The sequence below is a fragment of the Mustelus asterias genome, chromosome 8, assembly GCF_964213995.1.
Source record: "Mustelus asterias chromosome 8, sMusAst1.hap1.1, whole genome shotgun sequence".
In the NCBI taxonomy this organism is placed as follows: Eukaryota; Metazoa; Chordata; class Chondrichthyes; order Carcharhiniformes; family Triakidae; genus Mustelus; species Mustelus asterias.
The window spans coordinates 35,684,437-35,804,778 of NC_135808.1; the positions used below are offsets into that span (position 1 = coordinate 35,684,437).

Below are 120,342 nucleotides of genomic sequence, written 5' to 3' on the forward strand. Positions count from 1 at the left end.
GTGTTTGCTGACATCACCCCTGAATAGTCTAGCTCTAATTTTAATGCTCTGTCCCATTGTTCTGGACTCTCCCACCAGTTTCTCTCCAACTAATCTTATCAGCTCTTATCTATCTTGAATGTCTCAATTAGCTTACCCCTTAATTTTCTACATTCAAGGGAACGCAAGCTCCATCTATACAACCTGTCCTCATAATTTAACCCTTTTAGCCTCAGCAACATTCTGGTGAATCTACGCTGCACTCCCTCCAAGGCCAATATATCCTTCCTGAGGTGCTGAGCCCAGAACTGAACATAATTCTCCAGAAAGGGTCTATATAGAGTATAACTTCCACAAGGACATAATTGTTTTTTTGGGGGGGAGAAGTTGTGGGTTATCTTTTCTCTTCTGGATTTTCCTGGAGTAATGAGCAGTTTGACAGAGGAAAGCAGGACCACTAGTGCTTGATGTGGTCCAGTCAGATCTAGCGATGGATGGATAAACCAGCTGTGTACCAGATATACTTAAATCTTCACCCCGAAGGAGATTTACCGGAATGGAAGAGAATAAAGGGAAATTTGGGGACAAGAATGTAGAAGGTGAATATGAGAGAATGGTTAAACCAGATTGATGGCTACAGAAGCATTGTGCTGAATGGAGGGTCAAAGGGCAGAGAGTTGGGAATTAGAAAGTGCTGTCCAACTCACCTGTGGGAAGAGTGTCTTCCAGGAGTGGAAACTGATTGGTCCATGGACTCATGTGACCACTGGCTCTCTGTAACCATTGGTGGGTTTGTATGATGGAACCAAGCTCCATCCTCTGTCACTAAAGTTCAGTGCCATTTCTGACCATTGGAATTGGGAGCCTGACTAAAGCACAGAGAATTTAAAGAAATTTCCGTCTGTCATATTCGAGAAAGTTTCCCCTGATTTGTGTGTGTTAGTAAAGTGAGCCAGCTCTCAGGAGTGGGTATGGGATAGAATCAGACCCTGCTTTAGTTGGTGATTATAGAATTATAGACAGATCGTCTTCAGGTGACGGGTGTTTGACTGATACTATGGGTAATGTTTGTACTCTCCTGTCTGGGAGGACTACTATCCTGAGTATGGTGAGGGAGTGGGGGTGAGTCTCTACAGACATGAGTTCCCTCAGCCCATCATACCTCAATATAATAACTGTGATATGTTCACCTTACACTCTTCTAAGATTCATTTCATGTTCTGGGAAAGATCTTGAATCATTTTCACATGGTTTGTTATTTTGGTTGATTCAAATTTTGGAGTAAGCTCAATATTGTGTTGTTGTTTTCATCAATCTTCTGTATAGATTTATAACTCACAACAAACTCACATTGTAGGTTGAATCCAGCTACCTAAGTCAGCTTGGTGTCTCCCTAATCACTGAAACAATCAGCAGTGATTATTATTAATATTCTATTTGACCCGGAGATGGGTTTCCAATTGCAAATCCGTACCATCACAAACACTGCCATCACCGTTACATTCCAGACTCTTCCTCTGTCTCTGTTAATTTGCTGCTGAAATCCTCATCAAAACCTTTATTACTTCTGGTATTGGCAATTCAAACCACTCCTCACTGGATCCCCACATTCTATCCTCCATAAACATGGGGCCATCTCTCTTACCCCTCTGCTCGCTGTCCACATTACCTCCCAGTCAACCAAAAACTCCATGTTAAAACTTTCATCTGTGTTTTCAAATCCCTCAATGGCCTTGTCGCTCTCTATCTCTAGAATCTCCTCTAGCCCCACAGCACTCTGAGATATCTACGCTCCTCTTCAGCATCCCCAATTTTAATATCTCCACCAATGGTGACTGTGCCTCAGCTGCAGAAGTGATATGTTCTGACATTCTCACTGCAAACCTGTCCCTCTCTCCCTCATCCTTCAGCTACAGAGGTTATAAGATCAGGAATTCTCTCCATTAACCTCCTGCCTCCCTCTCACCCTTCAGCTGCAGAGGTAATAAGTTCAGGAAGTCTCTGTAATCCTCTCTGTGTCATCCTCCTCCTTTCAGACAATCCTTAAAACCCACATCTTTGAACAACTTTTATTATCTGGCCAAGTACCATCCAAGATTATGGAGTAAATATCCCCGATAAACTTTGGAACATTGGAAGAGGAGGAAGCCATTCAGCCCCTCAAACCTGTTCAATTAAAGAACAAAGAACAAAGAACAGTACAGCACAGGAAACAGGCCCTTCGGCCCTCCAAGCCTGTGCCGCTCCTTGGTCCAACTAGACCAATCGTTTGTATCCCTCCATTCCCAGGCTGCTCATGTGACTATCCAGGTAAGTCTTAAACGATGTCAGCGTGCCTGCCTCCACCACCCTACTTGGCAGCGCATTCCAGGCCCCCACCACCCTCTGTGTAAAAAACGTCCCTCTGATGTCTGAGTTATACTTCGCCCCTCTCAGCTTGAGCTCGTGACCCCTCATGATCGTCACCTCCGACCTGGGAAAAAGCTTCCCACTGTTCACCCTATCTATCCCCTTCATAATCTTGTACACCTCTATCAGATCTCCCCTCATTCTCCGTCTTTCCAAGGAGAACAACCCCAGTCTACCCAATCTCTCCTCATAGCTAAGACCCTCCATACCAGGCAACATCCTGGTAAACCTTCTCTGCACTCTCTCCAATGCCTCCATGTCCTTCTGGTAGTGCGGCGACCAGAACTGGACGCAGTACTCCAAATGCGGCCTAACCAGCGTTCTATACAGCTGCATCATCAGACTCCAGCTTTTATACTCTATACCCCGTCCTATAAAGGCAAGCATACCATATGCCTTCTTCACCACCTTCTCCACCTGTGTTGCCACCTTCAAGGATTTGTGGACTTGCACACCTAGGTCCCTCTGTGTTTCTATACTCCTGATGACTCTGCCATTTATTGCATAACTCCTCCCTACATTATTTCTTCCAAAATGCATCACTTCGCATTTATCCGGATTAAATTCCATCTGCCACCTCTCCGCCCAATTTTCCAGCCTATCTATATCCTGCTGTATTGCCCGACAATGCTCTTCGCTATCCGCAATTCCAGCCATCTTTGTGTCATCCGCAAACTTGCTGATTACACCAGTTACACCTTCTTCCAAATCATTTATATATATCACAAATAGCAGAGGTCCCAGTACAGAGCCCTGCGGAACACCACTGGTCACAGACCTCCAGCCGGAAAAAGACCCTTCGACCACTACCCTCTGTCTCCTATGGCCAAGCCAGTTCTCCACCCATCGAGCCACTTCTCCTTGTATCCCATGAGCCTTAACCTTCTTAACCAACCTGCCATGTGGGACTTTGTCAAATGCCTTACTGAAATCCATATAGACGACATCCACGGCCCTTCCTTCATCAACCGTTTTTGTCACTTCCTCAAAAAACTCCACCAAATTTGTAAGGCACGACCTCCCTCTTACAAAACCATGCTGTCTGTCACTAATGAGATTGTTCCGTTCTAAATGCACATACATCCTGTCTCTAAGAATCCTCTCCAACAACTTCCCTACCACGGACGTCAAGCTCACCGGCCTATAATTTCCTGGGTTATCCCTGCTACCCTTCTTAAACAACGGGACCACATTCGCTATCCTCCAATCCTCAGGGACCTCACCCGTGTCCAAAGAAGCGACAAAGATTTCCGTCAGAGGCCCAGCAATTTCCTCTCTCGTCTCCCTGAGCAGTCGAGGATAGATGCCATCAGGCCCTGGGGCTTTGTCAGTTTTAATGTTCCCTAAAAAACCTAACACTTCCTCTCTCGTAATGGAGATTTTCTCTAACGGGTCAACACCTCCCTCCGAGACACTCCCGGTTAACACGCCCCTCTCCTTCGTGAATACCGATGCAAATTAGATTATGTCTGATTTGTGTATTAACCTGATCCACCCCACTTGGTTTCCATTTTCCTCAATCCCCTTCCTCACATAAATCTCAATCTAATTTTACATATTATCAGTTGACGTTTCAAAGTAGTGACTGTGTTGGGGTGTTGGATAAACTGAAGACGGGAGATAAAGGGACTGTATTTGCCTGGAAAGTGGAGGTGATATTGTTCCCTGAGTGTTGGGATGGTGCATAGCTTGAGAGAAACATTGCATTGTTTTGTGTCAGTGGAAAGCCAGTGACAGAGTAAGAACGGGACTGAACAGGAACTGCCCAGATTGGCTGAGAAGTTATACAGAAAGTTCCCTGATTGTCACAGAATGTGACAATGTCTAGAGAAGGAGATTTGATCATTGTCACTGGACCAAACTTTACTCCAGCCCAGATGGGACTTCAACCCATACTCCCTGGCTTAGGAGGCCAGTGCCTTATCCATTAGGCCACTGGGGCTGTAAAAGATGGGAGGTTTGGTGATTGGAACTTTGAACCTCTGTCTTGATGTTAACACTGCCAAATTTGATGCCATTTTGTGGGCCAGCCCTTTCTTTTCATCAACAACTAGATTGGATCAATTCCAAACATTCCAGGAATGAACTGATAGGGTCAGGATTTGGTTTATGTCTGTCAGCAATTAATGCTGGGTAAATATAGATTGTATGTGAGAAGCAACTGTCTTTCCAGAAGTTTCCTTGTTTGTCCTGACTCAAAGTTTCCCAGTGATTTCCCAACCCAGATTCCCAGCCACCTCCTTGATCTCGCTGCCTTACCTAGTCTCACTACTCTCATCATATCAATCACAGAGGAGACCATCTCTGATCACGTCATATATTACTCAGCAGCCACACCCCCTCCCATATTACAGCTCCACCTCCTTCTGTATCTGTCTCCAGAATAAACTATCCACTAACAACTGCACTTTCCAAATCCCAACAGTCTCGGCCTTTGGGCCTCTGTTCATCACAACATTTCTGCAGCTACTGATTTACTCACCCTCACCTGAGATGTCTGAGTCCCCAATAAAACCATTCCCAGTCTCACACTGGCCCTTTCCCCAGGATGTGGAGATGCCGGCGTTGGACTGGGGTAAACACAGTAAAAAGTCTCACAACACCAGGTTAAAGTCCAACAGGTTTATTTGGTAGCAAAAGCCACTAGCTTTCGGAGCGCTGCTCCTTCGTCAGGTGAGTGGGAGTTCTATTCACAAACAGCAAACAGGGCATATAAAGGGCATAAAGATGTGTGCAGAACTTGGCTATCAGTTTCTGCTCAGCAACTCCGCGCTGTCGTGTGGTGTGAAGGCCGCCTTGGAGAACGCTTACCCGAAGATCACAGGTCGAATGCCCGTGACCGCTGAAGTGTTCCCCAACAGGAAGAGAACACTCTTGCCTGGTGATTGTCGAGTGGTGTTCATTCATCCGTTGTTGTAGCGTCTGCATGGTCTCCCCAATGTACCATGCACACACATGAGGACGGCCTCAACCAGGATCTTGGGTTCATGTCACACTATCTGTAACCCCCACGACTTGCCTGGACTTGCAAAATCTCACTAACTGTCCTGTCTGGAGACAATACACATCTCTTTAACCTGTGCTTAATGCTCTCTCCACTCACATTGTCTGTACCTTGAAGACTTGATTACCTCTAGAGACTCGCATTCCAATCATTATTTTGTAAATTGAGTTTGTGTCTTTAAATGCCCTGTCTGTGAATAGAACTCCCACTCAGCTGACGAAGGGGCAGCGCTCCGAAAGCTAGTGGCTTTTGCTACCAAATAAACCTGTTGGACTTTAACCTGGTGTTGTGAGACTTCTTACTGCCTTTCCCTAGGTGCAGACTTCATATCATAGAACATAGAACAGTACAGCACAGAACAGGCCCTTCGGCCCACGATGTTGTGCCGAGCTTTATCTGAAACCAAGATCAAGCTATCCCACTCCCTATCATCCTGGTGTGCTCCATGTGCCTATCCAATAACTGCTTAAATGTTCCTAAAGTATCTGACTCCACTATCACTGCAGGCAGTCCATTCCACACCCCAACCACTCTCTGCGTAAAGAACCTACCTCTGATATCCTTCCTATATCTCCCACCACGAACCCTATAGTTATGCCCCCTTGTAATAGCTCCATCCACCCGAGGAAATAGTCTTTGAACGTTCACTCTATCTATCCCCTTCATCATTTTATAAACCTCTATTAAGTCTCCCCTCAGCCTCCTCCGCTCCAGAGAGAACAGCCCTAGCTCCCTCAACCTTTCCTCATAAGACCTACCCTCCAAACCAGGCAGCATCCTGGTAAATCTCCTTTGCACTCTTTCCAGCGCTTCCACATCCTTCTTATAGTGAGGTGACCAGAACTGCACACAATATTCCAAATGTGGTCTCACCAAGATCCTGTACAGTTGCAGCATAACCCCACGACTCTTAAAACTCCAACCCCCTGTTAATAAAAGCTAACACACTATCGGCCTTCTTCACAGTTCTATCCACTTGAGTGGCAACATTTAGAGATCTGTGGATATGGACCCCAAGATCTCTCTGTTCCTCCACAGTCTTCAGAACCCTACCTTTGACCCTGTAATCCACATTTAAATTAGTCCTACCAAAATGAATCACCTCACATTTATCAGGGTTAAACTCCATTTGCCATTTTTCAGCCCAGCTTTGCATCCTATCTATGTCTCTTTACAGCCTACAACAGCCCTCCACCTCGTCCACTACTCCACCAATCTTGGTGTCATCAGCAAATTTACTGATCCACCCTTCAGCCCCCTCCTCTAAGTCATTAATAAAAATCACAAAGAGCAGAGGACCAAGCACTGATCCCTGCGGCACTCCGCTAGCAACCTGCCTCCAATCTGAAAATTTTCCATCCACCACCACCCTCTGTCTTCGATCCGACAGCCAGTTACCTATCCAATCGGCCAACTTTCCCTCTATCCCACACCTCCTCACTTTCATCATAAGCCGACCATGGGGGACGTTATCAAACGCCTTACTAAAATCCATGTATATGACATCAACTGCCCTACCTTCATCAACACACTTAGTTACCTCCTCAAAAAATTCAATCAAATTTGTGAGGCACGACTTGCCCTTCATGAATCCGTGCTGACTATCCCGGATTAATCCGCATCTTTCTAAACGGTCGTAAATCCCATCCCCAAGGACCTTTTCCATCAATTTACCAACCACCGAAGTAAGACTAACCGGTCTATAATTACCAGGGTCATTCCTATTCCCTTTCTTAAACAGAGGAACAACATTCGCCACTCTCCAGTCCTCTGGCATCATCCCCGTGGACAGTGAGGACTCCGTTAAGTCCCTTAAGACCAAGAGAGGCAGATTTGAACGTTTCTGGCGTACAACTGGTTTACCATCCACTGCCAGTGGATATCCGGGGACAGTTTAGATGGACTTGACTCTGTATCTAACCCATGCTGGACCTTCTCTGAGAGTATTTGATGGGGCAGTGTCAACATGGAGAAGTTATTCCATCCTCATTTTGAATATGGAGAAGTTATTCCTTCACATTCATATCCCAGTGTTTTTTAAATGTGATGAGGGTTCCTGCCTCTATCAGCCTTTCAGACAGTAAGTTCCAGACCTCCACCGTCCTCTGGGTGAAAAGTTACTCAACTCCTCTCTCCTTCCATCAATGATTTTAAATCTCTGCTCCCTGGTTATTGACTGCTCTGCTCAGGGAAATAAGATTGAAACAATCCCATCAGCTGCCTCTACCACTTCCCTCCCTTTCACTAGCCCACCTGGACAAACTTCTATTAATGCCCCCATCTGCCCATGCCCTGTACTAACATCTTTCTCTAGTTTCTCTCCTATCTCCCCATATGCCCTCTCTGAGCTCATCTTGTCCATGAGACCTACCACCTGTTCTCTCGATCCTATTCTCACCAAACTGCTGATCACCCAACTTCTCCTCCTCGTCCCCATGATAGCTGATGCCGATCATGGTTCTCTCTCTTCAGATGTTGTCTCTTTCAAATCTGCTGTTCTCACCCTCTTACAGTTGTAAAGTCTCCAAGGATGAAGAATACTATTCCCACACTAGAAATCTGTCAAACATTTACCAGGGGAACTGAGAGAGCAGCTGGAATAAGTGAGGTTGTATTCAGATGGGACAATGACAAGTTTAAATCCCCACCTGATCTGCTGCTCAAAGTCACCTCTGTTTCACCGGTCAGTTTCCCAAGCTTCAGAAAACATGTGTTGCTCCAGATGCCAGGGAAACAGAACTTGGAGCAACCCTCATGCAGCAAGGACAACCAGTTGTTTGTATCCAGAGCATCAACACAAATTGAACGATGCTATGCACAGATTGGGAAAAAATGTCTGGATGCTGTCTTTACTTGTGGTCATTTCAACAAATTTGGAGAGAGGGAAAGTGATGTGATGTTACAGTCTGACTACAAAACACTTCAAAGCATCTTTCTCAAACTGCTTCTATCTGCTCCAATGCGTTTATAATTTACAGAGATATTATTCGGAAGTGAAGAACTGAACATTTTACAGATTATAGTGGGTATTCTCCAGCCTCCCAGCCATGTGTTTCTTGGTGGCGGGAGGAGGTATGCTGTTCGCTCGCGTCAGGATTCTCTGGTCCTGCCATTGTCAATGGGATTTCCCAATCACTCCATGATGTTGCAAAACCCGCAGGAGACGGTGCGCTGCTAGCGGAACCAGAGAATCCCGCCAGAGTGAATGGCCAAATATTCCCTCCAGCATGTGTATGTAGGAAGAGACAAAATAAAAAGGTAAAGTCGCCATAGTCCCAGATGACCATAGGCAGCTCTCCTGTTTGAGGGGAAGAGCTGACTGGTGGAGATTTAACCTGAGGGTCACCACATCTCAGGCGAGGGACAAGGTTAAGATGTTATGGCCTTCATGAGTAACATCAGATAAAATAGGAACACTAAAAAGAACAGTTTTTGTTTGTGTGATAATTTTCTTTCTGAACTATTTATGTGGAGTAACTTGTAAACACGAAGAAGTTTGGTTAAATCCCTTTGTACACTGTGGATCCCATATTAACGTGACCTCTGATGTTGTCATATGTAAATAAAGTTTGAGGGCAGCAACCATTTTACACATTACATGGAACGTTGTTTATAATTCAAATTGCCCCAAATATTTCTTGATTAACCCGTGTTTCCTGAAGCTTGGGAAACTGACCGGTGAAACAGAGGTGACTTTGAGCAGCAGATCAGGAGGGGATTTAAACTTGTCATTGCCCCATCTGAATAAAACCTCTCTTACTGCAGCGGCTGTCTCCATTCCCCTGGTAAATGTTTGACAGTGATTCCATGTGGGAAGAGCATTCTTCATCCTCAGAGGCTTTCAAGCTGACATCAGTGTGGGATGTGTAGCCTGGGATGTGTTTGACAGCAGATCAGAAGAGGACGATCCACAGCATCCAAGACAGTGATGATGTGCAGTGGTAGGATCCGCACATGCACAGAAGAGAGAGGAGCTGAGGACAGCACAAGTGCAAAGGAGAGGGGGTGCAGGAGAGAGGAGCACAGGAAGGATAGGAAGACAGAGACGAGACACAGAAGGGAGGGGATAAAGAAGAGAGGGTACACAGTTCCGGTGTCCTGCTGTGACTCCAGGAGTGATTTGGGGAGCAACTGTGACTTAGAGATTGACTCTGTGTCTGTGGGAGTGTCTGTGACTGGGAGATGGACTCTGTGATTGTGGGAGTGTAACTCTGAAACTGTGGATTTTCAGACAGTAGATGATTGTTGAAAGGAGATCTTGTCGTGCAGTGGGTAGACTCTCTGCCTCTGAGCCAAAGCTCTGGGTTCAAGTCCCACTTGAAGCCCTCTTGGCCAAGGAAGGTGTGTTCATAACAGGGCAAAATAAGTTGTAAATGAACTTGTAAATCCTTCCAACACACACTAAAGACAAGCGGTAAGAATGGAAGAGAAAGAAATTTGAGCCGCTACTATCACCATTCATAGCTCCAGGCTCTAACATGCTATAAAAGTGTATGTTGCCACAGCAACTCGGACTCCCTGGGAGGCCTGTTGACTCAGTTGGCTGGACAGCTGGACTGGATCACATTGGTGCCAATGGCACGGGGTTCAATCCCCGTTCCAGCTGAGGTGGATTTGGAATCTGCCCCCTTGCTATTCCTGTGATGAGAGCTCGTGGCAATGTGGGTCAGAGCTGCCTCTGGCAGAGAACTCAAGAAGAAGATGGTTGCTCTGGAGCGTGGTTCTATTTGAGTCAGTGGGATTTAGGGTGTTTGTGTTTTTGATCGATGTGGGGATCCTCTATCAGTACCAAGTCTGCAGGTTGTTCCTCACCCCTGGAGTTTACCCACTTTTCTCCGTCAGTTTCACTTCTCCTGACACTCGGGACCTTAGTGTCTTTCACAACTTCAGGAACCCAGACACAAAGACAACACGGACATCTGCAGCTCCAACTAGTTACCACTAAGTCAAATCAAACTTTCAGGCTGCTAGTTTGCAGGGAGGAAAGCATTCTGTACACAGCCTTGAAATTTAACCCTTAGAAACTGAATCTAACACAACAGAAATATTACAAGTCAGCCGTTGTTTACTTCGCACACTCAGAGTCAGAAGGTTCTGGATTCAAGTGACATATTACAACACTGACTACACTTTAAAAATATCATTGTTGACTATAAAGTGATTTCGGATGATTTCAGTTCTTCTTCAGGGAAATGTTCTGCTACCTGTGAATTGGAAATTTAAAGCCAATTGATGGAAGAAGTATACCAGCCCACAGTGACATTGACCACTATACTATGTACAGTGTAGTGTATAGTGGACTCTTACCGTTGGCTCCTGAGCGTTTCAAGGAATAGGTATACACCATGCTGACAAATCAGGTAGTTTGGGTTCAGCTTCAAAACATTACTGTATTATGAGATGTAAATCTATACAGAAGATTCATAAAATAGCAGAAAAACAGCAACACAATATTCAGTCAAAACAACTACCTGAAGAAGATCTGTCTATAATTCACATCACAAACTAAAGCAGGGTCTGATACCCACTCCTGAGAGCTGGCTTACTTTATGAACAAACACAACCACTTACATCAGGAGAAAGTCTCTCAGAATATCACAGACAGACGTTTCTTTAAAATCTCCGTTATTTTGTCAGGTTCCCAATTCTGATGGTCAGAAATTATACCAAATTGAGCTTGTTTCCATCACATAACCCCATGGACTGATCCATTTCCATTTCTGGAAGACACTTCCCCCAGGTGAGTTGGACAGTGCTTTCTAATTTCCAACTCTCTGCCCCTTTAACCCTTCATTCACCCACAATGCACCTGTAGCCGTCAATGTAGTTTAACCACTCCCTCATATCCACCTTCTACACCCTTGTTCCAAAAATTACCTTTACTTCCTTCCTGGTTGATGTCCCTGCTTCTCAAATTCAAGAGGTTGAAGAAATGAGTGTGATTGGTGCACAACTGGTTTAGCCATTCATCACCAGATCTGACTGGACCACATCAAGCACTCATGGTCCTGCTTTCCACTGTCAAAGCTGCTCATTACTCCAGGACCATCCTAAAGAGAAAAGATAACCCACAACTTCTCCACCCCAAAACCAGCTGTGTCCTTGTGAAAGTTATGTTCCAGCTGCACAGAACTCAGGAAGGATATATTGTCCTTGGAGGGAGTGCAGCGCAGATTCACCAGAGCGTCACAGTGCTTAGCACTGCCACCTCACAGCACCACGGACGCAGGTTCAATTCCTGGCTTGGGTCACTGTCTGTGCGGAGTCTGCACGTTCTCCCCGTGTCTGCGTGGGTTTCCTCCGGTTGCCTACCACAGTCCAAAAGACTTGCTGCTAGGGTGCATTGGCCATGCTAAATTCTCCATCAGTGTACCCGAACAGGTGCCGAAGTGTGGAGACAAGGGGATTTTCACAACAACTTCATTACAGTCTTATCGTAAGCCAACTTGTGACACTAATAAATAAACTTTAAACAGAATGTTCCTGGGGCTAAAAGAGTTAAACTATGAGGACAGGTTGTACAGACAGAGCTTGCGTTCCCTTGAATGTTAAGGGTTAATCTAATTGAGGTGTTTAAAATGATTAAACAAGTTGCAAGAGTAGTTCGAGAGAAACTATTCCTCTGGTGGGAGAGTCCAGAACAAGAGGACAGAGCATTTAAATTAGAGCGAGGCTGTTCAGAGGTGATGTTAGCAAACACTTCTTCACAAAAAAGGAATTGGAAATCTGGAACTCTCTCCCCACAAAAATCTGCTAAGTCTGGGGGTAAATTGAAAATTTCAAAACTGAGATTGATAGATTTATTGTTAGACAAGGGGATTAAGGGTTACAGAGCTAAGGAAGGTAGGAAAGAGTCAAGATACGGATCAGCCATGATCTAACAGCTCAAGGGATGACTCCAGTTCCTACATTCCTTAAATTTCTCTCGATTGCCCTCTCCAGTCTCATCTCAAACAACAATTGGTCAGTGTCATTCTCTTCAACTTCCAGCTGAGCTTCCGACTTCATACCTTCTCCATCACAAAGATCACCTACTTCCCCCTCTGTAACATCGTCCATTTCCAACACCCCTGCATTAGTCTATCTGCTGTAGGAATCGTCATCCATGCTGATGTGTGAAGTCTTTATCAGACACCTTGCACTGAAAGATCCTTTCCTCAGTGTGGATGTTAGTGTTTCATAAGCATTGCTGACTGCGTGAGGTTATCACATGCCTCAATTGGATTCCCCACTGTTTGCTGAATGAATACGATGCTGGTCCAACATGTGAGATGATTGTTCAAAGTCCTTAGTATGCATCTCCCCTGTATGAATGCGCCGATGACTCATCAGGCCTGATATCCGCGTAAAGTCCTTATTACACACCTCACACTTGAACGGCTTCTCCCCAGTGTGAAGGCGTTGGTGTTCACGGAGGTTTGATGACTGGGAGAATGATTTCTTACACACTTCACAGGTGAATGGCTTCTCCCCAGTGTGAGTGCGTTGGTGAACACGAAAGTGAGATGAGCGAGAGAATGATTTGTTGCAGACTTCACACTTGAATGGTTTCTCCCCGGTGTGAATACGTCGGTGTTGTGCGAGCGCTGATGAACAAGTGAAGTCTCGATCACACAACTCACACCTGAAGGGATTTCCCCCTGTGTGAACGCTCTGGTGTATCAGGAACCTCGTAGATGTTGGGAAAGCTTTATCACAAAATTCACATTTGAAGGGTTTCTCCCCTGTGTGGATTGTCTGATGGACCTGGAGGTTCGATAACTGTGTAAAAGCTTTCGCGCACACATCACAACGGAACAGCTTCTCCCCTGTGTGAGTGCGTTGGTGCACACGAAAGTGCGATGAGCGAGAGAATGATTTATCACACAACTTGCAGGTGAATGGTTTCTCCCCAGTGTGAGTGCGTCGGTGTTGCATGAGCGCTGATGACTGTGTGAAGGCTCGGTCACACAATTCACACCTGAAAGGTTTCTCCCCTGTGTGAACACTCTGGTGCATCAGGAATCCTGTCGATGTTGGGAAAGCTTTATCACAAAACTCACACTTGAAGGGTTTCTCCCCTGTGTGGATTGTCTGATGGACCTGGAGGTTCAATAACTGTCTGAAAGCTTTCTCACACACGTCACAACGAAACAGCTTCTCCCCTGTGTGAATGCGTTTGTGTCTGTGAAGATGCGATGACTGCGAGAATGATTTATCACACACCGTACACGTAAATGGTTTCTCTCCAGTGTGAGTGCGTTGGTGGATTCGAAAGTGGGATGAGCGCGAGAATGATTTGTCACACAACTCACACTTCAATAGTTTCTCTTCCATTTTGCTGGCTTTGTGTTACAGATGATACAGCTGATCCTGTTGAGCACACCTCACACATTAACAGCCTCTCACCTGTAGGAATGAGTCACTGGTTCATGAGTCTCGATGAATGATTGAAGCTCTCATCACACTTGGAGTTCACTCACGCTTCTTCCCAGCCTCACCCTGACTGATCACCCACAGCCGAAACTTTGAAAAGGTTGGTTCTGATTGGTTGCTTCCACACCACTGATCAGTTTCAGATTTGATGATATGTCAAAGCTCCCCTGGCCCGACCGATTTCCTGATGATGGTTTCACTGCCCAACTTCAGCGTTGAGCAATGCTGTTTAGGAACTGGATGTCTCCCCACAGTTGTGCAGTTGTTTCTTGGGTGATGGTCAGGATCTATCTGCGGTGTCTATTCTCTCTGTATTCTCTGGTGCTATCCTTCTGTAAAACAGGAAAAGGAAACATGATTTCATCCAACTCCCTCTTCTCCTTTGCTGAAGAGGCTGACTCCTCAGTTAAAGACTGTTCCACAGTGAGTGCCAGTCTGCTATTCCCCCATGTGGGGATCAGATACAAGTCCTTTCTTTTTCTTCACTTGATTGTCACACACCCTCTGTTTCTAGCAGGGACCCTGGATAGTGACCAGGAGCAGACGACGTGGTTACTTTCCATCCTCCATCCAGAACCCCATCTGCCAGGCGCTGTGATGTCAATGGAAAAGACAGTCAGGAGGAGTATAAAATGGGCTAACATTTCACTATGAATCCACGTCACAGAATGTTTCAACCTGAACACTTCCCAGTCTACTCCCTCACCATTCCTGGGAATGTCCCATCCCACTGGTAGATGGGGAAGTTCTCAATATTGACTCAATGGAGTCTCATGGCTTCATGTCAAACACATTCAAGGAAAACTACCACTTCCCTCCCAGCTGATGAGTGAATACTTCACCCTGTTAATCATCACTGGGGAAGTAGACAAAGGTCAGATCCCAAAACTGGGTATCCATGCAGTGAGCCATCAGCAACAGCAGGATTGTATTCACCACAATCTCAGTCCGAACGGAGCACAGCCCTCATTCCATGATTGTCAGCAAACCAGTAGAGAGACATGTCAGGAGCAGCACTGGGTATACTTTAGAGTAGTCATGATGTGGAGATGCCGGCGTTGGACTGGGGTAAACACAGTAAGAAGTTTAACAACACCAGGTTAAAGTCCAACAGGTTTATTTGGTAGCAAAAGCCACACAAGCTTTCGGAGCTGCAAGCCCCTTCTTCAGGTGAAGAAGCCCCTTCTTCACCTGAAGAAGGGGCTTGCAGCTCCGAAAGCTTGTGTGGCTTTTGCTACCAAATAAACCTGTTGGACTTTAACCTGGTGTTGTTAAACTTCTTACTGTGTATACTTTAGAGTCCAGGTTTGAACCTCGTGAAGATTATTATTGAATCTGCATCTACCACCCTATCACACAGTGCATTCCAAATCCTAAACACTTGTCACTGTCTAAAAAGTTTTTTAAAGTTTATTTTAAAAGTAAAGTTTATTCATTAGTCACAAGTAAGGCTTACATTAACACTGCAATGAAGTTACTGTGAAATCCCCCTAGTCACCACACGCCGACGCCTGTTCGGGTCAATGTACCTAACCAGCATGTATTTCAGACTGTGGGAGGAAACCGGAGCACTTGGAGGAAACCCACGGAAACACAGGGAGAACATGCAAACTCCACACAGACTGTGACCCAAGCTGGGAATCGAACCCAGGTCCCTGACACTGTGAAGCAGCAGTGCTAACCACTATGCTACTGTGCCACCCTCAAATCACCTCTGATTTGTGTTGCCAATCATCTTTTATGTATAAACTCTAGTTATGAACTATCTGCCAATGGGAACAGTATCTATTTACTCTTGTACTTCATGATTTTAAGTATTTCTAACAAATCACCTCCTCGCCTTCTCTGCTCTCAGGGAAACAATTCCAGCTTCTCTAGTCTATCCACGTAACCGTAATCCTTCAATCCTGGACCATTCTTGTAAAACTCTTGTACTCTCTCAAAAATTCAAAGAAAGGGCAGTGAAACATCTTGGAGAAATTTGAAAAGACAGAAAGCAGCAATAAATGACATTAATGGTCCACGGGATAATAACCTGATCCCAACACACACATAGAATTCAACAATAGGAAATCAGTAAGAATCCTCAGACACTCTGCCCTCCCAGATAATTACACCTCACCTTCTCATATTCGTTAATGACCCAGCAACAAAACTCATCCTGTAAATCAGAAGGGAAATGCTTCCAATAAACACACTCAATATCCAACACACAGCTCCAATCAAACAGCTCAGCACAAAGTACCAGGTAAACAGGCCTCTCAGCTGGATCTTCTCACACAGCATAAGAGGCATTTCCACACCTGATTCCCCACAGGATAGTCAGACTGCCTGAACATTAGTGTGGATATTATGCAATGTAATTATTATAAATTCTGCTCCTTCACTCACCATCTCCTCACTTGGTTTTCAGTCCCTACAGGAAGTGAAGCAGCTGTGAAAGAGGAAGAGGAGGGAATGGGCAGAGTGGGTGGGCTCTCTGATTGACGTCTCTCACAGCCAATCCAAATATTTCTGGAGTAACGTGAGTTTCCTGAAGCTTGGGGAACTGACCGGTGAAACGGAGGCGACTTTGAGCAGCAGATCAGGTGGGGATTTAAACTCGTCATTGTCCCATCTGAATAAAATCTCACTTATTCCAGCTGTTGTCTCAGTTCCCCTGGTAAATGTTTGACAGAGATTTCCAGTGTGGGGATAGCATTCTTCATCTCGGAGGCTTTCAAACTGACAACATCAGTGTGGGATGTGTAGCCTGGGATGTGTTTGACAGCAGATCAGAAGAGGAAGGCCCACAGCATCCAAGGCAGTGATGATGTGCAGTGGTGGGATCAGCACATGGACAGGAGAGAGTGACATGGGAGGGTGGAACTCAAAAGAGAGCGAGGAATCTGAGCCAGTGTTTGGGGAGTGATTCCTCCTGCAACTCTTCTGTGTGCAACTCTGTTCAGTCAGTGGGACTGCTGCAACAAAATAGAAAAACGCTGGAAAGTCTCAGTCAGTCTGACAGCATCTGTGGAGAGAGTTTTAAAATTTTTTTAAATTCCAATTCAATCAAATCAAGTCCAATTCAGACTCTCAACAAGTTGCGACATTCCCGATCCAAGCTGACAAGACAGGGCTCTCACCTCCTGTCTTGGGCTTGATCTACATGATCCAAGCTGATTAGAATAGGAATAGCTCCTCCTCCAAGGCTTGATCTAATTTGCATCTTAGCCAAAAGGCCGAAATGCCACTTTTAAAAATTGCTTCAAATGAAGCCAAAATGTAACCGAATGACTTCACCAAGCACAGCATGTCGACAGCCTTTTGGCTAAGATCAAGTGTAGTATCGACATGCTGTGCTTGGTTGAAGTCATTCGGTTACATCTTAGCTTCATTTGAAGCAATTTTTAAAAGCGGCATCTCGGCCTTTTGGCTAAGATGCAAATGAGATCAAGCCTTGGAGGAGGTGCAATGCCTACTCCAATCAGCTTGGATCGTGTAGATCAGGCCCACGACAGGAGGTGAGAGCCCTGTCTTGTCAGCTTGGATCGGGAATATCTCAACTTGTTGAGACTCTGAATTGGACTTGATTTGATTGAATTGGAATAAAAACAAAAAAAAGAGTAGAGTAGAGTGGACTTTTTCCTCTTCAGTTGTATACAGAGAATCTCCAGCAATGGTGAATCTTCCCACCGGAAGAGTTTTAACAACACCAGGTTAAAGTCCAACAGGTTTATTTGGTAGCAAATGCCATTAGCTTTTGGAGCGCTGCTCCTTCGTCAGATGGAGTGGATATCTGCTCTCAAACAGGGCACAGAGACACAAAATCAAGTTACAGAATACTGGTTAGAATGCGAATCTCGACAACCAACCAGGTCTTAAAGATACAATGTGAGTGGAAGAGGAGAACTATGTGTTCCACTCACATTGTCTGTATCTTTAAGACTTGGTTGGCTGTAGAGATTCACATCCTAATCAGTATTCTGTAACTTGATTTTGTGTCTCTGTGCCCTGTTTGAGAGCAGATTTCCACTCCATCTGACGAAGGAGCAGCGCTCCGAAAGCTAATGGCATTTGCTACCAAATAAACCTGTTGGACTTTAACCTGGTGTTGTTAAAACTCTTACTGTGTTTACCCCAGTCCAACGCCGGCATCTCCACATCAGAATCTTCCCACCGCCATCGCTCTGGTTCCTACCAAGGGTCAATCTCTGCTTTTCAATTCGATTCAGCCGCTCGGGGCTCGCGCTTCCTCACATTCCAACTCCCGAACGCTGGGAGACAACCGCCGCTGCGCGCGGCAGAACTACAACTCCCATCAGGCACCGCGGGCTGGCTCTCTCTCTCTCTCCCTGATTCCATAGTGCCGCTCCTCACTGCGCAAGCCCGGGAAATAAAAGGCTTTTGCGACCAAAGAACCCTGTTGGACTTTAACCTGGTGTTGTTGAATTTCTTACTGTGTTTACCCCAGTCCAACACCGGCATCTCTACATCAAGCCCGGGACCACAATGCAGCATGGGTGATGTTGTTCCGACCGGGTGAGAGTCTGCCTGGAAAGCGGCTGCGCAGAACTGGGCGGAGCGCAGGATCTCATGTGACTGGCCCCCAGGAATGATTGGCATGTCCCCTGTGGGCGGGACTATTCTCGCTGCACAAGTGGCTGTGAGAGCCGTCAATCAGAGCGCTGAGCTGTTTGATTGGAGCTGTGTGTTGGGTATTGAGTGTGTTTATTGGAAGCATTTCCCTTCTGATTTACAGGCTGAGTTTTGTTGATGGTTCATTACTGAATATGAGAAGGTGAGGTGTAATTATCTGGAAGGGGCAGAGACACATTTATTGAAATGTTTTTTAATGTCTTCTTTAAAGATTTTACCTGAAGGCCTCGGCTTTTCCCAAAAGCCTGGGCTTGGATTTGATACTTTTGCCCAGTGCTGTGTCTGATAGCTGAATTTGGGATGTGCAGTCTGAGTGAGTGCAGTGTATCTAATTTCCCAGGATAAACCAGAATCCTTCAATCAGCTGCACTGAAGCAATATTTTCCTTAGCTTCTAGCATTTCTCGCCTAGTTTATTTTAGTTGTGCAGTAATCACCAAGCCAGTTAATAGTTTCCGCAGTGGTTAAATGGAGCTTTCTGAGCCTTTGGCTGAATTTTGTCAGGGGGCAGTCTTCAGTGATGTGGGTCATTGATTGGGGTGCACCACAGCTGTCCTGGTCCCCTGCAAGGGCCCATTTGTGCTGATTTGCTGCTCAAAGGCCTTGGTCTGGTAGAAACGGTTGCGGAGTGCCCAATGTTGGCGTGGCAGATTGAAATTCTGGGTGGGTGGACTGAGGCATATGTGATGAATTTTTAATCGTGGCCTGTTGGTTCCATTTCTGCTGCCATAGGGTTTCTGCTGTTATTCCTTGGCACTGTGGTCTTAGCCATACAGAATTGAGAGATGTGGGACAAGCAGCAGGTGGTTTGATAACATCCTTGTGCAGTGGCAGGCTGATGTTGATGTAGACCTTCTGCTGGAGCTTTCGTGTTGCACCCTCCCTCCTTGTAAGGGGTGGGATGTTGCTCAGTACAGGGAGTGAGGGGAGGTGATTAGAGGGTACCTGAGATGATACACATTTTTGTGTTGAGCTGAGTATCTACGAGACTGGTGTGAGATGAGTTGCATCAAACTGGTGCACAGTACTCTGCAGTCGAGTAGACTGTGAAAAGAGCTGATGTCCTTAACGTTTGAACATCTACACTCTATGAAGAACCAGCGAGTTTGTCAAGGAGGTTGTTTCACGTTTTGATTTTTGCTGGAGTCTTGCTCAGATATTTTTTGTCTGTAAGTGTTCAGTCAAGGGAAACACCAATATAAACGGGATGTTGTTGGTGGTTCAGTCTCTTACCATTCAAGGAGATGTTGAATTTCCTCTTGGGGCTGGCATTGTGGAGGTGGAATATACCTGAATCTGTCTTGTTGCTGCTTTTCCTGTCCAGTGTTTTTTCTTCAAATAAATTTGGAAAACCAGGGGAGAAATTTCAAATTTTCAATTGAATTAACATTTCTCCTGACATCCAGGAGATCATAGAAACCCTACAGTACAGAAAGAGGCCATTCGGCCCATCGAGTCTGCACCGACCACAATCCCACCCAGACCCTACCCCCATATCCCTACATATTTACCCACCAATCCCTCTAACCTACACATCCTAGGACACTATGGGCAATTTTAGCATGGCCAATCAACCTAACCCGCACATCTTTGGACTGTGGGAGGAAACCGGAGCACCCGGAGGAAACCCACGCAGACACGAGGAGAACGTGCAAACTCCACGCACACAGTGACCCAAGCCAGGAATCGAACCCAGGTCCCTGGAGCTGTGAAGCAGCAGTGCTAACCACTGTGCTACCGTGCCGCCCCCTCCAAGGGTAAAACTGCTCTTTGCCAGTATTGCTGCCGCTCATAGTGAATGGATAGCCTGTTTTACACTCCGCTGACTGTCTTTTCTATTGACCTCACAGTGCCCGGGAAGATGGGGTTTTGGGTGGAGGAAAGAAAGTAGCCATGTTTTCTGCTCCTGGTCACTGTCAAGTGTCCTTGCTGGAAACAGAGGGTGAGTGACAGTTACGTGAGGAAAAAGAAAGGATTTGTATCTGATCCCCCACACAAGGGAATACTGACATAGTGGAATCATCTACAACGGAGGTGTCAGACCTTTCAGTAAAGGAAACACGGGAGTTGGAGGAAATCATGTTTCCTTTCCTGTTTTACAGAAGGATTTCACTCTACTGCACGAGAGAATACAAAGAGGATAGACACTGCAGATAAATCCTGACCATCGCCCAGTGAACAACTGCACAACTGAGAAGATATCCAGTCCCTTCACTGCATTGCTCAACACAGAGAAGGTTGGGCAGTGAAACCATCATCTGGAAATCCATCAGAACAAATCTTTCAGAAGGTTCAGCTGTGGGTGATCAGTCAGGGTGAGGTTGGGAAGAATTGGCCTCCAAGTGTGCTGAGAAGTTCAATCATTCATCAAGCCTCATGAACCACTGACTCATTCAGATGAGAGGCTATCCAAGTGTGTGGACTTCTCCACAGGATCATGCAATCTCCTAACACACAAGGTGTACATGTTGCATAACTGGCAACACAAAGACAGCCACATGGAAGACAAACCATTCAAGTGCGAAGTGTGTGACAGAGCTTTCACACAGTCATCGACGCTTGTGAATCACCGACGCATTCACACTGGGGAAAAACCATTTAAATGTGAGGTGTGTAACAAGGATTTTACACAGTTATCAGGTCTGGTGAATCACCAGCCCATTCACACAGGAGAGAAGCCATTCACCTGTGAGGTGTGCAACAAATCATTCTCGCAGTCATCGACCCTCCTCGTGCACCAACGCATTCACACAGGCGAGAAACCATTCCGGTGCAAAGTGTGTATGAAATCATTCTCACGATCATCGCACTTGCGCAGACATGAACGCACTCACACTGGAGAGAAACCATTTACATGTGAGGTGTGTGATAAACCATTCTCATCATCATCAGATCTCCACAGGCACCAACGTATTCACACAGGGGAGAAACGATACACATGTGAGGTGTGTAACAAATCATTCTTATCATCATCGGATCTCCGCACACACCAACGCATTCACACAGGGGAGAAGCCGTTCACATGCGAGGTGTGTGAGAAATCATTCTCTGACTCATCAAATCTCCGCATACACCAACGCATTCACACAGGGGAGAAACCATTCAAGTGCAATGTGTGTGTGAAATCATTCTCTGACTCGTCAAGACTCCTGCTCCATCAGAGAATTCACACAGGGGAGAAACCATTCATGTGTGAGGTGTGCAACAAATCATTCTCTGTGTCATCGAGCCTCCGTGTGCATCAACGTGTTCACACAGGGGAGAAACCATTCATGTGTGATGTGTGCAACAAATCATTCTCTCAATCATGGAACCTCCACGTCCATCAGAGGACCCACAAAGTCAAGTAACCATTGAATGTTGAGGTTTGTGATGAACCTTTTGTGACATCTTTGACGCTCCTGGGACACTAGAAGATTCACAGCTGCGATGTTTGTGGTTGGCCGTTACCTAGTGCTCTGGTTTTCTGAAGCAGCAGTGGGTACACATGGGTGAGAAACCATTCAGCTGTTGGGGTGTGACAAGACTGTCTCATAGTCAGTGTATCTCCTGCTCCATCAACACAGGGGAGAAACCCCATTGGTGTGAATTCTGTGGCCCTGAATTCAGACACATGACAAATGATTGGGAAATTCAGCGCGACACATCATTTCCACACTGCTGCCTTTGCATTTGACTGGCGACAATGAAAATTTACAAAAGACTCATTAAAAAGTCAAGTGGATCCATCACAGACTTTTAAAAATATTTCATTCACAAGATGTGGGAGTCGCTGGCTTGGCCAGAATTTATTTCACATCCCTAATCGCACTTGAGAAAGTGTTGGTAAGCTGCCGCCTTGAACCGCTACACCCATGGTGCTGTTAGGTGGGAGTTTCAGGATTTTGACCCAGTGACATGAGGGAACGGCGATATATTTACAGGTGCTGGTGTTCTCGTGTATTAGTTGCTTTTGAGTATTGGTCATGGATTTGGAAGGTGCAATCTAAGGAACCTTGGTGAGTCCATACAGTGGAGTGCAGTGTGTCCATACAGTGGAGTGCAGTGTGTCCATACAGTGGAGTGCAGTGTGTCCATACAGTGGAGTGCAGTGTGTCCATACAGTGGAGTGCAGTGTGTCCATACAGTGGAGTGCAGTGTATCTAATTCCCCAGGATAAACCAGAGCACTTCAATCAGCTACACTGAAGCAATATTTTTCTTGACTTCTAGCACTTCCTGCCCAGTGTGTTTTCTTCAAATAATTCTGGAAACAAGAGAAGAAATTTCAAAATCTCCATTGAATTAACATTTTTTCCTGATTGTTTTTTATATTAAACACATTCTCAAAGGGTAAAACTGGTCTTCGCCAGCAAGACTCGAGCTCATAGTGAATTGATAGCCCTTTTTACACTCTGCCTGACTGTCTTTTCCATTGCTCTCAGAGTACCAGGGAAGATGGCGATCTAGAAAGTAGCCATGTTGTCTGCTCCTGGTCACTATCTGGTGTTCCTGTTGAAAAAAGAGGGTATGACAGTCAAGTGAGGAACAGGAAAGGACTTTCCCTCGGGAATAGCCTTAGCTTAATAATAAACTTAAAAATAAACCTAAAAAAAAAAACAGCATCTGCTCGCAGTGGTGAATGTCCTCTATGCAGACCACAGGAGAGAGGTGCGCAGGAGCAGTACCGTCCAGCATTGGAGCATACGCAGTGATAGTGATGCTGAGTCTCTTGTCTCTGAGTCTTGATTGGCACTCACTGTGGAACTGAGGAGTCAGCCCCTTCCACAAAGGAGGAGAGGAAATTGAAGAAAGTTAAATTTCCTTTTCCCGTTTTGCACTACTACACTGAAGAATAGAGAGAGGATAGATACTGCAGATAGATCCTGACCATCACCCAGTGAACAATTGCACAACTGTGGGAAGACATCCAGTCCCTTCACAGCATTGCTCAGCACAGAGAAGGTTGGGCAGTGAAACCATGATCTGGAAATCGATTGGGTCGGGGAGCTTCAGATCTGAAACTGGTTAGTGGTATGGAACCTTCCATCAGAACCAACTTTTCTGAAGGTTTGGGTGTGAGTGCTCGGTCAGGGTGAGGCTGGGAAGAAGTGTGAATGAACACGAAGTGTGGTGAGAGCTTCAATCATTTATCGAGTCTCATGAACCACTGATGGATAGAAAACTGGCTTGGCCACAGGAGACAGAGGGTAACAGTCGAAGGGTCTTTTTCCGGCTGGAGGTCTGTGACCAGTGGTGTTCCGCAGGGCTCTGTACTGGAACCTCTGCTATTTGTGATATATATATATGATTTGGAAGAAGGTATAACTGGTGTTATCAGCAAGTTTGCGGATGACACAAAGATAGCTGGACTTGCGGATAGCGATGAACATTGTCGGACAATACAGCAGGATATAGATAGGCTGGAAAATTGGGCGGAGAAATGGCAGATGGAATTTAATCCAGATAAATGCGAAGTGATGCATTTTGGAAGAACTAATGTAGGGGGAGTTATACAATAAATGGCAGAGCCATCAAGAGTATAGAAACACAGAGGGACCTCGGTGTGCAAGTCCACAAATCCTTGAAGGTGGCAGCACAGGTGAAGAAGGCATATGGTATGCTTGCCTTTATAGGACGGGGTATAGAGTATAAAAGCTGGAGTCTGATGTTGCAGCTGTATAGAACGCTGGTTAGGCAACATTTGGAGTACTGCATCCAGTTCTGGTCGCCGCACTACCAGAAGGATGTGGAGGCTTTAGAGAGAGTGCAGAGAGGTTTACCAGGATGTTGCCTGGTATGGAGGGTCTTAGCTTTGAGGAGAGATTGGGTAAACTGAGCTTGTTCTCCCTGGAAAGACGGAGAATGAGGGGAGACCTAATAGAGGTGTCCAAAATTATGAAGGGTATAGATAGGGTGAACAGTGGGAAGCTTTTTCCCAGGTCGGAGGTGACGATCACGGGGGGTCACGGGCTCAAAGTGAGAGGGGCGAGGTATAACTCAGATATCAGAGGGATGTTTTTTACACAGAGTGGTGGGGGCCTGGAATGCGCTGACAATTAGGGTGGTGGAGGCAGACACGCTGGCATCATTTAAGACTTACCTGGATAGTCACATGAGCAGTCTGGGAATACAAGGAGGGATACAAACGAATGGTCTAGTTGGACCAATGAGCGGCACAGGCTTGGAGGGCCGAAGGGCCTGTTTCCTGTGCTGTACTGTTCTTTGTTCTTTGACTCATTCCTACAGGTGAGAGACTGTTCAAGTGTGAGGTGGTCTCCGCAGACTCGTATGAACTTGTAACACACAAAGTGTACCTGTCATTTCAGGAGAGCAGCCACATGGAAGGGAAATAATCAAACTTTTAGATTTACTGACACATTCACACTGTGGAGAAGCCATTCAGGAGTGAGGTGTGTGACAAGTCATTCTCGCAGTCATCAAAGCTTTGTGTATATCACCACATTTACGCAGGAGAGAAACCATTCGAGTGTAAACTGCGAGACACGTCATTCTCGCAGTCATTGAACCTCTGTGAACACCAATGTTTTCATACAGGACAGAAACAGGATGTGTAAACTACCTGCAGATCCACACTGGGGAGAAACTATTCGGGGTGAGTGTGTGACAAGACTATCACAGTCAGCCTATCGCCTGATCCATCAACACACTTGCACAGGAGAGAAACCCTATCAGTGTGAGTTCTGTAAAAGAGTTGTTGAACCTCCTGGAACATCAGTGAACCCACGTGGGAGATGAAATATTCCAGTATGATGTGTGTTGGGATTTTTCCACCTTCTCCTCTCTTGCTAAATATCAGCATCTCTACACGGAACTGGAGCAGAGTCATCTTGCAAGGTGTGCAAATCATTCTGACTTCTGGACAGACACCAATGCATAAAACACGGGTGAAACCAGTCGTGTGACAAATCATTCTCAGGCTAATCAAACCTGCATTACACTGAGAGTTGTCTGTGTCGTTTACCCTCCAGTGCTCACACAGGGGAGCTGTCCTTCCAAAGCACTGTCTGTTTCCAACCTCTCCCACAATCAGTTCCATCGTTTCAAGAAGGCTAACTTAACCTTTGACCAGATCTCCAAACATCACCATGTATTAGCAGACAGTGAAAAGTATTCAGACAGAGTATACCATTCATAGAGCAGGAAACAAGAGAGTGCAGAATGTAGTGTTACAGTTATAGCTAGGGTATAGAGAAAGATCAACTTAATGCAGGGTAGGTCCATTCAAAAGTCTGATGGCAGCAGGGAAGAAGCTGTTCTTGAGTTGGTTGGTACGGGACCTCAGACGTTTGTATCTTTTTCCTGATGGAAGAAGGTAGAAGAGAGAATGATTCTCAACCTTTTCCTTTATGTGGACCTTCATTGTCATCAAAAGCTTTTGCGGACCACAATGTATGCAAGCCATTTTAAAGATTTTTTTACATAACCTATGGCTGATGGGAATCAAATGTGTGTATCAACGGGTATGAAAAATGCAGCAGTTTCTAATAGTTTATGATACACACTCTCAAATACATTGCACCATCACAGCACATTTACCTGCAGTAGGCCTACCAGTGGAAACAGATAACACTTACCTAATGAGAAGGCCAATGTTGTTTCACAGACATCAAACACTGGATGTCAGATTCCAGGGATGACCATCTCAATCAGAGATCTGGTTCAATGTTAAGTTTATTCTGATATTTGGCCTTCAATGCAACAAGTCTTGAAAATTCAGTTTTGTAAAGGTAGGTTGTAGGAAAAAACGTCAAACTTTACTGCCTTGTCGGACAGTTCCGGGTATTCTGAGGCAACTTTAAGCAAGGAGTAAGTCTGATAGTTCTGAGAAAAATCCAACTTTAAAGCACTGTCACAGGACAGTTCCACAAGGCTGTCTTGTTCTCTCAAGGTCAGCTTGCGAGGATGTTATCATCAAGGCTCCCAAAGGGATTTTGTATCCAGTTGAACTTTGTGTCAGGAACAGGGAAGTTCTTGCGAAGCTGTGTTTTCAAACTTTGCAGTGCTCTCTGATGTCATGTTTTACCCTGTATGGAAACTGCATGTCCTGCATGGCCAAAATATCTGACAGATTCGCAAATGAGCCACAATTTGATTTACCAATTTGTTTGGCCCACATCTCTCTTGATCATCACTTCTATTTTGCCCTGCACATAAAAAATTGTCACTAATTCTGCAATAAAATCATTGCTTACGGTTATCCGCAGATTAGGAATCGCTGTTTGACTGCTCGGGGTTGATAATTTTGCAAAAGATTTTGATGACAATCTAATGGTCCACATAAAGGTTGAGAACCACTGGTCTATTTGCTGTTGATATCCTCATTCATGCTGTTGTTGCTTCCAGACCAGACTGGCCCATTCCAATGTTCTCCTATCCAGCTTCTCATCTCCCACCCTCCAGAAACTTCAGGTCAGCTAAAACTCTGCAGTCCCTATTCTGACTCACACACATTTCACCCCTGGGGTCCCTGACCTACACTGGTTCCCAGTCCCCCAGTTTAAAATTCTCATGCTTCAGTACAAATTGTTCCATGGCCTCACGCCATCTCCCTCACGTCTCTACACTCTCCCAATTCTGGCTTTTAGTAACTCACTAATTCTGTAATAAAATTATTGCTTAAGGTTATCTGCAGATTGGGAATCGCTGTTTGACTGCCCGGGGTTGATAATTTTGCATGGATTGACGCTGAACTCTATTGGGTCCTTTCATCAATATCTGCAAACTCTGAAAATGATGAGTCAATTGACCAGATTTAGTTTCTGTTGGAGGTGGAATTTGTGGCCCAAAGCTCTTGGGAATTGTGGCTGCTGTGGCCAGTTCTGGACGTTGCTTTTAGCTCATTCTCTTTTGACCTTTTGAACGGATTTTCCCATTGAATCCAAGCCACTAAGAATTCGAGCAAAGGGTCCACGTTGGGTGGTTTGCCATGAGATTTATCTATTTACTTGAGGTGACTTTCTCCAGCTGAAATTTGGAAATCAATCTGTCATTTAATCCAACATTTCTTTTGCCCTCAGAGATTTCCATTAGCATAGGCACCTCATGCCCTTATGCAATCTTCACATTTGATCCGATGAGTGATCAACAGTGCTGAGGAAGTTGAGCTGTGACTCATTGCTTACCTGTTGGAGGTAATAAACTAGAAGTCTATCTGCCTCGGGGACTTGGTGGCCACTGATGCATCTTCAGCCATGCTCGTTTCTTTATCACCAAAAGAGCTGTGCAGTTCTTGCCTCTATTCTCCAACGTTATTGCCAATTTCAGGAACAATTTCTTCAGTCAGGTCAAATCTCTTTGTAGTTACATCCTCTGCGCTGTGCAACATCCCACCGGCAGCACAACTCAAGTCACATAACCTGTTGTCTGGCACTGCAGTGAAGCTGTGCACACCTCCCCATCCATTTATCATTCATCCCTTTTGAATCCGATAGCGTGGTTTAGTTTTCTCATGTCCCTTAGTCCCAAGAGACAGTTAGCAGTGCCACTAAAGGCCGGCTCAGTGCTGCAGCCAGAGGAGCAACCTCCATCTGTGGGAACACAAGAGCAGGGCTTTGTAGCTCCTCCTGCAGAACTAGATGTGTACGGATAAGCAACGGCATGATATCTGGGCATGATGGTGTCTCAGCACTTGTCAGGGCCAAGCTTATTCTGGTATCTTTCATAATACTTATCGTATTTCTTAAGCCTGTAGTAGAAATCTTTTCTATCTGTCCTGCTGAACTTCTTCAGTAACAGAATCTTTTAGACAGTCTCTCCTTGTCACACAGCACCAAGTATGCTGAATGCGTTAGCAACCTTTTTATTCACCTCACTTTCATGTAACTTTATTTCTTCAAAAAAGTAGTTATCAATACAAGATCCCACCGGCAGCAAAACTCAAATCACATAACGGGTTGTCTGGTGCTGCAATGAAGCTCTGCGCACCTCCTCTCCATTTATCATTCATTCCTTATGAATTAGATAGTGTGGTTTCAGTTTGCTTGTGTCCCTTGGACTCCGAGAGGCAGCCAGCAGTGGCACTAAAGACTGGCTAAAGAGGACACGACTACAAAGAGATCTGACGTGACCAAAGAAGTTGTTCCTGAAATTGGCAACACTATTGAATAGAAGCGGGAGCTGCAAATTATACATAATTGCATTTTTTCCCCTCCGGACCACCTTTAGTATCTTTCATTCACTCATGAAAGAGCTGTGCCTAAACAATAAAACTAACAGTCTGTCAGGAACAAAAGTTGAGGAATAACCCAGTCTTTCCAGGAAAGCTCAATGTTGATTTTAGTGATGTTTATAAGTTTGTTTTCAAATCCCTCCATGGCCTTTTCCCTCCCTATCTCTATAACCTCTTCCACCCCTCAGTGGAATGTCAGCCAGGATTTTGTGTGCTCAAGTCCTGGAGTGGGACTTGAACCCACAACCCTCTGACTCAAGAGTCCAAAGCTGTGGGTTCAAGTTCAACTCCAGATGGATTATTCCATGAACATGGATTAAAGTTGTTGTCAGGGTCACACAGGGTCAGACTCTGGGCACTCTGGACAAACCCCACCCACCATTTATTAAAAAACGTTAAAATGAGTGAAGAAACATTAAAATGAGTGGATGTTTACACATGTATCGATCATGAAGTCAATCAGATCACACTTAAATAAAATTGTTTCCACTGGTCACCGACTTTGTTTCAATGTTTGTATGAAAAAAACTCTGACAAAGATACAACAACCACAAATGCAAAAGTTGAGATCAAGTTTACACTCATTAATGTCAGTTTTGTCAGTGTAATTGGCTGAAATTGACTATCTGGAATTTTAAATGTAAGTAAAACTAAATATTCCTGATCTTAAACAACACTCAGGGAGCTGGTACCAACCACAGAAATGACCACGGCCCCAGATAGGAATAATGAGAGTGGTGAGTGCCGATTGCACCTGTTTGAGGCGGCTCTTCAAACTACACTCCGGGTCTTTGGGCGTTCAGGCACCAACAGTCTGTCATAGCCATGTTTCCGGTCTACATGCTGTGACCAGCAATTATTTTAGCAAAATACAGGTCAACAGATAATAGATTATTTCTATTGTGTCATGTGAGCAGGAGAAAAAGTTAACATGGTTTAATATAATCATAATTACATTACCTCAATTATTACCTGGAGTTTCTGCTTTTTTTCATTTATGATATAGACCAGAATTTTACCGTCCCACCTGCCAGAAGAATCGGAGCAGCTGAGGGGTGGACAATGGAAAGGTCCATTGACCTTGGGTAGGATTTTACAGTTTCGGGACGAGTGAGGCCATAAAATCCCACCCATAGAATTCAAAGTGGTGAACTTTCTCTCTGTTCCTCTCATCTTTATGAGGAGAGAGAGAGATGAGGGAAAGCAGGTTAGTCACAGGAGGGAGAAGGGGATAGGACAGAGGATGAGGGCAAAAGTGCAGAGTTGGGAACAGGAGAGTGCAGAGTTGGCGCAGAAGAGATGATAGAGTAAATCACACCGCAGAATATATGACTTCATTAAATTGATTACAACACTCAGAGCTCAGCAACAGAGGTCACTGGAGTTTTATGGAATAGCTGCTTCCTCAAGATTCTGGAGATAACACATGACATTGAAATTCACCTGAGGAGACTCCTACAACTCCCTGAACAGAAAACAATTCCCCTCCTTCATGTAATGTGTAATGACTGATTGAGATTTCTCCATGTGAACTTCACTCACACCGAATCATCCTACATTGCTTTTAGTGCCAGGAACTCGGATATCACATCCATATTCAGGGAAGCTGTGACCTGATGGTCAGCTGATTAGGGACAAGGTTCATCCCTTCTGTGGCTGGCGTCACCATTTCATGTACAACACACTGAGGAGGGGGTGTTGTTTATTGAATGTAATTTATCATTTCATCTTTGCTCTGATGAAGTAAATGGGTTTTACAGACTTTCAGGGTTCACGGTGCTTTCATACTAATTTATCTCCAGCTCCCAAAACAAAACAATCTCTCTGGATTGTCATTACTGCAAGGAGTGCAGACATCATGGACCCTGTTTTACCATTTTGATTCTAAGTGTGAGGTGGACTTGAAACTGGGAGTGTTTCAGATCTGACTTTTAGACCCGTTCTCAGGCACTCTGCCTGCAAAAATATCAGCTATTCCGAATCGTGCTGTAGAAGCCTGTGGGCGGGGCTTAACCCGAAACCCTGCAGCTGCAATTGGTGCCTCCAACTGCGCATGCGCAGACAAAAAGTGATAGAATGCCGCTCCCCTGCCACATCGTTCCCAAGCCAGATAATGCCTCCCCAGCCCTCACAGACATTACCCCACCCCCACAACATTACTGACCCCCTTATCCCCCACCCCCTGCCACCCAGACCGATCTCGGGCAGAGTGGCAGCAGACCCCCCTTCCCCCCCCACCGATCTCAGGCAGAGTGGCAACGGACCCCCCTTCCCCCCCACCAATCTCAGGCAGAGTGGCAGTGGACCCTCCTCCCACCCCACTGATCTCAGGCAGAGAAGCAGCAGACCCCCCCCTTCTCCCCCACTGATCTCAGGCAGAGTGGCAGCAGACACCACCCCCCCGCCCCCCCTGCACAGATCTCAAGCAGAGAGCCGCCGGACACTAGAACCTACCTCCTCACTAACTGGAGCGCCCAAATCAGACTTTTATGGAGCATGTCTGTTTCGCGCCGATTCTGGATTGGCGAACGCGGTGGTAAAGGGGGAAAGTGCCGGTAAAGTTGGGCGTGCAGCCCATTAAGTCTATTTAAATGCATGCAAATGTATTTAAATCGCCATTTCAGGCATGGTCCCGATTACGGCCATTTTCAGGCCTTGGTAAAGGGGGAACAGGCGCGGAGGCAGGCGCTACTCGTCTCACACCCGACTTTACCAAGTTCTCGCATCTGAAAACAGGCACAATACGATGGTAAAATTGGGTGCAAAGTTCCATCCACAAAGGAAGATTTTTCATTCTTATTTACAAATGAATTTTCAAACTCACTCTTTAAAACAGTCAGTGCTGTTTTCAGTTTTTGAATCTCATTAGTCTCTGTGTCTGTGGCTTTCTCATCTTTAAACTCTACAAAGAATGGTTCTGTTAAATCTAGAGTTAAATTGTCTCCTTCTTTAGCACAGCCTCATTTCTAAATTCATTTTCTGGACTCAAACATTTTTAATTTTCTTTTTGAGATGACGTTTTGAAACGGCTTCTTTTTCTGCCAACAACTTATCCCCTCTTTGATCAAAATCCTTTCCAGCTGTTCCAAGAATGTCATTTACAATATATTCTTTGATCTAATGAAGTAAATGTGTGAAAAATGGTTCAGCTTCTTGCAGTTAGAGCACTGTTTTACCATCGCTAAGTGCACAGTTGAAGACTTATTCCCCTGTGTAGATTCTCTGATGACCTGCAGAGTCTGGGCCTGCAGAGTTTCACTGGCTGTCTTGTCTGGAGACAATACACATCTTTTTAGCCTGTCTTGATGATCTCTCCACTCACATTGTTTTCTTAAAGACTTGATTAGTTGTAAGTATTCGCATTCCAACCATTATTCATGTAAATTGAGTTTGTGTCTTTATATGCTCTGTTTGTGAACAGAATTCCCACTCACCTGAAGAAGGGGCTTGGAGCTCCGAAAGCTTGTGTGGCTTTTGCTACCAAATAAACCTGTTGGACTTTAACCTGGTGTTGTTAAACTTCTTACTGTGTTTACCCCAGTCCAACGCCGGCATCTCCACATCATAGATTCTCTGATGGAACAGGAGGTCCGAAGACCGTAAGGAAGATTTCTCACACACCTTGCCTGGAAAAGATTTCTCCCGTGTGAATGTACACACAGGGAAGATAACTGTGAAAATGATTTGTTGCACACATCACACTTGAATGGCTTCTCTCTAGTATGACTGCGTTGATGTTTTACCAGCATTGATGACTGTGTGAAAGCTCGGTCACACACCTCACACTGGAGGGGATTCTTCTGTGTGAACTCTCTGGTGTCTCAAGAGGTGGACATGCCGGCGTTGGACTGGGTTAAGCACAGTAAGAAGTCTCACAACACCAGGTTATAGTCCAACAGGTTTATTTGGTCGCACAAGCTTGTGGCTTGTGCTACCAAATAAACCTGTTGGACTTTAACCTGGTGTTGTGAAACTTCTTACTGTGTCTCAAGAGATCAGAGGTTTGGGAGAAAGACGTCACAAAGTTTACACCTGAAGGATTTCTCCTCTATGTGAATCTTATGGTTTATGAGGACGGTTGAAGATGTCACAAAAGTTTTATTGCAAAACTCTCAGTTGAAGTGTTTCTCTCCTGTGTGGATTTTCTGATGTAACTGCAGGTTCCTTAATTTAGTGAAGACTTTGTCACACACCTCACACTTCACCGCTTCCTCCCGTGTGAATGCATTGGTAGATATTCGGGTAAGCGTTCTCCAAGGCGGCCTTCACGACACACGACGGCGCAGAGTCGCTGAGCAGAAACTGATAGCCAAGTTCCGCACACATGAGGATGGCCTCAACCGGGATATTGGGTTCATGTCACACTATCTGTAATCCCCTGTGTGACAAATAATTCTCACAGCCATCGGCCCTCTGTGCTCATCAGCGCATTCACACAGGAGAGAAATCATTTAGATGTGAGGTGTGCTACAAATCATTCAGACAGTCATCACACCTCCACATACACCAACACATTCACAAAGGGGAGAAACCATTCATTTGCAGCTAACGAACCTCCATGCCACCAATGCATTCATGATGTGGAGATGCTTGCCTGGACTTGCAGAGTCTCACTGGCTGCCCTGTCTGGAGACAATACACATCTCTTTAACCTGTCTTAATGCTCTCTGCACTCACATTGTTTGTACCTTTAAGACTTGATTAGTTGTCAGTATTCGCATTCCAACCATTATTCTGTAAATTGAGTTTGTGTCTTTATATGCCTTGTTTGTGAACAGAATTCCCACTCACCTGAAGAAAGAGCTTAAGGCTCTGAAAGCTTGTGGCTTTTGCTCCCAAATAAACCTGTTGGACTTTAACCTGGTGTTGTTAAACTTCTTACTGTGTTTACCCCAGTCCAGTGCCGGCATCTCCACATCATGAATGCATTGGTGGCATGAAGGTTCGTTAGCTGCAAATGAATGGTTTCTCCCCTTTGTGAATGTGTTGGTGTATGTGGAGGTGTGATGACTGTCTGAATGATTTGTAGCACACCTCACATCTAAATGATTTCTCTCCTGTGTGAATGCGCTGATGAGCACAGAGGGCCGATGGCTGTGAGAATTATTTGTCACACACCTCACACATGGTTTCTCCCCTGTGTGAATGCATTGGTGCTCATGGAGGGTCCAAAACTGTGAGAATGATTTGTTCCACACCATGGACGTGAATGGTCTCTCCCCTGTGTAAATGTGTCGGTGATTCACAAGCGTTGATGATCTTGTGAAGGCTTGATCACACACCTCACATGTGAATGATTTCTCTTCCATGAAACTGTTCTTGTGTTACAGATGGTACGACCTTAGATGTCATGAGATCCAATGAGCCTGTGGAGCCTCATGATAGATACACCTGGAGAATACCTTACGACATATACACCAAGTGTTTTAGGAGACCTTGAAAGGGTGTGGAGCCATCCTCCCACAATTCACACTTGCAGGAAGAAGTCAGTTGTTCATGAGGTTTGGTGAACGATTGTAGTTCTCATGAGATTTGGAGTCACTCACTTCTTCCCAGCCTCTGACCGATCACTCACAGCTGAACCTTCAGACAGGTTGGTTCTGATGGAGGGTTCCACACCACTGACCAGTTTCAGATCTGATGATATGTCAAAGCTCCGTTGACCTGACCTGATTTCCAGATGATGGTTTTACTGCCCAATCTGATCTGTGCTGAGCAATGCTCTGAAGGATCTGGATGTCTTGCGCATTTGCGCAGTTGTTCCTTGGGTGATGGTCAGGAACTATCTGCAATATCTATGCTCTCTGTATTCTCTGATGTAGTACAGTGCGATCCTTCTGTAAAACAGGAAAAGGAAACATGATTTCTACAGTGCAGAAAGAGGCCATTCAGTCTATTGAGCCTGCACCAACAACAATCCTACCCAGGTCCTAATCCCATAACCCCACGTATTTCCCCTGTTAGTCCGCCTGACACCATGGAGCAATTTAGCATGGCTAATCAACCTAACCCGCACATCTTTAGAGTGTGGAGGAAACCGGAGCACCCGGAGGAAACGCATGCTGGTACGGGGAGAACTTGCAAACTCCACACAGACAGTGATCCAAGGCCAGAATTGAACCCGGGTCCCTGGCGCTGTGAAGCAGCAGTGTTAACCACCGTGCCACCATGCCACCCAACTAGCCACTGTGCCACCATGCCGCCCAACTCTCTCTCCTCCTTTGTTGAAGGCACTATGTTAACGGGGTTTTCAAAGTGGCCGGCTATACGAAAGCCAGTGTCCCAGTTTAAAGACGTATCTTTTATTTGACCAGCAGCCACAGGGAGAAGTCACCAAAGAGTCCTAGGCTTCTCCAGACATAGAGCAGTCTGACCTCTCCGATGAATTCTGAGTTCAGGAAAGATCAGCTAGTTATATATTTTTCTAATCAAATTCTCCCACCTTTCGTTAGCTTTGAATCAATCAACTTCAATATACATAAATCATTAATAACACGTGGCACATACTTCAGCCAATTGCACCTTGTGCTCTGGCATAATGGTATTTCATTAGTCTGTATCCTCCCTTTTTGAGTAACTCAACCTCCCGTATCACTTAGCAACCAGACACCTAGCTACTAAGTTCAAACTTAACATTCCCATAAGTTCCCCTCCAAGTCACTGCCAAACCAGACTAACACATGATCCCATGTCCAGGCAAACATCCATCTTATCTGGACAGTTAATTGGTCCTATTCATGAAGTTGCCTTTAATGTTCTGCCATTAGAAACTTTACTGATAAAACTTGCACATTTCTACGGTTTCATTGTTCTCTTAGAGTGAGGTGCTTGTCCTTATGCCCTTTACCATCATGCCTCACCGCAATCTGCCTTTGGCTAAGGTGAACAATGATTTTTATAAAATAATTGAATATATTCAAAATACCAACATATATGTTTTAAAACATTATCTCTTGTTTAAATTTCTTACTCCATTTCACATGTGTGCAAACTGCTCCCTTGTTAGCTTATAATTATTTACCTTAATGATGGTAGTTCTGTCAGTGTCTTAAATGTCTAGTGGTTTAAAATTTTCTCCAACCTAATGATTTTTTTTTTCTTTCCCCAACAATTCCCCACCTCCCCCCCACCCCCCGCCGCCCCTTGCTGGTCCTTGGCTAGCCCAAGACTAGGCCACTTAATAAATATTTCTAAGCTTTTCTTCTTAAATCCCAAAGGGTGATTTGGCTTCTTAATTTCTTTCTTCTTTACTCTGATTGCCATCATTGATGTACCTCTTGTTGACTTAATTAGTTGTGTACAGTTGCATTTGATCAAGTTTATAATTCCCACTAATGCTAAAATCATAATAGAAAATAATATAATTCCATGCAGGCCATTAAATGGATGTTTAATAGTATGTATTCTCATATGCTGGAGGGGCCACTTGGTATTGGGGACATCTCTTGGTCCAAATGAACTGATGCTACTGCTGCTGCACCCCTCATAGACTTCGCTGCTAAAGAACAGCAGCACTTAAACATTTGTATAATTACAATGAACATTAAGATAATGATGAAGAAGAGCACTATCCCTGGTACTATGGTTGTTCCCAAAGAACCGATCCAGCCATTTGCCCAGCTCCATGGAGAAAATGCTGTTGGTTGTTTGAGTTTTTCAACCTCCCTTTTTAATGTGTGTGACCAAACTGGTTATGGTTTGAACATATATACCTGAAATATCAGGTATATATGTACAACACTCTGATCTAATCATGTTCCACCCTTAGCTGCCAAGATAAAGTCTAGTGCCATTTGATTCTGTAGGACCGCAGTGCGCATAGCAACCATCTAATTAATTTCAGTGAAGGTAGTAGCTATATCATTGGCAACCTGTTCCAAAACTGAAATAATGACTTCACTCTCAATTGCCAGCCTCCCATATGCATTCGGGGGCATCATTATATCAAGGAAGTCATCTAATCCCACAAGGGCATGTCAATTTCTCCCAGAAGGAGATGGTGGGAATGATAGATATATGGAACCATATATCCAAGGTAACATGACCCCTTCCATCCAAAGGTAACCTTGGGTATGCCTTGTTTCCAATATGTGCCATTGAGAGTTGGATAAGTGTTCTCCCTACTGAAACAATATGGAATATTGCATGATTGTTCATTACTGGTTGGATTTGAGCATATCCAGCTGGTTAAACTCACTGAGTTGTGGCATTTGCCTGTGCCCAAGTTCCTTCCAGGGCCTTCTTTTTCCTCAACACACAATATCCATTTCGGTTTTGGTTTCATTTCACTTAAAATAAGGCTGGGTGCTGGGCTGCATGTGTTAAAGACAGGTGAATACCTATTCATGTGACCTGGCCCATCTGGACAAGATCTATTTCTATAAAAATCTACTGTCACAAAATTTAGGAAAACTTCATGCCAATTTCTCAGGATCTAAAAGACTGAGTAAGCTGATCCCACACAATTAATTCTGACCATAAAAGAGGCAAAGATATTCCTCCTTCAGCATGTATAGGAATTTGCAATCAAACCCAACATTTAGATAAATTGGCAGTTCTACCATAAGTCATATACAGATAAGTGTTAGTATGCAGTTCCCGATGGACTGTCTGAATTAAAAATAGTAAATTCAACAACAAAAGAATAGAAAAGTTCACAATCATTTTTGATGCTTATCAACTGACAGTCTCTATACTTTCCTTTATATCACTCAGCTGCAGGTCAATATTAAGAAAATGGAAAATTAGTTACAGATTTGCGCAACAATTACGACGCATTCAACTTCAGGCCAGTTACTTGACAATCAGCCTTGGGGCTACGTCAGTTCTCATCTTCTCTTGACCTTGTAACTGTCTAGAAATCTTTGTACATATTCTGTAAATATAAACAAAATGCCTTTCGGCACTGAAGTTAGTATCACATTAACTGAATCTATTTCCTCTCCTCTAATATTCCCGATTTCCTGGTGCCATGATTTGGTCTAATCTAATAATTTGTCTGCAAATCTAAATGATCTATTATCAGTAATGCAGAGACAAGAGCCATGATGAATTCCTGTTCTACTGAGTCATCCATCCACTGGGACAATTTTGTTATTACTGGATATGGTTTCAGCTGCGTCCAGTGCCGCCATCACGGACTGTACTTTTCATCAATTAGGGCACATATTTGTCCTGTGATAATCATGCTCTCGGGACCCTCCCATCGGATCCCGAGCCCTTTTTTGTCTGTCATGAGTTTCACCATTACCTGATCCCCTGGTGTAAGTAACTTAGGAGTGTTCTCCTCTGCCAATCTCATCCAGTCTCTGTGCTGCTATTGAGTGATTACCTACTTTTTGAGAGAATGTAAATGGTCTACTAAATCCCTCATACATTGAAATACTGCTTCTCGGCTAATTTCAAATTCTCCTCCACCTGTTATCACATTCTCTGGGAGACGCAATGCCCTACCAGTCATCAGTTCAAAAGGGGTTAACCCTGTGCCTCGAGAAGGAGTAGCTCTCTGTCGCAGCAATATTGCAGGCAAAGTTTCCAATTGTTTCTTCTAAAATAGCTTTTGCTGAACTATTCTTTGGTGTTTGGTTCATTCGTTCTACAATTCCTGAACTCTGGGGGTGATATGGTATATGAAACCTTTGTCTTATCCCTAACACCCGGCAAACTTTTCTTAAAACTCTTCCTGTAAATGGAGCTCCCTGATCTGAACCTAACTGAAGAGGCATTCTCCACCTCGGTATTATTTCATTCGCCAATATCAAGGCTACAGTTTTGGCTGTGACATCTTTACATGGGAATGCTTCAACCCACAGAGTAAACTGGTTGATAATTACTAAACAATAAGTCTTCCCTTTCGCTCTCCGCAGTGATCCTATAAAATCTATTCGCAAGTATTCCCAGGGTCCCTTGGGTCGTGGCTGATTCTTCACCTTAACCCTGCAATGATGGCCTGGTTCCACCAGGGGGCACTGCAGGCATCTCTGACAGAATTTTGCCATATCTTCTCCTGTGCCTTGCCAGCACCAGCATTGTCCGATTAATCTGACTATTTTATCTCTACCTGCATGAGGTAATCCATGGTATATCTTTAACAAGGTTTGCTGTACTGCTTCTAGGGCTATTATTTTTCCTTCCCTTCTCCATACACCATCCTGGCCTTTCTGTCCCCCTGTTTTTCCCACTGCTGCTCCTCCTCCTCTGCGCTTGTTCTTGTATCTGTTTCACATCAATGTCTGTACTAACTTGTAATGCTGCCACACCTTCAGTTTGTGTCCATTCCCAATTCTATTCTAACAACTCTTTCGCAGCACGGTCAGCCCTGCTGTGTCCTCTTTATGCTGGATTTTCAATCTTTTTATGAGCTTGTACTTTTATTATACCTGCTGCTAAGGGACTGTGGGCTGTTTGGATCAGATCTTTAATCAAATTCTCATGCTGTACATGTCCTCCGTTAGATGTTATAAAACCACATCTGTCCCAAGTTGTCATATAATCATGTACTATTCCAAAAGCATACTGGCTATCTGTATAGATGTTAACTTGCTTCCCTTACAACTCTGTTATTTGTGCTGAATTATTCCCTGGGATTTGTTCTCCTGCAATCAATGTTCCTTCATCATTTACCACTGCCCATGCAGTGTGGAGTTCACTCTTAACATATTTTCTAGCTCCGTCTACATATAGGTTAATTATCTCTTTCCTGCAAGTGATTCTTCTGCTCAACCCTCACTTGCTCCCTCTGTCACTTCCTGTCAAGTGCCTGTCAAGAGATTTGCTTCTCATTTTGAAGGTCTTCCATCAGAAACCCCTTTTAACCTCCCAGCTTCTAAGAACTGAACGATTGTGTGAGGACTGTGGAGAATTACTTTTCCAATCAAAGTGGCTCAGAAACACTGACTGCCCACGAGGCACATGCTAATGCTCTCACACATCAATGCATACCTCTGACAACTGAATCTACTTGGGCGGAGTAATATCCCATTGGTCTTAACCAGTCCCCATAATGTTGGGTTACTATAGCAGCAGATCTGGTCATCTTTACGCAGGAGGTTTTGCTGTAAATTGGAGAAACCGTACGTTTCCTCCTCTCCCCACTCTATCTTTTTGTTGCTAGTCCTTCCTCCTTTAATCAAATCCTGCAAAGGTTTCACAAATACCGCATAATCTTCCACAATAATTAAAAAGTCCTAGTACTTGTCTTACCCCTTCTACAGTGAGAGGCCCTTGCATACAAAGCATAGCTTTCTTTCAATTTTGGATTCCACGTGCTCTGGCAGTTCTGCGCAGCTGAATTCCGCAACCCAGAGCCTGCGCAGTGAGAAGCGGCAGTATGGAATCAGGGACCCAGCTCGCAGTGCCTGATGGGAGTTGTAGTTCTGCCACGCACAGCAGCCGTTGCCGCCCATTGGAAATTGGAATGTGAGGAAGCGCGAGCCCTAGCGGCTGTCATGTCAGCGGGGCTGGAATTGGAGATGCGCACCTGTAAATCACAGCCCCGGGAACCAGGAACGCGGCCGGTTAAACTCCATCTCCCCTCCACAATTTGGGGGTAAATGGAGAGACGTTGTTCCCACTTGTGTGGGGGAATTCAAAACTAGGGGCCACAAAAATACGATGGTCAATAATAAATCCAATGAGGAATTCTGGAGAAACTTCTTTTTAACAGAATGATTCGAATGTGAAACTTGCTCCCACGAGGAATGGTTGAGGCAAATCATTTTCATGCATTTGATGGGAATCCAGGTAAGCAGATGAGGGAGAAATGAATAGAAGGATCTGCAGATGCGGTGAGATAAAATAGGTAGAGAGAAAGCTCATGTGGAGCATACGCACTGGCAGAAAGCAGATGGGCCGAATGGTCTATTTTTGTGCTTTAAAAGCCAGAAACAAAAGAGAAAATGCTGGAAGTACTCAGCAGGTCAGGCAGCATCTGTGGAGAGAAACAAAGTTGTTTTATGGTGAAACTCTCACCTTTTATCAAAGATTGCTCACCTGCCCCTACCACCCCTCCTCACAGCAGCAGAGGTTCCATGGTTGAAATGCCCTTGATTTTGTTTCCTCATAGTTTTTCAGCCTGCGGTCAATCTCCCAAGTCCACAAGAAAATGGATAATAACTCCATTAGTCAGTCCCCAAGTTACTCCCCAAACACAGTCAATCCCAGAACACCAAGAGACAAAGTTATTCCTCAAAGGAGAGTGTCACTCCTTGATTCAGTCTCACTGTTCAAGTCAGTCATTCCCAGAATCACTCCCCAAGCACCAGCTCCATCACGTTTCCCGCTATTTTTAATGCAAATAGCTCCCATGCCCATCTCTTACATCCCTCACTCCAGTTTTCTTCTCTCCCAGACCACTCCACCCACTGCCTGTCCCACCAATGCTCCCACTTCAATGCCCCTCTCTCCTGCGCATGTCACCGCTGCATTGGATGCTGTGAAACTGGGACAACAGCTGCAATAGGTGAGTTTTATTCAGATGAGACAATGACAAGTTTAAATCCCCACCTGTTCTGCAAATAGGGAGAAAGCTCACGTGGAGCCTAAGCACCAGTAGAAAGGAGATGGACCAAATGGTCTATTTCTGTACTTTAAAAATTAGAAAGTATTCATGATTTAAGTTGAAACCTTCACCTTAAGATTGCTCCCTTCCTGGTCAACATCACTTCCATGCCCCCTTCTCCCACTTTCTCTGCTCTCAGCAGCATCAGTTCCATGGTCAAAATGTCCTTAATTCTATTTCCTCAGAGTTGTTTGGCCTGGAGTCAATCTCCGAGTCTCTCCCCAAGATGGGGATATAGCACTAGCACAATCACTCTTTAAGTTACTCCCCGAATACAGTCAATTGTAAAGCAGAAAGACACCCCAACATTACTCTTTAAGAGTGAGTGAGATTTCACACTTCCAGTATCATTCCTCAAGTCAATCCCAGAGTCACTCCCCAAGCACTTGCTCCATCTCCTTTCCAGCTATCTTCAGTGCACTCCCATACCCATCTCTTGCAGCCCTCACTCCGAATGCTCCTCTCCCACACACCTCTTCTGAATTCCTCATTGAATTTATTATTGACCACCTTATATTTCGGGCCCTAGTTTTGGAAACCCCCCCCCCAAACAAGCAGAAATATCTTCTCTCCAGTTACCAATTCTGCCAATGCCCCTCTGTCCTGAACTCTCTCCTGTGCTGATCCCACCACTGCATATCATCTCTGTTTTGAATGCTGTGGGTCTTCCTATTCTGATCTGCTGTCAAACACATCCGAAGCTACACATCCCACACTGATGTTGTCAATTTGAAAGCCTCCAAGGATGAAGAATGTTATTCCCACACTAGAAATCTCTGCCAAACATTTACCAGGGAACGGAGACAGCAGCTGCAATAAAGTAAGGTTTAATTCAGATTAAACAATGACAAATTGGGAATCAACCGTGTACTAAGGGATTTATCCAAACACCCCATTTTTGTTTACAAGTTACATAAATAGTTCATAAAGAAAATAATCACATTTGCACAAAATAATTCTTTGTTCTTTCCAGTTTGTCCCAATTTTGTCTGTCCCTACACACACATTGCACATAATATATGTAAAGTGTTCAGATCTTCACTTACAAATAATATCTCTGCAAATGAAGTAACATCCTCTGTAAACACTTTGGAGCAGATAGGAATGGTTTGAGAAAGATGCTTTGTAGTAGAATGTGGTCAGATTCTACCATCACTTTCTCTCCCAAACAGATACTGGTTGGAATGTTGACAAGCAAAGACAATATCCAGACACTCTCTCTCAAACTGTGCATCGCATTATTCAGTTTGTGTTAATGCTCTGGATGCAAACATAACTGGTTGTCCTTGCTGCATGAGAGTTGCTCCAAGTCCTGTTTCACTGGCATCACACTGCAGGGCGACTTCATCAGTACTAGTATTACCACAAGTTGTTTGATGTGAGTGGAAGTTGCTTCTTGTTCTGTGCCCCAATACCACTGAATATCCTTTGCAGTCTGCTGGTGTAGAGATTCACAGTCTGACAACAGATGACAAGAACTTGGCTCAGTGGTTTGTGGGGTTCAATGATGTTCCAGGCGGTGCAACAACAGCGAAGATTGAACTCACACCAATAGGGTTTCCACTCCTATGTGAGTGTATTGATGGATGAGGAAATACATTGACTGTGTGAAAGTCTTGTTGCACATCTCACAACAGAATGGTTACTCTCTAGTGTGGATCTGCTGGAGATTCAGGAGATCAGAGGACTGAGTGAAAACTTTGTCACAAACATCACATCTCAGGGCTTTCTCTCCTGCTTGAGCACTCCCCTGCCCTAGGAGGGTCGAAGAAGGGATATCCCCTGTGGATCCTCTTAGCCATCAAATAAACCTGTTGGACTTTAACCTGGTGTTGTGAGACTTCTTACTGTGTTTACCTCAGTCCAATGCCGGCATCTCCACATCCATCCTCTAATGGAGCAGGAATTTAGATGATTGTGTGAATGAGAATCACAAGGGTCACTTCTGTGTGAATGCATTGGTGTGCAAGGAGGGTTCACGACTGCAAGAATGATTTGTCACAAATCTTATATGTGAACGGTTTCTGCCCTGTGTGAATGTATAGGTGTGCATGTGAGTCGATGACTGTGTGAATGATTTGTCACACACCTCACACATGAATGGTTTTTCTTCTGTGTGTATACATCGGGTGGATAACTGCGAGAATGATTTGTTGCACACAACACACTTGAATGGTTTCTCCCCATCCCCGGAGTGAAACCTCAGATGTGTTTGGAGATTGGAGGATTGAGTGAAAGCTGCCTCACAGACATTACAACGGTGTGAATCCTCTGATGTATCAGGAGTCTTGAAGATGTCACAAAAACTTTATTATAGACCTCACAATTGAATCGTTTCTCTTCCATGTAGCAGTCTTGTCCGTAACAGTGTCTGGAGAAGGTATAAGCCTGTGGAACCCTCCTCACATACCCTCACACTTAAACAGTCTCTCACCTGTAGGAATAACTCAGTGGTTCATGAGGCTCAATGAATGATTGACGCTCTCACCACAATTGGAGCCACTCACACTTGTTTCCAGCCTCACCCTGACTGATGACCCATAGCTGAACCTTCAGAAAGATTGGTTCTGATGGAAGGTTCCACACCACTGACCAGTTTCAGATCTGATGATATGTCAAAGCTCCCATGATCCGACCAATTTCCAGGTAATGGTTTCGCTGCCCAACCTTCTCTGAGTTGATCAATGTTGTGAAGGGACTGGATGTCAGCCCACAGTTGTGCAGTTGTCCCCTGGGTGATGGTCAGGATCTATCTGTGGTGCCTATCCTCTCTGTATTCTCTGGTGCAGTACGGTGCAACCCTTTGTAAAACAGGAAAAGGAAACATGATTTCCTCCACCTTTCCTCTGCAGAAGGCGCTGACTCCACAGTGAGTGACAGTCTGCCATTTTTCTATGAGGGTGATCAGATAGATACAAGTCCTTTGTTTTTCCTTACCTGACTGTCTCACACCCCATTTCTAGCAGGGACACTGGATCGTGACCGGGAGCAGACAACATGGCTACTTTCTTCCCTCTGCCTATGTAAGAGGGAGTTTAGAATAACTTGGGACAAAAGACTAACAGATCAGGGTAGATTAATTTAGAGCAAAGCCACAAAGTGCCTGGAATATATTTTCCAGAGATACTGTTTCCATAGAGACACATATAAGCACTGTTAGAGAACTTAACCAGAACTGGCTTGCCCAAAGGAGGCAGAGAGTGTGTATAGATGGGTCTTTTTCTAAATGGAGGTCAGTCACCAGTGGTGTGCCCCAGGGATCTGTTCTGGGACCCTTGCTGTTTGTCATTTTCATAAATGACCTGGATGAGGAAGTGGAGGGATGGGTTGGTAAGTTTGCCGACGACACGAAGGTTGGTGGGGTTGTGGATAGTCTGGAGGGATGTCAGAAGTTACAGAGGGACATAGATAGGATGCAAGACTGGGCGGAGAAGTGGCAGATGGACTTCAACCCAGATAAATGCGTAGTGGTCCATTTTGGCAGGTCAAATGGGATGAAGGAGTACAATATAAAGGGAAAGACTCTTAGTACTGTGGAGGATCAGAAGGACCTTGGGGTCCGGGTCCATAGGACTCTAAAATCAGCCCCGCAGGTGGAGGAGGTGGTTAAGAAGGCGTATGGTGTGCTGGCCTTTATCAATCGAGGGATTGAGTTTAGGAGTCCGGGGTTAATGATGCAGCTTTATAAAACCCTCGTCAGACCCCACTTGGAGTACTGTGCTCAGTTCTGGTCGCCTCATTACAGGAAGGATGTGGAAAAGATTGAAAGGGTGCAGAGGCGATTTACGAGGATATTGCCTGGATTGAGTGGCATGCTTTATGAGGATAGGCTGAGGGAGCTCGGTCTTTTCTCCTTGGAGAGACGTAGGATGAGAGGAGACCTAATAGAGGTATATAAGATGTTGAGAGACATAGATCGGGTGGACTCTCAGAGGCTTTTCCCCAGGGTGGAAATGGCTGCTACGAGAGGACACAGGTTTAAGGTGCTGGGGGGTAGGTCCAGGGGAAATGTTAGGGGGAAGTTTTTCACACAGAGCGTGGTGGGCGAGTGGAATCGGCTGCCGTCAGTGGTGGTGGAGGCAAACTCAATAGGGTCTTTTAAGAGACTCCTGGATGAGTACATGGGACTTAATAGGATGGAGGATTATAGGTAGGCTTAAAAGGTAGGGATATGTTCGGCACAACTTGTGGGGCCGAAGGGCCTGTTTTGTGCTGTAGTTTTCTATGTTTCTATGTTTGAAAACATATTGTATTCTGCATTAAAAGCATAAACCTTGGCTAATAACACACTGCTCCAAGGCATAATGGGATGTAGTCAAGTAAAAAGAACCACATTCTTTGGAATAATACAGCCACTGAGTGAAGGGAGAAAGCAATACTTATCAGTATCTCCAGACGGTCCTAATGAATAGAATATTCATCAGCCAAGGACAGTACCAGAGATCTCAAACAGATCAATGAATAGGTCATTCATTACACGAAATAAGGAGATCTAAGGAATGCTAGGGGACTGTGAGGAAGACTCTCAAAGTCCACAAACTCACATATTCCCATGCTGTCAGAGGGTAAATGTTATTGGCCAAGGTAAATAATCCATACTAATAATTATTGGCTCATACCCGGCAGGGGTGAGCAAAGGGGTGGGCAAATGACTTTTGAAAATTGTAGAATTGTAATACTGAGAGTGATGTAATTTTAGAGTGATTTGAAACTGTCCCAACTGACTCATACGTTGAACCAGGCTTGGAAAATAAAGAAACATCTTTAACCAGAATACCACCTCCATGAGTCTGTGTTAACTGAGCTGTAATTAAGAGGTGAAATTCCCTCATGTGAAAGCCAGCTTCATTCTTAGTCTCGAAAAAAAAGTTCCAATAGATCAGTTCCCATCATCCCAGGTACCGTGCAGACAATGGAAAAGACAGTCTGACAGAGTGTAAAGCAGGCTATCAATTCACTATGAGCATCTGTGGTGCTGGCAAAGACCAATTTTACCCTTAAGAGTTTGTGTTTCATATAAAAACACACAAGAAATATTAATTAATAGAAACTTTGAAATTTTCACCTTGTATTGCAAAATTAATTCAAGAAACACTCGCTCGGACTTTTTTTTATTCGAGGGACATGGGCATCGCTGGTTAGCCAACATTTATTGCCCATCCCTAGTTGCCCTTGAGAAGGTGGTGGTGAGCTGCCTTTTTGAATTGCTGCAGTTCATGTTCTGTGGGTTGACCCACGATGCTGTTAGGGAGGGAATTCCAGGATTTTGACCAAGCGACAGCGAAGGAACGGCGATATATTGCCAAGTCAGGAAGGTGAGTGGCTTGCAGGGGAACTTGCAGGTGATGTGGTTCCCATATATCTGCTGCCCTTGTCCTTCTAGACGGAAGTGATCATGGGTTTGGAAGGGCTGTCTAAGGATCTTTGGTGAATTGCTACAGTGCATCTTGTAGATAGTATACACTGCTGTTACTGAGCATTGGTGGTGGAAGGATTGAATGTTTATAAATGTGGTGCCAATCAAATAGGCTGCTTTGTCCTGGATGGTGTCAAGCTTCTTGAGTGTTGTTGGAGCTGCACCCATCCAGGCAAGTGTGGAGTATTCCATCACACTCCTGACTTGTGCCTTGTAGATGGTGGATAGGCTTTGGGGAGTCAGGAGGTGAGTTACTCACCGCAGTATTCCTAGCCTCTGACCTGCTCTTGTAGCCATTATGTTTTGCTAGGGCTCCTTGATGCCGCACTCGGTCAAATGCAGCCTTGATGTCAAGGGCTGTCACTCTCACCTCATCTTTGGAATTCAGCTCTTTTGTTCATGTTAGAACTAAGGCTGTAATGAGGTCAGGAGCTGAGTGATCCTGACGAAACCCAAACTGGGCGTCACTGAGCAGGGTATTGCTGAGCAGGTGCTGCATGATAGCACTGTTGATGAGCCCCTTCCATTACTGTACTGGCGATCGAGAGTAGACTGATTGGGTGGGTAATTGACTGGGGTGGATTTGGCCTGCTTTTTGTGTACAGGACATACATGGGCCATTTTCCACATTGTTGGGTAGATGCCAGTGTTGTAACTGGAAGAGCTTGGCTAGGGGAGTGGCAAGTTCTGGAGCACAAGTCTTCAGTACTATTGCCGGAATGTAATCGGGGCCCATTGCCTTTGCAGTATCCAGTGCCTCTAACCATTTCTTGATACCACGTGGAATGAATCAAATTGGCTGGAGACTAACATCTGAGATGCTGGGGACCACTGGAGGATATTGAGTTGGATCATCCACTTGGCACTTCTGGCTGAAGATTGCTGGGAATACTTCAGCCTTATCCTTTGCACTGATGTGCTGGGCTCCTCCATCATTGAGGATGGGGATATTTGTAGAGCCTCCTCCTCCAGTAAGCTGTTTAATTGTCCACCACCATTCACGACTGGATGTGGAAGGACTGCAGAGCTTAGATCTGATCTGTTGGTTGTGGGATTGCTTAGCTCTGTCTATCTCTTGCTGTTTTTGCCATTTGGCATGCAAGTAGTCCTGTTTGGTAGCTTCACCAGGTTGACACCTCATTTTTAGGTATGCCTGGTGCTGTGCCTGCCATGTCTTCCTGCACTCTCCATTGAACCAGGGTTGATTCCCTGGCTTGATGGTAATTGTTGTATATACATCAAATATTGGATGTGATAACAGCAGAAATTTGTTTGGGTGCAACAACCAACGGCTGATATACAAAAAACCAAATGGCAGTTCAACTGAATGTTATCCGAGTGTCACCATAGCAGGGGATTGGGGTGGGGATTTTCAAATAATGGGTGCCCTGAAATTGGATGTCTGGCCAACAGCCCAGAAAAAGGATTAGAGCTCGGGCAGCGGTGCCCCGGGACACTCATAGAGGGGAACTTTGCATTGTACGAAATAAGAACTGGGCCGAAGCCAACCCCAGACCCATCCCACTCCATTTGTCCTGAAGCCACCCCCGGAGCTCAGAATGGACTGATACTAAAACACACATGGAAAATCCTGTACCACAACATCCACCACGAATTGATACCTGTGGTGGTGGATATAGCTGGGACCCAACTCCCAGAGTGGTGCTCTCTCCAATTTAAGAAATTATACCTCCACTTGACTCGCAGACTGTTAGGACGGAAGATAGGAATGGATGAAAGACAGGAAAGATCCAAGAGGGAGTTAGTCAATGACATGGCCACAGCATACGGGGCAGGGGTAGCAACCATCAACGCCCTTGACTTAGCTGACCTGGACAATAAACTTAGGATTCTGACCCAACAGGTTAAACACTAAGTTATTTCAATGAGGACAATCGGCAAGATGCTGAAGGGGAACTGACTGGGAACACAGCCAGCAGCCACATGTTAACTGTATTAGAAGGACACCAGGTTAAAGTCCAACAGGTTTATTTGGTAGCAAAAGCCACTAGCTTTCGGAGCGCTGCTCCTTCATCAGGTGAGTGGGATTTCAGTTCACAAACAGGGCAGATAAAGACACAAACTCAATTTACAAAATAATGGTTGGAATGCGAGGCTTTAGAGATAATCAAGTCTTAAAGGTACAGACAATGTGAGTGGAGAGAGGGTTAAGCACAGGTTAAAGAGATGTGCATTGTCTCCAGCCAGGACAGTTAGTGAGAATTTGCAAGCCCAGGCAAGTTGTGGGGGTTACAGATAGTGTGACATGAACCCAAGATTCCGGTTGAGGCCGTCTTCATGTGTGCGGAACTTGGCTATCAGTCTCTGCTCAGCGATTCTGCGCTGTCGTGTGTCGTGAAGGCCGCCTTGGAGAACGCTTACCCGAAGATCAGAAGCCGAATGCCCGTGACCGCTGAAGTGTTCCCCAACAGGAAGAGAACACTCTTGCCTGGTGATTGTCGAGCGGTGTTCATTCATCCGTTGTCGTAGCGTCTGCATGTTCTCTCCAATATACCATGCCTCGGGACATCCTTTCCTGCAGCCTATCAGGTAGACAACGTTGGCCGAGTTGCAAGTGTATGTACCATGTACCTGGTGGATGGTGTTCTCATGTGAGATGATGTCATCCATGTCGATGATCCAGCACGTCTGTTGCGATCCTCCTCATCTAAGCAGATCCTGTGTATACGGAGGGCTTGTCCGTAGGGGATGGCTTCTTTAATCAAACCAGCAGACAAGGAGGGGCCATCGTCATACGGAACAGAACGGATTACTGCAAAGAAGTGTACCGACAACTGAACAACGAGGAACACTACAGACAGTTACCCGCAGATCCGACCAAAGAACACACCCGTCAACTCAACAGACTGATCAAGACATTTGATCCGGACCTTCAGAGCACCCTCTGTGCTCTCATCCCACGTACTCCCCGCGTTGGAGATCTCTACTACCTCCCGAAGATACACAAGGCAAACACACCCAGCTGTCCCATCGTATCGGGCAATGGGACCCTGTGCGAGAACCTCTCCGGCTATGTCGAGGGCATCCTGAAACCCATTGTACAAAGAACCCCCCAGCTTTTGTCGTGACACTACGGACTTCCTACAGAAACTCAGCACACATTGAACCAGGAGCACTCCTCGTCACAGCGGATGTCTCGGCACTCTACACCAGCATCCCCCACGACGATGGCATTGCTGCAACTGCCTCAGTACTCAACGCCAACAACTGCCAATCTCCAGATGCAATTTTACAACTCATCCGCTTCCTCCTGGATGACAAAGTCTTCACCATCATCCAGACACACAGAACAGCCATGGGGACCAAATTCACACCTCAGTATGCCAACATCTTCATGCACAGGTTCGAACAAGACCTCTTCACTGCACAGGACCTTCAACCGATGCTATACACTAGGTACATCAATGACATTTTCTTCCTTTGGACTCATGGTGAACAATCACTGAAACAACTATATGATGACATCAACAAGTTCCATCCCACCATCAGACTCACCATGGACTACTCTCCGGAATCGGTTGCACTCTTGGGCACACGCATCTCTATCAAGGATGGTCACCTCAGCACTTCACTGTACTGCAAGCCCACGGATAACCTCACGATGCTCCACTTCTCCAGCTTCCACCCTAAACACGTTAAAGAAGCCATCTCCTACGGACACACCCCCCGTATACACAGGATCTGCTCAGATTAGGAGGATCGCAACAGACACCTCCAGACGCTGAAGGATGCCCTCAGAAGAACAGGATATGGTGCTCAACTCATCGATCGACAGTTTCGACGCGCCACAGCAAAAAACCGCACCGACGTCCTCAGAAGACAAACACGGGACACGGCGGACAGAGTACCTTTCGTCGTCCTGTACTTCCCCGGAACGGAGAAGCTACAACATCTTCTCCGGAGCCTTCAACATGTCATTGATGAAGACGAGCATCTCGCCAAGGCCATCCCCACACCCCCACTTCTTGCCTTCAAACAACCGCACAACCTCAAACAGACCATTATCTGCAGCAAACTTCCCAGCCTTCAGGAGAACAGTGGCCACAACACTACACAACCCTGCCACAGCAACCTCTGCAAGATGTGCCGGATCATCGACACGGATGCCATCATCTCACGTGAGAACACCATCCACCAGGTACACGGTACATACACTTGCAACTCGGCCAACATTATCTACCTGATACGCTGCAGGAAAGGATGTCCCGAGGCATGGTACATTGGGGGAACCATGCAGACGCTATGACAACGGATGAATGAACACCGCTCGACAATCACCAGGCAAGGGTGTTCTCTTCCTGTTGGAGAACACTTCAGCGGTCATGGGCATTCGGCCTCTGATCTTCAGGTAAGCGTTCTTCAAGGCGGCCTTCACAACACACGACAGCGCAGAGTCGCTGAGCAGAGACTGATAGCCAAGTTCCGCACACAAGTCCTGGTGGCATCCTAGTAAATATTTTCTGCACTCTTTCTAGTTTAATAATATCCTTTCTATAATAGGGTGACCAGAACTGTACACAGTATTCCAAGTGTGGCCTTACCAATGTCTTGTACAACTTCAACATGACGTCCCAACTCCTGTTTTCAATGTTCTGACCAATGAAACCAAGCATGCCGAATCCCTCTTCACCACCCAGTCCACCTGTGACTCCACTTCAAGGAACTATGAACTTGTACCCTTCGATCTCTTTGTTCTATAACTCTCCCCAATACCCTACCATTAACTGAGTAAGTCCTGCCCTTGTTCCATTTACCAAAATGTATCACCTCGCATTTATCTAAATTAAACTCCATCTGCCATTCATCAGCCCAATTGATCAAGGTCCCATTGCAATCCTAGATGACCTTCTTTCCTGTCCACTATGCCATAAATCTTGGCGTCATCTGCACACTTACTAACCATGGCTCCTAAATTCTCATCCAAATCATTAATATAAATGACAAATAACAGTGGACCCAACACCGATCACTGAGGCACGCTGCTGGTCACAGGTCTCCCGTTTGAAAAACAACCCTGTACAACCACCCTCTGTCTTCTATTGTCAGGCCAATTTTGTATCCAATTGGCTACCTCAGCCTGGATCCCGTGAGATTTAACCTTATGCAAAACCTAGCATGTCAAAGGACATGTAGACAACTGGCCTCATCTACCTTCTTGGTTACCCCTTCAAAAAACTCAATCAAATTCGTGAGACATGATTTTCTACTCACAAAGCCATGCTGACTGTCCCGATTCAGTCCTTGTCTCTCTAAATGCCTGTAGATCCTGTCTCTCTGAATACCTTCTAACAACTTACCCACTAAAGATGTTAGGCTCACTGGCTTGTCGTTCCCAAGCTTTTCCTTGCAGCCATTCTTAAACAAAGGCACAACATTTGCCACCTTCCAATCTTCAGGCACCTCACCTGGGGCTGCCAATGATTCAAATATCTCTGCTAGGGGACCCGCAATTTCCTCCCTAGCCTCCCACAACATCCTGGGATACACTTCATCAAGTCCCGGGGATTTTGTCTTACAACAACAAACATTTTTTTCAATTTCATAATCCAGTTTAAAATCAAACACTGAAATTCAGAGTCCCACTGCAAAGTGTCTGTAACCACTGGCAGCTGTCAATCAAGCTTTGAAATGGCAGCTACTTTACTGTGATAAAGGATGATTGCGATATTTGCCATACAACACTAAAGTAGTCAATCACTGAAGTTTATGTCAATGAACACTGGAAAAGGCCATAATTTTTGACACTCCAAACAGTTTCTACAAAGAATTAAAGGTAGGAATTTTAAATGTATTTTGAGCTTGACAGCTCCCTTTGGCACATCATTGTCACATTTCTGACAACTGTTCTTGACAGTTCCATGAGCTCTCCTTTCCAATAAATTTATACACTTTCCATGCATATTCACACATCTTTTCAATTATCTCAAGGGCAGCTTACCTACCACAAAGGTGTTTGGGGACCAGATCCAAAGGGATACCTTTCCTCTCCAAAAAGGTACCCTATCTATTCAAGCACATCACGGAGTTTAGACCTATTCTACGCACCTTTTTCAGACATTTCCCACTCAAAACCACACAAGTCGAGGGAGCTGCTGATTTACATGGGCAGCTGCCTCTGTGAAATGGGAAAATTCCTGGCTTCACAAAAGTAGGAGATGCTGCAGTCAGGGTTGGGGGGGGGGGGGCGCGGGGGACTTCCAGATTTGGGTCTCTTCTGCCACTGTCCACACAACAACATCGTGGCAAAGATCCAGACGAAAAAACAGAAAAATATCCCTCATAATGAATAATGGGGCTGGAGAACAAGGTAGGAGGAGGAGATTTGGAGGAGGGACGCTAATTCCTTCCACGTCTCTCCTGTCACCATGGTGTGACCTCTCCTGTACCAGAGGCATATCCAGCAACAGATTTCTCTGCACTGGGCTGCTGTTGGCCAGGTGCAGGCGTTACAATCTGAGACAGAATCTACCTTATTCAACGTTTCATTGCTTCTCTGCAGAAGTTGACAAAGAATCTCATTCTGCTGCTGCAGAATCACATTGTTTCTTTGCAGATTCTGGTTTTGAATCTCATTCTGCCGTCTCAGAACCTTATTCTGCTGCTGAAGAATTTCATTGTTTCTTTGCAGATTCTGGCTAACATCAGTCTTAAGGGGCGGCACGGTAGCACAGTGGTTAGCACTGCTGCTTCACAGCTCCAGGGTCCCGAGTTCGATTCCCGGCTTGGGTCACTGTCTGTGTGGAGTTTGCGCATTCTCCTCGTGTTTGCGTGGGTTTCCTCCGGGTGCTCCAGTTTCCTCCCACAGTCCAAAGATGTGCGGGTTAGGTTGATTGGCCAGGTTAAAATTGCCCCTGAGATGCATAGGTTAGAGGGATTAGCGGGTAAATATGTGGGGGTAGGGCCTGGGTGGGATTGTGGTCGGTGCAGACTCGATGGGCCGAATGGCCTCCTTCTGCACTGTAGGGGTTCTATGAATTCTATGAAATTCAGTCAGAGTTTGCTGAAGCAAGTTAGAAGTGACCTGATAACTCTCCGTGCTTTGATATAACAGCTCAAGAAGTTTCAGATCATCCTCATGATCTTCACCAGCAGGCATGGGCCTGATGTTGTTCGTGTGCTCCTGGAGGTGGCAGAGCTTCTGCTGCCAAAGCCACAGGTTCCTCACCTCCGGAAAGTTCTGAGCGTCATCCCCCACCCCACCACAGCAGCGGAGCATCATAAGCCTCCTCCTTCACACAAACCACATTTAATTTCAACTCATCAACAATACCCTCAGACATCTTACCCTCCTGATACTCCTCTTCCCTCCTCCACTGCAGCTGCCAGGCCACATTGTTGTTAAGTATTCACCTCTGTCCCTTCCTCAACAGCTCCTGCAGGAATCTCGGATGCTGCTGCCAACTCTCCTCCATCACCATCTGATGTGTCCATGGACACCTATGTTTCTGTCAGAGGAAGAAAATCATAATTATTATCTTTATCTCGTAAATTAACTTTCCTCCTGATGGTCTAATCACTCAGATACTAACATCACGGTAGCACAGTGGTTAGCACTGCTGCTTCACAGCTCCAGGGTCCCGGGTTCGATTCCCGGCTCGGATCACTGTCTGTGTGGAGTTTGCACATTCTCCTCGTGTCTGCGTGGGTTTCCTCCGGGTGCTCCGGTTTCCTCCCACAGTCCAAAGATGTGCGGGTTAGGTTGATTGGCCAGGTTAAAAAAATTGCCCCTTCGAGTCCTGGGATGTGTAGGTAAGAGGGATTAGCGGGTAAAATATGTGGGGGTAGGGCCTGGGTGGGATTGTGGTCGGTGCAGACTCGATGGGCCGAATGGCCTCCTTCTGCACTGTAGGGTTTCTATGATGATTTCTATGATTTCTATGATCACCTTCACTCATCCCCATATCTGATCCACCATTGGTTATCGTTGGGTTGGAGAGGCCAAACCCCTTCCTCATTAACTCCTCCTTTTCCATCAGCTCCTTGATGTATGGAACCTGCCCTCCAGTCAATGAGCACTCCTCTGTGTTATGGACCAGCATTACCTAAAAGAAGAAATGAAAATGAAAAATAAATTACGACTTTGCTGTGCTGTCTTGTGATTCATTTTCCAAATGCTGGAGACAGTTTTCAGCCTGCACCCAGGGGAACTTCTGATTAGAGATCAATCTTATGACAAAGTCAGAGTCATCTCCCAGTTAACTGCATTTTACAACACCTTATAAAGTTAGTAAAATAAAATCTTGTGATCTTCCCGTAATTTCAACTCAAACATTAGGATTTGAAGTTTTAGATATTAACATATATACACACACATACATTTAAGTGACTTTATACCAACCCTGGCAGCACGCATCAAATCATGAAGTTTCTTCCTGCATTGATCCACCATCCACCGCACACTGCTATTAGCACTGACCACAGTTGCTGCTTCCTTCCAGGCAGTAGACTACGCTTTCCTTGGTGGTTTCACCTTTCTACATCCTAGAATGCAGTTCCGTCGCAATTTTACCTCAGTCAGGAGAATGTTCATTTCTTCATTGGAGAACTTTTGATTTCTCTTTCTCTGCACAATCTCCTGTGCTGCTGTCTTCTATGTGGGAAACCATTAGGAATTTTCAGTGGCAACAAAAACATTTTATCATTTTTTATTCTTATTTTTCCACTTCTGAAATCTCGCTCTCCATCTTGTCTCCAAACTGCCCCCCCCCCGCCTCCACCGCCACCCTGGGCCTACTGCCACATTCCACAGGTAGTCCCCTAACAATCTGTATCTTTGTTCTGCCATTCACATATTCCAATCACTTGGATGCTTTCAGCACCTTCCTCAGCCTTTATCATCACCACTTACATTCCCTTTGTCCAATTACAGCCACCCTCCCCCCCCATCCTTATAGTATAAGTCTTCTCCGATTTTCCTTCTCTTCAGCTCTGATGAAGGGTCATCCAGACTCAAAATGTTGGCTCTATTCTCTCTCCACAGATGCTGTCAGACCTGCTGAGTTTCTCCAGCATTTTCTGTTTTTGTTTCAAATTCCTGCATCTGCAGTATTTTGACTCAGTGGACTAGACTGAGAATTATTAAATCACAAGCAATAAAAAATAATTACGTTGAAAATCATTAAATAAGTATAACACCAAATGTTTAACAGAAATAGAAAAAATCAGTCACATGTGAAAGGTAGAAACATAGAAACATAGAAAACTACAGCACAAAACAGGCCCTTCGGCCCCACAAGTTGTGCCGAACATATCCCTACCTTTTAGGCCTACCTATAACCCTCCATCCTATTAAGTCCCATGTACTCATCCAGGAGTCTCTTAAAAGACCCTATTGAGTTTGCCTCCACCACCACTGACGGCAGCAGATTCCACTCGCCCACCACCCTCTGAGTGAAAAACTTCCCCCTAACATTTCCCCTGTACCTACCCCCCAGCACCTTAAACCTGCGTCCTCTCATAGCAGCCATTTCCACCCTGGGAAAAAGCCTCTGAGAGTCCACCCGATCTATGCCTCTCAACATCTTATATACCTCTATTAGGTCTCCTCTCATCCTACGTCTCTCCAAGGAGAAAAGACCGAGCTCCCTCAGCCTATCCTCATAAGGCATGCCACTCAATCCAGGCAACAATGATGCAGAAGTTTGAATGAAGTCACCTGTTTAAAACCCAAAGCAGTTTGTTGGCTGCCCTTAAGGGACATTTGCAGTTCCTCTTGCTTCATGGGGGTGTTATTCTCAACATTTTTCTTGGATTTGTCTGGAAACAAAGACCATGTCAGAGGTTCCTCTGGAAGGTCTAAAACTAAGTCAAAGTTCTCTGTGACGTCTGTATCACTCGATCCACGTGGGGACTGATGTCCGCTACATAGATCATCGACTTGCACCAAGACATCACAAAACGCAAAAGTCCAAGAGGAAGAAGATCAATGTCTCAGCCCTAAAACAGCTCAACTGAAGACAGAAATCTCAGGAGCAGCTGGGAAATCTTCACATATCCAACTCAATTTCCAAACAGTGGGATCAAAATAAAGTCAGCTGTACTAAACTCCTGTGTCCAAACCATTTGGTTTGAGCAACATCATCACCAGACTGCTCGATTAATGTGCGCTCAAATATTTGACCTCCTGGAACAAAAACGATCAGCCGTCATTGCCTGGCAGAACAACCCAAGGTCACAGCTCAAGAAAGCAGTATTTCAACAGCTCAAGAATGACATCCAAAGACAAATCTGGATGGTAAAGAACATGTGGTGGGAAGAGAAATCCCAAGACATCCAATAAGATGCTGATCACCATGACATGAAATCACCAGGGTCATCTATAGACTGGGGTCAAATGGGAAAAATCCTGTTCATCACAGAATGGTGTTTCTCTTCTTAAGGACAACAATGCCATCTGTTAACACTGGAAAGAACATTTTGAACAACTCCTCGACCCAGAATCCACAGTGACTGTTCATACTCTTCAGTCTATCCACCAGTGATTGTGGTAGAATCCATTGGTGAGTCACCATCGATGGGAGAGTTGGAACAAACAATCAAACAGATGAAAAACAACAAAGCTTGCAGCCCCGATGGTATTCCAGCTGAGGTTTTCAAAGCTGATACAATTCTGCTCACATCAAGATTTCATGAACTCATCCTATGGAGTTGGGAGGAAAATGGGCGGCACGGTAGCACAGTGGTTAGCACTGCTGCTTCACAGCTCCAGGGACCTGGGTTCGATTCCCAGCTCGGGTCACTGTCTGTGTGGAGTTTGCACATTCTCCTCGTGTCTGCGTGGGTTTCCTCCGGGTGCTCCGGTTTCCTCCCACAGTCCAAAGATGTGTGGGTTAGGTTGATTGGCCATGCTAAAATTGCCCTTAGTGTCCTGAGATGCGTAGGTTAGAGGGATTAGTGGGTAAATATATAGGGATATGGGGGTAGGGCCTGGGTGGGATTGTGGTCGGTGCAGACTCGATGGGCCGAATGGCCTCTTTCTGTGCTGTAGGGTTTCTATGAAATTCAAGAACAGAAATAAGTCACACTGCAGAATCTATGTAGATAAAGGTTCAAGGCAGACAGACGTCAGCTCCCTGTCTGAGCACTGGAGGGTAAAGAACACAGACAACTCTCAGTGTAACAGAAGCAGGTGACCCGACTCCAACTCTTCATGACTCTTCAGATACTGAGGCAATTCATGTCCATATGCAGCATGACCTGGACAATATTCAGGCTTTGGTTTGTAAGTTTCAAGTAGCATTCAAACCTATGACCATCTTAATATAAGAGAATCTAACCATCACCCCTTGACATTCAATGGCATTACCATTGCTGAATCTCCCACTATCAAAATCCTGGAGATAACCATTTACCAGAAATTTAACTGTACCAGCTCTATAAATACTGTGGCTCCAAGAGCAGGTCAAAGGTGAGGAATCCTGTGGTAAGTAACCCACCTCCTCACTCCTAAACCCCCGGCGGTCTGAAGTCTGAAATAGGTACATCCATGATACTTGGTCAAACATCTTTCCAGCATCTAAAGATAAAATCATGGCCTCCACTCCACTACTGTGTGCATGAATCATGATATTAAGGAGCCTGCAGAGAATGTCTTGAGTTTAGGTAGCAGATCACAAACTCCAAGGTATATTGTGAAGTTAGGCTGGACCCCAACTTTTACTTTTGATTTTGGCATTAGGGTGAGCATGAGGCGTTTTGCTCCAGGTATGATTTAATTGACCCACTAGAAAGCTTTTACCAAAACAAACTTTATTTAAGAACACAGTTAGAATATAACAAAGAATTAGCATAACTTTTATCAATTAACATACTTAAACATGACAAAGTATAATTCTTAATAGCTGTCAATCTCTATTGGTCCAATTTAGCTGCATCCCCCATAGACATAAACCCCTTCTTCAGAACCAGTTAGCACCAAAAGCAGATATGCTTAACTAGATGCTAGATCTGCCTTTTAACACATCTGGGCAGAGATCCGGATAGATACCTGTCTTCTGACTCATACAGAAGACTCTCAGAGATCAGCAGAGAAATAAACCTAGTCTCTGGCAGATCCCAGTATCCAGACTTCAGAGACTCAGCTGCTACTTCTTTCTACAGCTTCAAAAAGCAACTGAGTTGATTTCTCTGTGTAAGCCCAGCTCCATCCAGTCACATGCTTTGTTCCCTGTCCTAATCAATCTCTACTTTGCAAATCCCCAGGGGAACACTAAGAACAACAGAACAGCATTAGTCCAGATTAAAACAAACATTCTGGCAATTAGGAGCAATTATGCTGCTGCAGTAACAATACAAGGTTGCCGGATATAGACCCAGCGGCACCAATAAAATGGAAGGGACTGCTAAAGACATCCTGTACAGAGACATGACAAGTATATTTCTTAAAGGCACAGGATCATCACACCAGAGTAATGCCCCGTTATGAATCTAATTTGGTCGAGGTGTATAATCTCAGTTGTTATCCTGTTTACTCTATGGTCAGTATTGATGTTAGAATTTTCAGATCCCCTCCTTATGAATGACTGTTATGACTACATCTCTCCACAAAGGAGGCAATAATCCAGTTTCTAGTGAGTTATGATATGCCTGCTGAAATTCATCTATACTGCATTAGGGCCGGCAATTTTATTATTTTAAGTACACCCTACTGCCTCATCAATTTTGAATTCCTTTGTACTATTTTCTGACAACAGAAAGTTGTTAATTTTTCCCTATCCCTACAGACATTAGAATTATTGTACAATTTCCTATAGAAGTCCACAAAAAGAGAAGAGATTTGCTCTGGTTTGGTCAAAACGTGATGGGGTGTCTGTGACTTATGTTTTGGAACAATATTGTTACAATTGCTGTTTTCTTAATTGTAATGTCAACAAGTGGCTCGCCCTGTTACTGTGTTCATAATATCTCATTGTAAACATCCTTCAACATGTTCCGAAAGCAAACTATTGAGAGCTCTATGAGCCTTTGTGAGGGAGGCCATCAAAAGATGATGAATGCTGCTTTTTGCGTTGCTGTTCTAAATGTTGACGTTCCTGTTCTAATTCAATCCATTTTAACTCATTTTTCTTCCTTTTGGCAATGCAAATGAGATGATGCAACTTCTTAAATATGCCTTTGTGCAGTCCCATAATGTGGAGATGCCGGCATTGGACTGGGGTAAACACAGTAAGACATCTCACAACACCAAAGAACAAAGAACAGTACAGCACAGGAAACAGGCCCTTCGGCCCTCCAAGCCTGTGCCGCTCCTTGGTCCAACTAGACCATTCGTTTGTATCCCTCCATTCCCAGACTGGTCATGTGACTATCCAGGTAAGTCTTAAACGATGCCAGCGTGTCTGCCTCCACCACCCTACTTGGCAGCGCATTCCAGGCCCCCACCACTCTGTGTAAAAAATGTCCCTCTGATATCTGAGTTATACCTCGCCCCTCTCACCTTGAGCCTGTGACCCCTCGTGATCGTCACCTCCGACCTGGGAAAAAGCTTCCCACTGTTCACCCTATCTATACCCTTCATAATTTTGTACACCTCTATTAGGTCTCCCCTCATTCTCCATCTTTCCAGGGAGAACAAGCCCAGTTTACCCAATCTCTCCTCATAGCTAAGACCCTCCATACCAGGCAACATCCTGGTAAACCTTCTCTGCACTCTCCCTAAAGCCTCCATGTCCTTCTGGTAGTGCGGGGACCAGAACTGGACGCAGTACTCCAAATGTGGCCTAGCCAGCATTCGAAACAGCGTACTCTATACCCCATCCTATAAAGGCAAGCATACCATATGCCTTCTTCACCACCTTCTCCACCTGTGCTGCCACCTTCAAGGATTTGTGGACTTGCACACCTAGGTCCCTCTGTGTTTCTATACTCTTGATGGCTCTGCCATTTATTGTATAACTCCCCCCTACATTAGTTCTTCCAAAATGCATCACTTCACATTTATCTGGATTAAATTCCATCTGCCATTTCTCCGCCCAATTTTCCAGCCTATCTATATCCTGCTGTATTGTCCGACAATGTTCATCGCTATCCGCAAGTCCAGCCATCTTCGTGTCATCCGCAAACTTGCTGATAACACCAGTTACATCTTCTTCCAAATCATTTATATATATCACAAATAGCAGAGGTCCCAGTACAGAGCCCTGCGGAACACCACTGGTCACAGACCTCCAGCCGGAAAAAGACCCTTCGACTGCTACCCTCTGTCTCCTGTGGCCAAGCCAGTTTTCTACCCATCTAGCCACCTCTCCTTGTATCCCATGAGCCTTAACCTTCTTAACCAACCTGCCATGAGGGACTTTGTCAAATGCCTTACTGAAATCCATATAGACGACATCCTCGGCCCTTCCTTCGTGAACTGTTTTTGTCACTTCCTCAAAAAACTCCACCAAATTTGTAAGGCACGACCTCCCTCTTACAAAGCCATGCTGTCTGTCACTAATGAGATTGTTCCATTCTAAATGCGCATACATCCTGTCTCTAAGAATCCTCTCCAACAACTTCCCTACCACGGACGTCAAGCTCACTGGCCTATAATTACCCGGGTTAGCCCTGCTACCTTTCTTAAATAACGGTACCACATTCGCTATCCTCCAATCCTCAGGGACCTCAGCTGTGTCCAACGAAGAGACAAAGATTTCCGTCAAAGGCCCAGCAATTTCATCTCTCGTCTCCCTGAGCAGTCGAGGATAGATGCCATCAGGCCCTGGGGATTTGTCAGTTTTAATGTTCCCTAAAAAACCTAACACTTCCTCTCTTGGAATGGAGATTCTCTCTAACGGGTCAACACCTCCCTCTGAGACACTCCCAGTCAACAAGTCCCTCTCCTTTGTGAATACCGATGCAAAGTATTCATTTAGGATCTCCCCTATTCCCTTGGGTTCTAAGCATAATTCCCCTCCTTTGTCCCTGAGAGGTCCAACTTTTTCCCTGACAACTTTTTTGTTCCGAACATATGAATAAAATGCCTTAGGGTTCTCCTTAATCCTGTCTGCCAAGAACATTTCATGACCTCTTTTTGCCCTTCTAACTCCCTGTTTGAATTATTTCCTACTCTCTCTGTATTCCTCCAGAGCTCCATCTGTTTTCAGTTGCCTGGACCTAACGTACGCCTCTCTTTTCTTTTTGATCAGATCCTCAATTTCCCTGGTTATCCACAGCTCTCGAATCCTACCTTTCCTATCCTTCCTTTTTACAGGCACATGCCTGTCCTGCAGCTTTATCAACTGTTCCTTAAAAGACTCCCACATGCCAGATGTGGACTTACCCCCGAACCTCCTCTCCCAATCAACGGCCACCAATTCCTGCCTAATCCGGCTATAGTTAGCCTTCCCCAATTTAGCACCCTACCCTTAGGACAACACTCGTCCTTGTCCATTACTATCCTAAAGTTAACAGAGTTGTGGTCACTATTTGCCACATGTTCCCCTACCGAAACTTTGATGACCTGACCGGGCTCATTTCCCAGAACTAGATCCAGTATAGCCCCCTCTCTAGTTGGGCTATCTACATACTGTTCCAAAGAACCTTCCAGTATGCATTTTACAAATTCCTCCCCGTCCAGACCCCCAGCCCTAAGCACTTTCGAGTCTATATCAGGGAAATTTAATTCTCCCACTACAACAACCCTATTTTTTCTGCACATATCCAGAATCTCCTGACATATCCATTCCTCCACTCCCCTTGGGCTGTTGGGTGGTCTGTAGTACACCCCCAGCGTAGTGATTGCACCTTTCCTGTTTCTGAGCTCCACCCAGGGTGATTAAATGCCATTAGCTAATGGCATTTGCTACCAAATAAACCTGTTGGACTTTAACCTGGCGTTGTTAAAACTCTTACTGTGTTTACCCCAGTCCAATGCCAGCATCTCCACATCATGTGTCTACTAGTCCAATTTCTGTGACATGCCTTCTTAATGAGACTTCTCAATGATTTGCTCATTTTGAAGCAGGAATTTGATGATGCTGAGAGCTTGTCTGTCATTCGGGACAAAACATAATTAAAGTTTTAAGTTTATTTATTAGTGTCACAAGTAGGCTCACACTGCAATGAAGTTATTGTGAAAATCTCCTAGTTGCCACACTCTGGCACCTATTTGGGTACACAGAGGGAGAATTTAGCATGGCAAATGCACCTAACCAGCACCAGTCTTTCATACTCTGGGAGGAAACCCACACAGACATTGGAAGAATGTGCAACTCCGCACAGATAGTGACCGCTGCCTGGAAGCGAACCCGGATCCCTGACACTGTGAGGCAGCAGTGCTAACCACTGTGCCAGCATGCTGCCCTTAAAATCTCCACCTAATCAGAGCAATCCTGAACTATTATCCAAGATAAGGTTGAAGGTCTTTTATAATAAATTGTGGGGCATATACATTTGTCAATGATACCTCTTCCACCACTGTTCAATTAAGCAATATGAACCTGACGTCATTGTCCTTATGTTGCAAGTGGATACAGAAATTCACCAGTCTATGGAGTAAGATGGTTGCACCCCTTTTTCTCCCTGATGTCCAAGAGGAAAAGAACTCATGGTTTGCCCAAGATCTGCCCAGTTTACTATGTTCTATATCTGACTAATGTGTTTCCCGTAAAAATGCAATTTTGCAGCTTAGAAGTTTCACTGACAGAGTATCTTTTTTCTCTTCATAGGGTTATGTCCCCCTTTCACATTATAGCTAATTATCTTTAACGCATCCACAATAATCTGTATTTAATTGACGTGATGTGGAGATGCTGGCGTTGGACTGTGGTGGGCACAGTAAGAAGTCTCACAACACCAGGTTAAAGTCCAACAGTTTTATTTAGTATCACGAGCTTTCGGAGCATTGCTTCTTCATCAGGTGAGTGACAGAGCATCTCACTCACCTGATGAAGGAGCCGCGCTCCGAAAGCTCATAATACCAAATAAACCTGTTGGATTTTAACCTGGTGTTGTGAGACTTTTAATTGACGTGACGGGTGTACCCAGCTTGACAAATAATATCAGAGAAGAGAGCGTTGAGAGAGAGGAAGGGAAAAAGAAAGAAAATATTTCTGTCCCTTGAGATTACTATGGGGTAGAAACTATGTACAAAAGGTTTAACTGTAAATTTGATCCATTTCCAACTGGGGCTCGGCCAAAAATCAAAAATGTTTAAACGAGGCTTAGCATCTCACGATCCGACTCGTTAAATACATAATTGTGTGTAACAACAAGGAATCTCCAGAGCAGACCTTCCGGCATTGGGCTTTCAGCTGCATCGATGATCGGGCAGCTGAATGAACTCAACTCCCCCATCTAAATAAGCACAGTCCTCCACGCTTGGCTACGATCCAGCTAAGATCTCTCAGCTCCCCCAACCACTGTTCCCACTGTTATAAGGACTGGCTAAAAACTTTTACATTTCTGAATAAACAAACCAAATTGTATATAAAAAAGAAAAACATTTCTCAGCTATTTGTAAAGTAATATCCTCAAAGAACAGTATTGCATCAGCTCGCTAACATTACACTGGATTATCTAAGCTGCAGCTATCAAGCTGGCTGCAATTGAGAGTTTTAGTTAGATAACCCAGTCCATGAGTAATGAGTCTGCAATTTAAACAGTTTCATTTCCTTCCCATTTATACCTGACACATATCTCATTATAGTTTTCACACCGTCCTCCCTCATCGGGTCTCTGAAGCAGACCCTCTACATCTTGAACTGTTGGGCAGTTAAACAGAGAATCGCATTGTTGTTGTTTTCTACCAGCAGTGTGTCATCCGATGCGGTGCATGTCTCTCTCCGGCCGTTCGCCCTCCGAGAGACTTGCGGTGATGCCCAAGAGCTTCAGTCCCTCTGCAGCCTCCCATGCCAATGAAAAGATTTTGCTTCCATCCTCGAGATGGACTCTCAGCATCAACGGGTAAGATGTTGGAATCTTGTGCTCTTTTCCGTAAGCTTCTTCTTAATATCTGCATATTACGTCTTTTCCGCGGCAGAGCCGGCGAGTAGTCCTGATCTAGTGTGATCCGCCTTCCTTTCACTTGGAGGTTTTTCTCGAATTTCGGGAGTATATTAGCATCTGATGGCTTATTGCAGCAACCTGTGTTGCTCTAGTTGTAGTGAAGAATCGAGCGGGAGTTAAAATAGGTCCAAGAGAAAGCTTTAGTCCCCACATTCTGAGTTTTCTGCCACCCCATATATTCACGTTATTCTGTCTCCTGAAATTTTCACAGTGCTCAAATCTGTCTTCTAACTGCACGTCTTTCTGAAGTAAATAAGAGAGTAGCCTATTGATGTGTATTCTGCTCTCGGACTCCACTACCCGCTTTCCAAACCACAGACAGCTTGTATCAGTTGAGATTGAATTCTCAAGGGCATAATTAATTTATTTTCTGAATTTTCTCAGTTCAATCAGGAAAGTGCTCATCTCAGATTTTTCCAGACCTGAATGTGGTGTTCAGGCGTCCCCAATGCTACCATGAGGAGAGGGGCGTTAACTTCTCGCTTCCTTATTCTGTCTCCCTGAAATATTTTCGATTCATCTCTCTTCCATCTCATACTTTGGTTCATTCTGTGTTCATACCTGTACTCAGTAAATATTTTGAGGTGATTTAATTAGTGGATGGCAGGGGATTTATGTTAGGGCTAACGGAGCAACACTCAGCAGGCAGCCATTAGGTTCCCCAGCTCCCTCTAGTTAACAGCGCTTTCTAATTTCCAACTCTCTGCTCCTTGATCCTCCATTCACCACAATGCTCTGTAGCCGTCAATCTAGTTTAACAACTCCCTCATCTCTACCTTCTACATCATTGTTCCCGAAATTAACTTTACTCCCTTCATGGCCGATCTCCCTACTCAAGTCCAAGGGGGTGAAGATTTGAGTGTATCTGGCACACAATTGGTTCAGCCATCCATTGCCAGATCTGACTGGACCACTGTGGTGAACCATTGTTGGTTCCCACCAGGTAGTGCTGAGCCAGGGTCTGGCCAGTACTATGAGTCTGTATATATGTTACTGTTGGGGTTAGGGTTGGGCTGTTCTACATGTTACTGTTGGGGTTAGGGTTGGGCTGTTCTACCTGTAATATAGTTCTTGTGGTACATCCCAGTCGGGCTCCGCCTCCTGGGAGAGGTATAAAGGTCACTGCTCTGTCTGGGACCCTTTAGTCTGGGATTGTGTATTATATATGGTAGCTCTATTGTAGTAGTCAATAAAAGCCTTTATTTCCCCGAGTACCTCTAGCCTCGTGAGTTATATCGCGCATCAATTTTATTGACTACAATTGAAATCTCTTTGTTGGAAAAAAAAACGACACAGAGAACATGGAGCAAATGCTTAAACCCGAACGGCTTACGTTGGACCCACGTGCGACGGGCGCCTTGAACACCTTCGACCACTGGTTGAAATGTTTTCAGGATTACCTCGAAGCCTCCGTAGCGGTCACCACCGACGCTGACAGACTCCGGGTCCTCCACGCGAGGGTAAGCGACGCCGTATATTTGGCGATCCGTGGGGCCACCGACTACGAAGGGGCCCTCGCGCTTCTTAAGAAGCGCTACATTAAACCGCCGAACGAGATGCATGCTCGGTATCTCTTAGCCACTTGATGGCGGCAGCCCGGCGAAATGACGGAACAGTACGCGTGCGAGCTCCTACAGCTAGCCAGGGGCTGTAACTGCAAAGCAGTGTCGGCAGACCAGAACATGAACGACCTCGCTCGAGATGCGTTTGTGGCGGGAATCGGCTCGTCTTACATCCGCCTTTGGCTGTTGGAGCAAGGTAATCTCGATCTCACTAAGTCTATAGAGCTAGCGGATGCGCTAGAAATGGCCCCCAAAAGTCTGGCGATGTACCCCGACGACCACGTGGAGACAGCGTGGCAGGGGCAGTCACAGACCCCACTTCATTCAGCGGGGCCGAAAAACTGCGTGATGGCGTTCCCACCCTCGGGCCCGACGACGGCAGCAGCTGTGGGGGAGTGAAGCACCCTCGGCAGCGATGTCCCGCTAAAGCGGTGTTGTGCTCCGCCTGCGGCAAGAAGGGGCATTATTCGAAGGTATGCCGATCCAAACTTCCATCCAGGAACAGCAGTGCGGCGTGTGACTCCCCGGAGCCAGTTTCCTCATCGTCGGCATCGTCAAGGGGTTCTTCCACATGCGAGGCCAGGACATCGCCATTCCAGACGACGGAGTCGCAAGAGACGCGCGACCACCAGGGGCCGCTGGTTTTGGCGCGATCACCCACGTGCGACCTATGGGGGCAGCCATGTTGGTCGGCACCGACCGCGAATGGCCAGCAGGGGTCGTCATCATCCATCTCAGCTGCCTGCAGTTGTGCCCACGAACCAATGGTGGCGTAGATCATCCTGGACCAGGCAAAGCCTCACAGACTCGATAAGTCCATGATGGACATATAGGTAAACAAACACAAGATTTATTGTCTGTTTGACAGCGGGAGCACGGAGAGCTTTATTCACCCAGACGCCGTGAAGCGGTGTGGCCTCCGGATTCAGCCTGTCAAGCAGACAATTTCGATGGCGTCAAGGTCCCGGTCTGTCACCGTGCTAGGGAGTTGCGTGGTAAATCTGACGGTGCAGGGCACGGTTTACGAGAGCTTCAAGCTCCTAGTGTTACCGCACCTTTGCACGCCAATACTCCTAGGACTAAATTTCATGGTCCACTTGAAGAGTGTAACCCTGCAGTACGGTGGGCCACTCCCTCCGCTTTCAGTGGGAGACTCGCAACCTCTAAATTGCCCAACGCGCTCCATCTATAGCCTCTCGACGCTTAAGGTTACCACACCCTCTTTATTCCAGAATCTCGTGCCAGGCTGCAAGCCCATCGCGACTAAGAGCAGGCGTTACAGCACTGAGGATCGGATCTTCATTCGATCTGAGGTTCAGTGGCTCCTCAAGGAAGGGATCATACAACCTAGTGCTAGTCCTTGGAGAGCGCAGGTCGTGGTGGTCAAGAGTGGGAACAAACCCCGGATGGTCATAGACTATAGTCAGACCATTAACAGATACACGCAGCTGGATGCGTATCCCCTCCCGCGCATATCTGACATGGTCAACCAGATTGCGCAGTACCGGGTGTTCTCCACCATCGACCTAAAGTCTGCTTACCACCAGCTCCCCATTCGCCCAGAGGACCGACAATACACGGCTTTTGAGGCGGATGGTCGCTTCTACCATTTTCTAAGGGTTCCTTTTGGTGTCACGAATGGGGTCTCGGTCTTCCAGCGTGCTATGGACCGAATGGTGGACCATAACGGACTGCGGGCTACCTTCCCGTACCTGGATAACGTCACCATCTGCGGCCATGACCAGCAGGACCACGATGCCAACCTTCTTAGATTCCTACGCACTGCATCTCGCCTGAATCTGACCTACAACAGGGAGAAGTGTGTATTTCGCACGCGCCGCCTAGCTATCCTTGGATACGTGGTGGAAAACGGGGTCATTGGCCCTGATCCAGACCGTATGCGTCCCCTCCTCGAACTTCCCCTGCCCACTAGCGTAAAAGCACTGAGAAGATGCTTAGGCTTCTTCTCTTACTACGCACAGTGGGTTCCCAATTACGCGGACAAAGCCCGTCCGCTCATCAAGTCTACCTCTTTTCCCCTAGCACCAGAGGTTCGGTTGGCCTTTGAAAAACTAAAAGCCGACATCGCGAAAGCCACGATGCACGCTATCGATGAGTCCATCCCCTTCCAGGTGGAGAGCGATGCATCTGATTTCGCCCTGGCCGCCACACTTAACCAGGCAGGCAGGCCCGTCGCCTTTTTCTCTCGCACCCTCCAAGACCCCGAAATTCGACATTCGGCAGTGGAAAAGGAGGCACAGGCCATTGTGGAGGCCATCCGGCATTGGCGTCATTACTTGGCGGGAAAACGGTTCTCCCTGCTCACGGACCAGCGGTCCGTGGCGTTCATGTTCAATAACACGTTACGGGGCAAGATCAAGAACGATAAGATCTTGAGGTGGAGAATCGAACTCTCCACCTATAATTATGACATCATGTATCGTCCAGGGAAACTCAACGAGCCCTCGGATGCCCTGTCGCGTGGAACATGCGCTAGTATGCAGGAGAATCGATTGCAGGCTCTCCACAATGACCTCTGCCATCCGGGGGTCACTCGGCTCTACCACTTCATAAAAGCCCGAAATCTACCCTACTCGGTGGAGGATGTCAGGTCCATAACCAGAAGCTGCCGGGAATGCGCGGAATGCAAACCGCACTTTTACCGACCTGACAGGGCACAACTCGTTAAGGCCACTCGTCCCTTCGAAAGACTGAGTGTGGATTTTAAGGGCCCCCTTCCCTCGACAGATCGGAACGTGTACTTCCTCAATGTGGTTAATGAGTACTCACGATTCCCTTTTGTCATTCCCTGTTCTGATATGACCGCTGCCACGGTTATCAAGGCATTTCGTGATCTTTTCACCCTGTTCGGTTACCCCTGTTACATCCACAGTGATAGGGGCTCGTCGTTCATGAGTGATGACTTGAGGCAATACCTGCTCTCATACGGGATTGCCTCTAGTAGAACCACGAGCTACAACCCTAGGGGTAACGGACAGGTTGAACGTGAGAATGCTACAGTCTGGAAGGCTGTCTTACTGGCGTTGAAGTCTAAAGGCCTTCCAGTCTCCCGTTGGCAAGAGGTGTTCCCTGACGCGCTCCACTCCATACGCTCACTCCTGTGTACGGCAACCAACGCTACTCCCCATGAGAGACTGTTTTCATTCCCTCGGAAGTCTTCCTCTGGGACCTCATTACCGTCTTGGTTGACGTACTCAGGACCTGTCCTCCTGCGGCGACATGTTAGGACCCGCAAGTCCGACCCTTTGGTTGAACAGGTCCATCTCCTCCACGCCAACCCTCAGTATGCCTATGTGGCATACCCTGACGGGCGAGAGGACACAGTCTCGATTCGAGACCTGGCGCCAGCAGGTGGCTTGGAAAACCCCTGTCGCTCCCATACCTCCTGTGAGAGACCCCCCAACTATTGTTTCCCCTCCTGACACGGCGCGGGCAGCATTGGGACCATCACTTAACCCTTTTACTCCCATGTACAGCTTGCCTGAGTCCAGGAGATGGTCGCCACTTCAAGGTGTGCCCGAGTTCAGCGGATTGTCACCACCTCGGGGTCTACCGGCCCGTGAGACATTGGAGGAGCCGTTGGACACCGCCTTGGGGAGAACGCCACCGCAAGTGCCTACACCGGTGTCGTCGCCGGTGTTGAGGAGGTCACAACGACGGTGCGGTCCCCCAGACCGTCTGAACTTATAGACTGATGAACAATTGTTCTGTGTTTTTGTACACCGCCGGCCTTTGTTTTCAAAGGATGGGTGAATGTGGTGAACCATTGTTGGTTCCCACCAGGTAGTGCTGAGCCAGGGTCTGGACAATACTATGAGTCTGTATATATGTTACTGTTGGGGTTAGGGTTGGGCTGTTCTACCTGTAATATAGTTCTTGTGGTACATCCCAGTCGGGCTCCGCCTCCTGGGAGAGGTATAAAGGTCACTGCTCTGTCTGGGACCCTTTAGTCTGAGATCGTGTATTATATATGGTAGCTCTATTGTTGTAGTCAATAAAAGCCTTTATTTCCCCGAGTACCTCTAGCCTCGTGAGTTATATCGCGCATCAACCACATCAAACAGTAGTGGTCCTGTTTTCCTCTGCCAAAACTGCTGAATACTCCAGGACCATCCTGAAAAGATAACCCACAACTTCTCCTCCCCAATACCAGCGTGTTCTTGTGGAAGTTATGTTCCAGGTATACAGAGCTCTGTTTAGACCCTATCTGGAGAACTGTATTTAGTTCTGTGCACTGTACCTCAGGAATGATACATTGGCCTTGGAGGGAGTGTAGTGTAGATTCACCAGAATGCTCTTGGGCCTGAAAGGGTTAAATTATGAGCACAGGTTGTACAGGCTGAGCTGGCATTCCCATAATTGTAGAAAATGAAGGAATAGTTGGCACAATGATTAGCACTGCTGCCTCACAGAGTCAGGGACCCGGCTTCGATTCCAGCCTTGGGTGACTGTGTGGAGTTTGCACGTACTTCCTGTGTCAGCGTGGCTTTCCTTCAGGTGCTCCAGTTTCCTCCCACACTCTAAAGATGTGCAGGTTAGGTAGATTGACCATGCTAAATTGCCCTTAATGTCCCAACATGTGTAGGCTAGGGGGATTAGTGGGGTAAATATGTGAGGTTATGGGAATGGGGCAGGAGGGGGGGGGGGGGGGGGGTGGACCTGGATAAGATGCTCTGTCGGAGAGTCACTGCAGACTTGATGGACTAAATGGCATCCTTCTGCATTGCAGGGATTCAATGAATATAATCTAATTGAGGTGTTTAAGATTAAATTAGTTGATGTGGTACTTCGAGAGACTATTCCTCTGGTGGTAGAGTTCAGAACAAGGAGACAGAGCATTAAAATTAGAGCGAGGCTGTTCAGGGGTGATTTCAACAAACACTTCTTCACAGTTTACATCCCACCTCGGGCGGAAGTGAAGATCGCGCTTGATGAAATATACACCACTACGAATAGCATTGAGACAAAACATTCCAAGGCCTTGTTCATCGTGCCTGGGGACTTCAATCAGGGCAAGCTCAAGAGCATACTACCAAGTTACCGCCAACACGTCTCGGGAAAACCTTATCACAAAACTCACACTTGGAAGGTTTCTCCCGAGTGGATTGTGTGATGGACCTGAATGTCCATAATTTTGTGAAAGCTTTCTCACACATGGAACAGTTTCTCCCCGTGTGAATGCGTTTGTGTCTGTGGAGCTGCCATGCCTTCAAGAATTATTTGTTGCAAACCTCAGGCATAAATGGTTTCTCTCAAGTATGAGTGCATTGGTGGTTATGTAAATGGGATGAACATGAAAAGTATTTGTCACAATTTCTCTACCATGCGACTGTCTTCATGTTACTGGTGGTACAACTGAGCCTGTTAAGCCCACATCACACACAAAGAGCCTCTCACCTGTCAGAACAAATCAGTGGTTCATAGAATCATAGAATCATAGGAACCCTACAGTGCAGAAGGAGGCCATTCGACCCATCGAGTCTGCACCGACCACAATCCCACCCAGGCCCTACCCCCACATATTTACCCGCTAATCCCTCTAACCTACGCATCTCAAGACTCTACGGGGCAATTTTTAACCTGGCCAATCAACCTAACCCGCACATCTTTGGATTTCATGAAGCTCAATGAATGATTGAAGTTCTCACCACATTTGGAACTCATTCAGACTTCTTCCCAGCCTCACCCTGACTGATCACCCAGAGCCGAATCTTCTGAAAGGTTGGTTGTGACCTTTTTCAGATCTGATGATATGTCAAAGCTCCCCTGAACTGACCAATTTGCTGGTGATGGTTTCACAAGCCAACCTTCTCTGTATTGAGTAATGCTGCAAAGGGACTCAAAGTCTTCCCACAATTGTTGCACTTGTTCCTTGGCTGATAGTCAGGATCTATCTGTGGTGTCTATCCTCTCTGTATTCTCTGGTGTAGTACAGTGCAATCCTTCTGTAAAAGAGGAAAAGGAGACATGATTTCCTCCAACTGCCGCTCCTCCTATGCTGAAAGGATTTGTGGAGTTACGCTGTGACTCTTGTGTTCTGACGAAGGGTCAGTCTGACGAAGGGTCATCCAGACTCAAAACATTCTCTCTCCACAGGTACTGTCAGACCTGCTGAGATTTTCCAATTTTTTCTGTTTTTGTTTCAGATTCCAACATCTGCAGTATTTTGTTTTACTCTTGGGTAAACTGTGCTGGGGAATTCCTTTTGCTTGGGGGAGTGACTGTGATTCAGAGATTAACTCGAGCGTGGCCAACTCTCACAATATAATGTTCACTTTGACGGTCAGTCCTCGGACTGGTGCAGCAAGGGTGAGAAGGTAAGGCAGTGCTTCAACTGTTGAGTATTTCCAGCATTTTTAAATTTTGATTCTAGTTTTAAAGCACATAAACAGACCATTCAGCCCATTTGCTTTCTCCTGGTGCTCATTTTCCATGAGCTTTTTCTATCCTATCTCTATTGTGTCTCTTGTCAATCCAAGATCCCCACTGGTACCCCTCTGTGCATTGCGGTCTGGTCTGCATTCAGTTTAGATAACACCTGTTGTCCAGTCAGTGGGACTACTGTGACTTGTGTGGCTTCATAGAAAATCTTCCCACCGCCATCGCTCTGGTTCCTACCAAGGGTCAATCTCTGCTTTTCAATTCGATTCAGCCGCTCGGGGCTCGCGCTTCCTCACATTCCAACTCCCGAACGCTGGGAGCCAACCGCCGCTGCGCGCGGCAGAACTACAACTCCCATCAGGCACCGCATGCCGACTCTCCCCATGATTCCATACTGCATCTCCTCACTGTGCAGGCTCCATGCTGTGGACCCATGCAACATGGGTAATGTACTTCCCACCGGGCTTGAAGCTGGCTCATCCGTACCTGCGCAGAACCGGGAGGCGCTGTGAGGAAAGCCTTGTGTGGGAGAGTGGGAAACCCCAGCAGCAGCTGCTGCCTTTCTAGAGGAGACTGGATTGTGATGGAGAATCTGAACAAGTGGGAAAGGAAGGACTGGAAAAGGCAGAACTCCCTGGATGATAAAACAGGTAGAATATAGGATGAAACTGGATGTCACCTTAATAATTAAAATAATAATCAGGATATAAAGAGAGAGGATAATTACTGCCCCCTAAATTATGGGACTGTTTGATAGGCAAGTAAATAGGTAAAACTTCGTAAGATTATGGGTGGGTGAATTAAGGACCAGAAAGGTGAACACTCTAAGACAGAGCGTGGTGGAGATATCAGAAGAGAACCGGGTCCTTCCCCGGGAGAAGATGCTGCTGAAACCATAATGACAGAGGAGGTCATTGAAACTCAAGGTGTGTTGACCATTGATAAAGAGGAGATATTAGAAACACTGGCGTACTTAATGTTGCTAATGACCAAATGGGACGCGCATCTTGGACACAGAGGGAATTATGGAATGGTAATTTCAGAGGTACTAGCCATAAACTTCCAATTTTCCTTAGATATAGAGATACCAGAAGACGAGAAAAGGGTAAAGAATTAAACACTAGTCAATGAGTATGAACTCAGTGATAGGAAAGCTTTTAGACCCGATAATTCATTACAAAATTATCACTTTGCAACTGTGGAGTAATTCAGGAAAGCGAGCATTTATTTTTTAAAGGGGCAAAAAAAGGCAACTTTTCCCCAAGTGTGGCATCAGGGGCTATTCTCCTTCCATTTGGTTGAGCAATCCTCCAACTTTTCTTTACTACCTCACTGTTGTGGATGCCCCACTGTCTGTACAGTTTGCTGGGGGAAACCCACTGCCTTTACACAGCTTCCAAACTGACTGCTGTCTCATTTCTGCCACAAGACTCTGTGAGGACCACTGTACATTTTTTCCACTGGATTAAAACTAGGCAAATCTTTCAGCTGTTTTTCAATTGCAAAATTGCAACTGTGCTTGACCTCCACCAGCCTCCCTTATGTGAAAATTAAAGTTAGTTTTTCTCTGCTTCAATGCAGGCCTCATGAGCACTAATCTCCTGATGATTCTCTCAATCCCGTGAGATGCAGCCCACATCAAAGCAAAACTGCAACCGTCTTCTGTGATCAAACACCCAGTGTTCAATAAAGTAAACTTTACCTGACCATTTGATTACATAGCCCATATGAATACTTAACATTACTAATGGATGTGATTGTCCTCTCTCCAGACTCCCTGGATCCATGAAGAAATCCCCATGGTAACTGTTACTTTCAGCATCTTTTCATCTACAGACATAATTTAAGTATTTTATTGAGGTAAGGCTTTTTTGGCTCCATTGCAAACTTAAAGACGACCCCCTCTTGTTTATTGCTTTTATACCTCTACCCCTGACCTTGTCAGATCAAGATGTGGAGATGCCGGCGTTGGACTGGGGTAAACACAGTGAGAAGTTTAACAACACCAGGTTAAAGTCCAACAGGTTTATTTGGTAGCAAAAGTGTGGCTTTTGCTACCAAATAAACCTGTTGGACTTTAACCTGGTGTTGTTAAACTTGTCAGATCTACACAGATTAGCTATTCATTATAATAAATTCCAAGCTTGTTTGAATTGATTTACATTAAAGTTATTACCAATTCCTCAAACAGACGCTCCCATTTATTTACAGGTAAAACTTTAATTCCTGAAACTCAAATGTATATTCCAGATTATCTGAATTATGAATTAGATTTTTGCAACAGCAGCAAAATCTCTCAAACAGCAATGTGATCATGACTGAATAATCTGTTTTTGTGGTACTGATTGCAAACTGACCAGGACATCAGGGATAACTTCTCTCTTCTACAACATAGTGTAATGGGATATTTTATATTCACCTAGGAGGGCAGACAGGGCCTTGGTTTAACTCATCTGAAAGATGAAACCTCTGACAGTGCAGCACTCCCTCAGTATTGCACTGAAGTGTCATCCATGTTGCTCCATCTCCTCCTCCTTCAGTCTTATCTCTCTTCATTATTGTGCGCTCCTCTTATATGTTCTAGTTACAAGAGCATTTTAAATAGAAGCAATGGTTCACTATATGGCCTTTCAAGCCTGCTCCGCCATTTATCACGATCTTAGGCTTCAGCTCCACTTTCCTGCTCATGACCCTTATCTCTTAATTCCCAATCTCCCTCTAGTTCCTTCTCATCATAATTTTCCTTCTTTTCATTGCCACCCTTCACCTCCATTATTATCCCCTTCCTCCTGCTTCTCACTGAGTCATAACACAGGAGGCTATTATAGAATCATAGAATCCGTACAGTGCCAAAGGAGGCCATTTGGCCGATCAACTCTGCATCAACCCTCTGACAGTATCTTACCCAGGCCTTTTCCCCCATCTTTCTGCCTGTTGTATCTGTGCTGGAACTCTGAAGGAGCAATTCACCCAATGCCACTCCCCTGTATGTCGTCCCTGTAGCCCTGCACATTTTTCTATTTCAGATAATGACTCACTTCCCTCTTGAATGTCTGGAATAAACCTCCATCCACCACACTTTCAGACAGTGTATTCCAGATCCCAACCACTTGCTGTGTGAATCTGCTCCCACCGCGCACTCAGACAGTGTAACCCTGATCTTAGCCACTCGCTGTGTGAATAAATGTTTCCTCATGTCTCCATTGCTTTGTTTCCCAATTACCTTAAGTCTGTGTCCTCCAGTCCTCAATCCTTCCACCAATAGGAACAGTTTCTCCCTGTCTACCCTGTCCAGACCCCTCATGATTTTGAAAACCTCAATCAAATTTCCTCTCAACCTTCTCTTCTCCAAGGAGAACAGTCCCAACTTCTCCAATCTATCTATGTAGCTGAAGTTCCTCATTTCTGGAGCCAATTTTGTGAATCTTTTCTGCACCATGTTGAATGCCTTGAATCCTTCCTATAGTGTGATGCTCAGAACTGAGCACAATACTCTATTTGGGTCCGACCAGTGTTTTTTATGGGTTTAATATAACTTCCTTGTTTTTGTACTCCGTGCCCAGATTGATAAAGCCCAGGATGCCAGATGCTTTATTAATCACTCTTTCAACCTGTTCTTTCCCTTCAGTGATTTATGTACATATACACCCAGGTCCCACTGCTCCTGTGCCCACTTTAGAATTGTTCCCTTTATTTTTATATTGTTTCTCTGCATCCTTTCTACCAAAATGAATCACTTTATTCTTCACTGCATTTAAATACGTCGTTTCTCTGCCCATCCTGTCTATATCCTTTTTAAGTTCTTCATTCTCCTCCTTGCTTCCAAGTTTGGTATTATCTGCAAATTTTGAAATTATGTCCTGTACACCAAGGTCTCTGTCATTAATATACATCAGGAAGGACATGGGTTCAAACAATCCCCGGGGACTTTCTGATAGAGTGACAATGGGGCAGATGGGTCCTTTCCTTTCTTGAGTCACAACCTTCATGGAGACTGATGATTTCCAGTTAATAGTTGAAAGGATGACAGATCAAAATTTCATCTTTTAGCAATTTTACTGTGTCAAATGACCAGCCAAAAATATTATTGACTAAACACTACATTCATTTGCTGGCAACTTGTATATTAAAATTTAGAAATGCTTTACTTATCACACACACAGTTACAGTTTTTATAAGAAACAGTTTACAGTTGTTCCCAGTTTCCAAAGGGATTGCTTCATTTTCCTTTCTCACCAAGTAACCTCTACTCCCAAAACTACCTTTCACCATTAGGGATATGCTATTCATTCTAGCCCCAAGCTAGGCAAATCTTCCAGCCCCTTTTAACTCCACACAAACATGCATTCTGATAGAGTCTCAGCAGTTTACAGCATGGAAACAGGCCCTTTGGCTCGACTTGTCCGCGCCGCCCTTTTTTTAAACCGCAAAGCTAGTTGCAATTGCCTGCATTTGGTCCATATCCCTCTATATCCATCTTACCCATGTAGCTGTCTAAATGCTTTTTAAAAGACAAAATTGTACCCGTCTGTACTATTACCTCTGGCAGCTTGTTCCAGACAGTCACCACCCTCTGTGTTAAAAACCTGTCCCTCTGGATCCTTTTGTATCTCTCCCCTCTCACCTTAAACCTATGCCCTCTAGTTTTAGAGTCCCCTACCTTTAGGAAAAGATGTTGACTATCTAACTGATCTATGCCCCTCATTATTTTATAAGATCACCCCTAAACCTTCTACGCCCCAGGGAAAAAAGTCCCAGTCTATCCAGCCTCTCCTTATAACTCAAACCATCAAGTCCCGGTAGCATTCTAGTAAATCTTTTCTGCACTCTTTCTGGTTTAATAATATCCTTTCTATAATAGGGTGACCAGATTGTTTTACTTTCATCATTTTCTCTTCTTATGGTACAGTGTGGCTCTGATGATGCTTCAGGAAATTGAAGGTTTTGGTGAAAGGATTGTCACAAATGTTGCACCTGAAACATTTGTTCTCTGTGTGGGTTGTCTGGTGTCCCCAGAGGTTCAAAGACACGAGGAGAGCTTTATTGCAAAGCTCACAGCTGAAGCTTTACTCCCTTGCATGGATCCTTTGATGGAGCAAGAGTTGGGATGACCATGAGAAAGATTTGTCGCATGCCTTGCATTTGAACGGTTTCCCCCCTGTATGAATGTATAGATGAGCGCGGAGAGTCGATTTGGTTGATAGTGATTTGTTGCACACCTTGCAGGTGAACAGCTTCTCCCCAGTGTGAATGCGTTGATGTGCACGGAGGTTTGATGACTGTGTGAATGCTCGGTCACATATCTTACACTTGAAGGGTTTCTCCCCCGTGTGAATCCTCCGGTGCGTCACGAGTTCGGAGCTTTGGGTGAAAGCCATCTCACAAACTTCACACCTGAATGGTTTCTCACCTGTGTGAATCCTGTGGTGTATCAGGAGACTCGAAGATGTCACAAAAGCTTTATCACAAACCTCACACTTGAAAGGTTTCTGCCCCGTGTGGATCATCTGATGGACCAGGAGGTTCCCTAACTGTGTGAAGGCTTTGTCACACAGCTCACACTTCACTGGTTTCTCCCCAGTGTGAATGCGTTGGTGAACACGGAGGGCTGATGATTGTGCGAATGATTTGCCGCACAGTTTGCATATGAATGGTTTCTCCCCAGTGTGGATGTGTCGATGTTCACGGAGACTCCATGGCTTTGTGAATGATTTGTTACATGCCACACAGGTAAACAGCTTCTCACCTGTATGAATGCGCTGGTGTTTGCGGAGTGATGATGAGTTTGAGAACAATTTGTTACAAACCTCACATGTGAATGGTTTCTCCCCAGTGTGAATGCGTTTGTGAATGCGGAGTTGCGATGAATGAAAGAATGATTTGCCACACACCTCACACGTGAATGGTTTTTCTCCTGTGTGTGTGCGTTGGTGTACAAGGAGGTTCGATGACTGTGAGAATGATTTGCCACACACCTCGCACATAAATGGTTTCTCCCCTGTGTGACTGCGTTGGTGAATCACGAGGCTCGATGATTGCGTAAACCTTTTGTTACAAACCTCACACTTGAAAGGTTTTTCCCCAGTGTGGATGCGTCGATGGTTCACGAGTGTCGATGACTTAGTGAAGGCTCGGTCACACACCTCACAATTGAACTTTTTCTCTTCCATTTAGCTGTCCTTGTGTTAACAGTTGTGCAACAGATGTGTCATGCATGTTAGGAGATTGCATAAGCCTGTGGAGCCCACCTCACACTTGACCAGCCTCTCATGGGTCAGTGATTCATGAGGCTCGATGAATGATTAAAGCTCTCGCCACATTTGGTGCCCACTCACACTTCTCAGCCTCACCCTGACTGATCACCCACAGGTAAACCTTCAGAAAGGTTGGTTATGATGAAAGGTTCTATACAACTGACCAGTTTCAGATCTGATGATATGTCAAATCCCCCCTGACCCGACCGATTTCCAGATGATGGTTTCACTGCCCAACCTTCTCTGTGTTGAGCAGTGCTGTGAAGGAACTGGCTGCCTTCCCACAGTTGTATAGTTATTCCTTGGGTGATGGTCAGGATCTATCTGCAGTGTCTATCCTCTCTGTATTCTCTGGTGGAGTACAGTGCAATCCTTCTGTAAATCAGAAAAAGGAAACATGATTTCCTCCAACTCCCTCTCCTCCTTTGCTAAGATGCTAACTCCTCAGTTAGAGCCTCTACCACAGTGAGTGCCAGTCTGTTGTTCCCCTGTGTGGGGATCAGAGGCAAGTACTCTCAGCACCTCAATTTCTGACTGAAGACACTTCAGCATTGTGTCTGGATTTGGGAGGTCTACCTAGTGTTGCTCTGATATGATGGTTGTGGGGCTGTTTAATCTGTTTTTTTTACTTATTCCTCTTGGTGTTAAACTTTCATGTAGCCTCTGTATTACTGTGGAGCAAGAGAGGAGGAAAGAGGAAGTGGAGGATAAACAGGCATCAACAAAAAGAGAAAAAGATCATAAATAGGAGAAGCCCATCAAGCCTGCTCTGCCGCTGGATAAGATGATGCCTTATCTCCACCTTCCAGCCACCACCACCACCACCCATTGATTCCCTTGTTGATCAGAAATCAGTCTCACTCAGCCTGGAATATATTCAGTGATCCCACTATTCTCTTGGGTAGAGAATTCCAGAGTGCAACAACCCCTAACTCATTCTGAAACCTTATTTTTAAACAATGCCCCCGAGTTTTACATTCACCCGAGAAGGAGTGACAGAAGTAGGAGAGAGTATATGAGTGCAAATATCAGTGGAATAGAAGGAGAGTTAGACAGGAGGAGAAAGAGAGAGAGGAGGTAAGAGGGGGGAACAAAAGAAGAGATGATAGGAGGAGAGTAAATGACTCCACAGAGTAAATTACTGCATTAAATTGAATACAACACTCAGAACAGCGGCAGAGGTGATTGGACTTTTGTGGAATAGCTGAATCCCCGAGGTACTGAGAGCGATAGATAACATGGCATTAAAGAGGAGACTTACAGAGCTCCCAGAACAGAAAATAATTGCTCCTTCACAGAGTGTGTAATGACTGTCTGAGAATAGTCCGTGTGAACGTCACTCACACTGGATCATCCCACAATGCTTTCATTGTCAGGAACCTGGACATCACACCCATATTCGGGGAAGGTGAGTGACCTGGCGATCAGCTGATTAGGGACAAGCCCATCTGTGGCTGCTGTCACCATTTCATGGACCACACACTGAGGAGGAAGTGTTATTTGTTGATGCTCATGTCCCTGTGAGGGAATCTCTCCAAATACTTGGGCAACCTTTTCTCTCCTCAGATGTCCCTTTCTTGTGTACCCATGTCTCCTTTGCCCCTCTTTCCTATGTTTCCCCTCTCCCATATCTCTGTATTTCTTGGGTCCATGTCCCTCCATTCCTCCTCTCACTCCAGTGTCTCTCTCTCCTGTCCCATGTGCTGATCCCACCACTGCATATCATCACTCCCTTGGATGCTGTTGATCTTCCTTTTCTGATCTGCTGTCAAACACATCCGAGGCGACACATCCCACTCTGATATTGTCAGTTTGAAAGTCTCAGAGGATAAAGAATGTTATTCCCTCACTAGAAATCTCTGTCAGACATTTACCAGGGGAATTGAGACAGCAGCTGCAATAAGTGAGGTTTTATTCAGATGGGATAATGACAAGTTTAAATCCCCACCTGATCTGCTGCTCAAAGTCGCCTCCGTTTCACCGGTCAGTTTCCCAAGCTTCAGGAAACTCCTGTTACTCCAGAAATATTTGGATTGGCTGTGAGAGACATCAATCAGAGAGCCCACCCACTCTGCCCATTCTCTCCTCTTCCTCTTTCACAGCTGTTTCACTTCCTGTAGGGACTGAAAACCAAGTGAGGAGATGGTGAGTGAAGGAGCAGAATTTATAATAATTACATTGCATAATATCCACACTAATGTTCAGGCAGTCTGACTATCCTGTGGGGAATCAGGTGTGGAAATGCCCCTTATGCTGTGTGAGAAGATCCAGCTGAGAGACCTGTTTACTCGGTGCTTTGTGCTGAGCTGTTTGATTGGAGCTGTGTGTTGGATATTGTGTGTGTTTATTGGAAGCATTTCCCTTCTGATTTACAGGCTGAGTTTTGTTGTTGGATCATTACTGAATATGAGAAGGTGAGGTGTAATTATCTGGGAGGGGCAGAGTGTCTGAGGATTCTTACTGAGTTCCTATTGTTGTGTGTGTGTGTGTGTGTGTGTGTTGGCAGCTGGTTATTATCCTACGGACTGTAAATGGTCAATTCTGTCTGAAGGGATCTGGATGCTTCCTGTATTTTGAAATCCCTCCAAGACCTCGCACCACCCTATATTGGAATTTTGGAGAGGGTACAGAAGAGATTTACTAGAGTTGTTCCAGGATTGAGGGATTACAGTTACTGGATAGAATGGGATTATTTCCCTGAGCACAGTCTGGATTGGCATAAATTGTGGCATTGTAAACCAGAGGCCCAGGCTAATGCTCTGGGGACCTCGGTGCGAATCGCCCGACAGCAGATAGTAAAATTTGAATTCAATAAAAATCTGCAATTAATTACCTGATGATGACCATGAAAACATTGTCAATTGTGTCAGGGTACCAGATCAGAAACCCCCAAGGTATATTATGAAGCCAGATTTGACCCCAACAATTTTCTATATTGGCATTAATGTGAGCAGAGGATGTTTCACTCCAGGCGCAATTCTACTGACAAATTAGGGTGCTTTTCTCAAAACAAACTTTATTTAACAACACAGTTTAACTACAACAAATAAATTAGTTTAACTTTTAACAATTGAACAATACTTAAACATGGCAAGGTACAATTCTTAACTGCTAATCTATCACTATTAATTACAAGCAATAATCTGTTTATAGATTTGAAACCCTCTTTAAAATTTGTTAGCAAACACGGGCATACTTGCTTTCACTTAGATTAAGAGTCATGGAGCTTTCAGCCTCTGGAGAGAGAGGGAGACAGAGAGACACTTCTTTCTTCCATCAGCCCCAGGTAGCAACTGCTCTTTGTTTAAAAATGCAGATTTTTCCTGCAAGTTTAGCTCCTCCCATTAAACACAAGACTCTACATACCTTGTCTAAAATCCCATCAGTATAAGCAAATGTCCATTAGCACATTCTGAGCTAAGATCAGTTATTATCTTGCATTCTCAGCATTTGAGCTGCATGTTTTCCCAGACAAATCAACTCTGTAACAAAACACTGCCTCTTAAAACAGCCCCACCTTAAACGTAAAATGTATCAAAATAGCACAATTGTTGTAAAAACACATCTGGACCACGAATGTCATTGAGGGAAGGAAATATACTGTCCTTACCTGATCTAGCCAACATGTGACTCCAGATCCACAGCAATGTGGGTGACTGTTAGATGTCCTCTGAAATTCCCCAGCAAATCACTCCGTGTAAGAGTAATTTGAGATGGGCAATAAATGCTGGCCCAGTCTGCAAGCCCACATCCTATGAAAGAACTTTAAAAAGGTCCAGCACCACAGCAATTTGTCTGTCGTAACTGTAGACACATTTATTGAAATATCTTTTCATGTCTTTTAATATCTTTTAATTTTACCTGAGGGCCTCTTCCTTTCCCAAAAGCCTGAGCTTGGATTTGATAGTTGTGCCAATGCTGTGGCTGATAGCTGGTATTGCCAACAGGAAGGGTGGAGCCGTTAATCTAAACAGCACAAATTTCTCCTTTCGCCACCCGTCTTAAACTGGAAGGTTTTTGGATCTGCTTCCTCTTTTATCAGCAGCCACTGGGGCATTTCCCAACTCCTCTGTTTTGGTGTGATCCCGTTTCCTATTAATTAGCCCACAGCTAATTAAACTCAAAGGGTTAGTTGATCTGTGCACATTCAAATGTGGGAAAGGAGTCACAACATTGCCACCTTTGCAGTGATACAGTCAAAGAGGGATAGCGAAAGGAAAGTTTACAGTGCAGAGGCTCAGAGAAAACAAATATTGTTTCTCGTGGTGTCCAGAATCCAGAATCAGTCCAATTAGGTATTCTTTCAGAGGTTGGTGAGCTGAAAACCAGTGCTGGTTTCTAATATTGTTGACTTTACACATTGAGATAGGCATGCAGAGGTGAATCAGTCTTGTAGACAATGATACAGAATTTCCAGTAGAAGCTGTGTAGATGGGGCTAAATGTCCAACCTGGGCCAGAGCTCCTTGTCTGTGATGCTGCAGGTTAGATGGTAAAATAGCAGACTGAAACTTTGCAGTTCCACAAAATAAAGGGCCATGTCATATGGCTTCCACCTCTCCGCCCTAGCTTTGACAAGTGTTGTGTATCCCTCGTCTGGGACCCCAAGATGGTTCAAAGTCTCAACCATTAAGAATTGAAAGGAAGGTTGTGCAGCCCTTTGTCTTAGCTGATGAGTAGACTCCAATTGGGCAGCCTGGGTTATGAAATGCAGATGGCATTTGTATAGGTCTTTTTGCATGTGGTCCACGGGTGGCACAGTGGTTAGCTCTGCTGCCTCGCTACGACAGGGTCTGGGTTTGATTCCATGTGAAGTTTGCACGTTCTCACCGTGTCTGCGTGGGTTTCTTCTGGGTGCTCCGGTTTCCACCCACAGTCAAAAGATGTGCAGGTTAGGTGGATTAGCCATACTAAATTGTCTATTAGTCTCCGAAGATAGATATATAAGTTAGGGGGGAGTAACAGGGTAAAATCTGTGTGGTTATGGAGATAGGACCTGGGTAAGAGTTGATGTAGACTCGATGGGCTGAATGGCCTCCTTCTGCATTGTAAGGATTCAATGAAACCGAAGTGTGTGACAGTCAAGTCAGGAAAAAGAAAGGACTTGCATCTGATCCCCTGACAGGGGAATAACAGACTGGCACTCACTGTGGAACATTCTCTTACTGAGGAATCAGCACCTTCAGCAAAGGATGAGAGAGAATTGGAGGAAATCATGTCTCCTTTTCCTGTTTTACAGAAGGATTGCACCGTACTACACCAGAGAATATACAGAGGATAGACACCGCAGATAGATTCTGATCATCACCCCAGGGATAACTCTGCAACTGTGGACAGATATCCAGTCCCTTCCTCATTGCCCAACACAGAAAAGGTTGGACACTTTTGAAACCATAACCTGGAAATCGGTCAGGCCAGGGGAGCTTTGACGTATCATCAGATCTGAAACTGGTCAGTGGTGAGGAACCTTCAATCAGAAGCAACCTTTCTGAAGGTTTAGCTGTGGATGATCGGTCAGAGTGAGGCTGGGGAGAAGTGTGAGGGGGCTCCAAGTGTGGTGAGAGCCTCAGTCATTCATCCAGTCTCATGAATCACTGATTCATTCCTACAGGTGAGAGGTTATTCAACTGTGAAGAGGGCTATAGAGGCTCATAGGATTTCCTAATACACAAAGTGCATCTTGAACAACCAGAGTTAAGACAAGGGCAGCCACATGGAAGAGAAACGATTCAAGTGTGATGTTTGTGATAAAGTTTTTGTGACATCTTCGAGCCTTCTGTTACACCAAAGGATTCACACAGGTGAGAAACTTCTCAGGTGTGAGGTGTGTGAGGCAGTTTTCACCAATTTCTCCAATCTCCTGAGGCACCAGAGGATTCACACAGGAGAGAGGCCATTCATGTGTGAAGTGTGTTACAAATCGTTTTCTCAGTCATCCACCCTCCGCAGTCACCAACGCATTCACAGTGGGGAGAAACCTTTCACATGTGAGGTGTGTGAGAAATCATTCACATGGTCATCAAATCTTCTCAGCCATCAACGCATTCACACTGGGGAGAAACCATACACGTGCGAGGTGTGTGACAAATCATTCTCACGGTCATCGGAGCTCCGTGTCCACCAACGCATTCACACCGGGGAGAAACCATTCACGTGTGAGGTGTGCAACAAATCATTCTCAGAGTCATCAGCCCTCCGGGAACATCAACGCATTCACACAGGTGAGAAACCATTCACATGCAAAGTGTGTGATAAATCATTTTCACGATCATCAGACCTCCGTGTCCACCAACGCACCCACACAGGGGAGAGACCATTCACATGCGAGGTGTGTGATGAATCATTTGCGCAGTCATCCACCCTCCGTGTTCACCAGCGCACCCATACAGGGGAGAGACCGTTCAAGTGTGAGGTATGTGACAAAGCTTTCCACCAGTTATCAAAGCTCCTGATCCATCAGAGGATCCACACAGGAGAGAAACCATTCATGTGTGATGTGTGCTACAAATCATTCTCGCAGTCATCGAGCCTCCGCAGACACCAGCGCATTCACGCGATAGTAACCGTTCAAGTGTGATGAGTGTGACATAGCCTTCCCAAAGTTTTCAAAGCTCCTGATTCATCAGAGACCCACATAAGGGAATAACTTCAAATTGGAGATTTGTGATAAGGCCTTCTTGACAACTTCAATGTGAGATATTGGTATGAGTTCTGTAATAAAACCTTCACATAGTTCTGGGACCTCCTGGAACATCAGTGATCCCACATGGGAACTACCAAGCTAAGTTCTTGCCCAGTTCGTCATCACAGTGCGAATCTCTACGCAAGCTTAGAGCAAAGAAAGTTCAGTGGTATTGGGACACAGAACAAGAAGCAGCTTTCACTCACATCAAACAACTAGTGACAACATCGCCAGCGCTGAGTTACTATGATGTAAATGACGAAGTCACCCTGCAGTGAGATGCCAGTGAAACAGGACTTGGAGCAACCCTCATGCAGCAAAGACAACCAGTTGTGTTTGTATCCAGAGCATTAACACAAACTGAATGATGCTATGCACAGATTGAGAAAGAGTGCCTGGATATTGTCTTTGTGAGCATTTCAATCAGTACCTGTTTGGGGGAGAGAGAAAGTAGTGGTGGAGTCTGACCACAAATCACTTCAAAGCATCTTTCTCAAACCACTTTGATCTACTCCAAAGGAAGTTATTTCATTTGCAGAGATATTGCTTGGAAGTGAAGACCTGAATGTTTTAAAGATTGAGCAGGATTTTCCGGCCACGCTCGCCCCAAGACTGGAAAATTTGGCCCGAGGTCAATACACCTTTGCATGGTCCGCCCCCACCCGCTATGATTACCTTGGCAGGCGGGACGGGAAAATTCTGCTCTATGGTTGGGTTGTTCCTTTCTTGCCAGTGGAGAGCATTGTTGCAGATGGCACAGGAAAATTTGGAGAGTGACCACAACTCAACTTTTGGCTGCTTTATAAACATTCTCGTCTCACCCACGATGATGTCTGCTACTGGCAGGATTGGAAAATCACAACCTATGTGTGCAGTACATCTATTTTAGAACATACTAGGAAGAACACGCAACTTTTTGTTCATGTGTGGTCATTTTGTTTATGGACTCTGTTTCGTGTTCAGGAGTTTGATTGATGCGTTTTTGGTTGTGTTAATTGATTATTTGATCTTTTGTGATTGGAGTTTGAGGGCTAATTAGACAGAAGCTTCCAGAGAGAAGACTTAGTTTCTGGCAGAGATCACCGGATGGGTATAGAATCCTGTAACTTATCAGATTTTTAAAAACTAACTTAAATAAACCTGTTTAGATTTTGAACGAGTGTCATCTCTACATTGTTCTGAGATGAATCATTTATCCAAGATATACAGCAAACTGGTGATATGTAACACTGTATCTGGCACAACTTGCAAATGATAATATTTTAATGAAAAAGACCTTTAGATAAATACCTTGGTTCACTGTGATCTTGATGTGACCTAATATGACTACATAAAGAAAGGATTGAGGACATTTTATACCACGCATGGGACATTTTTAAAAATTCTGATTTTTCCAAACAGGAATAATATGAGTTTCCTGAAGCTTGGGAAACTGATCGGTGAAACAGAGGTGACTTTGAGCAGCAGATCAGGTGGGGATTTAAACTTGTCATTGCCCCATCTGAATAAAACCTCACTTATTGCAGCTTCTCTCAAAGTTCCCCTGGTAAATGTTTGACAGAGATTTCTAGTGTGGGAATAGCATTCTTCATCCTCGGAGGCTTTCAAACTGACAAGATCAGAGTGGGATGTGTAGCTTTGGATGTGTTTGACAGCAGATCAGAAGAGGAAGATCCGCAGCATCTAAGACAGTGATGATGTGCAGTGGTGAGATCAGCACATGACAGGTGGGAGGGACAAAGGATAGGGGGGAGGAATTTTCTCCAGTTCGCTTCCTCTGTCTCAAGGTAGTTTTTATCTGGTTAGAATTAGATTTTAATGCAAGGAGTCAGGCTTATTAAAATAAAGGAATGAAAGGCAAGCATCTTGATTGAGTTAATTACACACGGTCAAGGAAGCCATTTTGAGACTAATGAGTCCTCTTGAGCCATTTTGTTTTCTGCATTATTGTATCACAACGTTAAGATTAATTCAAAGTCTCAAAGTTATGTAACTATTATGTTACAAGAGAATAGGATTTAGGAGCATGGGTAGGTCAATTGACCTTTTAAACCAGCTCCTTCGATAAGATCAAGGCTTTCCTGTCTGTCCCCCATAATGCTTGACTCCGTTCTCTATCAAAAATCTATCTAACTCAGCCTTAAATAAACTCAATAACCTAGCCAGTGATTTCTGGGGAAGAGAATTCCACAGACTAATGACTCCTGGAGAGAAAAATATTCTCCTCCTTTGTCTTAAAGCTGAGCCATCTCATTCTGAACCTGTGCCTCCAAGTTCTAGCCTTCCCCAGAAGAGGAAACATCATCCTGTGATCCACCCTATCAAGTCACCTCAGGACCTTAAATGTTTCAATATGATCACCTCTCATTCTTCTAAACTCCAATGGGTTCAATTTTTCTTCATAAGATAAGCTCTTCATCTGAATACAATATTCAGCTCACATCAAACACTGAATCAACCAAAATAACTAAGCATTTGAAAATGACTCAAGATCTTTCTCAGAACATGAAATAAATCTTGGAGGAGTGGAAAGTGAACATATTACATTGCTATTATATCGAGGTATGATGGGCTGAGGAAACTCAAGTCTGTAGAGACTCACCCCCAGGCCCTCACCATACTCAAGATAGTAATCCTCCCAGACAGGAGAGTACAAACATTCCCCATGGTATCAGTCAAACACCCATCACCTGAAGAGGATCTGTCCACAATTCATATCACCAACTAAAGCAGGGTCTGATTCTACCCCATACCCACTCCTTAGAACTGGCTCACTTTACTAAGTAAGAAGTTTAACAACACCAGGTTAAAGTCCATCAGGTTTATTTGGTAGCAAAAGCCACACAAGCTTTCGGAGCTGCAAGCCCCTTCTTCAGGTGAGTGGGAATTCTGTTCACAAACAGAGCATATAAAGACACAAACTCAATTTACATGAATAATGGTTGGAATGCGAATACTTACAACTAATCAAGTCTTTAAGAAACAAAACAACGTGAGTGGAGAGAGCATCAAGACAAGCTAAAAACATGTGTATTGTCTCCAGACAAGACAGCCAGTGAAACTCTGCAGGTCCAGGCAACTGTGGGGGTTACAAATAGTGTGACATGAAACCAATATCCCGGTTGAGGCTGTCCTCGTGTGTGCGGAACTTGGCTATCAGTTTCTGCTCAGCGACTCTGCGCCGTCGTGTGTCGCGAAGGCCGCCTTGGAGAACGCTTACCCGAATATCAGAGGCCGAATGCCCGTGACCACTGAAGTGCTCCCCAACAGGAAGAGAACAGTCTTGCCTGGTGATTGTCGAGCGGTGTTCATTCATCCGTTGTCGCAGCGTCTGCATAGTTTCCCCAATGTACCATGCCTCGGGACATCCTTTCCTGCAGCGTATCAGGTAGACATCGTTGGGTCGAGTTGCAAGAGTAAGTACCGTGCACCTGGTGGATGGTGTTCTCACGTGAGATGATGGCATCTGTGTCGATGATCCGGCACGTCTTGCAGAGGTTGCTGTGGCAGGGTTGTGTGGTGTCATGGTCACTGTTCTCCTGAAGGCTGGGTAGTTTGCTGCGGACAATGGTCTGTTTGAGGTTGTGCGGTTGTTTGAAGGCAAGAAGTGGGGGTGTGGGGATGGCCTTGGCGAGATGTTCGTCTTCATCAATGACATGTTGAAGGCTCCGGAGGAGATGCCGTAGCTTCTCCGCTCGGGGGAAGTACTGGACGACGAAGGGTACTCTGTCCACTGTGTCCCGTGTTTGTCTTCTGAGGAGGTCGGTGCGGTTTTTCGCTGTGGCGCGTTGGAACTGTTGATCAATGAGTCGAGCGCTATATCCTGTTCTTATGAGGGCATCTTTCAGCGTCTGGAGGTGTCTGTTGCGATCCTCCTCATCCAAGCAGATCCTGTGTGTACGGAGGGCTTGTCCGTAGGGGATGGTTTCTTTAACGTGTTTAGGGTGGAAGCTGGAGAAGTGGAGCATCGTGAGGTTATCCGTGGGCTTGCGATACAGTGAGGTGCTGAGGTGAGGACTTGGAGGGGCTTGCCGAAAGCTTGTGTGGCTTTTGCTATCAAATAAACCTGTTGGACTTTAACCTGGTGTTGTTAAACTTCTTACTGTGTTTACCCCAGTCCAACGCCGGCATCTCCACATCATCACTTTACTAATACATACAGATCTAATTCCCAACTCTGTCCTTTGACTCTCCGTTCACTGCAATGCTTCTATATCCACCAATCTGATTTAATCACTTCCTCACGATCCAACCTCTGGACACTTGTCCTCAAAATTACCTTTATTCTTTACCTTCTTGGCCAATCACCCTGCTCCTCAAGTCAAAAGGGATGAAGGTCTGAGTGTTTCTGGTACACAGCTAGTTTAGCTATCCATCACCAGATCAGCTGAGCCTCTGCACCCTCCGGATAGACAACACTTTCTGAAATGGTGTGGGAACAGAAGGTCATGTGACAAGTAGCCATTTTGAAATCTCTTACAGCTACCATACTTAGAAGCAGTGGTGGTCTGGAGATATTGCCAATTGAGAACTAAAGTCCCATCTCTCTCTCAAATTTGCACACAAGCGGTTGGAAGAGACCTCATCCTGAGTGAGACACTGCCAGATTGAGTGTGTATAGGGAAATTTGGGGCACAGTAGGAATTAAGTGCAGAGGTGAAAGAGTTTGCTTTTTACTTTCTTTGCTTTCTAACTTTTTAATTTTCAATGAGTGGTCTTGCCCTGTTGCAGGAGTAGATGCTCCCAAGGGAAAGAGCTGATTGGTAAGTAGTCCGTAAGTTGTTCTTTTCTTGAATTTAAAGCTATATTAAGGAAAGGTAAGAGTCCTAGCCTTTTAAAAATTAGCTGAAATAATTTTCTAATTGGCATGAATTTGACTAAGAGTCTTTCAACCAAAAGTATGAATGGGGAGGTCATGGCCTGAAGCTTATGGAAATTCCTAGGCTTTCCTTGCAGTCTGGTTGACCACATTTGCAGTAAGTGCCACCGGTTTGACAAGCTTGAGAGCTGGGTATCGGAGCTTGACTTCAGTTGGAGGAAAAGCAATGCATCTGTGAGGCTGAAAAGGTTGTGGATAGCATGTTTTTAGACGTCACCCCAAAACTTAAGTGCAGTCAGAGAAAATAGGTGATCAGTCAGAAGAAGGGGGCCAGGAAAGCCGAGAGTGCATCTCAAGAATCATTTTTCTGTGTTGGAAAACTTGAAGTGATGGTTCCTCTGGGTACTGCAGCCAGAGCAAAGTTCACGATACTGAGCGGCTTACCTGTATAAGGGGGGAGGAGCAAGAGTGGAAGAGCAATCGCAGGATAGTGAGGGATGCAGACAGACATTTCTGCGTCCGTGAATGTGATCCTAGGATGGTGTGCTGTGTCCTTGGTGCCAGGGTCAAGGATGTCACTGAATGGCTGCAGGGCATTCTGAAAGGGAGGGTGAACAGTCAGAGGTCATAGTTCACATTGGTACCAAAAACCATAGGTAGAAAGAGGGATAATGTCCTGCAGCAGGAATTTACGGAGCAAGTGTGCAGATTGAAAAGCGGGACCTCAAACGTTGTAATCTCTGGATTATTACCAGTGCCACGTACTGGTATGTATAAAAGTAGGAGGATAGAGCAGATGAATGTGTGGCTGAAGGGAAAGTGCAGAAAGAAGGGCTCTGGCCTTCTGAATCACTGGATCTGTTACAGGGGAAGGTGGAAACTGTACAAGTCAGACAAGTTGTATCTGAAACAAAATGGGACCGATATCCTTGTGGAGAGATTTGCTAGTGCTATTGAGGGAGGAGGTTTAATTTGGCAGGAAGGTGAGATACAGAGTGGAGTTACAGTCGGGGGTGATACACAGCCAGACATAGAAGAAAAACCAAGTCAGCCTGGAAAGCAGTGCAAAGAGAGACATGTTAAGGAACAAGAAAATATGGCAAGGCGAGGTGGCATTTATTTTAATGCAAGCAGTCTTACAGGCGAGGCTGATGAACTGAGGGCATTGATTAACACATGGGAGTATGATCTTGTTGCTATCACAGAGACATGGCTGAGGAAGGGGCAGCTCATTAGACTGGGATATAAAATCTTCAGGCTAGACCGGGTGGGAGGGATGTAAAAGAGGTGGTGTTGCAATATTGATCAATGAGTTAATTACTGCAGTGAGGAGGGATGCTATCTTAGCAGGCTCCTCAATTGAGGCCATGTGGGTGGAACTCAAAAACAAAACTTGGCTTGGAGTATACAATAGGCCCCCAAACAGTCAGGGAGAGACAGAGAGCAAAATATGTGGGCAATTCTCAGAGAAGTATAAAAATAATAGGATGGTAATAGTAGGGGATTTCAAATTCCCCAAAATCATTTGGGATAGGCAAAATGTGAAAGGCTTAGAGGGGGCAAAATTCATGAAGCATATCCAGAAGAGTTTTTTGAGCCAGCACGTAGAAAGTCCTACAGAGACGGGGTGATATTGGACCTAATGTTAGGGAATGAAGCCGGGCAGGTGACAGAAACCAGTGGGGGAGCATTTTACTGACTGACCATAATTCAGTAAGATTGAAGGTAGTTATGGAAAAGGACAAAGATGGACCAGGTTTGTGAATTGGGGGAAGACTGCTTTTAATAGGATAAGACAGGATCTGGTCAAAATGGACTGGGATTTCTCAGAAGATCCACAGATCAGGGGGAGTCATTCAGAAAAGAAAGAGAGAGTACAATGCCAACATCTTCTCGTAAGGGTAAAGGATGAGATCAATAAGTCCAGAGAACCCTGGATGTCAAGGGATTTACAGGATTGGATAAGGAAAAAGAGGAAGACTTATGGCAGATTCAGGGAGCTCAAAACAGCAGATGCCCTAGAGAAGTATAGAAAGTCCAGGGGAGTACTTGAAAAAGAAATTAGGAGATCAAAGAGGGGCATGAAAAAACCCTGGCAGGCAAAACAGGAAAATTCCAATGTGTTTTCAAAGTATATTTAGGGCAAATGGGTAACCTGGTAAAGAAGAGGGCCCATTAGGGACCAAAGTGGCAACCAGTGTGTAAAGGCAAAAGACGTAGGTGAGGTATGAACTGAGTATTTTGCATCTCTGTTCACTATGGAGAAGAATTATATTGGTGTAGAAAGCAGGGAGGTAGACTGTAATAAATTGAAGAGGTTAACTTTGAAAAGGAAGAGGTATTAGTCGTTCTAATGGTCTTAAAAATGGATAAATTTCCAGGCTCAGATGAGATGTATCCTAGGCTGCTGTGTGAGGCAAGGGAGGAAATTGCTCTGAAACTAATTTTCAAGTTCTGTCTGCCATAAGGGAGGTGCCAGAGCATTTGGGGACAGCTAATGTGGTACCATCAGTCAGGTAAGATAGTTGATGAACAGTGGCAGATATTGAAGGAGATATTCAAGTCCTGCCAACCAAAATAAATTCCAGAGAGGAGAAAAGGTGTGGGGGAGAGACTTCCATGGCTAAGCAAGGAAGTTTTTTTTTATTCATTCGTGAGACATGGGCATCACTGGCTGGCCAGCATTTATTGCCTATTACTAGTTGCCCTTGAAAAGGTAGTAGTGAGCTGCCTTCTTGAAATGCTGCAGTCCATGTGCTGTGGGTTGACCCACAATGCTGTTAGAGAGGGAATTCCAGGATTTTGACCCAGCGACTGAAGGAATGGTTATATATTTCCAAGTCAAGATGGTGAGTGACTTGGAGGGGAACTTGCAGGCGGTGGTGTCCCCATGGAAGTGGTCATGGGTTTGGAAGGTACTGTCCAAGGATCTTTGGTGAATTGCAGTGTATCTTGAAGTACACACTGCTGCTACTGAGTGTCGCTGGTGGAGGGAGTGGATGTTTGTGGATGTGTTGCCAATCAAGTTGGGCTAGATTTGTCCTAATGGTGTCAAGCTGGTTGAATGTTGTTGGAACTGCACCCATCCAGGCAAGTGGGGGGAGTATTCCATCACATTCCTGACTTGTGCCTTGTAGATGGTGGACAGGAGGTGAGTTACTTGCCACAATATTCCTAGCCTCTGAGCTGTTCTTGTAGCCACTGTGTTTATGTGGCAAGTACAGTTGAGTTTCTGGTCAATGGTAACCCCAAAGATGTTGACGGTGGGGGATTCAGTGATGGTAACACCATTGAATGTCAAGAGGCGATGGTTAGAGTGTCTCTGATCGGTGATGGTCATTGCCTGGCATTTGTGTGGTGTGAATGTTACTTGCCACTTAGCCCAAACCTGGATATTGTCCAGACCTCGTTGCATTTGAACATGGACTGCTTCAGTATCTGGGGAATCGTGAATGGTGTTGAACATTGTGCAATCATTGGCAAACATCCCCATTTCTGACCGTATGATGAAGGGGAGGTTATTGATGAAGCAGCTGAAGATGGTTGGGCCTTGGAAGATGAGGCTGGGGAGTTAATTGTGGGAATGCAGAAATGGCTGAGACACTAAATCAATATTTTGCCTCAGTTTTCACGAAGGATTTGATTTGATTTATTATTGTCACATGTATTAACATACAGTGAAAAATATTGTTTCTTGTGTGTTATACAGACAAAACATACCGTTCATAGAAAAGGAAACGAGAGAGTGCAGAATGGAGTGTTACAGTCATAGCTTGGGTGTAGAAAAAGATCAACTTAATGCAAGGTAGGTCCATTCAAAAATCTGACAGCAGCGGGGAAGGAGCTGTTCTTGAGTCGGTTGGTACGTGACCTCAGACTTTTGTATCTTTTTCCCGAAGGAAGAAGGTAGAAGAGAGTCCGGGGTGCGTGGGATCCTTAATTATGCTGGCTGCTTTGCCAAGGCACAGGGAAGTGTAGACAGAGTGAATGGATGGGAGGCTGGTTTGCGTGATGGATTGGGCTATATTCATGACCTTTTGTAGTTTCTTGTGGTCTTGGGCAGAGCAGGAGCCATACCAAGCTGTGATACAACCAGAAAGAATGCTTTCTATGGTGCATCTGTAAACGTTGGTGAGAGTCCTACATTACAAAAGTAACCACACTTTATAAATTACTTCATTGGCTGTAAAGTTCTTTTGAACTCTGTTCATAAGAGTTAATAGATAAGTATTTCTTTATTAGGGAAACATTATGCTTCTTGTGGACTGTAAATTATAAATCCATTGATGGAGAAAATATACCAACCCACAGTGACACTGACCAATATATTGTGTACAGGACTCTTACTGTAGCCTCCTGACTGTTTCAGTGAATAGAAACACATCATGCTGACAAATCAGGTAATTTTGGTTAGGTTAAAAAAGTGAATTTATTTTAAATCTATACAGAAGGTTGATAAAACTGCAGACAAACAACACAATATTCAGCTTACACCGAACTTTGATTCAACCAAAATAACAAAATATTTGAAAATGACTCAAGTTATTTCCCAGAACATGAAATGAATCTTGGAAGAGTGTAAGGTGAACATATCACACCATTATTACATCGAGGTATGATGGGCTGAGGGAACTCAGGTCTGTAGAGATTCACCCCCACTCCCTCACCATACTCAGGATAGTAATCCTCCCAGACAGGAGAGTACAAACATTACCCATGGTGTTAGTCAAACACCCATCACCTGAAGAGGATCCATCTATAATTCACATCACCAACTAAAGCAGGGTCTGATTCTACCCCATACCCACTCCTGAGAACTGGCTCACTTTGCTAACACACATTCACATCAGGGGAAACTCTCTCACAATACTACTGACAGAAGTTTCTTTAAAATTCCTGTGCTTTAGTCTGGCTCCCAATTCTGATTGTCAGAAATAACAGTGAAATTTAGTGGCACAGGATACAGACAAACACATGTAGAGTTGAAGAGATTGAGAGGTTTACAAATCTATTGCAGAGTGGACAATGACACTGCAGTCGTCAACAAACTGTAGATCATGTGTATCTGTGATGGTCAGTTTGGTTTTGGCATGGAAGTGACCGAGGTAAATGCGTTCCTCATCGAGATGGTATTTAATACTGACACCAGAGGGAAGTTGTTCTTTGAGGTGAATAGTCACTGTCAGGTAGATTGTAAATAGAATGAGGGCGATCTCACAGCCTTGCTTGACACCAGTCTGGATGTTGAAAGTTTCTGTTTTCGATCTCCCACTTAAGACAGTTACCGTCATATCATCATGAAACAATTGCAGGATTGTGACGAAGTTTCTTGGACATCCAAATCATTGGAGCACAATCCACAGAGCCTCGTGATTTACTGAGTCAAATGCTTTGGTCACAGTGATGATTGTAATGAAGTATTCCTGATGTTGTTCTCAACATTTTTCTTGGATTGGTCTGGAAACAAACACCATTTTGGAGGCTCCTCTGAAAGGTCTAAAGGCAAGTCAAGGTTCTAAGTGATATCTGTGTCACTTGATCCATGTGGGGGACTGATGGACAGATCATCACCTTGTTCAATTGGTGATGAACATCCACCCAGCACCAAGATATCACAAGACTCAAAAGTCCAAGACGAAGAAGATCAACGTTTAAGCCCGAAAACAGCCTGATTAAAGAGAAGAATTCCAGGAGCAGCTCATGTCCAATCTGAGAAATCTACATACAGTCAACTCAATTTCCAAACAATGGCATCAAAAATAAATCTGTGGGAAGAGAAAGCATGAGAGATCCAACAATATGATGATCATCATGAAATGTGAATCATTATTGAAGTCACCAAGGTCATCTGTAGACAGAGGTGAGATGGGCAAACCCTCCCCCCTCCCTTATTCACTGGATGGTGTTTCTCTTCTTAAGGATAATAATGCCATGTGTTAATGCCACTGTTCATTTTGAACAACTCAACCATGAGTCCACAATGACAGATGATACCCTCCACCCTTCCCCCTCCAGTTCCTGTGGTAGAATCCATCGATGGGAGCACTGCAACAAACAGTTGAGAAACCACAAAGCCTGCAAACTAAATGGTATTGGGTGTCGCTGATGTTCGAGGAGATCTGGCAACTGCTTTATTACAGAACTCAGACCAGTCGGATTTCTCTTTGTGTGAGCGCACTGATGGACTTGGAGCTACACTAACTGTGTGAAAGTCTTGTCATACACAAACACCTGAATGGTTTCTCACAAGTGTGGATTTGCTGGTGTACCAAGAGTTTCAAAGTGTTCAGAAAAACTTTATAGTAAATCTCACACTTCAAGAGTTATCCCTGTGTGAATCCTCTGATGTGGAGATACCAGCGTTGGACTGGTGTAAGAAGTCTCACAACACCAGGTTAAAGTCCAACAGGTTTATTTGGCAGCACAAGCTTTCGGAGCACTGCCCCTTCATCAGGCGAGTGGGAGTTGTGTTCACAAACAGGACATATATAGAGACAAACTCAATTTACAAGATAATGGTTGGAATGCGAGTCTTTACAGGTAATCAAGTCTTAAAAGGTACAGACAATGTGAGTGGAGAGAGGGCCAAGCACAAGTTAGAGGTGTGTATGTCTCCAGCCAGGACAGTTAATGAGATTTTGCAAGCCCAGGCAAGTCGTGGGGATTATAGATAGTGTGACATGAACCCAAGATCCCAGTTGAGGCCGTCCTCATATGTGCGGAACTTGGCTATCAGTTTCTGCTCAGTGATTCTGCGTTGTCGTGTGTCATGAAGGCCTCCTTGGAGAACGCTTACCCGAAGATTAGAGGTTGAATGCCCCTGTCTGCTGAAATGTTCCCCGACTGGAAGGGAACACTCCTGCCTGGTGATTGTTGAGCGGTGTTCATTCATCCATTGTCGTAGCGTCTCCATGGTTTCCCCAATATACTATGCCTCGGGACATCCTTTCCTGCAGCACATCAGGTAGACAACGTTGGCTGAGTTGCAAGAGTATGTACCGTGTACCTGGTGGATGGTGTTCTCACGTGAGATGATGGCATTTGTATCAATGATAATATTGCTGGAGACAATATACACCTCTTTAACTTGTGCTTGGCCCTCTCTCCCCTCATATTGTCTGTACCTTTTAAGACTTGATTACCTGTAAAGACTCACATTCCAACCATTATCTTGTAAATTGAGTTTGTGTCTATATATGCCCTGTTTGTGAACACAACTCCCACTCGCCTGATGAAGGAGGAGCGCTCCGAAAGCTTGTGCTGCCAAATAAATCTGTTGGACTTTAACCTGATGTTGTGAGACTTCTTACTGTGAATCCCCTGATGCAGCTTCAACAAATTTGTGTCACTTTTGTCACACACTACATTTGAATGTCTTCTTCCTTGTGTGAATATGTTGGTGTATGTGGAGAGTTGATGAGCGTGAGAATAGTTTGTCTCATTTGTCAAATGTGTATGGTTTCACCCCGTGTGAATGTGTTGGTGTACACAAAAGTGAGATGAGCGTGAGAATGATTTGTCACACAGGTACAGCTTCTTCCCCATGTGAATACGTCAGCGTTGGTAGAGTCGATGACCGGGAGAATGACTTGTTGCACATCTTGCATCTGAATGGTTTCTCCCCTGTGTGGATACACTGGTGATTCACCAGGCCTGATGATGGTGCAAAGCCTTCATTACACACCTCACACCTGAACGGTTTCTGCCCAGCGTGGATGTGTCGGGGATTCACAAGTGTCGATGAATTTGTGAAGGCTCACACACCCTTACACTTGCAGATATTTCTTTCCTCTGGTGTCTCAGGAGATCAGAGGAGTGTCTGAAAATCTTCCACAAACCTCCCCTGTGTGAATGCCTTGTTGCATCAGGAGTGCCGATGAATTTGTGAAGGCTTTACCACACACTTCATATCTGAATGCTCTCTCCCAGCGTGAATACACTGGTGTAGGTGAAATTGAGATGTGAGAGAGCATTTGTCACATACTTTACTTGTGTGAATGTGTGGATGTACATGGAGAGACGTTAAGTGTGAGAATGATTTGGTGCACACCTCGCATGTGAATGGTTTCTCACTGGTGTGAATGTGACGATGATCCACCAGAGCTGATGATTGTGTAAAGTTCTTGTTACAACACCTCACATTGGAATGGTCTCTCCCCACTGTGAATGCGATGGTGTTGCACAAAATTCTATAACCATGTGAATTTTGGCCACATATCCTGCATCTGAATGGTTTTTCCCCTGTGTATCCTCTTGTCCCTCAGATGATCAGAGGAGTGGGTGAAAGGTTTCTCACAAACCTCACATTTGAAGGGTTTCTATCCTGTTTGGATTCTTTGATGGACTAGGAGGTTTGATGAATTTGTGAAGGATTTGTTACAAACCTCACATATGAACGGTTTCTCTCCTATGTGAGTGCATCGGTGTTTTCAGAACTTCGATGACACTGCGAAGGTTTGATCGCAGACGTCACACTTGAATGGTTTCTCTTCCATGAAGTTGCCCTTGTGTTACAGGTGATAAAACAGATGCACTTGGAGTCCACCCACACTTCTTCCCAGCCTCACCCTGACTGATCATCCACAGCCGACCCTTCAGAAATGTTGGTTCTGATGGAAGGTTCCACACCACTGACCAGTTTCAGATATGATGATATGTCAAAGATCCCCTGACCCGACTGATTTCCAGATAATGGTTTCATTGTCCAACCTTCTCTGTGTTGTGAAGGGACACCCAGTCCCTTCTCAGTGCTGTGAAGGGACTGGATGTCTTCCCACAGTTGTTCCTTGGGTGATGGTCAGGATCTATCTGTGGTATCTATCCTCTCTGTATTCTCTGGTGTACACAGTGCAATCCTTCTGTAAAACAGAAAAAGGAAACATGATTTCCTCCAACTCCCTCTCCTCCTTTGTTAAATCTTGTTTGAGTTGTGTGTTTGTTATTGACGGGGACATGCTTCTTCTGGAAGGTGCTGGTGAGGATGCCCTAAGGGGGGTCTTTTAATTCATTTAGAAATAAACAGACCTGCTTTCCCAGTTACAGTAACCTTTCCAATAGAAAAGAGAATTGAGAGAGGGAGGGAATGTGGGAGAGAGAGAAAAACATTGAGTAAAGAGAGGAAGGATTGGAGGGAATGAAAGGATTAGAGGGAGAGGGTGGCAGTGATTAACACTGCTGCCTCACAGCATCAGGGACATGGGTTCAATTCGTGGCTTGGGTCACTGTCGGAGTGGAATTTGCACGTTTTCCTGGTGTCTGCGTGGGTTTCCTCCGGGTGCTCTGGTTTCCTCCCACACTCCAAAGATGTGCAGGTTAGGTGGATTGGCTATGCTAAATTGCCCCTTAGTGTCAGGGGGATTAGTGGTTAAAATACTTGGGGTTACGGGCATAGAGCCAGGGTGGGATTGTTATTGGTGCAGGTTCGATGGGCCAAATGGCCCCCTCCTGCACTGCAGGGGTTCTATTCTATGAAAGAGGCTTCACGTGGCGAGAGAGAGGGGGATGGTATGGGTAACTCGCATTCCAACCGTTATTTTGTAAATTGAGTTTGTCTCTTTATATGCCCTGTTTGTGAACTGAAATCCTACTCACCTGATGAAGGAGCAGCGCTCCGAAAGCTAGTGGCTTGTGCTACCAAATAAACCTGTTGAACTTTAACCTGGTGTTGTGAGACTTCTTACTGTGTTAAACACCGTGGCAGACTTGCACTTTGTGGGGCCCTATGCTCACGCTCATTTCTGGGGTCCCCCCCTTGATGTCATGCCCCTCCCCAATGATATTTGCATTTCAAATGTACAATATTTATTGGTCTTACTTTAGCCAATGTTCACCCCTCGTGCGAACAAATTATGCTAAAATATTAAAGGTGAATTCAGTAATTGCTCTTGATAAAAGTTTTTCCTAAAAAAAAATCATTGATCGCACACATCTCATTTCAGTACACAGTAAATGCTGGTTTAAAATGCTACTGTGATCCCACACAAAGTGCAGTCTGCAGGCGGTTTTCAACTCATCCTTTCAGTATTTCTCTGCGAACACGGTATTTCTCGATCTTCCAACACAATTACAAAGTCACCAGTGATCACATTACGGGAGTCTGTCTGATATATCGCCAAAGAACACTTTAACTACAGGTAGCCACTCACTCAGCTTACCCTGAAAGTAATGAGATTGGCACAAAGAGCCCCCTCATAATTATATGTAATTAGCTGTTCTTTCGTCTGTGACGTAAACACCAATCCCTGAGAAATACAATTCAGAGAGCTGAGGAAAAACAAAATGCTAACTAGTTTCGATTCACTCTTGCACTAAGGTGCACTTTAGCATTACAAGTCAATGTAAACTTAAAATAATCTTTAATCGCTTGCAAATGAAAATGAAAGCCAGGGCAACCTCCTGGGAGATTTCAAACCAGACCACTCTTTACTTTCGCCATCAAACATGAATCTTACATCATCCGCAATTGTTTAATCACATTATTACCCAGGCGACAGTGCTGTTGTCTCAAAGTTTGGTCATGTATTTTTTTAAAAACATTTCAACGCAGAACTTGATGCAGTGTTTGCACGCACTTTGGACCACAATCAACTGAGCTTTTGTGCACACTCCAAGTCACTCACACACTAATATCTGCCACGCATGCTCAAACTCTCCCTCACTTGCATACATAATCTGTCACACTCGCACAGACTCCTCAACTTCTTTCGGTCACTCGCGCGCACACACGCATTTATTCCCTCTATTTTCCTCATACACACGTGCATTCAGTCAGTAACTCACACACTTCTTGCAATCTCTATCCCCAACTCACACATGGTTTTTATTGATATGTCTCTTGGACACCACTCAAATTGTTTAAAACACTCCAACAAGGCAATTCTTCTTAATGAAGTGTAAACACCTGGTAATCAGTTCACACTGCTTTCTGAAGAGCAATGCTACAGGCGGCTGAGCACCAGATTGGATACATTTTTCTTTAAAATAACACCCAGCACCACACGTAATAAAACACAAAATAGAAACAAATGAAAGACAGAATTGGAAACACAGCGCAATAACTGTTAAATTCTTAGTAGAAATGTCATGGATACATTGATGTGCAGCTCCCAAATTATGAATAAGCATTTTTTTTAGCTCATCCACCTTTTTCCTTCTCACGGCTTTTATTTTAATCAGTGGGTTATTAATAAGAATTAAATATAAAACTCTCATTTGACATCATGGACAATATTTACAGTAAAAAAAGTACCACTTTCAAATGGTGTGATTTATCTAACACAAACTTTGCTCCATTACTTTTGATCAAGTGAGGTCAAAGCCTCTGTTCCTGCTGCTCATTGACATGGTAAGGAGTCTAACAACACCAGGTTAAAGTCCAACAGGTTTATTTGGTAGCAAACGCCACTAGCTTTCAGAGCGCTGCTCCTTCGTTAGGTGAGTGGAAGATCTGCTCATAAACAGCAAACAGGGCATATAAAGATTTACAGAATAATGATTGGTATGCGAGTCTTTACAGCTAATCAAGTCTTAATGGCACAGACAATGTGAGTGGAGGGAGCATTAGCACAGGTTAAAGAGATGTGTATTGTCTCCAGACAGGACAGCCAGTGAGACTTTGCAAGTCCAGGCAAGTTGTGGGACTTACAGATAGTGTGACATGAACCCAAGATCCCGGTTGAGGCCGACCTCATGTGTGCGGAACCTGGCTATCAGTTCATTGTAAGAAGTTTAACAACACCAGGTTAAAGTCCAACAGGTTTATTTGGTAGCAAAAGCCACACAAGCTTGCTACCAAATAAACCTGTTGGACTTTAATCTGGTGTTGTTAAACTTCTTACTGTGTTTACCCCAGTCCAACGCCGGCATCTCCATATCATGACTATCAGTTCATTGACATGACCAAGTTTAGAACGAATTCCTGCTGTTGCGTGAGACCCAATTAGATGACTCAGGGCAGCAATCTGGAAATACTGACACCGTATCCTAATAATACGTTCTCTGGTAACAAGCTAGAAATGACACATTATCCCTGGATATGTGTGAAGCGCTGACATTCTCTGGGGAGCAATTGCTAAATAATGAAAAATATTACGGGGAACAAATTCTGACACATTTTCTGGGCAAAAAATCTGTGAAGACTGATACCTTCTCTGGGGAACAATTTCTAAATACTGACACAGCACTGGGCAACAAAGTCTGAGCTCTGGCATATTCTCTTGGTAAAAATCTCAAAGTTGTTGAGCATTCCCCTGGCAAAATCCTTCATATGCTGCAAAATACTCTGGGTACCATTCTTGATTTTTTTTGTTGCCTTTAACATTTTATTAACAAGTTTGTTGACAGATAAATCTCTGGAAGGAAGGGGCGGGGGGCCAGACTCCACAGCCAGTGCTCACTGATCCTTCAGCTCCCGCAGTCGGCGAATTGCAGACTTCACTGTGGTGTTGTAGGCCCAAGCTCCTCCAGCTACAGTTTTCATGCAAGATCCACAATGCCAGATGCCGACTGCCCTGCGTTTCATCTTTATCTTCCCGCAGAAGGAGCAGCTGTATTTGGCGGAGGGAGGCTACACTTCATTAAGAAGATCTCGATCTTTTTCACCATTTTGCGGAGGGAGGCTCCATAGCGAGTGCCGTATTTCCCCACGATCCCCACCTTCTTGGTGCGCTTGGCCATCTTCCCGGATGGAGCAGAGAGGGCTGAAATACCGAACATTCTTAGAGAAACAATCTTTAAATACTGACACATTTTCCTGGGGAAAAAAACTCTATCGTGGGACAGTCTCTTCTACACACTGGCACATTCTCCGGGGTTAATTTCCAAACACTGACACACTCTGTTTTGAATGATATGGGGGCGGCACGGTGGGACAGTGGTTAGCACTGCTGCCTCACAGTGCTAACCACTGTGATTACCGGCTTGGGTCACAGTCTGTGCGGAATCTGCACGTCCTCCCGGTGTCTACTTGGGTTTTCTCTGGGTGTTCCGGTTTCCTCCCACAGTCCAAAAGATGTGCTGGTTAGGTACATTGGCCATGCTAAATTCTCCCTCACTGTACCCGAACAGACGTCTGAGTGTGGCGACTAGGGAATTTTCACAGTAACTCCATTGCAATGTTAATGTAAGCCTACTCATGACACTAATAAATAAACTTTAATGTAAATACAAACACATTCTCTAGGAAGATCTCTAACGACTGACACATTCTCTGGAAAACAAAATCTAAGTTCCAACTCATTCTAAGGGAGATAACTCAAAAATGCTGCTTTTTTTTCCTGAAATACGATGAAGAATGTCTCCAAACCTAACATCCCCCCATGGCACACTTACAAGGCTCTCACACTGGTTGGAAACAACTCTCCTAGATTGCCATAATGAGGTCCTGGGGAGTAGCCCTTTCTCAGGGAGTGCTCTGGCCCCAATGTCCAGCAGCACATTTATTTACAGGGAGAATGGGCTCCTCGTTTGCTGTCGAGCTCTTTAACCATGATGGAGATGCCGGCGTTGGACTGGGATAAGCACAGTAAAAAGTCTCACGACACCAGGTTAAAGTCCAACAGGTTTATTTGGTAGCACAAGCTTTCGGAGTGTCATTCCTTCTTCAGGTGAGTCTGAAGAAGGAGTGACACTCCGAAAGATTGTGCTACCAAATAAACCTGAAGGACTTTAACCTGGAGTTCTTTAACCGCCAGACCGTGGTGTTCTACCTGTGTGGATTCATGTGGCAGACTATTTATCCAGGGGATGCTGACAACCTACAATGGGACATGCTGCACTCACTCTTCCGCTTCTTCATCTTGAGGCTTTACTTAGCAAAATTTAGTAATTGTCTTTTTTTAAACACAAAGCTCAGTCTAAATGACTGTTTTAGATTTCAACATAACACAACTCTTACTGAAAATCACCATGGAAAATATTTATCCCAAAGTCACCCCAGCAACTTCAGATCAGCAATTTCCTCCTCTAAGCGGACGTGTCCAATCAGAGCCTGATGTTACTCTACATTGCCTGCTGATAGGCTTTGGCTTATCAGCAAATTGGTGCCCACAGACACTGACCAGCAGGAAGGCTGCAACTGGTCATGGCCCTGTGCCTAGGCACGGTGTGTTTCATTGCAAGTCCATCTTCGGTCAAACACATCCGAGGCTACACATCCCACACTGATGTTGTCAGTTTGAAAGCCTCCGAGGATGAAGAATGCTATTCCCTCACTAGAAATCTCTGTCAAACATTTACCAGGGGAACTGAGACAGCAGCTGCAATAAGTGAGGTTTTATTCAGATGGGGCAATGACAAGTTTAAATCCCCACCTAATCTGCTGCTCAAAGTCGTCTCCGTTTCACCGGTCAGTTTCCCAAGCTTCAGGAAACTCATGTTACTCCAGAAATATTTGGATTGGCTGTGAGAGACGTCAATCAGAGAGCCCACCCACTCTGCCCATTCTCTCCTCTTCCTCTTTCACAGCTGCTTCACTTCCTGTAGGGACTGAAAACCAAGTGAGGAGATGGTGAGCGAAGAAGCAGAATTTATAATAATTACATTGCATAATATCCACACTAATGTTCAGGCAGTCTGACTATCCTGTGGGGAATCAGGTGTGGAAATGCCCCTTATGCTGTGTGAGAAGATCCAGCTGAGAGACCTGTTTACTCGGTGCTTTGTGCTGAGCTGTTTGATTGGAGCTGTGTGTTGGATATTGAGTGTGTTTATTGGAAGCATTTCCCTTCTGATTTACAGGCTGAGTTTTGTTGATGAGTCATTGCTGAATCTGAGAAGGTGAGGTGTAATTATCTGGGAGGACAGTGTCTGAGGATTCTTACTGATTTCCTATTATTGAGTTGTGTGTGTGTGTTGGGAGTTTGTTATTATCCTGTGGACTGAATGGTCAGTTCTGTCTCTGTTTTGAGATCTAGATGTTTTCCGTCTTTTCAAATTCCTCCAAGAACTCCCACCCCAGTCTGAATTTTGGAGAGGGTACAGAAGAGATTTATTTGAATGGTTCCAGGATTGAGAGATTACAGTTACTTTGATAGACCCGAGAAACTGGGATTGTTTCCTATAGATCAGAGAAGGCTCAGAGGAGATTTGTTAGAGATATTTAAAATCATGAAAAGTTTAGACAGAGTAAATAAAGAGAGACTATTCCCATTGGTAGAGTTGATAACTAGATGTTACAGATAAAAGATGATTGGCAAAATAATCAGTGGCAACTTGATGAAAAATGTTTTTACACAATGTGTGGTTAGGATTTGGAATGGACTGTCTGATAGAGGGTGGAGGCAGATTAAGTAATAACCTTCACTCGGTTCAAACCTGGACTCTAACGTTTATGATGTGGAGATGCCGGCGTTAGACTGGGGTGAACACAGTAAGAGTTTTGGTGTTGGTGTTAACCTGGTGTTGTTAAAACTCTTACTCTAAAGTTTACCCAGTGCTGCTCCTGACATATCTATCCACTGGTTTGATGATGATCATGGAATGAGGGCTGTGCCGGGCTGTGAGATTGTGGTGAATACAATCCTGCTGCTGCTGATGGCTCACTGCACCTCACAGATAACCCGTTTTGGGATCTGTCCTTGGTCTACGTCTCCAGTGATAATCAACACGGTGAAGTAATCACTCATTAGCTGGGAGGGGAATGGTAGTTTTCCTTGAACTTGTTTGACCTGAAGCCATGAGACTCCATGGATTCAATATTGAGAACTTCCCCATCTACCAGTGGCCTACAATGGGACATGCTGCATGGACATTCCCAGGGATGGTTAGGGAGGAACCTGGGATGTTTCCAAATTGATGAATTCTGTGACATGACTCCATACTGAATTAAGAGTCCATTGCCTCACAGTGCCTGGGAAGATTGGAGTCTGGGTGGAGGAAAGAGAGTAGCCACATTGTCTCCTCCTGGTCACTATCCAATGTCTCTGATGGAAACAGAGGGTGTGTGACAGTTATAATAACTCCAGGAGTCAGCTATAAAGGAATAGTGCTTTATGACACAAAATAAAATAAAGCAAAACCACAAGCTTGTGGTGAACACAAACAGATCTCAAGTGGAACAATACAACAATGGACCCAGTCAGGGACTTGCTTTATATAGGGTTCGGTGTAAGAGCTGGACCTGGTGAGTTAATTATTAATCCCCAGGAAGCTCATTTTCAAGGAGTCCTACTGGGAGGCCAATCAATGATTCCCCATGCAAGTCCGGAGGGTTATCACAACTGTCAAGTTAAGAAAAAGAAAGGACTTGCATCTGATTCCCCATAGAGCGGAATAGCAAACTGGCACTCGATGTGGAACAGTATCTAACTGAGGAGTCAGCCCCTTCAGAAAAGGAGAGGGAGTTGGAAGAAATCATGTTTCCTTTTCCTATTTTACAGAAGGATTTCACTGTACTACACCAGAAAATACAGAGAGGATAGACACCGCAGATAGATCCTGACCATCACCCAAGGACAACTGTGGGAAGACATCCAGTCGCTTCACAGCATTGCTCAACACAGAGAAGGTTGGGCAGTGAAACCATCATTTGGAAATTGGTCATGTCAGGGCAGCTTTGACATATCATCAGACCTGAAACTGGTCAGTGGTGTGGAACCTTCCATCAGAACCAACCTTTCTGAAGGTTCAGCTGTGGGTGATCGGTCAGAGTGAGGCTGGGAACAAGTGTGAGTGGATTCCGAGTGTGGTGAGAGCTTCAGTCATTCATTGAGCCTCATGAACCACTTACTCATTCCTTTAGGGGGATGCTATTCATGTATGGGGTTGGCTCAACAGGCTCAGTTGTATCACCAGTAATACAAAGACAGCCACATGGAAAAGAAACTGTTGAAGTGTGAGTTGTGTGACAAAAACTTTTCATGCTCATCTCAGTTTCGTATCCACCAACGCACACATAGTGGAGAGAAACCATTTACATGTGAGGTTTGCAACAAATCATTCTCGAAGTCATGGCAGCTCCACAGACACAAACGCATTCACACAGGGGAGAAGCCGTTCCGCTGTGACGTGTGTGAGAAAGCTTTCACACAGTTATCAAAATTACAGGTCCATCAAACTATCCACACAGGGGAGAAACCTTTCAAATGTGAGTTTTGTGATAAAGCTTTCCCAACATCTACTAAGTTCCTGATACACCGGAGTATTCACACAGGGGAGAAACCCTTCAGTTGTGAGTTGTGTGATCGAGCTTTTTCACAGTCATCATCACTAGTGCAACACCGACGTGTTCACACAGGGGAGAAACCATTCAAGTGTGAGGTGTGTGACAAATCATTCTCTCGCTCATCTTACTTTCGTGATCACCAACGCATTCACACTGAGGAAAAGCCATTCACCTGTGAAGTGTGTGAGAAATCATTCTCCCATTCGTCGACTCTCCGAGAACATCAACGCATTCACACTGGGGAGAAACCATTCACCTGCGGAGTGTGCAATGAATCATTCTCCCATTCATCCACACTCCGTGAACACCGACGTAGGCACACTGGGGAGAAACCAGTCACCTGTGAGTTGTGCAATAAATCATTCTCTAGCTCATCTTACTTTCATGCACACCAACGCACTCACACTGGAGAGAAACCATTCACCTGTGAAGTGTGTAATAAATCATTCACCCAGTCATCGACCCTCCGTGAACATCGACGTATTCACAGTGGGGAGAAACCATTCACCTGTGAAGTGTGTAAGAAATCATTTTCCCGGCCATCAAATCTCCATAAACACCAACGTACTCACACTGGGGAGAAGCCGTTCAAATGTGAGGTGTGTAATAAGAACTTTACAAGGTTATCAGGCCTGGTGAAGCACTGGCGCATTCACACAGTGGAGAAGAAAACATTCACATGTGATGTGTGTAATGAGGTGTTTGAACAATTATGGGGGATGTTGGATCATCGTCGTATTCACACAGTGGGGAAGCCAAGTGAGGCCTGTGATTGAGTCTCACACAGTCAGCAACGCTCATGAAACACTGAGACATCCACACAGGAAAGGATATTTCAGTGTGAGATGTCTGACAAAGACTTCACACAGTCAGCATAGATGAGGATTTCAACAGCAGATGGACAAATACGGGGATGGGTGGGGTGTTGAAATGGGCATTATTACAGAGGGGGAAGTAGGTGATCTTTGTGATGGAGAGGGTATGGGGCCAGAAGCTCAGCTGGAGGTTGAAGAGGATGACACTGACCAATTGTTGTTGGAGATGAGAATAGAGAGGGCAATCAAGAGGAATTGAAGGAATGTAGTCATCCCTTGAGCCTTTGACACCATTCAATTAGATCTTAGCTGATCCGATTCTTAACTCTATCTACCTGCCTTGGCTCTGTAACCCTTAATCCACCTGTCTAATAATAAACCCATCAATCTCAATTTTGAAATTTTCAATTGACCCCCAGACTCAACAGATTTTTGTGGGGAGCGAGTTCCAGATTTCCAATCCCCTTTTTGTGAAGTGTTTGCTAACATCATCTTTGAACAGCCTAGCTCTAATTGTAATGATCTGCCCTTTGTTTTTTTTCTCGGTACTATTATTCCAACTAAAAACCCAATTCAAATTGAATCCAATTAATGGTCCCCACATGAGGAACAAAGAAGATCCAAGCTGACAAAACTTCACACCCCATCTTGGGCTTGATCAAACAAGATCCAACTGACTGGATGAGGCATTGCACCCACTCCGGGGCCTGATCTAACTCTTCACCTTAGCCAAAAGGCCGAGATGGCTTTGAAAAATTGCATCAGGTTAAGCCTCGGTTTAACCTCATTGACTACCCCGATCCTTTACTCAACCTAGCTTGGACAAACCATGAACGCAGGCGTCAGCACATGCCCAATGCAATGGACTAGCCTTGTCCCCTGCTTGATCATGGTTTCACCCTGCCAGGTATTCTGGGCTCTCCCAGCGGAGGAAAAGTTTCTCTCTAACTACTTGGGGCGGCACGGTAGCACAGTGGTTAGCACTGCTGCTTCGCAGCTCCAGGGTCCCGGGTTCGATTCCCGGCTCGGGTCACTGTCTGTGTGGAGTTTGCACATTCTCCTCGTGTCTGCGTGGGTTTCCTCCGGGTGCTCCGGTTTCCTCCCACAGTCCAAAGATGTGCGGGTTAGGTTGATTGGCCAGGTTAAAAAATTGCCCCTTAGAGTCCTGGGATGTGTAGGTTAGAGGGATTAGCGGGTAAAATGTGTGGGGGTGGGGCCTGGGTGGGATTGTGGTCGGTGCAGACTCGATGGGCCGAATGGCCTCCTTCTGCACTGTAGGGTTTCTATGTTTACTCTAGTAATTCGCTAAATATCTCAATTAAATTACCCCTTAATTTTCTACATTTAAGGGAATGCAAGCTCTGTCTATGCAGCCTTTGCTCATAATTGAATCCTTTTAGCCCCAGGGACATTCTGCTGAATCTACGCTGTACTCCTTCCAAGGTCAATATATCCCTCCTGAGGTGCAATGCCTAGAACTGAACATGGTTCTCCAGATAGGGTCAAAACAGAGCTCTGTACAGCTGGAACATAACTTCCCCAAGGACACAGTTGGTTTTGGGGAGAAGATATGAGTTATCTTTTCTCTTCAGAGTGGTCCTGTAGTAATGAGCAGTTCTCCGGAGTGGAGAAGCTACGACATCTCCTCCGGAGCATTCAACATGTCATTGATGAAGACGAACATCTCGCCAAGGCCATCCCCACACCCCCACTTCTTGCCTTCAAACAACCGCACAACCTCAAACAGACCATTGTCCGCAGCAAACTACCCAGCCTTCAGGAGAACAGTGACCATGACACCACATGACCCTGCCACAGCAACCTCTGCAAGACGTGCCGGATCATCGACATGGATGCCATCATCTCACGCGAGAACACCATCCACCAGGTACACGGTACATACTCTTGCAACTTGGCCAACGTTGTCTACCTGTTATGCTGCAGGAAAGGATGTCCCGAGACATGGTACATTGGGGAAACCATGCAGACGCTACGACAACGGATGAATGAACACTGCTCGACAATCACCAGGCAAGACTGTTCTCTTCCCATTGGGGAGCACTTCAGCGGTCACGGGCATTCAGCCCCTGATCTCCGGGTAAGCGTTCTCCAAGGCGGCCTTCATGACACACGACAGCACAGAGTCGCTGAACACAGACAGATAGCCAGGTTCCGCACACATGAGGACGGCCTAAACCGGGATCTTGGGTTCATGTCACACTATCTGTAACCCCCACAACCTGCCTGGATGTGCAAAATCTCACTAGCTGTCCTGTCTGGAGACAATACACATCTCTTTAACCTGTGCTTAATGCTCCCTCCACTCACATTGTCTGTACCTTTAAGACTTGATTAGCTGTAAAGATTCACATTCCAATCATTCATGTAAATTAAGTTTGTGTCTTTGTGCCCTGTTTGTGATCAGAACTCCCACCCACCTGACGAAGGAACAGCCTGTTCCGAAAGCTAGTGGCTTTTGCTACCAAATAAACCTGTTGGACTTTAACCTGGTGTTGTTAGACTTCTTACTGTGTTTACCCCAGACCAATGCCGGCATCTCCACGTAATGAGCAGTTGGCAGGATACAAGACCACTCGTGCTTGATGTGATACAGTCAGATCTGGCGATGGATGGCTAAACCAGTTGTATACCAGATACACTCAAATTTTTATCTCTTGGACTTGAGAATAGGGAGATAGACCAGGAAGGATGAGAGTAAAGGTAATTTTGGGAATAAGGGTGCAGACAGTGGATATGAGGGAGCGGTTAAACTTGATTGGCTACAGAAGCATTGTGGTGAATGGAGGGTCAAAGGGCAGAGACTTGGGAATTAGAATTATGGGCAGCACAGTGGTTAGCACTCTTGCCTCACAGCGCCAAGGACCTGAGTTGAATTCCAGCCTTGGGTGACTGTGTGGAGTTTGCACGTTCTACCCTTATCTGCATGGGTTTCCCTCGGGTGCTCCGGTTTCCTTCCACAGTCCAAAGATGTGCAAGTTAGGTGGATCAGCCTTGCTAAATTGCCCTATAGTGTCCCAAGATGTGTAGGTTAGATGGATTGGCCATTGTAAATGTGTGGGGCACTGGGAGAGGGCCTGGGTAAGATTCTCTATCACAGAGTTCATTCTATGATTCAAGAAAGCACTGTCCATCTCAACTGGGTGAAGTGTGTTTTCCAGGAGTGAAAATTGATTGATCCATGGACACACATGACCACTAGATCTCTGTAACCATTGGTGGGTTTGTATGATGCAAACAAGCTCCATCTTGTGTCACTAAAGTTCGGTGTAATTTCTGACCATTGGAATTGGGAGCCAGACTAAAGCACAGAGATTTTAAAGAAACTCTGTAGAATTCTGAGAGAGTTTCCCCTGATGTGAGTGAGTGTGAGCTAGTAAAGTGAGAGAAGCTCTCAGGAGTGAGTATGGAGTAGAATCAGACCCTGCTTCAGTTGGTGGTGTAAATTATAGACAGATCCTCTTCAGACGACGAGTGTTTGACTAATGCCATGGATAATGTTTGTACTCTCCTGTCTGGGAGGACTACTATCCTGAGTATGGTGATGGAGTTGTGGGGGTTGGGGGGGTCAGTCTCTACAGATCTGAGTTCCCTTAGCCCATCATACCTTGATGTAATAACAGTGTGATATGTTCACCTTATACTCTTCCAAGATTGCTTTCATGTTCTGAGAAAGATTTTGAGTTATTTTGGTTAAATAAAAGTTTGGTATGAGTTGAATATTGTTTTATTGCCTGTCTTCTGTTTGACTGATCTTCTGTATTGCAATAAATTCACTGTTTTGCTCAACTCAAATTACCTGATTTGTCAGCATGGTGTGTTCCTGTTCACTGAAACACTCAGGAGCCTACAGTAGGAGTCAAAGAACAAAGAACAATACAGCACAGGAACAGGCCCTTCGGCCCTCCAAGCCCACGCCGCTCGCTGGTCCCAACTAGACCATTCTTTTGTATCCCTCCATTTCCACTCAGTTCATGTGGCTATCTAGATAAGTCTTAAACGTTCCCAGTGTGTCCGTCTCCACCACCTTGCCCGGCAGCGCATTCCAGGCCCCCACCACCCTCTGTGTAAAATACGTCCTTCTGATATCCGTGTTAAACCCCCCCCTTAACCTTGAACCTATGACCCCTCGTGAACGTCACCACCGACCTGGGAAAAAGCTTCCCACCGTTCACCCTATCTATGCCTTTCATAATTTTATACACCTCTATTAGGTCACCCCTCATCCTCCGTCTTTCCAGTGAGAACAACCCCAGTTTACCCAATCTCTCCTCATAACTAAGCCCTTCCATACCAGGCAACATCCTGGTAAACCTCCTCTGCACTCTCTCTAAAGCCTCCACGCCCTTCTGGTAGTGTGGTGACCAGAACTGGGCGCAGTATTCCAAATGCGGCCGAACCAACGTTCTATACGACTGCAACATCAGACCCCAACTTTTATACTCTATGCCCCGTCCTATAAAGGCAAGCATGCCATATGCCTCATTCACTACCTTCTCCACCTATGACGTCACCTTCAAGGATCTGTGGACTTGCACACCCAGGTCCCTCTGAGTATCTACACCCTTTATGGTTCTGCCATTTATCGTATAGCTCCCCCCTACGTTGGTTCTACCAAAATGCATCACTTCGCATTTATCTGGATTGAACTCCATCTGCCATTTCTTTGCCCAAATTTCCAGCCTATCTATATCCTTCTGTAGCCTCTGACAATGTTCCTCACTATCTGCAAGTCCAGCCATTTTTGTGTCGTCCGCAAACTTACTGATCACCCCAGTTACACTGGGGTGATCAGTGAGTCCTGTACACAATATATTGGTTACTGTCACTGTGGGTTGGTATACTTTCTCCATCAATAGGTTTAGGATTTCCAGTTCACAGGAAGCATAATGTTTCCCTGAGAAACTCCAGACACAATATCATCTGCTCCCACAAACAAAAATGTGACAGCCTCAGTGCTCAATACTCTGCAGTGATATTTGAACCTACAACTTTCTGATTCAGAGATGAGAGTGCTAACTGAGGCAAGGCTGACAATTACTTAATATTTCTGTTGTATTAGATTCAGTTTCTAAGGAGTTAAATCCCAAGGCTGTGTATAGAATGCTTTTCCCGCTGTAAACTGGCAGTAAACTGACTTGATTTAACGTGGTAATTAGTTTGAGCTGCAAGTATTACTGTGTCTGGGTTCCTGAAGCTGTGAAAGGTGGTAAAGTCCCTGGCGTCAGGAAAAATGAAACTGCTGGAGAAAACTGGGTAGACACCAGGAGTGAGGAACAACCTGCAGACTCGGTGCTGATAGAGGATCCCCACAGAGCAAAAATGCAATCATCCTAAATTCCACTGACTCAAATAGAGCCACACTCCAGAATAACTGTCAACTGTCTGAAAATCCCTATATTTCTCAGTGATACTGGTCAGCAGTGTGCCCTCTCACCACTAGATGCACTGTGTCTGGAGGACTCTCTCCCTATTTACCTGGTCAGTAATACATCTCTCTCTGTTGGGGAGATGTTACCCCTAACATCTCCCCAACAGGGGAGATGTTAGGGGTAAGTTTTTCACACAGAGGGTGGTGGGCGAGTGGAATCGACTGCTGTCAGTGATGGTGGAGGCGAACTCAATAGGATCTTTTAAGAGACTCCTGGATGAGTACATGGAGCTTAATAGGATGGAGGGTTATAGGTAGGTCTGGAAGGTAGGGATGTGTTCGGCACAACTTGTGGGCCGAAGGGCCTGTTTGTGCTGTAGTTCTTCTATGTCCTTCTATGTTCTTCTAACTCCAGACACACAAACGCATTCACACAGGCGAGAAACGATTCAAGTGTGAGGTGTGTGACAAATCATTCTCATTACCAGGGTACCTCCACAATCACCGACGCATTCACACAGGGGAGAAACCGTTCAAGTGTGAAATGTGTGACAAATCATTCTCACAGTCATCGGACCTCTGCAAACACAGACGTACCCACACAGGAGAAAAACCATTCACGTGCGAGGTCTGCAACAAATCGTTCTTTACATCCTCAAGACTTCTGGTCCATCAGAGGAGCCACACAAGGAGTTTACTTAGAATCCCTACAGTGCAGAAGGAGGCCATTTGGCCCATCGAGTCTGCACCGACCACAATCTCACCCAGGCCCTATCCCCATAACCCCATGCATTTACCCTAGCTAGTCACCCTAACACTAAGGGACAATTTTAGCATGGCCAATGCACCTAACCTAACCCGCACATCTTTAGACTGGGGAGACAGGGGAGAAACCATTCGGGTGTAAGGTGTGTGACAAATCATTCTCTGAGGCAGGGAGCCTCCGTGCGCATGAACATACCTACATGGGAGAAAAACCATTCACATGAAGTATGTGACAAATCATTCTGTCTGGAAACCTCAGCAAACATAAACACACCCACTCAGCAGAAACCGCTTAGGTCTGAAGTGTGTGACGAATCATTCTCGGTGTCATCAAGCCTCCTGCTCCATCAGAGGAGACGCAGCCTGGAATAACCCTCCAAGTCTGAAGTTTCTGATTAATCTTTTGGGACGCCTTTAACACTCCTGGCACACCAGTGGATTCACACAGGGGAGAAACTCTTTAGGTGCAGATTCACATGGTCAATATCTCTCCTGGAAGTCATCAACCCAGCAGAGACATTGAATCTGAAAGACAAATGTCTTGCTTAGGTCAAGCAAGCTACACAATGAGATACAACTCTTCAAATGTTACAGGAAGTTGTGATGAAAGGATGGCCTGAAACCATCAAGGACACACCTGTTGCTGTAAGAGAGTATTGGGCAGATGACATTTTGTACAAAGGGACTGGTGTCCTTATCCCTCAACAGATGAGAAAAAAGATGCTGAAGCACATCCACAGAAGCCATCAAGAAATCGCATACAGTCTGAGTAAGAAAAGTCAAACATGAGTAATGAGATTAAGGACCACATTAGGCAGTGCAATGAACATCAAGCTAAGTAAGATAAAGAGCTGCTCATGACACATGGCATGGATGAAGCTTGGAGTAGATCTCTTCACTCTCACTGGAACTGATCATCTCATCACAGTCAGCTACTATTCAGACAATTGGGAGTTAGACCAGCTGGTGTCAGTGACAACTAGTGAGAGTATAGAATGCCTGAAAACACACTTCAGTCTTCATGGCATTCCTGACATTGTTATGTGACAATGCCCTCAATTTGTAAGTGAAGAATTCGGACAGCTCATAGATTATTGGGAAATTCAGCATTAATAACATCTCCATGCTATCCCCAATCAAATGGTGAAAATTGCCAACAGATCATCAAAAAATTGACTCGATCCAGTACAAGGCAAGCTTAGGGTGGAGAAACAGACCTACTGAATGCATGGAAAGCTGTCCAGTCCAGCAACTAATGTCACACTGCACCCAGACTACTCTTCCAACAGTTGAAAAACTAGTGAGGCCAGAATTTTAACAGGAGTGAGTGACAAAGAACAGTACAACACAGGAAACAGGCCCTTCGGCCCTCCACGCCTGTGCCGCTCAGTGGTCCAACTAGACCATTTGTTTGTATCCCTCCATTCCCAGACTGCTCATGTGACTATCCAGGTAAGTCTTAAACGATGCCAGCATGTCTGCCTCCACCACCCTACTTGGCAGCGCATTCCAGGCCCCCACCACTCTCTGTGTAAAAAACGTCCCTCTGATATCTGAGTTATACCTCGCCCCTCTCACCTTGAGCCCGTGACTCCTCGTGATCGTCACCTCCGACCTGGGAAAAAGCTTCCCACTGTTCACCCTATCTATACCCTTCATAATTTTGTACACCTCTATTAGGTCTCCCCTCATTCTCCATCTTTCCAGGGAGAACAAGCCCAGTTTACCCAATCTCTGGCGGCACGGTAGCGCAGTGGTTAGCACTGCTGCTTCACAGCTCCAGGGTCCCGGGTTCGATTCCCGGCTCGGGTCACTGTCTGTGTGGAGTTTGCACATTCTCCTCGTGTCTGCGTGGGTTTCCTCCGGGTGCTCCGGTTTCCTCCCACAGTCCAAAGATGTGCGGGTTAGGTTGATTGGCCAGGTTACAAATTGCCCCTTAGAATCCTAAAATGCGTAGGTTAGAGGGATTAGTGGGTAAAATATATGGGGGTAGGGCCTGGGTGGGATTGTGGTCGGTGCAGACTCGATGGGCCGAATGGCCTCCTTCTGCACTGTAGGGTTTCTATGATTTCTATGATTTCTCTTCTCATAGCTAAGACCCTCCATACCAGGCAACATCCTGGTAAACCTTCTCTGCACTCTCTCTAAAGCCTCCATGTCTTTCTGGTAGTGCGGCGACCAGAACTGGAGACAGTGCTCCAAATGTTGCCTAACCAGCGTTCTATACAGCTGCAACATCAGACTCCAGCTTTTATACTCTATACCTGTCCTATAAAGGCAAGTATACCATATGCCTTCTTCACCACCTTCTCCACCTGTGCTGCCACCTTCAAGGATTTGTGGACTTGCACACCTAGGTCCCTCTGTGTTTCTATACTCTTGATGGCTCTGCCATTTATTGTATAACTCCCCCCTACATTAGGTCTTCCAAAATGCATCACTTCACATTTATCCGGATTAAATTCCATCTGCCATTTCTCTGCCCAATTTTCCAGCCTATCTATATCCTGCTGTATTGTCCGACAATGTTCATCGCTATCCACAAGTCCAGCCATCTTCGTGTCATCCGCAAACTTGCTGATAACACCAGTTACACCTCCTTCCAAATCATTTATATATATCACAAATAGCAGAGGTCCCAGTACAGAGCCCTGCAGAACACCACTGGTCACAGACCTCCAGCCAGAAAAAGACCCTTCGACTGCTACCCTCTGTCTTCTGTGGCCAAGCCAGTTCTCTACCCATCTAGCCACCTCTCCTTGTATCCCATGAGCCTTAACCTTCTTAACCAACCTGCCATGAGGGACTTTGTCAAATGCCTTACTGAAATCCATATAGACGACATCCTTCGTCTATAGACGACATATAGACGACAACCCTTCCTTCGTCAACCGTTTTTGTCACTTCCTCAAAAAACTCCACCAAATTTGTAAGGCACGACCTCCCTCTTACAAAACCATGCTGTCTGTCACTAATGAGATTGTTCCGTTCTAAGGGAATATCCTTCCGTTCAAAGGGAAAAGTCAGAAAGACAAATTTCACTTTGGTAAAGCTGTGAATTTGTTGCTAGAGCAGAGTTGGAGAGCTGGTCAGATTGAAATCATTCAACACAATCAACAAGAGCAACCCCAGATCTATCGTCACAACTGCAGACATCTACGTGCACCCGGAGAAGCTGCAACTTCACAGCCAACAGCTGATGAGGAAGGAAGAAGGGCAACAGGGGTACAAGCACAGAATGGAGAGAGTAATTTATTCTCCTCTGCTCTTCATGAGCCATTATTTCTTCTTCCTCTCTTCCCAATACCCCTCTCTTTCCTCCTCATTCTCTTTCCTACCTCTCCATTCTCCTTACTGCATTGTCTCTCCCTCCCATCCCTTCATTTCCCTTTTCTTCCACTGTCTTATCCTTTCACTTCTTTCTTTCTGCTACACTCCCTCCTCAATTCTCTCCTCCAGAGCTCTCCTCTTCTTGCCTCTATTGTTACATCCGCTCTCTCTTTCATCCTCCAGCATTATAAAGATAAGAATTGGAAGGAAAACTCATCATTTTAAACTATTGTAAATGAAAAAAACTAAGCAGAAACTTCATACCATATTATTGATGTAATAACAAATTGTAATTATATTAAACTATTTTAACCATTTCTCCAATTTCTGTGATACAACTGAATTAAACTATTATCTGTGGGTCTGTAGTTTGCTGAAATAATTGCTGGTCACAGCATGTAGACCAAAATCATGAATATGACTGACTGTTGGTACCTGAACGCCCAAAAACCCTGAGTGTAATTTGAAGAGCCGTCTCAAACAGGCGCAATCAGCAGAAACTTGCCACCCACATTATTACAATTTGGGGCCGTGGTCATTTCTGTGGTTGGTACCAGCTTCCTGGATGATGTTTAATAAATCAGTCTGAAAGGTCACTATAGTACAGTTAACTGCTGACATGATTTATATTAAAAATTCTTCATCAGGTCAAATTCAGCCAGATTACACTGATTAAAGCAACAAAGAATTTTACTAAAGAAAATAGTTTTTTAAAGTTGTGATCACTTAAATCCGTTTTATCTCAGGATTGTGATCTGATTGGTTTCATGCAGTGTGTGAACATGGAGAATTTCTGCACTCATTTTCCAATATTCAAAATGCTTCAATAAATGGTGATGGTGGGAGTGGGTGGGGGTTTTGTACAGGAAACCCAGAACCTCCAGAATCCTTAGTGTGGCCTTGACAACAACTTTAACCATGTTCCTGGAATAACCCACCTGGAGTTGGATATTAAAGATCCATGACACTATGTTGGAGAAGAGTGAGGATGTTATTTCCAATGTCCTGGTCAATATTGATCCCACAATCAATATCACAACAACAGATTATTCATCATTATCACATTGCTATATGTAAGATCTTCTTGTTGTTGCTGCAAAACTCTCGTTCATAATTCATATATTTTAGAAAATAACTTTTAGTTTCAGGAATAAAGTTTTAACGATCGATAACTAGGAGACTCTCTGAGAAATTGGTAATAATTCTGATTTAAGTGCAATTTAAACAAACTTGGAGTTTATTACAGTAAAACTCTAACCTAATCTTACAAGTGAAGGGTAGCAATGTGAAATCATTAAATAACAGAAAGTCAACTTTAATTTCATAATGGAGCTAAAAAGTCGAATGATTTAAATGATGACTGTAGTTCCAGACTAAAAGAAGCTGAAAACAGCTGTGTAAACATTGGGAGTTTCTTCAAGCACCTAGTGGGTCAAATTCAGATAGATTACGCTGATTAAAGCAACAAAGAATTTTACTAAGGAAAATAGTTTTTTAAAGTGGTGACCAATTGAAACAGCATCAGTATTGTTAATTATATATATGGGCGACTGCAAAGAGTCAGCTAGAAGGTTCTTAAAATAATTTAGCTGGGTGTTTGCTCACAGAAGGCAGTTGCAGTTTTGCTTTGGTGTAGACAGCACCTTGCTGGATTGCGAGTCAATGGGAGATGATTGTTCATCAGGCCTGCACTTTAAAGAGAGAAAATACTAACCTGCTCATTCACCATCTGGAACACAGGCCTGGCTCAAGCACATGTTGAGATTTTGTGTGAGAAAAACAGCTGGAAGATTTACCTTGACTGAAGCTGGAAGAAAAAAATCTCCAGTGGAGAGCCATATGACAGAAAGCTCTGTGCAGTTAGATCAGTCAGAAATCCAAACATGGAGATGAGACATTCACAGTTGTGAGGTATCAAAGAAAAGTTGTATGGTCACTCAGTCAACAAACTAAGGCAAGAAGATTAGCTGAAACACCGAGGAGGATTAAAGAGAACTTTACAGAGCTGTGGCATGCCTTTGGCTAGGTTCCAAAAGCGGTGCATGAAACTTAAAGATTCTTGTAACACATAGGTGAACTTTTAGGGGAGTAAGAGGTGGAACTGAGTTAATTGCATAAGTCATGATAAACTGCTGTTATGTTTATAGTGCTTGCTTTGTTTATTTTTTTTATATCCAATAAAGTTTGATTTTGATTAAAATGTGAAATCTGTTAGTTAATCATTGGGTGTTCACATTTCTCTTCAAATATTAATGGTCTCTAACAGGATTCTTACACTGGGTGTAGACTGGCTGCCACTTTTCCTATATTGCAACACTACACTTTTAAAAAGCATTTCATTGAACACATTTCATTACATTCCAGTGCCTGCGTTCATGAAAATAGACATACAAATTCAAGTCTTTATTTCGCAAAGACTTTATTTCATGTGAACTGGAAATTTAAAAGCCTTTGATGGAGAAAGTAGACCAACCCACAGTGACATTGAATATTTTGTGTACAGGACTCTTACTGTAGGCTCCTGAGTGTTTCAGTAAATAGGAACGCACCGTGCTGATCAGTCAGC

The 120,342-nt window shown here is 45.0% G+C and overlaps 3 protein-coding genes and 1 pseudogene across 12 annotated transcripts; 1 reads left to right on the forward strand and 3 right to left on the reverse strand.

The window, feature by feature from the left end:
* Positions 1 to 10,385: 10,385 nt before the first annotated feature.
* LOC144497027 (uncharacterized) lies at positions 10,386 to 18,366 on the reverse strand. Of its 8 annotated transcripts, none has more exons than XM_078217735.1 (2): positions 18,247 to 18,366; positions 10,386 to 14,139 (listed from the first exon to the last, which is right to left on the reverse strand). In XM_078217735.1, the coding sequence occupies exon 2, from the start codon at positions 13,706 to 13,708 to the stop codon at positions 12,608 to 12,610; it is 1,101 nt and encodes a 366-aa protein (XP_078073861.1). In that variant the 5' UTR covers positions 13,709 to 14,139; positions 18,247 to 18,366; the 3' UTR covers positions 10,386 to 12,607. The 8 variants fall into 8 exon arrangements, with proteins under 8 accessions (XP_078073861.1, XP_078073857.1, XP_078073856.1 ...); XM_078217731.1 differs by having other exon boundaries at positions 10,386 to 14,399; positions 18,225 to 18,366; XM_078217730.1 differs by having other exon boundaries at positions 10,386 to 14,399; positions 17,988 to 18,366.
* Positions 18,367 to 20,464: 2,098 nt separating this feature from the next.
* Positions 20,465 to 112,030, forward strand: LOC144497035 (uncharacterized). Of its 3 annotated transcripts, none has more exons than XM_078217757.1 (2): positions 20,465 to 21,785; positions 84,688 to 86,775. In XM_078217757.1, exons 1-2 carry the CDS (start codon positions 20,910 to 20,912, stop codon positions 85,390 to 85,392), a joined length of 1,581 nt encoding a protein of 526 aa, XP_078073883.1. In that variant the 5' UTR covers positions 20,465 to 20,909; the 3' UTR covers positions 85,393 to 86,775. The 3 variants fall into 3 exon arrangements, with proteins under 3 accessions (XP_078073883.1, XP_078073881.1, XP_078073882.1); XM_078217755.1 differs by lacking the exon at positions 20,465 to 21,785 and adding an exon at positions 80,929 to 80,961 and having other exon boundaries at positions 84,055 to 86,801; XM_078217756.1 differs by lacking the exon at positions 20,465 to 21,785 and adding an exon at positions 107,219 to 112,030 and having other exon boundaries at positions 84,060 to 85,386.
* On the reverse strand, positions 77,629 to 78,732 carry LOC144497026 (uncharacterized). The gene has a single exon (XM_078217728.1). The coding sequence runs from the start codon at positions 78,730 to 78,732 to the stop codon at positions 77,629 to 77,631; it is 1,104 nt and encodes a 367-aa protein (XP_078073854.1).
* LOC144497051 (large ribosomal subunit protein eL43 pseudogene) lies at positions 102,666 to 103,012 on the reverse strand (annotated as a pseudogene).
* Positions 112,031 to 120,342: the final 8,312 nt, after the last annotated feature.

Coding starts and splice junctions, on each gene's coding strand:
- LOC144497027 (XM_078217735.1), bottom strand. CDS start 13,708: ATGGAAGAGAAACTATTGAAGTGTGAGTTGTGTGACAAATCATTCTCG.
- LOC144497035 (XM_078217756.1), top strand. CDS start 84,529: ATGGAAGAGAAACGATTCAAGTGTGATGTTTGTGATAAAGTTTTTGTG. Junction 85,387..107,218: donor ACGCGATAGTAACCGTTCAA/GTGTGATGAGTG, acceptor CATAGTGGAGAG/AAACCATTTACATGTGAGGT.
- LOC144497026 (XM_078217728.1), bottom strand. CDS start 78,732: ATGGAAGAGAAAAAGTTCAATTGTGAGGTGTGTGACCGAGCCTTCACT.